This window comes from Aquila chrysaetos, chromosome 20 (genome assembly GCF_900496995.4).
Source record: "Aquila chrysaetos chrysaetos chromosome 20, bAquChr1.4, whole genome shotgun sequence".
Classification (NCBI taxonomy): domain Eukaryota; kingdom Metazoa; phylum Chordata; class Aves; order Accipitriformes; family Accipitridae; genus Aquila; species Aquila chrysaetos.
The window spans coordinates 20,317,574-20,461,752 of record NC_044023.1 but is presented as its reverse complement, the minus strand read 5'-3'; the positions used below and the strand labels follow the sequence as shown (position 1 = coordinate 20,461,752).

The 144,179-nt window shown below is 39.9% G+C and overlaps 3 protein-coding genes across 8 annotated transcripts; 1 reads left to right on the top strand and 2 right to left on the bottom strand.

Moving 5' to 3' along the window:
• Positions 1–8,133: 8,133 nt before the first annotated feature.
• On the bottom strand, positions 8,134–40,616 carry PPP4R2 (protein phosphatase 4 regulatory subunit 2). Its single transcript, XM_030043981.2, has 9 exons — positions 40,421–40,616; positions 39,526–39,607; positions 19,272–19,442; positions 14,173–14,266; positions 12,711–12,748; positions 12,179–12,253; positions 11,612–11,755; positions 10,734–11,002; positions 8,134–9,939 (listed from the first exon to the last, which is right to left on the bottom strand). The coding sequence occupies exons 1-9, from the start codon at positions 40,452–40,454 to the stop codon at positions 9,626–9,628; spliced, it is 1,221 nt and encodes a 406-aa protein (XP_029899841.1). The 5' UTR covers positions 40,455–40,616; the 3' UTR covers positions 8,134–9,625.
• Positions 40,617–54,353: 13,737 nt separating this feature from the next.
• GXYLT2 (glucoside xylosyltransferase 2) lies at positions 54,354–75,861 on the bottom strand. The gene is made up of 7 exons (XM_029995884.2): positions 75,561–75,861; positions 67,635–67,824; positions 67,299–67,430; positions 60,527–60,778; positions 59,373–59,496; positions 55,378–55,550; positions 54,354–54,631 (listed from the first exon to the last, which is right to left on the bottom strand). The coding sequence occupies exons 1-7, from the start codon at positions 75,773–75,775 to the stop codon at positions 54,449–54,451; spliced, it is 1,269 nt and encodes a 422-aa protein (XP_029851744.1). The 5' UTR covers positions 75,776–75,861; the 3' UTR covers positions 54,354–54,448.
• Positions 75,862–81,623: 5,762 nt separating this feature from the next.
• Positions 81,624–137,794, top strand: SHQ1 (SHQ1, H/ACA ribonucleoprotein assembly factor). Of its 6 annotated transcripts, none has more exons than XM_029995876.2 (12): positions 81,624–81,695; positions 84,020–84,202; positions 85,246–85,310; positions 86,198–86,320; positions 87,113–87,264; positions 88,864–88,976; positions 90,983–91,110; positions 102,348–102,502; positions 104,337–104,390; positions 107,010–107,133; positions 114,702–114,822; positions 135,828–137,794. In XM_029995876.2, the coding sequence occupies exons 1-12, from the start codon at positions 81,625–81,627 to the stop codon at positions 136,474–136,476; spliced, it is 1,938 nt and encodes a 645-aa protein (XP_029851736.1). In that variant the 5' UTR covers position 81,624; the 3' UTR covers positions 136,477–137,794. The 6 variants fall into 6 exon arrangements, with proteins under 6 accessions (XP_029851736.1, XP_029851742.1, XP_029851739.1 ...); XM_029995882.2 differs by lacking the exon at positions 135,828–137,794 and adding an exon at positions 125,287–125,562; XM_029995879.2 differs by lacking the exon at positions 81,624–81,695 and adding an exon at positions 81,733–82,144.
• The last annotated feature ends 6,385 nt before the right edge of the window (positions 137,795–144,179 follow it).

The following is a 144,179-nucleotide window of genomic DNA, read 5'->3' as shown; positions in this document are numbered from 1 at the left end:
GAAATGATGCTAGTGTGGTGCACTGTATCCATTCCCTCCATTTCCTGACAAGCTGGGCTAGCAGCACGCTTGCTGTGGAATCCCTGACAGGATCAGTCCCCCTCAAGGAAATATGTATTTTAACCTTCAGCCTGTTATAACCTGCAGATACAGTAACAAAGTCATGGCACTTTCCAACTTTGGGCAGAGAAGGAGCAAAAACTTTTGCAACGCTCATCTCTTAGGCTGATACTCCTATAGCATCTCCAGCGCCAGTTTTACTGACTGTGTAGCATTTGTTTATTCTAAAGCTCCACCTCCTGGAGCCATGAAACTAATACAGAAGCGACTCAACTGCCACTTGAAATAAGGGTGCAAGTTGAAGAGGAAAGTTTGCAAAGGTGTGAATCTTAAAGGGGCAAGATTTAAAATTATAAAACTATCCTTGGTTTGTTAGTTAAAAAAAAAAACAAAACCAAAAACCAAACCTGTTTTAATTTGGAAGCTTATCTCCTGCTCTAGGGGAAATCAATTTAATTTCTCAGCACTGGAGAGCAGGGATCTTTGAGGGGGTTTCTGCACCGGCTCTGTTTAATGTCTCATCACATCCCACTAAACTGAAGATTTAAGGCTATTTCCAACGTAAATACAAAAAAGGAATGATGACTGTCCCCCCATTTAACTCATCCCCCCTCTTCACGTCTTCCACCTTTCCACCACCGGCATGTCACAGCGCACCTCAGGCACAGCCCGGGCTGTCCGCAGCCGTGCCCCGCTTGCTCCCCGCCGGCCGGCCGCCTCGCACCGGAGGGTTCCTCTCCTCCTCAGCGGAGAAGGAGCCGCTCGTCCGCCGGGACACAGGTACGACAGCACGGGCACCGAACCGCTGCCTCAGGCCGGGGGGGGAGCCGCGCTCCGCTCCCCGCCGGCTGCCCTCAGCCAGCGCCTTACGGCCGCCCGCAAAATGGCGCCGGCCGCCTCACAGCGTTCCCGAGGCGGCGGCGTCCTCTGCCGGCCGCCGGCGGGAAGGGAGAGGGCGCGGAGGGGCCGCCACGGCTTTGAGCTCCGGCTTCTCCCCTCCTGCTGCTGCTGCTGGCCCTGCCGGCAGGGCGTGAGGCGGGCGGCTGCGGGGCAGAAGGGGCTGAGGGGAGCTGCCGCCTCAGAAAACGTCCGGGGGGGCCGGCGGGCCCCTGAGCTGGTCTCTCCTCTTTGTCCCCATATCGGTCGGAAGAAAGAGCGCAGAGGCTTGGCCAGGCCTTTCTTGGCGCTGCTCGGAGGAGCTTTATTGTCGCTGTCGGCTGCCACCGACTTCTCCTCCGCTTGGCAGACCCACGTTTAGCTGCTGCTGTGCAACAGGGAGCCTCTGACCGCCGGGGAGGCCCTGCTGCGGTTCTGCCCAGCAGCCGAGTCACGCACGTCGCCAGCGGAACGCCGGTTTCCATTCACCGAGGACCAGCGTCTCCAGCCTCACGTTCTTCCTCGGCTTTGCCCCCGCGTTCCAGAGGGCAGCTCCACGTTGCCCGCTCTCGGGTTTCTCGTTACGGGAACGGGATTGCACGTATGTTTTCTCACCCTGCTCACCTATCCAAGGAATCTACGTCCTTCCGCTTGCGAGTTGAAGCCCAAGTGCTCGGTGACCTCAACGGCAGCGCAAGCCACGCTGTGCTGGGCTCGCCGTCTCCGTACTTGTTATCACAGCCCATCTATCGGTGTCGCCGACCGAGAAGGCTCTGCTTTCTCATCAGCCTTCCTTTACGCTCGTTATTTTGTTTTCCACAAGATTATAAACAACTTCAGGAAGGGCTGTTTGCCAGCCTGCGGCCTGTTTCGAGTCTTTTTAACAGGTGTTTCAAAGACAACTGAATTGTTCAACTGCACAGAAGTAGATGGTTGCGGGGGGGTTGACCCCGGCTGGACGCCAGGTGCCCACCAAAGCCGTTCTATCACTCCCCCCTCCTCAGCTGGACAGGGGAGAGAAAATATAACAAAGGGCTTGTGGGTCGAGATAAGGACAGGAGAGATCACTTACCAATTACTGTCATGGGCAAAACAGACTCAGCTTGGAGAAAATTAACTCAATTTATTACCAATCAACCAGGGTAGGGTAATGAGAAATAAAACCAAATCTCAGAACACCTTCCCTCCACCCCTCCCTTCTTCCTGGGCACAACTTCGCTCCTGGATTCTCTACCTACCTCCCAGCAGTGCAGGGGGACAGGGAATGGGGTTTATGGTCAGTTCATCACACATTATTTCTGCTGCTTCATCCTCCTCAGGGGCAGGACTCATCACACTCTTCCCCTGCTCCAGTGTGGGGTCCCACCCACGGGAGACAGTCCTCCACGAACTTCTCCAACGTGGGTCCTTCCCACAGGCCGCAGTTCTTCATGAACTGCTCCAGCGTGGGTCCCTTCCATGGCGTGCAGTCCTTCAGGAGCACACTGCTCCAGCGTGGGTCCCCCACGGGGTCACAAGTCCTGCCAGAAAACCTGCTCCGTGGGCTCCTCTCTCCACAGGGCTGCAGGTCCTGCCAGGAGCCTGCTCCAGTGCGGCTTCCCACGGGGTCACAGCCCCCTTCAGGCATCCCCCTGCTCTGGCGTGGGGTCCTCCCCGGGCTGCAGGTGGAGATCTGCTCCACCGTGGACCTCCCTGGGCTGCAGGGGGACAGCCTGCCTCACCATGGTCTTCCCCACGGGCTGCAGGGGAATCTCTGCTCCGGCGCCTGGAGCATCTCCTCCCCCTCCTTTTCACTGACCTGGGGGTCTGCAGGGCTGTTTCTCTCACATGTTCTCACTCCTCTCTCCGGCTGCTGTTTCTGTGTCCCACAACTTTTTTTCCTTCTTAAAAATGTTATCACAGAGGCGTTACCACTATCACTGATGGGCTCGGCCTTGGCCAGCGGTGGGTCCGTCTCAGAGCCGGCTGGTATTGGCTCTGTCAGACACAGGGGAAGCTTCCAGCAGCTTCTTACAGAAGCCACCCCTGTAACCTACCCCCCCCCCCCCAAAACCTTGCCACACAAAGCCAATACAATGGTCAAGAAACAAATGCTCAAGGAACCCCCCCTGCCCCATCCTGCTTTTGAGCTCCCCTTCCTCAGCCCTACTTGTGACCACTGTTCAGAGGGGCATGAACATGAACAAATGGACTGGGAAGACTTTTTGGACACCTCTGGGACAACCACGGAGCCCATGGCAAGACAGGTAGCAACTGATAGCCAGGCGGCTTTCCCAGTTCATTTTATCAGTCCCATCACCAGCACATCTCAAGGGCCGGTTTCACAATCCTTCTTAGAGCTGCTGCAAGACAGCCTCAGGGCATCTGTCTAGCAGATTAGTGCAAGAGCCTGTAGTGACAGTGAGAGGTGAATGCTGCTGGAGCTGCCTGAGAAGATGTGTCACGGCGAGGGGTGGGAGCAGACTCCGCAGCAGGAGCTGAACTGCTGCAGTTTGGAGCTGTTGCCAGCTACAGTTTGCATGAAACCCAAAAGGACGAGCTGTTTCTGTTACACCGATACCAATATACACGTCCCTCGCTGAAGGCCCCAATGCGCAACTATCGCACTTTTTGAGTAAGTAAAAACTAACTAAACAAAGATAGAACCGGGTTGTCTCAAAGGTAAAGGTTGGACCTTCTGCTTTCATTGGCCCAGTTCACTGTCCTTGTCCCCAGCACAGTTTAAGGTTGGTTTGAATCCTGCAGGTATCTATCTGCTCTAGGTCCAGTTCTGTTCCATACTCTTATTGACAAGATGGCACTGTAACCTAAAGTGCCCCTGAGAGCACAGTCAAAGCACAGTGAAGGGAGGAGCACTTTTAAAGATGTTATGGAACAAGATGAGAATTCAAAGAAATCTAAGAGAAAAAAAAAAAAAAGAAAAAAATGGAAAGGGTACAAAAGATTGCACGACATAGCTGGAAGGAAACAAGAGCAGAACACTACACTTCAGGCAAAATCAAATATATGCCACAGGATGTCACAGCTCAGAAACAACTTGGGCAGAAAATGACTTGGAGATTATGGTGGACCACAAATTGAATACAGACAAATATCACTTTGAGACAAACCCACAACACAGGGGAGGCATTACTTGCACTGCCTGGGAGGCCCCAGCTGGCATACCATGTCCTGGTTTGGATACAGCCCTTTGAGGGAGACAAATGGGAGAGGAGCAATGGCTCAGAACAACAGGCACTATCAGGGCAGGTTGGGAGGATGGGGTTTGTTTTGTCTTGCAGGCAGAAAACTGGGGTTCCAACGCACCGGAGAGTTGCTGGCTGGAAGTCGGTCACCAGGCGCGTTCTTGATGGCGTGGAAGGGGAGGACAAGACGAGGACTGACAGCTTAATTTGCTCCAGAGATGATTTATCTTAACTCTTCGGTGATGCCCTGACTGACCTGTAGTCTGGCCCAGCGGTTGTCTCCCTGAGGGGCCCGGACCCACAGGGCCGGGGTCTGTCAGCAAGAATTTGTCCCCAGAGCCAGGGAGCCCTCCGCCCGTGCCCCAGCCGCCCCGCGGGGACCCCCGGCCGCCTCCTCCTCCTTCTCTCCCTCGGGAAACTCCTCGTTTCCCACACGCAGGGCTGGCTTACGGCACCCTCACTGAGCCCAGCATACGCAGTGGTTCGTTTGATTAATTACTTTGATAAAGCTGTAAAACGGCCCCATTACTGAGAGAGTGAAGACATCGGTGTGGAACGGGGCTGAAGAGAGTGGCGGTATTTATGCTTGGTTCACAGGAGGGCAGGGCGCGCTGGGAGGAAGCTGCAGCAGCCCACGAGCGGGCAGGAAGGTTTAAGGACCAATTAACCACTTAAGAGTTTCCTGGTGTCCCACCACGGCAGAAGACACCTGCAGCAAATAACACTAGCCTGAGCCACTGTTGGGTTTGCAGTGTTCAGAGGCCCTCAAAACATCTCTTATCTTTACCTGCGGTGACACGGTCCAGCAATCATAAATTGGACCACAGAATAAAATATGCAGGGAAAAGCCCAGTCCCGAGTAGTTTCCGTCACCGCTTACTCGTGGTAAGAATTTCCAAAGGCCAGAAGTAGTTCAAGAACTTTGTCTGTAGTTTATTGCAATAAACACGGATGGAGAAAAGCAGCTTTCCCCAGTGAAGGTGAGGACAGAGGATCAACTTACAAATGAAATAATGCAACAGTTTACAGCGAACCTTGCAGACGAGTTGGTAAATAATCCCCCCCCAAAACCTGGGGGATGACTTCAGGTGCCTTGTTCACATGCGTTAAAAGATCATTCAGAACCAAAACATAATTGCCATTTCTAGCCATAGAAACCGGAACATCCTCTTTAAGCTAGAAAACACAGGAAGTTTTTAGGTTATGAAATAGTAAGTCTGCAGCTCAGTTGTTGGCATGAATACTTATTGACAGGCTGTAGGAATCTTGGAAATAAGGTGCCTTGTGTCCCAGAACCTGTTCACAAATACGGAAATGAAGACAAAATATGCCAGAAACTTGTTATAACTACCTGCCTGTGGGAGAGGCCCAGCAGCAGAATGATTCACTGTACAGAAGTAAAGAGCACAAAACGCATAGGTACACGGTATAGCCTATATATGCAAATCTCAGAGCTAACCCCTTTCATTTAAACCATGCAGACACTAAAAGAACATTATATCCATAACGACTTTGCTGGCATGAACGTCCTTGTAGCAAATGAGGATGAAGAGCTCTGATTAACACGTTTACTAGTTAGGTGACAAAGCGTGGGTCTCTCATTAGTAATGGCAGGGATGTAGCTAGGATGCCTTCAGTAATCTGTACCTCTGCCATACTTGTCTAACTGAAAAACATCGACCTCGGACACATTGAGATGCAAATAACCTTTAAACTCCTCCTAGAAATGCACTATATGAATAAAAAATGCCAGAGGATTGTAGAAGGGTGGTTTGTACAGTTGTAGTCAATAGAAGGCATTCATTCTAGGGGAAAAAAGAAAATCTAATTTATTTTTTTTTAATTAATCACTGGGTTGCCACTTACCTATTGCAACAGAAAACTCATATAACTAAGATTCTATCAGGCTTCAGCTGGTTTTTCCCCCCTCACATACAATTAACAAAGCAGCTAAAAATAAAAGCTCGATTCTTTTGTACCGCACCCAGGCCAATCTTGCTGGAGTCATGATGCAGCTTTTCAGTGAACTGCTCGAGTAAACAACCAACAACATACATACAAAATTTCTCACAGACCGAAGCAGCAGAAGAAATATTTTTCAGCCCGTTTCCTGCATCCCCTAGGCTAGGCATAAACTGAAATGCAATTCCAATTTACTTTTCCAGCTAGGAGTATTTCCTGCTGAAATGTTTAAAAAAAGCGATAAAGACAGAGGTGCCTTTGCCTTGGAAACCCTCAGAACACAATTTTTGTATTAAAAAAATAAAAAGGTGTATTTTGTTCAAACCAGCAGTAGATCCAAAGAGATTTAAAAAAGAAATCCAAATTTGTCCTGGACCTGGTTAGCAATACAAAAAGCAGTAATAATCCTTGCCCCAAAGTTTTGTGCAGTCTCAGACAGCGGTAGGCAAGGACACAAACACAGTGGTCATTGTAGAGAGATGTGGCTTTAGTTTTTCCGAGCTCCGAAGGGTGCAAGGCTTTCCTACAGTAAACCCCCTGCGCTGGGGAGCCTGGCCAACGCTCCTCAGATGGTCGCTGGAGAGTGACCAGTACATAAATTAACACCGAGTTCCAGCAGCTTCTGCTCCATTCACTGAATCAACTCAAGGACTTTTTTTGAACATGTTAACTCCCATGTACTACTCTTTATAACCCCAAATACATGCTATATTAGAAAGCTATCTCTATTGCAAGCATTAAAGTAGTCCCCGAGGTTAAAAATCAAGGCTGACAGAGCATCTCTGATACTTTAAGGAAATCAACTTCTCCGAGTACCAATTTTTTTAAATACGAAGAGCGGAATTAAGGGCTGACCTTTACCTTGTATTCTGAAAAGTAAACTCCATTACATTTTCTATTTATATTCTGGCCCCATGTAATACGTTTTTTTAATAGGAAATACACCCACAAACACTATATAACACCTATTGCCTGGTTTTCTGGGGTTTAACCACACACTTCCTTCATGAACGCAAGCAGAACAACCAATTCTGTCCGAATGGCTGTATACAGAAACATGCTCTGGGGTGTATGTAATTATGAAATTTAAAGCATCCAGAATTAGAAAAATACAAGCTATGAAAATAGATTCAGTGCTACAACTCCACACGCACGGAAAAGCAACTGCCTGTGTATCTGGAGGTGTGTAATGCCTCTGACAAAATACAGCTGCTTAGAAATGCAGTAGGTTTGTTTTGGTTTTTTTAAACCCACATTTAAAAAGAAAGGTGGGATCTTCTCTGATTTAGTAAATGCAATCTTTAAATGTAGGCACACATTTAGTATTAAGATGCTTACTGTGATGTTAAAGCATGATTTCAATTTTTATTAGGCATTGCAAAAAAAAAAAAAAAAAAAATTGCAGATATATAAATGGATCCATACCTCAAAAGCTCTTCTACAAGCCTTTGCAGTAGTGGCATTAGTGCTGCTAAAACAAACATATCAAAAGGTCACAGGTGCTTAAAGAACAAGTTTATTGACAATATCTTCACAAATAAACAGTCTAAAGAAATTTCAGAAATCTCTAAACTTAGAAATTTTAAAATTTTGTTCTCATTGGCAAAATATTTTAAAAAAAACAAAAACAAACAAAGAAGTGTTAAGATGTCACTATATTTTTAAACTTTCCTAATTTCAACATTTTGGTTCAGTCCTTTAATTTTATAATACACATCCAACCCTTAAGCACAATGAAAATGAGTCAAAGTACAATTTTCCTTCTGTAAGGGGATCTCGATCAATAGGATTTTTTTTTTGGCAAGCATCTCCCTGAATCCTGTCTGCTTAGAACCCGATAGGTAACATCAGCAAGAAGTAACTTCATAAATATTCCAACTGAGCCAAATTATTCTGGTATTAATCAAAACCTAGACTTCCCTAAAACGATACAAAGCATACCATGTAGTACAAGAAACTATTAGCATGCATTTTGGAGGTCATTTTTGTACTTCAGGTATGTGAACTTAAAACCAAAGAGGGACAATTCTGATAAAAATGTACTCAGATATTTCTTAACATTAATATTTATTGCTTTATATGAATACTGTATTGAAAGCCCAAGCATTCAGTTTACACACAGAAATTATACAATTATATACCGTTTCACAATGGCAGTGAGCACTCATTACAATCTACAAAAATCTACTTTACAGAAATTTAAAAATTCTAAATATCAAAAAGGTACAGTTGAAGAAACAGGTATAAATTTGGCAGCCAGTAATTGTGACTGGGAGGTTGCAGCTTGCATGTCTTTAAATATGGGAACTGGAAAATATCAAGAGTTTAAAGCAGTAGTTTGTGCTTTGAGCTGGTTTGAAAAAAATGTAACACTGGCTGTCAAAGTAGCATGTTCAAAAATATTTAGTTCACTTCCAAAATGTTATACAAATCATGGTGATTTCTATGCACCCCTAAAGCTTTTAGTCATTTAGCTCAGGTACATAACTATGGTCATATATTAATTCTTCCAATACAGTGGTGTGATCATACCAATGCCATCTGCATACCTTAGAATAATTTTGAGACTTCTCTACAATATTCACAATGCTCCAAGAAGCACTCGAAAAGGCAAGTACCTGTTCATTTCTTCCAAGATATTTTCTTATCGTATTGTCAAACATTTCTTCTACAAAAGTTTAAGCTAATGTTTTGATTACAACGTTCTCAACATAAAGCACATTTTCTCATAAATAAATGAAATCCTTTCACTCAGGCACCTCAGAAGTATACAAAAATGTTGTAATCTGAACAGTTCTCTTGGAATGTGTTTACTCTGGTGTTTTCAACAATGTTAGTATTTCCAGGGTTTCATATGGGCCAGATTTCATTTGTTTTGTTTTCCAGAGGCAAAACAAAGTGCCTTGAGAGGTGAACTCAGTCTTTTCCTATAGAAAAAGTATTTGCTGTATTTATCTTTTATAGAAACAGAAAAATATACCATTTCCCCCTTAGAACAGTGAGGGTACACATATGTGTGCATGCGTGCATATATGTGTGTGTGAAATGTAACACATTTTAAACACACAACATAAGGTTTCATAGTGTGTATTCAAATAAAAATCTGGAAACCAGCATGAAACCCCATATTTCACATGTCAAATGTTGAAACTGTAACCAAAATATGAAGTAACTGCTATAGCTGTCAGAAAAAGACAAGACAAAAAGCTTTCTTGCTTACGTACAACTAGGTGTGGTAATCTCCAAAAAAGTTGTCAAAATTATAATTACCTTCCAGTTTAAAAACTTTTATTCTAAATAAAAAAAACTATACACAAACCACTGATTTGACCAAACGAAAGTTCAGCGGTAAGCAGGACCTGAAGGAGCTGGTATTCACAGTTCTTATCATGTACAACTCTTTCAAGGTTCAATCCATGGAGAAGTTTATTTTACAACCTGCTTCTTTTTGTAAAACTAAAGGTCCACTTTATTACATAAAATTATTTATACAGTGTAAAACCGGAGCCTTATGGAAAATACTGCATCTAAGTGTATTTAAATTAGTCTTGCTCCATAGGTTCATCTGCAACTTCTGTGGCTTCATCACTGTTTTCCATAGGGGTCTCTGATGAAATTTCTGGAGTTTCACTAGCATAGGACCCTAACTCTTCAGTTTCACTGCAGTCAGCTCCACTACTGGCAGATCCACTAATTTCACTGTCATCTGAGTGTAAATCCTTCTCTGCTTGAGACTGATCAGACTCCTCCATTTGATTGCTCTCCTCAGAGGTCTCTTCATTCACAGTTGAGGATTCAGTGTCTTTTTCTTGATCTTTTCTGTCTGGACCAACATTTCTGGGAGACATGAAGGACTCTAGAAATGGTGAAAGTACAGTATTACTAAGGCATTTTTAAACATACCTTAATCCTGCTACTTTCCATTCCCAGCAACACTGAGCAATACTTCTACAACACAGCCAAGGACAGGAAAAACTGACAATCCCCAGTTTTATTAGTAGATGTAAGTATTAGCCAACTTCATCACGATAGCCAAACTATCCTAATATACCATAAAATAAACTCCTTTTTTTTTTTTTTTTAATAAAACAGGTGGCTTCACTTAATTAAGCTTCAGCAGAAGATAGAAATAGATCAGTCTTTTAACTGCAGTTACCTTTTTTTAGTTAGGTACAGGGCCTGCCTTAGAGTGAGGTGATTTTCACTGTTCTAAGAGGATCTGGAGAGACTGTTGCTCAGCCTCCTCAGTGAAAGAACATAACTTCATATCCGTATTTCAGTAATTTATTTATAATAAAGACAGTCAGATATAGATATCACCTATCCCCCTTCTGGAGAAGGGATGAGAACATCTGATGATACCCTAAAGTAGGGATCCTCAAATTCTTGGTGCATCATTACCACTCTCATGTAATTTACTGCCTAAGAAGATTTCAAGTACCATTTTATAAATTTTTAAATAGACATGTAGGACAAAGAAAGAAGGAAATAACAGAATTGCTAAATTATGCGAAGTTGACGTATGAACAAGCAGTTCATCTTTATGCACAACTGGAGACATTCAGCAATCCCAACAGCATTGGCCTCCAGCAAAGAAAATCCCAACTCCTTGGAAAATGCACAGAGCAAAGACAATAAAATCTGAAATACCTTCCTCCTCTTCCTCTGTACAGTGCTGTCTGGCACAAGTAGCATCTTTTTCTTTATCCTGAGATGTAGAGGATGTTTCTGTCTCTTCCCCCACGCCTAAAGAAACTTCACTGGAGGCAGTTTGGTTAGGTGCATCTCTGGCTTCCCCTTCCTTGTCAAATTTAAGTCTTTTTACCTCATGTCCTTCTGCTTCTGCAGGATCATCTTCAGAGTGCTTATTTTTTACCGGGCTGCTCTGAGCACCTTCTGATTCAGATGCTGGTGATTCACTGTAAACAACAAAAGCAGCTGTAGTTTTTACTGAAAAAAAACATTCTGTATCTTGTCACACTTTAAAAAAAAAAAAAAAAAAAAAAAAAGTAGCAGCTACTTCGAGTTAAACACCTCACGAGGTAACAGTAAAACTCACTTCACTTATTATGTAACAAAACCTCAAAGCCATCACTCCTCCTTCACCAGATTGTCGAAGAAAATGCAGAGTGGTCACGATACTCCGGTGGGTCCAAACTACAGACAGCTCCCTACTGCTAGAATCAGTGGCAAACGTTTACAAAATATCCTATCTGGTTATAGTTTAACATCCTGACACAAATACAGTAACTGTGGATTTCTGAACTCCGTTATTCACTCTTCATTTTTACTATACATCCCGTAAACTTACAAGATGTGTTACTACAACTGCAGAAACTTGAGCTAACGGTTATCTAGACAGCCCAAACAGTAATAAGTACACATCAAATCCTGCTGCAGATATTCGTATGTTAAGACTTAATTATGCATACCTTAGATGGCCATTCTCTTTTAAAATATTTTAAATATCTAAGTGGAAAAAAAATCTGAGAATAATAAAAACTCAAAATACATTACTCCTCACAAACCTGTGTTTTTTATCTTCTGTTTGCTGCAAGCTTGATTCTTTATGTTCTGCGCTGTCTGGCAAACCGTTTGTTGTCATAGGAGTTGACAAAGAAACCTTCGGTCGATTTACTGGTCTGGGAGTTCCAGGACCGTTTACATTAGATCTTTAAAAATAATAATAAAAAAATTTACCCATCCTTTTAAGTAATTTGTTCCTAATAGGCAGAAAGCAGCTATAACCTTGTTTTAAAAGAATCACCAAAACAAAACAAAAAAGATCAGGTACTTTGCTATTTTATATTGAGTAAAAAAACTCCTTGCCTACAACATGCAAACTATGATAAAGACTTTAAACAACAAGAAAAAATTTCTAAACAATGAGGTAGCAAAAAGATCAAAAAATAGAGCATGTAGTGTGTATGTTCATGCCTCCTCTACCCTCCTTCTCCCAGTATTCCATGTCACACCCCATTTTTGAGGCTACCTATTTGGGATCAGAACAGGTAATGATAAGGGATCTGAATCAGCTAGTTCCAGAACTACCTTGCTTTTATCCAGAAAAAGTTAACTTCCGAAACTAAACCTACCTGTCAGAGTACCCTGGTGAATTTCCTGGGAACATAACACCATTCATCCGATTTAAACTATTGGAATTATTTTTCCTAACAAAAAACCAAAACAAAACAAGTTATGAATAAAGGAACTTTAAATTACTTCAAGCTTGTTTGCACAGAATTTCCCCCCCAACTTAAACAGCCTCCCACCGTCACTCCTCAAGGGGTTCTCTACCTATACATTACACTAGGCTCAGATATGGGCATACATTTTTTTCCACCACTAGCTATGGTGTGAAGTAACAGCTTAGTGTTCGGGGATTGCACTGAACTGTACTGTATATCTGATTCCAAAGCTGTTTGTTCATTTCCAGAGTATTACATGTAACACTTGCAGACCACTATCACTACTGTTGACTTAACTATTGATAATGAAAACTGAACCCTGCATGGCTGTTTTTTGGATACAACTACTGCCAGCAAGAGAAATATATTAGACACACATGCCCACATTCTCCCCTCTACTAACACAAGCTTAAAGTTTCAAGGAAAAGATTATACTTACTCTGAAGATGGATATACACAGCTGACAACCATGACATTCTGTAATATACAAACAAGATATTAAGAGTTCAGAAACAGAAGCTTCGGCTGTTGACAACACCCCAAAACTTAAGATCTTGTTACAGGATTTTGGTCATAGCTGTTAAAAGTATCTGTACAGAAAACTGGTTTGAAAACTACCAACAGATGACAGATAGGTAAAAAGTATCTCTGCTCCCTCTTTCCAAGGTCAGGCCATCGTTATGCTGAAAGTCAGTATTTTCGTAAGTGGGTTAGTGTCATAACAAGACCAGCACATTAAGCCTCAGGCCCAAGTGCTTGTAATTTCTAACTGAAGTATCTCTAGAAAGCAAAGTATTCAAAAATGCTGAAAAACTTCTGAATTGCTGAAGAAATGCTCTATTCATATGTGAGTCCTGCATTCAAAAGCCCGTAAGCACTATTAGCTATTTTTGGCACAGCCATACTTCAAATGTTAAATTATTTTGGCCCCACATAAACAAAGGGCAGAAATAATGATTAATTCAGTACGTTTTGCTTAGCCACCTCTCCCTCTTGAACGGCACTGCAAACTAAATCAATTTTAACATCTAAAAACCTAGCAAAAAAATTAGTTAAGTTTCTCTTTAAATCAGTACTTGCCCAATTATACAGGGCAGTTGTCACAGGGCCACCTAAATTAACCCAGATGAACTTTAATGGCGGTTCTCCATAAAACCTGAGGCGTGGTTTCACAGCTCTCGTTGTTGGCTAAGAAACTGCTTTATGAAATCCCTGTCTCGTCATTTATTCCTGACCATCTCCTTCCCATCTTAACTTGCAAGAACACACCTGACTGCATCCACTAGAACAGCGAAAACCAATCCATCTGCAAGTTAACCTTTCTTTGACTGAAGAGTTTAAGTAGGAACCTCAAGCCAATTTTGCCATCAAGAAAATCCTATGTGGAACCACGTCCTGAAAGTCTTATCTACTCTTGAAAGATCCCATATTCTGACACAAGCTATAAAACAGTATTAAATGACATCTACACAAGAGGATTTAAATACTGAAACAAAAGACACTGGGGGGGAAGGGGCCTCTCCACCTACTGGATCTCATCTGAACCCAAATGTGGAAGGAAATGCCCGATCAAACAACTCTGAATTTTTTCAGCTGATTATGTGATTATTTCTAGCTAGGACTCAATATACAAAGTGACATTACACCCTCCACAAACTACAGTTTGAGTACTGCACAGTGATTAGGAAACACAACAGTTACAGCCCTGAGATTTATTTTTATGTCTTAATAAAACTGCTTTTTGATGTTAAAAGGTAAGAAACAAACACTTAAGAGTAGCTATTAGCTATACTATGGCTATGAGCCATAATGAAATCAACAGACCTTTGAGAGTAATTCAGAAGTTATTTAAGTGGTAGTTGTGACTGTTTAGCTGTGTTCTCTCTCCGAAAAATACATACCTTTTCCACACCTCTTAGAAATTTGTCTGTTCCTGTGTAATTCCTCCTAGGATCTGTCAGCAACTCACAGAGTCGCTGAATAGTGAACGGGATGCTGCAATGAAATAGATTTATAACAAATTAATCTTATTTTAATGGGTATGACTGTTAGGAAGCAACAACGTTATTGTTTTCTCCCCCTTACTGAGAAGATAGGAAGAAAACAGTACTGAAATTTGTTATCATTAGCAATGTAGAGTAGTAACTCAAGGCCTTATTTTTCCCTATCTCATACACTGAGGTAACAAAGCATTCTTTTTTTGTGCTCACCACCACAAAACTCTTAAGTAGAATCCTAAATACATCATCCCACAACTCAAACAATTCATTAAAACAATGAAAAGGAAATCAGATCATCAACAGTAAAATAGTTTAAGACTGTATTTATTATGCAAGTATATAGAACAGAAATGGTAAGCGATTCAAAACAAATTTGAGTCATACACATTAGAGCTAAAAAATTCTCAACTTGTAGTTTATTTCATGTTTTACAAAATACATTTACAGAAAAAGCATTAAATGTTGGAATTAGTAGAACCATTATACTTTAGCTGTTACAAATACTCTATTTTGCCACAACTGGACAGTATATTTATCTATCAAGGAACAGCTCAGTAAAAATAATTAAATTCAGAGTAAGATATATAAATCCATAAGCATCACATTCACACATTCTGTTTTCTGACAATTCTGCACTCAGTTTCATCCCTACTTAAATGAGAAACTGACCTTTCAGACAAGCAATGCTTTACATACATTTACCAGTTACCTGAGATGTTATACACTTTCATTGCAAATTCAGCATCATATTTTAACAAACTTCTATGACTTCTGACAAAATAGTAAAATACTTTAAAAGTTATTTCAATAAAATAATAAAGAACCATGCATTTTTACAGTTAACTATTTGAAGTTGAAGCCATGAACATTTCAAAAATTTGTCTAAGAAGAATACTTGATACAATACAATACTTAAGAACCATTTCTTGATTGGGAATACAAATGATACACCAAATGCAGAGCAGTATCAATACAGACTTGCATACGTGTGTGTGCATATATCCCTATACTGTGAGTTTTTGTAAAAATTCAGCTTATTTTCTGAGGAACTCAGTACACAGTATCTTAAGCCTATTTCATTAGCTAACACAATATGTATCTCAAGTTTAGCTCATTAGCTAAAAAGCCACATCTTAAAGATGCACAGATCCACCACTAGTTCAGTGCAAACAGGTCAGCATAGCTATGATTAATCATACTACATGACACTTCACTTTAACTAAAAGCAAGCAGTAATCAGAAAGAGAGTGACCAAATATCAACAATTTAATTATGTTTTTCAGAACTGCCTGTATATGACATTATTGAGGAAGTTATAATCCTCAGCTGGAAAACCATAAGGAGGTAGGCTACAATGCAACCACCCTTAGCCCTAGTTCCAACACAGCTACGTGAAAAAACACAGAAGGTGTATCACATTTACTGTACTAGTTATTGCCTTCCCTTGCTATTCACCCTGACTTAAACCATACCAACTTATCTTTACTTGACTTCTAAGAAAGGAAAGATGGTGAAGTTAATCTCCATCAATCAGCTGTGGAGAATTAGCATACAGCTGATAAAGCACTAAATACATTAAACACTTGCAAAAAGTAATACTCTAAGATGATAGTACTTCTAAAACATTTGTTTTGATATGTTATTGCTTAAAAGCAAGTAAAATAGCAGAAACCAAGTATTCTGGCACGCAGGCAAAATACATTTCACCTCCCTATTTTGACCCAGAAGTATCTCTGCCCCCATCCCCAAAATTTGCTAAGTACACACCAGAATAAAACAGGAACAAGTGTGTTCCTTTTAATTCAGTTTATTACATGAAGGCTCTTAAGCTTGACAATGGTTCTGTCATTAATTTCCCTAAAGCTTCCTTAGTATCAATCAAATAGTGCTGCTGTTCAGCAGCTTTTGGTCAACGAGTAATCTTTCTGACACCCACATTCTTCATGTTCAGCTCCTGCGTAGTGCCCTCTTTTAATGAAATTCCCAACTCTGACTCAGTCACAAACAATTTACTTTATCTGTTAACTTTTCCACATAAGTACAGCACTAATTGTGTCTATCGCTTCTCATTGATGGCTGTTTTGGTTTGGGGTTGAAAAGTCCATAATTAAAGAGACTTTGTAATTTTTTTTAATAGCCTAGACTGTCCATTCAAAATCAATTTATTTCACAGAAACAAAAATACACAGAAATTTTAAATTCTTTTTCATCAGCCAAATCAGTAAGACATCCTGGAGAATCACTGCCTGGCTAATTTGTATTTAGCTGTACCTAACTGGACACCTGGTACTTAGGACCTGGAGTACTAAGGCATGAAGTATTTTGTGAACATCAATACAGTTCTGGCTACTTGGGGAATAAGCATACTCAAGACAGTGTGCAGCCTGCAACTAACTCCAGAAGTAAAAGTTGCCCTCCTATTTTACTCTCAGTTATAAAAAGTTTAACCAAAAGCCAAAACCAGTCCATTTCCCTCCAAAATATTCCACAGTAAACTGAACTTCGTTTATTGAGCAGCAGATGGCACCAAGTGTCACACTATCTCCTCCTTTGCATGTAATTTGTTTAACATTCGTAAATGTTTTTAGTTGGCAAAACCTGAAGTTAACTTCACCTCATGAATTCTTTTCGGTAAAACTATTATTTTAAAATAGTTTAACAATGTGATTTTAAAATAGAAGTAATTGAAATTGGTGTAAATCTGTACAGGAACACCAATGTAAAGTTTGTGAGCAGTATGAGAATTGACCTTAAATGCTTAGAAATTTAATTAGTTCAGTACATGAGCTGCATGAATAGTCCTAATCTGCCTACGTAAACTAACCACTTAAAATTCTATACAAACACACTCAAAACTGCACTTCCTAACACTATAGCTCAGAATGAATTACAAACCAAAAATTCATCATATGGACAGGATTCAAAAGGGATCTGGGAAAATTACTTACAACAGCTATATTAAATTGTAGCAAAAAATACACATAAATGAAAATTTGGATTATGATTATGGCTATTTTATTCATGCTGTGAAGACTCCTCTGTCATCAGATATCCCCAATAACTTACCTTGGAACTTTCTGCTTCACTAGCAAAGGATAAAGAAAATGGCAAGCCTTTTAAGAAGTTCCTACTCCAAAGCAATTCTAAAGTATAGCATGAGAATCTGGCTCTGCAAGCATATTACACAATGTCAAGTAAGATACAGTAAGGTTAAAACAGCCTGTTTGTGCTTTCTTTAAAAGACACTCTATCTAGAAAGACCCCAAAACAGGGGTCATTCTTAATTTGTTACTTGACTTAAAAAAAAAAAAAGTTTTAAAAAAATTAGCTAGTTTTAACAACCTCATTCCATCATTCTTTTAAATAAACACCAGTAAAAACATCCTAATAATGAAGTCACATCAAGTAGCTTCCTTCTCCACTATGGTACCCTGAAACGACATCCACAACTCTAAGAAGTCTGAATATACCCAATCGCACAAACCCAAACCTGCTGCTGTTACTTTTTGGATGCTTCTCCACATGATTCAGCTTTCCCAATCATATCCTCACTGCAGGAATTGTAGGATTCACTAAATGAACTATTCTACAATCCCAGATTCTGAAACGTCCTGTTTTATTATTTTCTTTAAGGTAACTAACATGTGCAGTTTGCTTCCTCAAAGACTGCGTGGTTCACTTCAAAGCATGAGGAAGTTGAGTGCTCTTAAGTGTTACAGCAATAGATCAAAATAGCACAGCCACAGAGTAAGCTCCAGACTTGGTCACCCAGCGGCTTGTTTAGTACACTTTGGAACAACAGAAGATAACAGCAGCCCATTCGTGAGCTGTCTCCGTGTGAGAACATTACAAATTTTGTGGGCAGTGAAACATTAACAAAAAGCTGGGGGAGGCGAAACAGAGGCACGCTCAGGCATAAAGGACAGGTTTGTTTTTAAATTCCTTCAGCGAAGTAGCCCAGTATAAATACTGGGTGGCTGAGAACCAGCAGAATTTCACATTCTTAGAAGTATCCTACATGAGAGCAATTTGGAGGGGGAAGATGAGATCTGACTTTTAAAAGACACCTAAACTTCAAATAAATTAAGTAGTATGGAACAATGACAGTAAAAATTATTAACCTAGCATCAAAATATGGACATGTTAGTAGCACCTCCACATCTGAAATTTCAGGCTAACAGGGAGGCAAGCTTTTACTGACAAGCTGAGAAAATTACTGAAAAAGTCTCTCCTTAAGGAAGCATTGAGACCCACAAGCAGGATGACTCAGCTTATGGTAAGTACGTAATCCAGTTTAGAAACAAGAAAAATACTACATCAGCTATTAAAAAAGACACACCAAATAACAGACAAAAAAAAATTTCAGGAGCTTTATTTTAAAACAAAACAAAACTTCCATGATTATGAAACCAGCAAAGGGTATACACTTTAATCTAAGACACTGTCAGCAATAGATCGAATACCCCAAGTCTCTCAATTAGTAAGTATCATTCAATCTATAAATTTGATTCTGGCACCATTTAACAATTCAAAACCAGGTATACCTTGCCTCCTGGTCACACCATGTTTATCACAGCATTACTTCTTCAAAAGCTACTGAACTGCCACAAAGTAATTAAGAACTGAACACCAAAAGACTTCTTTCAATTAGGTATTTCAAAATATATTGAAAGAAAACTGACTTTTAACAGGTAAAATAGACAGTAAATGCACATAGTAATACCATGTTTCATTGAATTGTATTACTTAAAAACTAACTACATATTGAAAAAACTGAAGTGACTGACATGTCACAGGATGTCATAATTTTCATTCAAAGACAGAATAATAAAGTGAAAGTTCTGAAACTACTGTAATGTATTTCCAAGGTATGTATTTGCTTCTGCTCATCTATTTGAGGAAGCAAAACAAACAGTCACAGATAGATTGTACAAACTACTAAGTTAAAAATTGGGAAAATATTTTTGTTATCCTGATTTTAGAAAACAAATGATACATACCCATTAAATCCAGTGACAATTTTCAGGATTCTTTCTTTCATCTCTTCAAAGGGAATATATTCCACATTTGGATTGGGGGGCCCTCTTGGTTCAGGAGCTGAGGTTCTGAAATCATCCATTACTTTCTCCAGTTTGAAAATAAAATAGCCTTTAAACTGAGACCACTGAACCCTGCATAAAACACAAGAATTAGGACATATGCAAGTCAGTCCTAAAACCACAGAAAAACAGCGTAACTTTATGTCTGCAAAACAACATTCACGCTGGTATGCCAGTCCTAAGATAAACGAGGCAAGTAACACGGTATTATTTTTCTTCCTGAATTTAAACCATGGCAACTATTTAAATAATTACAGTAGAACAATATTACACAGGTCAATTGTCATTAACAACACGGTAAGCCATTTCCTTAAATAGCCAATATCCACTTACAAATTCAAACCTAAACGTGAAATATGCATGCATTCTATACAATTTACCAGTGAGCCTAAATGCTGCCTGAAGTTTTCACTGAGCTCATAAGAGGAGGAGGGAAAAAACAAAAAAAACAAACAAAAAAAGGAAATGTTTCAAGTCTGGAAACCATACAGCAATTGTAGACAGCATTATCTGCTTCCGTTACAAAATCTTACTGAAAGGCCTTCTGTACTAACTGCTCAGTATCCATGCACCTTAAAAGCATTTAATGGTACCTCTTTTTCTCTGAATGGCAAATCTATTTTGTATCACAGTTAGCACTTGCTGATGAATATTTGAGCAAAACAACTTTGACTCCTGAAAAACATTCCCACAACAATAAGTAGTCTATTAAGATCTTTCCAAATTACCTTCTGCCTTACAACTTAAAAGTTTTATCATTTATAGAATTCTATATATTGAAATTTTCAAGAAAACAGGTCTCTCACACTGCATACAACAGACAAGGTGGGAAACTGCTGAGAAAGCTCTTCTACACCAATCACCCCACATAACAGTCACAGAAGTTCTGGGCCTCCTCCGGCTAGTGCGTTTCTTAGCAGAGTAGGGAGCAACTGGAGAGCAACTGATTTAGTTCAGTTACTATCAATTTTATTCTATTAACGCTGATGCAGGAGCTTTCACAGCTACGGGATGGAGATGCTAGTGGAGAAAAAGAAGAAACAGGGGGAATAACAAACCAACAATAAAGAGAGAAAACTACCTTTGACATTTATATGTCATACGCAACATATAACATATAACATACGCAATCTGGAATGAACAGGCTCAAATCAAACAAGCATAAAATCTGAACCCCTGGACAGCACTTCAGATCCTGCTGAAAAAAATACTTTTTAGCCAAAGGTTGTATTTCTACAGGCTGTCTTTGGCAGCAGTGCTAGCTGAAACAGCCCTGACTATTTTCAACCCCACCTAACATCTGACCTTCTGTCGGGCTGCTACAACTTTCTGCTGTGAACTACGTGTGGTGACTCCCCAGCAGAGCAACGTTTTCTGTCCTGCATGCTATTCTCAAGCACCGGTACTACCAAATACAAAACCACAGGCCAATGAAGTCATATTAGCCTACTTTCACCAGAAAAACAGTGCCATGTTAACTTTGCCTTAATTTTCTCCTTGGTCTCAAAGAAATAATTATGAGATGAAAAGGGGGAAAACTTAGCTCAGGTTTACCTACAGAGATTCAAACACAAAACCCCCGTCTTTTATTAGGAATGATAAATTCGCAAGAATGGAGGGAAATCCGAAGAGGAAAGCAAACCTCCCTTTTCCTTCACAAGAAACCATTAAGCACCTCACAACAGAGGGGAACGCAGGACCTAGTGAATAATAGTAAAACCAGAAACAAAAATAGAAAGAAAGAAGAAACAGGTCCCAAAAGGGAATGGCATGGATAGATTAAACATCATCATTGAGTCTCACTGGATTATTGCTCCAATTAGCATTATACAGCCAAAGCAGAATACTACGCTTCCAGTGTACAATATTAGGCATTACTACTACAAATGTTAAATTAAAAAGCTATCCGACTCCGCAGTGCTACCACCCGGAGACCAAAGCGTTCTTAAATCTGTGATTTCTTATTACATAAGCACATCACAAAACACAGACAGAAAACTCCTAGTAAACAACCCCATGCCACAGTGGAATTACTCCCTACAGAGCATCCCAAGAGCTTTACTTGCCTCATGAAAGGGGATTCCACTACTATTCTAAACATTCTTTGACAACCCCATTTAGATATTTTTTCACACTATAAAACTTGAGCTGTTCTTTGTTTTCTTATTTATTTCTTGCTAAATAGTAACACTTATCTTTTCATAGACTATTAACCCATCGGTGTTGCTGAAATAAACCACCAACATACAAAGTTTAAAATGGAATCTACTGCCTGAAAGCAGTACCCACCAGCTCCTCTTTAGAATGCTGAAGCTACAGAAAACAAAGAAAGTAACATTTTGCCCCTATACAGAAGTCTAGAAAACTGTCACTTGTTTTAAACCCAAGTATTTTTAATTAGTACTTCTTCTGTTATAAAAAGGCTGAGAACTCGCACCTGCAATACACTGCAATACTGACATAAAAAGCATCTTTCATCCTGTATTTCGAAACACTTAATAAATGACTGCCAACCAGGTGACACAGTCCAGCTTACAAACAGAAGCAGAGTTTAAGGATAAACTCATCCTGCAGTCACAAGCCCGACTATAGCTAACCCAGATATGGCAACACCAGCTTTAAATCAACTAAACAAGCTGTTGCTAGGAGCAGTGTAACCACAGCAGCAGGAGCTCAGGACAGGCTTGCTGTTTAGACATTTACTCTCTTTCTCAAGCTGTTTTTTTCAACACTGCTGAATTCCCTGCTGCTGTGGCTGGACTACTAGCAGCATGAAAGCTAACTGGTTAAAAGCAAGGGGTACATTCACATTGCAATCATAGATGTAACCGCAGATCGTACCATAAGCAACTGCTTCGAAGTCACAGAGGTGTCTCGTGCTTCTAGAGCATAATCTCCTGACCTCAGTGTTGCAAGTTAAACATTAAAACACGCTCCCATTTAGATGATGGTCTTGAAGCACTTTCAACCTATGCAACTGGTTTCTGATGAGAAGTTTTATCCCAGTACCAGTAAGTTACATGGGAACTCCAGCCACTCAACAGGAAATATTATTTGCACCACAAAAGACTGAGTCAGCTCCAGACTCTTCAACCGTGTAGGCAAAATGCAGTCCTGCAGTGGCACCACAGTGGATTCCTGGAAGGCAGGAAGAAGGAGGAGGGTTTCTGGAGGCTACAATGCAGGTCACTTGTTTCTGTTAGGCCTGACTCTTCTATTATTATCCTAGGATGAAGAATTTCCAACTTCTGCCCACCATCCTGCAGTTACCTCCCTGCCTTTCCTACCAACCCAGAAAGCAGCAATACCTCTTCCCCTCTTTCTTAACCTCATCTACTTATCATTCTGCATCTGCCAGACCCCCCCAGGAAGGGGGCAGAACTACAGACTATTCCTACAGGAGGAAGAAAATACTTCGAAAGCAAGAGGGAGCAACTCTGGAAAGCAGGTTTCTGCTTCTGCTTTCACCCAGAACTGCAATTGCTTCCTTTTCCCCCAAAGCCAGGTCCCTTCATCAGCAACAGCAGCATCTACCACCATGTTACCAGATACTGACAGTCTACCTCCTAGACAGCTGTGTCCTATGCCTCCAGTTTAAGCTGACTCTGAACAAGTCCTCAGAAAAGAAACGCAATACACAAGGTGGATTAATAAAGGATTTATATGAAAGAATCTTACTTCAAGCAACCTTAATTATGCATATCTGCTAAGGAAACTTACCTACACTTGTGACAATGTACCACAAAGTTTGAAGACTGTTTTTAAACTGTTTATGAAAGACTACACTCAAATCAATCTACAAAACTGAGAAGTATCTGTGTATGTGAAAAAAAATTTGTGAAAATAATGAACTCACTTCTAACAAAAAAAAAAAAAAAGTAATTTCTGCAGGGACAGCAAGATTTTCTTAATTTCCATTTACTTCAGTGGAAGTGATTAAAACTGAGTGTTGAAAGAGGAAAGTTACCTTTCCTGTTTTACCAGTCTATGAAAATGACATACAGAAGTTGGTATCAGCTAAACTCCTGAAACTCACTTGCATCTCATCCATACAGAAAACCAACTAGTTCAGAAACAGTGGGTAGAACTGTTAGCCAATACAGCAAAAAATTTAAGATTAAAAATGGCATATCCTCCTAAATATCAAAGCAATCTACATCTACACCTCTAGAAATTTTAAGTTATCAGCATACACTGAAAGACCAGTCACTTAGAAAGCCAGACAATAGTAGGGAGAAGAGATAAACAAATGGCAAATATCTGTTTTCAAGAAAAGAAAAGTCTTCTGCATGTATCACAAGCTCCCTGAGAACAACTGTAGCATTAGGATGCAAGACCTCTATTTTAGCTGCTTTGTTACAAAATGGGAGACACTGAAAATGAGCAAAGTTTGGTCAATACCTTCTGTAGTTAAATCAAGAGCCAAACAGAAGTGCAAGAAAACTCCTCTACACAGATTTATGTACAACTTAATTAAGTTTTATACACTGGAAAATGACTGACAAACACTTTAAGCTCTGTAAAGAAATGAAATGGAAGAAATTCCATGGAAAAAATACTATTCATACTTTCTTCTGAGCAGGCTTGTTTATAAATACTTGCTCTTCCCACTCAGTATTGTACATAATCAGCCTTTTCTAAATGCACACTTAACGCCTTCTAAACCATGCTTCTCCTGTCCACTACACTAACTTGTGAATTTGTATTAGCAACTTTTTGAGAGTTTTTTTGTAGCCACTCAAAGAAAAAAATTCCTGTGAACACTGTATGATCTGTACAAGTATCTTCAGAAACAAAACTTAAAAAAAATTAGTTGATCCTAAAATGGTTTGGTTCAGTGTACTTTCATTCTAGAGAATGACAACTTTGAAATTATATACTTTTTTAACGTATATCTAAAACATCTTTCACCACAGTATCTGGGTCATCCTGTGTAAATACACCTGTACAAAGACAGCTCCCCTGGGCTAACGAGCCTGTGGTTTCAAAGATACTCCAAATAATCATAAGCTGGCATTTTTTCTTAAATAGAGAGTCCTCTGTCTCCCTCCCACCAGCTCCTGCACCATCCTTCCCTTATATCAACCTAAAGGTTTTGCTCTGACATACAGAAAATTACAGGAAGAAACTGATTTTATTAAAAAAGCACCTACCAAGGGAAAAGAAGTCACCAAAGGCAGTAATGAATGGCTGAAAAGAAGCAACCACAGCACACTTCAGAACTATAGCTTGTATAGATACATGTATCATAGCAGAACCACACACCTCAAATTGGTCCCAGGACCAATGTAAATGCTGGTAGTTTACCTCAACAATTTAATTTTTTTTTTAAAAGCACCTTTATTTAATAGTCAAGCAACAGATGAAAGCATAGAAGCCTACACAGAGTCCAACAGCTCAGTCTTTGTACATTATTTAAATACATGACACTATGTCCTAAATTTAATATATGCTAATAACTGTGCTTTAAGGTATGAAAAGATGTTTAACACCATGATGTTGTACCAGAATGCAGTCCCTGACCTTGCAATTTAAGTAAAAAATTAGAAACATAACAGAGAAACACAGATGGAAGACACTTCAGTGTTTGAAGATACTCCCTTGTGTTTCACAGAAATCAAACAGAAAAGCAGACAGCACCTGACCGAACAGCCAATAATACAAGAAACATAAGCAAGTTTTGAGAATATTTACGTATAATTAGAGGCAGCATGAGAAAAGGCTAAAAAGGGGTGGGGGAAGACATAAGACATGAAATGAGCAAGCAGAGATTAAATAAAATGACAGGCTATGCAAAAAACCCACCAATAAATAAAAAAAAAAATCCCCCCCCCCCCCCCCCCCCCCCCCCCAAAACCCCAGGACAGGGTCAGAATTACTAAGCAAAGACAAGGAAGTTAAGCCCTATGAAGAAAGACACAAAGGAGTGTAAGGAAACTCTACAGTCACAACAGTACTACAATAACGTACTTATTCACTGAAAGTTGATGAGGCAGCAAAAATATCTCCACTGCACAGGGAAGGAAGAATTTAAAAAAAAAAAAAAATTAATTTAGACAAGGGACATAACCTAGCATTACCAGAGCTGAAACAAGGAAGAACACAATCCTAAAAAACTCTGTTCTCCAATAAAAGCAAATTATTTCACACCTGTACTTAAACTAGATCATTTTCTGTTGGAACTAATCCATTACTACAGATCAGCTGAAGCTTGCCAAGCCACATCAACCAAGTTTAGAAATCCACCAATTCTATTTGATAAACAGCACTCTTCAACAAGGGGCAGAGGTCACCTTAGACAGAAAGCAGTTCAAGTAATCTGATGCTATGCTTTGATTTAAAAGAAGAATTACTAGCACAAAGTTGCTTGCAAGGTACAATTGCTTCTCTACTAACATGATTTGGACAGAATTAATCTTTTTCCAAATGTGCATATGAAAAAAAATAATTGCATTTTACATGGAAATAATCTAATCCTATCACTCCCAGAGTGCAAAAGACTTCCCCCTATTCCCTTATCTCCTGCTTACTCAAACTGTTTGTACTGATGAAACTAAGAAAGCAGCTTTCTCCTTTAACGCACTGGTTATTGTGAAAGAGGTGAACCCTCTGTCAATAGCTTGCACTATTGAGATGTTTGTTGTATGTCTGAGAATTAACTGGTATTTTCTTCTGACCATTGGACAAGTTTTTATATGTGATTCTTTTGCCACTTGGTAAACTCACTTTGGGAGACTTGAAATTTCAACAAAAAGAGCAGAAAACCAGAAATGTTTAACCAAGTTGTCTGGGCAAGATCTGACAAACATTAAAAACCAAGTAACAGAAGTAATAGTGAAAGGCAACTTAAGAACCTGAAACAAAGAGGAAAGTCATCTTGCCGTCTGAAGAATCACAGAAAAACATTACCTTTCAGAGAATTAGAACAAGAAAGAAGACAAAGCTGTAACTGCAATATCCCTACCTCCTTCATACAAACAGTGCTTTCCCTACTGTTTTTAAGAAAAACTATCCATGTTGAACAAGTGACACAGTTCTTTCTCGTGTATTTAGTACTACACTGGAAGCCTTTGCTACAACACTGTGATCCCTAACATTACTACATGACTTGGACATTAAGTGCAGATTGGACTACAAGTGTCCACAAGTGCAGAAGACAACTAGGGTTGTCTCCCCTTTTTAGCAACTATTTTAAAACATCAGACATAACACTAAGGTAGTACATATGGCTTACACACTTTAGACAAACTCTACAGGATTTTAAGTTTCAAACTTCGGTAAGACTTGTGGAAGGTAAGCCAGGACAATACCTAAAATTAACTGAAGAACAGGAAGAATAATTCAGAGTGCCTGAAATAAGGCTACCTCCTGAAATGAAGGTACTGCAATTATTTCATAAATCTTTCTGGAATTGCTTCACAGATTACAGGTTTAATTAAGAAAAACATTATATTGAAGGGATGTTAAGCTTCTAGAGACCTAGCTATGTACTTAAAACATTAAGAGTCCCAGGAGTCCTGGTGGGATGTCTGTCTTCAGATCGCACAGTGTTTAAGTTCATTACAAAATTACTTGGTTTAAATTTTAAGAGGACGCCATCTGTTTTGGAGACGTGCTATATACCACAAAGAACGTAAAATGAAAACAAAGTAGATGTACTATTGATTCTGTTCATTGAACAGGCCATAAAAGAAACATCAGAACTCAGTAAAAGAAGGGAGCACTTCCCTCTCCACCCTTCTCCTACTACTAGCTCTCTGACAAGCAGAAATTAAAAAAAAGTACAAAATAGTATATTTAGGATGCAAACACTTCATGTTCAGCTAAACTGATTTTAAGGCAAAGTCCTCAAAACACAGAAGGAAAGAACCAGAGGACAATCTTGGAAGGATTCACTTAACATGTAACAAGATATACGAGTCATTTACATTAGATCCACCCCCCCCCCCCCCCAATTATTGTTGACTTAGATTACACTCCCACAGAGACTTGCTAGTAGGAAACAGGTGTTTTTAAGTGAAATAACTTGCCAACTTTAATAACTGTTTCTTCTCTTTTGTGCCGTGCTCCAGAGCTCACAGAAGATGAAGATATACTCTAAGACACAGTCATTTCCCCAGGCTGTCAGAAGCAAAATTAAAGTTTCATCCAAAACAAGTTAATTCCTTTTCTAGTCTGGTCTATCAATGATATCTCCAAAACTATCTGAAAAGTCAAAAGGCACAGAAAATGAAGTGCACCCAGAATCACGTATCCAATTCAAATCCCTGTGCAAGGTGGCACGCTTTCCAGTGCCACTTCTCAAAGCCGGTCTCTGCCACCAGAGAGCACAGAACTTATCCCCAGGCATGAGAAGCCCCAGCCAGGGTAGTTCCCTTCCCCCAAGCTGTGGAAAGGGCAGCACCTGGGAGCCAGTGTCAGGAGCCTGCCCAGGACTGACTGTCCCGCTCCCTGGCAGCAGCACAGCAACCGGAGCACGCATCAAAGGGGTCCTCTCCAGCACAGTCAGTAGCTAAAGCTATGCAGAGGAATTGATGGATTGCAGTCCTCTGGGGGAAAGGAGACTGACGCCACTCTCTTCCCCTCACTCATCTCCTTCCTCGGTTATCTCTGTTCTTTGGGATGGAAAGACAGTAGAGAGAGCCTACTCCCTTCTATTATTCTTTTGTTGTTGTTTTGTTTTAATCTTTGCCTTACTTAGCACACCCTAATTTCACATATATTGATTAGGCATAAACAAGGATACCTGGAAGTACACAGTTACACAGAAGGGGGTGCACAAGCTAAAAATCTTGTTAAAAACTGGCTGTAAAACACAATCCCCAGCATTTTCACACACACACAAAAAAACCCCAAAACCCTGTTGCCATTTGACATACCAGATTTTTTACAAGAGTTACTATTTCACTATTTATTATATAAATAACAAAGATTGCTTCTTAACAAGGAGTGCTCAATGGTAGAGAAATGGCTTTCAATTTTTTCAGAAAATACCTCTGAAAAATTCTGGGGTAGAAAGCTGGCAACACTGACCTCCCATTAAGGGGGAGATTAGCTACATTGTGGTTCAGCAGGGATTTCATCACAGTGCAGAGAAGGGTGCTGCCCCACCACATACTTAACCTTATACCTGGTCTACACCAAAATGTGTGCTGCTCCCACACATTCCTGCAATCCCACACACAGGGAGGTGAAGCAGATCACTAATCTAACCACAAAATTAATGCTACAGATAAGGAAGAATAAAATGTGTGATGTAGAGAGCAGAGCCATTCCTTTAAGCAGCTGCACCCATGTACCAGATAAAAGAACATACCTTAGTTAATTCCGCTCTTGCTTCAAATATTCTTTGAATTTTAAACTTATTTTTCTAATTCCTGTGCTTTACTTTAATACTCACTACTTTGATGCAATTAATTTTAGTGTCATCATTTTGCATACTGTTGCTATTTTCACCATCCACACAGTGCAGATTAACATGGGAAATTCCAAACAATGACGACAGATTTACACAGTAAAATCCCCCATGCATCAATGCAGACTAGCTTCTTAAATGCTTCTGGCAAGCAGACAAACCCTTCAACCTAACATTAAATTAAAACCATAAGCAAGTGCTAGATTCTTTATCGGTGTTTCTGAATGAGCAATAAATTTTAAACTTTAGGTGATACAGCACGGTGAATTTACTGGAGCATTGTGCTTTGCTGTAAACAGTATACTCTTGTTAGGAAAACAGGCTGGCAAGCACTCTTCCTATTCACTTTCACCTGATAACTCATGTAAAATTAAAACACACTCACGTTTTATCTGCAGGAGGATTTGACCTCATGTTACCTTTCACTTTAATTAAAAATATATTGAAGAGCTCAAAAGAGGAAAAACTGGTATTTCCCACAAGCACAGAAGGTATTTTTCCATTTTCACTTGCTGATTGTTGTCAGCCTAAATTAAGTCTTAGCTCTCCTTGTGAGCATGACAAGCTCATTCGAGAACCACGGAAACTGTAACACATTAGAACTACATCTACTTCAGTAGTATGAGTATTCACCTCTACTACTTGCAAATTACTACTGCTATTGCCAGGAATAAAAAAAGATTAAGACTTAGTTATGGAAACGGACAGCTGATGAAGACATTAAAGTAGTATATGTAATCATCAAGGGACTAATTCTGATCTCTGCTGATAAATATTCAGCTGACTCCAACAGAATACAGCTGTTCCACAGAACAGAAAAAATCTGAACTAGGAGTCTGAGTTTTTCAGGAAAGTATACTTCTTAATATAGTTATCTAAAACCAAACTCAAGTACTTCTCATTTTCTTTTCTTTTAAAGGCAAAATCACCACAGAACAAAAAAGTACAAGATTACAACAGATTCTTCATTCAAGAATTAAATTCCTTAATAGCAGAGCAGAAAGCAATATGCACAAAGTAACTGAAAGGCTTCAAAACTTCCACAAACCACCAGCAGTGGCTTATCTATAAAGACAAAATTAAAAGTAGATGGTATTTTTATTATATTTCCCTCTTCCACTTGAAAATTTTCTTGAAGTTACTTTTGGCTGGTAAGAATTAACTGGTACATTTACTGAACTATTCCACTTACTGTGCTTCTGCACTGTGTACCAATATGTAAATTCTTACCTTACTCTGATTTCTTATTCTTCATATAATCTCATTTACGCACGTATTCAAATACCACTTCTTAAAAATCTCAAGTTTTATTACAAGTAGAATGATCACCCCAGATATTGACTTTCCTATAAAGTGCACACCAACTACAAAGGTCTCCAAGTCTTACAAACAGACTTTTGTATAAGCATCAAGTACCAGCTAAGTCCTCCCACCTGAGCAGTATCAACTAAACTTATTTACAATTTAGTTACCTTTTTTCTTCTATTATGCAGAAAAAACACTAGTTCAGGGAACCACAGTAAGCTTATGCCACAATATATGCAGACCTAGTATCTTCCTGCTGTCACATATTTTACAGGATACTTTACCATAACAGATTTTATTTCTCTAGTTCCAGGCAATTTTTTTACTAATATTCTGTGTAATTATTACATTTACTGTCGTAAAAAAACTACTTAGCACCCTTTGTACTACATGATCTTAATATCATTTGAGTTTTGGGTACTTTTTAATCTGATTGACAATCTTGTAAATAATATTTCCTGCATAACTTAATGATAAAATACACAGAATTGTTCAGAACTCTCAGTAAGCACTTTGTGTACAGCAACTGTTTTCTCAGCCCACATCTGCCTCATTTCTGTAGAATGTATCTTCAAGACAGGGACTAGATTACTACGCATTTCTGCAACACTTAATGCAAGACTGATCCAGTTATTACTACAACAAGCTATACCAGCAATAATTATTTCAGAGAGGCATGATTTCAGTGACCATATTCTTGAAATTTCATTGTTAACCTTTAAACTTCAATTAAAGGACATTCACATCAACCTTAGAACTGTAAAGAGTATCACGTAAGCAACTAGCACAAAAAGTTTGGGGGGGGGGGGGGAGGTATCTGTCTTCTCTCAAGTTAAATCACACAAGCCCTAAGAACATTTATATTCATCTGCTCTACCAAAGATAAGTGTAGCTGCATTTGAGTAGCACTAGCCAAACAGATCGTCAATAGCAGATAGGCATTATCTGTGTCAAAATACCTCCCCCAAAACCGCTTACATAGTCCAGATCTGCCTTTAACATGACTGAACATTGTTGAAATTCAGACAACCATACTTTTTTCAACTCTAACAATTCTGTGGACTATTCTTAGCTTTTACTTATTTCCATTTCAGATAAAATTTGACTGAACAGATTAGTGTTCACTAAGGCATGTTTCAAGAGTGACGCTGTGCACTGTATAATAGATTCTGCAGGAATTCCATAGCACAATTTGGAGTGCATCCCATTCAATAGATACTCCACAGAAGAATAATCCATCAGGCAAAGGTGCAATATAATTCTATCGTACTCTGGAGCTGATACAGGCAGAATACAGAAACATTAAATAGATGACACTTTCTCAATAAACCTGTATAGCAAAAGCCCAGGAGTCAAAATTTAAGAAAAGTATTATGCAGTAAGTGAAGCATATTTAGAAGTCTTCCTGAACTTACAGCAAGTTAAAATTACTATCTCCGTAGGAGCCACCTATAGAAAAATCACTCCAAGTAACATAAAACTGATGTCTGGATAATTGCATATATAAATATATCACCTCTTCCATACACAAATTAAATTCCACATGTCTACTAATACAGGACACTGAAGCCATTCCAGGTATCACCAGTTTGCACAAAATAACCAAATAAACAAAAGAAATGCTGTAACTCATCTGGTAAGTGTAGCTATCACTGTTAAATGACCAGTGCATAGAGATCCACAGGTTACCTCAGAAGAGCAGGACACCACACTGAGATAATACTATCAATTCTTTACTATATTAAGCAATAAAGCTGGGAAACCAGGTTAAGGAAAATGCACCCTGTGCAACTACTTCTGGATCCAAACTGACTTTGCACTGTATTCCTATGCTTGCCAGTTCATGCCTTGTCCCACAAAAATACAGGCTTCACTCAGGTCTGAAAGCAGTACTACTAGGATCAAGTAAATTGCACTTCTATTACTAATTCCTTCCAAAACCAGAAACAAAAGCCATCCAATTGGCTTCTACACAAGGCAGTTCAGCTGACACACACTAAGCTTGAGCTGACAAGGTGTACCCTACCTCAGTGACCTAATACACAGGCATCAGGTATTCGTGTCATCATACTCCCTTACCACTTCTGAGCAAAGCCTCATCGGGTGTAGCCATCATGGAAATCTTGTAACTGTCTTCAAGTAGTATTATTTCTAAAACCCAGACCTGCCAGACACATACGAGCTTTGTGGAAAAGCAGCATCAGTCTGGTTTATCCACAAACCTGGTAATCCACCACCCTCCAAGATGACCAAACTGCTTTGTATCCTCCCTTCTGCATGCACCATTGCCTTGCTCCCTCCACCTAACACATGCCATCAAGTACAAACCTTCCCAAAATCTGTAGACAGAAAGAGGGTGCAAGGCTCACCAATTATAAGGTCAAAACAGGAAAACATCCTTGCTACTGTAAAGTGTAATACAGAGTGGAGCAATACCCAAAGGTCTGGGAGGGTACTTCAAATGAAATAGTAACAAGCAAGGCCACCATGGAACAGGAGACTGGAGGCTCACTGGAAAAGATAGAGGTAATACCAAGGCAGCCACTACAGCTGTGAAGAAACATTACTAAGAGGTAAAGGTAAGAACTGATGGAAACTCTGAGGATGAGAACAAATCCAATTAAGCAATGCAGAAGAATTGAGCTTGAAGAGCAGAAGGGTGCCAACAGAATACTACTAAAGGTGATCATCAGAAGCACATGCAACTGTATTAACCGCTACAGAATAAATGGTGGGGTGGTTTTCTGTGCAAAGTAACAGTGAACTGTCTGCAAAAAGACTAGCAGGGAGTGTGCTTATAAGAACAGACTGTATATAGCAACAGGGAAGAAAGACGTACTTACAAATGGAAGTCTGCATGCACATACAGTTGCATTTGCAGTTAAAATAGTCCGATTACACTGAAAAGTTAGTATTGCTATAAGGAGCCTGCCTTTCATCTCTCCTTACATGTGTATTCTACAGAGAGACTAAAGTTTATTAGGATCAGTTCATCATGCATATTTTATAATGGTAGTTAAAGTTTGACCTTTATACTGTAAACCCCACTCCCAACAGATAGGAAGTGGCAGTGTTTAAAATAAAACACTACAATAGTGTGCATTTCCTAAAGGAGCAAGTGATTTCACCTGCATCACAACTGATTCCTCTGAAGTACTACAACTGTACATTTGATACATATATAATTTTTTATAATATAGGTAAAAGAGCAAGGAAGCTAAACTATATTTGACAAAGATAAATCAGCAGGCTTTTCAACTGAGATTCCTGTCCCTTAGAGGCATCCGTGGATTATGAGACAGAAAACACAATGTCAGTGGAAAGAGAATTAGTGGAGAATAATTCCAGTCACTTAGTGGAATGGAGTTAGTGAGGAATAATAGTAGGAAACAATGCAAGGAAGTTTACTCACATCTCTTGCTTCACTGAGAACATGGAAATGGAAGAGGCCTAACTAACAAAGGCACACAGACTTCTTTCAGAAAAATATTATCCTGTTTATTATGGCAGGAACTTGAGAATTGTTTTATTTAATTTTTTAAAAAAACATAATGAACTACATTCCCCCAATAGTTCTAAAGATTTCCAGATAATGATTTGCCTCCAAATCAGAACAAAATTTTCAAACTAGTCAAAAAATACTAGCATACACATGTCAAGCAACAAAACTGCTAGTTGAATAAGACCAGAGAACATACTTTATCGGAAAAAGTAGACTTAAGTTTAAGCATATGAAATAAGCTAAAGGACATATGGCTACAAAAACCTACATAGTTGTAAGATAAGAAAGGAATTACTACACAAGAGTTCAGAATACATCATTAGAACACTAAAGCTGAGAATGGGAACTTATCTCATACGTGTTCATTGCCACCAAATCTCCACTCACATCTTTTCTACAGCTGACAAACTATTTCACTGCTGTAACTAAATAATACAACAGCTAAACTGATCCAAAATGTGTTCCAAAAACGTAATTAAAAAAAACACAGCTGACTGCTACACAGTGTACATTAAACAGTATCAAAGGGTAAAAAATACTTTTTGCCATTATCTCTGATAGAGCTACAGTTATGTAACTTACATTTACAGTTATATAATTTACTGACAGCAAATCGTCCCTGATCTACCTGACCGACTGTGTCGATGAGGGAAGATCAGTGGACACCGTTAACCCAACTTGAGCAAGACGTACAGCACAGTCTCCCATAGCATCTTCGCAGCTAAGCCGGATAGCTACAGACTCATTGGACCATCAGGCCTACCCAGTAGCGGCTGAGGTCGATGGGGTCCAAAGTCTAACTGCAACCAGTTACAAATGAAGTTGCTCAGAGTCAATACTGGGGCCAACACCTGCGCTGGCAAACGGGAAGCTCAACACCTGTCAGTGTACCCTTGCTGTGACAAAGGCTGCCTGCACACTGCACTACATTTGCAGTATCAGAGAAAGTGATTATAACCCTCTACCTGGCATTTACCAGTCCATAACCGCAATACTATGTCTGGTTTGGGGTCAGGCAATACAGAAGAGAGAAGAAAGGATGAGATGAGCAGAAGGCCACTAAGATGGTTAACAGAGCTGCAGCATGCAACCTAGGTAGGAAGCTAAGGCAGCATCTCTTCTTCTGGAAAACAGAAGGCTACGGTGGTGGAATATAACTGCTGACTTTCACCACGGAAGGAGTAATTGCATACAGGCAAGACAGAAACAGACTCCCTTCAGAGATGCACAAACGAGGGCTAACAGGCAGTGGTCCCAGGTTGCTCCAAGGGAAACTCCAAGTTGCTGCAAGGGAAACATTTTTGCCAGTGCACGTGGTTAGGCAGTGAAACAGGGTGCCAAACAGAGGCTACGGAATTGCCATCACTGGAGATTTTTCAGAAATGCTGCACAAAACCCTAAGCAACCTAAACTAACTTTGGAATTAGCTTCCCTTGAGTACAGGGTCTGACTGGATGACCTCCAGAAGTCCCTTCCAACTTATACTATTCTATGATGATGCTACAGGTGTTCACATTTGCTCTACGATCACATGTATTAAACGACTCAAGCAACTTTGCAGAAAAGCATTTATGTTGGTCCTCAAAGAAACTAGTGAAGAGACAACTTCTGTCTTCAGACTTAGATGAGGTGCAAATTAATATTTCAGATCTTCCAGGGAAACTCTGAGGAAAGAATTTGACTACACAAAGAAATAAAACCAGAATGTATTTTAATGGCTGTTTATACTGCATTCAGGACAAGAACTGGTATAACTACATTACATCCTGGCCAGGCCAGTGTTCTCTACTTAAGCCTAGAACTACTTTACAGTTAATCACTTCTGCCTATATACTGTATATCCCCAGATCACTACTTATTTCTGGCTTCCTTCACTGTCAGTAACCACCTGTATTATACTTTCCACTATAGTAAGTCTTTAAAACCGCGCTTTATAGGTTGCCGGCCCAGAGCAGGAGTGGGGGAAACGCAGAAAAAACTGACATAAAATTTTTCATTGCTTTTGTTTTCTAAGTTTTATTTTCGACTTTAGAACCAAAGGAAAATTCTAGTTTTCCTTTCCAGTCCAACAAATGGGATTTTCTTGGTGAAGTACCTAAATAAATGGTTTAGAAACATTTTTGCTGTTGAAGGGGCAGAGTGATTTTAAATCCAAGAGAATTTCTTCAGCGGTAAGAGAAAACATATTTTAATACAAGACACAAGATCACAATTGTCAAGTGATCTTCCTATCTATTCTTTAAGAATTCTTCAAAAGAACAAAAAACATTTCACTTTTGCATTTCACTTCCAGTATTGCAGTGCTGTGACTTTTGTACTCTTAAAGTCATTTCTACTTCAGAAAAAAATAGATAAGTGGATTTCTTATGCAAAAAAACAAGGAGAAAAACATACCCTGTTTTTAAGAGGTCTTTCAGATACAGTAAAATATTAAGACTAACGAATTTCCTATCTCTTCACTTTACCCACTTTTGCAAGTCACGCTGATCTTTTACAAACTCAAGAAAAGGAGGTTATAATGATCTTCCCTGACTATACTTGGTCTCACTAAGGAAATTCCATGTTAGTATCTTAGTAAAAAGTCAAGTCAATTAAGGAGTACATCACTCCTCTGAAAACAAAAAAAGTCCTAAGACTCAACACAAGATTAAAAAAGGTTGAACCATAACTTTATACTTCACCTAAGGCTAAGTCTTACCATAGCAACTGTTAAAATATTTCACAGTAGCCAAGCAATCAAACTTTTGCTTCTGTTCACCTATAATAAAGGAAGTTTAGACAGGCTTTTGTAAATGCAGGCCATAATCTCACAAACAATTAAGTGAATGGTTAACTTTGCACAAGAAGATAGCTTAAACTTCAAATAGATGAAGTTAACACACATGAGCACGTGATCAGGCTTTTACTGCAAGGTACTGGTAACACAACCAAGTTTACACTGATAATATAACCAAATTTAGCAACATTTTTACTCCAGACCTTCCCTGTAAATGAAAAAGACTTTTAATTACGATAAAGACACACTCTGAAGAGCCTTATAATAGTTGCAGTGCTAGCTTATACAACTCTCACCCTTTGTTCCTCCCCTGTGCCACCTCTTCAGTTGTGCTGGAGTTTGACGTACCAGTCAACAGGGACAAAACAAGGTGGATCAATGAACTGAACCCTGTTAAAAACAGTACTGCCAAAAAGAAAGTTACTTAAAACTGCAAGCAGTTTCCTGCTCTAGGTTACCATGCAGCTACATAAACAGTTGAACAAGCACAAGTGAAACAGTGACACAAGGGCTGTGTTAGCGAAGACTGCTGCCAAAAGAAATACTAGTAAAATTACAGCCTAACCTAAACCTGCATCTACCTGTTCATAACTCACTCGGATGAATAAGCACATTGAAACAAATGGGGGCGGGGAAGTATTCAACCGCCTTACATGAGCCTGTGCTTTCAATCTGTTAAGCAAGCTATGTATGCCACGATCATGCTTTGACGAGAACCTTGAAAGTCATTTAATTTACTTCATTAGTATCCTTTCAAACTAAGTTTACTAATTGTTTACAAGATCGGCTGCAACTATGCCCAGAAGAGGTTATGGGGGGCGAGAACACTCTACATTTAACCCAGGATGTAGACTGCAGTGTTTCATCTAAGTATCAGTATTCATCATAGAGTAAGTTAAAAAAAGCTGAGAAAACCCCCATGAACACTGTATAACTCTCCTAGAAACAACAATAACTCAAAACAAAAATACTTCACATTTCACTTGTCTGTATTTGTCTTGGTCCTCACTTACATGGGTACTTTTTGTTTGTTACTTTAGGAACAGGCTGTGACTAAGATTCATTGTTTTTCAATAAGTAAGTCCGCAAACCATTTGTGTAATTACCCCCCACTTAACCCCCCCCCCCCCTTTTTTTTAAAAATGAGCTCTGAACTTCGTAAAAATCCTAATAAATGTAACTACAAACTATTACTTCAGATTTCATCTTCTCATTCCAAGGCAATGTATTTATAACTGGTTTAGATTTCTATTAAATAAAAGTTAATTTTGTATAACTGGAAATACAGAATATTTAACTCATTTTGAATTAAATGTATTTGCTAGGTTTGTGTATTCAGGAACACTTTTACAGTAGCCAAGCTGTACTAGCTTAAAAATACATAAAGCTCTTATAGTGCATATTACCAATCTCTACATGAATGTTTACCACGAGATTTTATTTTTTACTTATTTCTTCCTGATACTTTGATAGATAACACATCAGTGAAAACAGAAGCATATTTGATGAAGAAATACAGACTTTGGCAGATAGTGGGAAGCAAATTAAATGTTATGGAACAATATTTCCATGTCTGTCTCCAGATTATATTAGATGCTTCTGATGTTCACATCCGATACTTTTTAAAAAACAATTTAATGCAACTGAAAGGTTCAAGAATGCTGGAAAAAGCTACAGACCTGAAAAAAAAAGCCAAAGAAAACCCTGGAAACATAGAAGGCCAGCATCTACATGAACTTCCAGATGATAGATTCCAGTTCAGGTTTAAGCAATAGTTTGTAATAATCAAATAATAATTAAAAAAAAAAAATAATCTACATTTCCCAGATGGAAATAAAGTCAGGAGTTTATTCATTCTCCAAGTTTCACAGAGGGAAGAATTTTCCCAAAAACTTGCCCCTGTACAATCACTTTTTAAAATTACTTTCAATATATGTAATAGTGGCAGAAACAATAGAAACAGCCTGAAAAAATATTTTGGAACAGGAAAAATATTTTAAACATATTATACAGACAAAACACACCACAGTAAGTCTATATTAAAAGAAGTACTACACCAAAATATTAAGCATTACAGCTGGGTATTTCTGCTGAGCCAAAGCCTTCTACTCAAAGAGCAAAGTACATTTCAGAACTTGTTTTTCTTTCAAAACCATTAATTCAAGCAGTACTAGCAAGCTACAAAAAAACCAAACCAAAACAAAAAAACCCCCTACAAACCCAAAACCTACAAACCTTGTACAAGTTAGAGGGATTCTAGAAACCTGAACAAAGCCCCTGCGATCACTGGTTGCTAACAAAACACTAGTAAAAGCACGTATCTCTTGCTGAAGCCTGTAGCCTGGCACTAGGCCTCAAAAACAAGGAGACAGCCTGGGAGCCAGAAAGTGAGCAACTCTATAGCAACGCACCCAGGGAAGCCTTTCCCCTTCCTGCCAAATAGTGATCCGCCAAGGAAGTCACCCAGCGCAGCACCAGCGCTCATCCTTGACAAGAAGCATGTAGCACAGCTCCTTCCAGCTACATCACACCTTCGGATGGAAAACCGTGAGGGTGATCTGTGAACGAAAGTCCAGGAAAAGTGAAACTCCTGTGCGAGCTGAAAAACGAGCAACTACAGAAATTCAGAGTAGTTCCCATATGTCTCCTCTTCTACAGAAAGCACCTACTTGATTCTCCCCTCTTCACCAAAAGCATTTAGACGCAATCATCACAGAGCATGGTATACAAAGCCTAGAAAGAAATCATCCAAGCCATTCATATCTTTATGTAAATAATACTGTTAGATACTGTATACAACAGATATTACAACAGCATACAACAGACATTATAACAGTGAGCTAAACTTTCCATTTAAAAAAACTGAACATCCCATAAAATGCAGAAAGAGCAACAGGTTTACAGTACTGAGCAGGATCAGTAACACCTGACAGATACCCCTGAGGAAAGCCTATGCAAAAAGCCTCCCTGTTAGATAAAACTAACTACCAGCAAACATAACTAATCCCTCCAAAATTAAATGGGAACCAAGGCAAGCTGATTTAGCTCACGCTAAGCAATCTACAGACAAAAAGAGAATCCAGGTAGCATCTCGCTGACTTAAAATGTAGAAATGGTATTAGCTACAACTGAAGATCACCAAAAAAGTCACACTTACATCGTCTCTCCAGTCTTAGCAACATGACAAAGAAACTGATCCAGTATTGGACACACTTCCTTCTTTCCTCTCTTCTCGAAATCTGTTGGTGTGAGAATGACACAGAAAGAACGGTAAAAGAAGATAGGACAGAAAAAAAATCATAATAATTAGCGATTTATTTGCTTTAACGATCAGTACAGCTCCCACAAAAACAATTCCACGCTTTCACAATGCTTTAGCTGTTCCCAAGAGTTCCACCAGCCTCCCAGCCCTGTAAAACACTTAATATTTTCGTGTGGAGAGACTACACGCATCCGAGTAGCAAAAGTTGATTTGCAACTTCTTTTGAGCAGCTACGACAGAGAAAGAGACTGATTTCCTCAGGCTGCGTATCCAGCAAGGCAAGCTAGCGCCGAAGCGGACTGGGGAGGGAGAAAAAGAAAAGGGACTGGCGAGGGCGGAGGAAGGGAAGGCAGGCAGGCATGCGGGGGGAGCAGAGGGCACTCCAGGCGAGGGGAGCCCCGGGCCTGGAGGAGGACGGGAGCCGCTGGGGTCACCAACCCTCCCTCTGCCTCTCCCCCTCACGCAGCCCAGAGCGAGCCCGGGGGGGGATCGCTGGGGCAGCGGGGACTGGGGGCTCACCCCTCCCCGTCCCCACAGAGAGCCCCCGGGCCTCTCCCCACTCCGTGGGACCCCCTTCCCTCCCACGCGAGCAGCCCCCTACCCACAGCGCGGGGACCCCGACCCTCGTCCCCGGCGGAGGGCAGCTGCCGCCCTCAGCCAAGGGCGCTCCCTCCCCCCTGAAGGGTCTCAGCCGCGAGGAAGACCCCCCCCGTCCCCCCGCCTCAGCGTGGGGACACCGCTTCCCCCCCCCCCCCCCCCCCCCCTTCTCCGCGGCAAGCCCCGGCACCACCTTTCAGAGCCTCCTGCAGCCTCTCGACGTCCATGATCCGCCTGGGCGTCTCCCCCCCTCTCCTCGCTGCTCCCCTCCTCCAGCCCCCCCCCCCTACCCCGCGCAGGAAACCGGGCTCCAGCCGCCGCGCACACACACACACGCACACACACACAGACCCCGGGCTCAGCAACCCTCCAACATGGCGCCCGGGCCGTCCCCGTGCGCGGCCCCGACAGCCCGCCCTCCCTCCCGCCGGAGGGGGGGGGGGGGGGGCGGGCGGTGGCGCGCGGGGAGGCGGGGCCGCGGGGCGGGGCGGGGCGGGGCGGCCCTGAGGGAGGCGGCGGGACGGCCGTGAGGGGAACGGCGGGACGATCGGCTCCGAGGTCGGCTCCGGCCGCAGCTCCTCCTTCTCTCCTCGGGCTACCGCCCTCCTCACGCCGGCCCCGCCACGCAGATCCTCGGGGAAGGGGATGGGGAACGAGGAGCTCCTGCCTGAGTGGCGCCCGCCTCGCCGCACCCAGCCCCTCAGGGAGCTTGTGCGCCTTCCTCCCCCCTCAGGCTGAGGGCGACAGCTCTTCCCCCACCCTCAGGGCTAATGCCTGCTTGGGCGTGGGTACGCCTGTCTCCCTTTTCCTCTCCAGAAGGAGCTACCTTCCCCCTTCTTCACTCTACCTACCTCTCCCGCCCTTTGGTGCCCCTTCAAGCCCAAAAGCCGCTCTCACCCCGGCACACGCTACCTGTGTTCTGGGGATGATCCCGTCTCTCGCCCTGTGCCGTCACTACAGCTCTAAGGAAGAGGAGGTGAAGTCCTGGCAGGCTCTCGTCACTCCTTTCTGGACGAGGCTCCCCAGGTGAGGCGGGAGGGGAGCCTGCCACAGAGCAGGTAAAGCCGGAGCGGAGGCCGGCGGCTCTAGCCCGAGAGCTAGCCGGGCATGTACGGGCTCGTCCCCCCCAAACGCTTCGGCAGGACTGAGGGAGATGCGGTGGCTGTTCCTGGAAGGAAAAGGAAACGCTAATTTAACATGTACACACAAAAAGAAGTTGTAAATAAGGTAGCCAAATATCGATGCCAACTGTTACTCAAGGCATATGTGAGCTGGCACATCTGCGGTGGTTTACTATTAGGTAAAATCCTGATACAGACCTGGATCACGTCCCAGTCTCCCCTGAGGCCTGCACTTGGAGGCAGCCGTGTACGCAGAGGTGTCCGTCCTCCCCTGCGGGCTCATCCCCGGCTGCTCTTGCGGCCGGGGTCGGCCTGGCAGAGCACAGGGCTGATGGCCTGCAAGAGCGGATCGGCTGGCTACAGCAGAAACGCAGACTCTGCTGTACCGTCTCAGAGGAGTCCCTAAAAAGATCGTAATGCCAGTGGCTGTACTAACTTTTCCACTCTCCCAGGTGCCAGCTTGGCAACAGAAAATCTCTGACATGGCTACGCTTCTTAGAAACGCTGCTTAATGTCATGGCAAAGCGACACGGTTTGTGGACCACCCCAAATGGCTAAGAGATGAACTTGACACCTGTAGCAAGCATTCCCGTGCTGCAAACTGCTTTCTCTGACCCCTTGTGTTGATTTTGTCAGGCAGGAAATGATCCACAAGGTGTGCAAGTAATGGTCTCCACTGGCAACTGCGTCATACAGAAACCCCAACCTTTATTTTAAAAATATATGGCTTATAAAATCAAGAACCTTTCAAGCCTTTGACTGTTGGAGGACTACATGATACTAATAGGGATATTTAAGGTTTCATATTTACAGAAGCAACGTACAAAATCCTAGTTTCATATGGTTGTGAAAACACTTGTTAAAATAAGCAGACTTTACAAATAAAGTTCTGGCTTCTTTGTGAAGGCTGTGGTCAGGCAGAGGGGAGCTAACGAATCTCCACAAGCCTCTCTCCCTCTAGCTGGTCAACAGGAGGAGGGAAAAGCAGCAGCACACGTTAAAAAAACAACCTTATGGGATACACCTTGTTGTTCAAGGCACCCAGCAGGGCCAAATGTGGATTTTAATGGCAGGAATCCTGCAACCCACGTGTGGGAGGAGGGGGCTGGGTCACCTCTCCAGCCTGAGAAGAGAGCTGAGCTGTGGTTGTGTCTGTAAGCATGAGGAACGCAGAGCTGCTGCACTCCCAAGCCATGGCACAACAGGCAGCTTAGGAAAAGCATCTCTCTTACAAATTTAAAAAATAGTTCAGAGCGGGTACGGATACCTCAGATTTAGCATTTTGGGACTCTCACTGACCAAGTATGAATAGCTGGAAGCTTTCTTAAGTGCAACTTTAAAGTACTACTACTTCTAAGAGTTTTACAAGGGAATTGTCTGGGGTTTGTGCCACGGATTGATTCTGAGCTTCTTAAAAGGAAAACAGCATTCCCCACTGGACATCAATTACACGAGAAATCTCAACAATACTTAGGACTTGGCACTTTTTTACTTCTTGTATGTGTCTCTTGTGGTACACGTTTCCTTGCAGCCAGCCAGCATCATTGACTCTATTAACCAAACAAATGACCAGAGAGACAAAGAAGGTATGACTTGCCCAAACCTGTAGGAGAAAAAAAACCCAAACCCAGCAAACCCCAGTGCATGAGATAGCATTAAAACCATGGTTAATTTAGCTGCTATTTTTCTTCTGACCACATCACTCATCATGGAGACATGGACACCGTTAACAATTTTCATTATTGGCTGTCTTGCCCTTGCAGCTCTGCAACCATGACTCTCCCTGCCTCAAGCCCTCTGTAGCATGCGTACCTTTCTAGCATTAGACATCTCTATTAACTATGTTAGTTTGCTTTTCTAATTAGACAATAACACGCTCTCTACAGCATTAACAATATCCTCCCCCAAACCATCAGTGGGTACTCCACATGGTGAGCAAGTGAAAAATCTCTTCCACACAGAAAGAGTTGTGTTGTGGAAAGAGTTGGCAGAGGAAAAGGGGAAGGTTTCAAAGCGAGCAGTGGATACTGGGCTGAAAACAGAAGCACTCGGGCCTGTATGCAGATGCACCAACAATAGAAAAGGGCAATAGTATTCAGATTACAGGTTAGCCTATGTCCTTTTCCTCAAGGTCCACTTTATTATTTTAAAAGAGTTATCAAAGTCCAGTTAAAATAACAGAAATACTAGCTTACCTTTGCAACCTTCAGCAAAACAGAAGAGTAGAGACCAGACCTTCTCTTAAATAGCTTCTATATGCCAGCTGACTGCGTTTCACCCCAGATACCCCATTAACTCACATCTCTGGCCCCACTTGCTCTTTGTAAAAATTCTCAAAGCTGATCACATGCTCTCAATTTTCAGCTCTTCCTGAGGAACTCCATTTCCCAGCATGATTGCTCTTAAAGAATCCCACCAGCCAAAACAAGAGAGGCATAAACATGCATATTATAGTCTAGTACAGTTACACAACCTACTTAAAAAAGCCTAGGGGAGCAAATTCAATCATCCTGAACAACATCCCTTTCCGTTTACACCATTACATTATCACCAAAACCAACAAAATAAAGCCTGTAATTGTCAATTTGGAAAGTTGTGTTGCTAGCCTGTTCTTTAAAACAGAAAAAAACCCAAACCAGTTGTTACCAAGATACCTAGAATTACTATTGAAAACTGGAACAACATTGCATTTCTTCACTAAAAAAGCAAGTTGCAGAAAAAAAAGAAATACACTTTTTCAAAATTCTTGTACTACATTCTGTACAGAAATATAAAACTAATTTAACAGTTTGTAATAAAATAAAACCAGCTCAACTCTTTCATTAAATACTTTAGAGCCACTTCTTTGCTTTGTAGTGAGGTTTGACTCTTAACGCTGCATGATGCAGTAGGTGTGCTTGCAGCCCTGTGACTTTCTGCACCTTTACTATTTGCAAGTTACACATTTCCTTGGCACTGCTCTATAACACAGACCCTGCTCTGAGGATGGGTAAAGCCACTGTGGGCCATTGCTCTCAGATCTTGTCTCTCAAAGAGAGATACAAGCTAATAGGACATTTCTACAAGGTTTACCTGATAGGGAAAAATGCCTCTGGTTTCGTTCCCATCCTTTTATTTCTTATTTTGGAAAAAAAGTGGACTTTTATTTTCTGAAGTGTAGCATTTATCACATATCTGTAGTATGTTAAATAACTTATCACTGTGGTACGTTGGGGAGGGCACTGAAAGAAGATCTTTATTTCATATTGTGGTAGAATCCACAAGAAGTGAACCAACTGTATGTTTACATTGACTTTTCATTGTTGAGCAGCCTTTCTAATTCTTTCCATTTGGTCAGACTAGATGGCAAATCTATTCTAAATCTAAAAAATGACAGCATTTTAGAGTTTACCCAGGCATATGAGCAATGCATAAGAAACACTGCGCAACAGTGTTAAGTCTGCCACTGAGCCAGTAACTCCTCTCAGGAAGCTTAATTGAATCATCGCCCCTTGTGGGCTCATGCCTGCTTGACAAAGCCCAAACTTCTGGAAGAGAGACAAAATGTTATGTGCTGGTTACATATATCTTTGCATTGAAAGAGGTTTTAATTAAAATGACAAAACATAGACAATCATAAGAAAAAAAGACAATATGACTGTATGTTTTGAAGATAGTAGTAGACTGTGGAAAGCAATGCTTACGAGCTGGAAAAACTCGAATCTAATTCACAGAGAAGTTTCAGTTCTACAGTTCAGTATGGCTTCAAACCCTGTATGCACTGACACACCAGAAATTGTCTGATTTCCTCCTCTTTCTTGAAGTCCTCTTTTTGATACTGTTCATTGACAGAGAATGTGTACATAAATCTACCAGCCCAACTATAAAAATTCTGTTTGCACTGAAAAAGTATTTCAGAAAGAGAGGAATCTTGCATTTTTAAAAATGTCATTCCCCAACTTACAGAAAATAAATAATAAAGCCACATTCCCTATCTTTTCTCCTCCTACCCTCCTACCACAGGAGGAGCAGTAAGAGAAAATGCTTTCCATTTTTCAGCTCCCTCTCTCTTCCTCCCCCTATTAGAGGAAAAAAGACCAGTTTTTCAAATAATGTACTTCTTTTCAAATAATGTACTACTTTTTGGTTTCTACAGGAAAGACATTCTAAATTGAATTAATTTGGGGGGGGGGGGGGGGAGACAAACATTGAACATCAAGAGGTCCTGGAAATTCAATGGCAGATACGTAGATTTAATGAAAACACTGTTTTGTGGGGGTTTTGTTTTGTTTTGTTTCAGGGAAAATGTTTAAAGATACACAAATAATATCAACCTATTTCTGAGGAAACTACAACCATATCCTCTGGAGCAGGAACAAAATAAAACCCACAATTATTTCTATGGAAATAAAGCAAAGAAAGTGCACAAATGACTTCTATATTTGTGTGGTAACAAAGATTATTTCAAGTGCATTTTAGGATGAAGCTCTGCTTAGGGGAGGTTTGGTATTTTGAAACCCACATCCCCTCAACTAACTGAAGAATATTTCAATTCACAGCAAATCATCTTTTCCTTCTGTTTTCAAAGAAGAAACATTTAAATATATTCCTAGAATACAAAAAAGCTTGTAGGAAGTTTCATCACTGATTTGTTGTGTGATCTCAAGCAAATGAGTTAGGCAATCATATCTCCATTTCTTCATTAATGAAACAGAAATTATAATTACTCTTCTTTGTAATGTATTTGGCACACCTTGTAATAAAAACATACACATAAAGTATGATTTCATTTTGTGTCAGTTCCCAATGCTGCCTGTAGAGTATTTACTGAGAACCAACAATGAAAAAACATCTTGTTAGGAAAAGAGGTGTGGTGGGTTTAAATATTTAACTAAAGAACGATGAGAAATTGTTTTACAATCCAGATTTTGTTTTCCTTCTTGCACTAAGCTTACATAAAGCCTTGTTCAGATTTACGTTTTAGATTTCTTTCAAGCTTCTGCAAAACATATTTTTGAGAGTTTTCAAAGAGAGCAGGACCAGGTCCTGCCTACAATATGAGTCCAGTTCTGCCTGATGCCCTTGGACAAATCTGTTTTCCTACTTGGTCTTACACTTGAGAAACTCAGATCAAGCACCAATTTGATAAGACTTAGGATCATATTCATCACTACTGAAGGAAGATACAGCAGTAACTTCTAAGTTGCATAGCATAATTATGTCCTTTCACATTCTTGTCTTCCTGAAATACCAACAGAAATTAGAACAAACTAGAAACCAAGCGACAGCAACGTAATCATGTCACACTCATTGCAGACAAAAACAAAAAAAAAAGGGCAGAAAATACATTGCTGATTCTGATGGATCTTTGAGAGATTAAGGTACACTATCCAAAAAGGGCATTCCTGCATTTCTTGTTCCTTCCTTCACGTTGATCCAGTTGAAAACTATGAGTTTTGTAAAGTTAGTTCTCAACACCATCAGCGGCTCTCCAGGCACAGCACGGCCAGGGCAGCTAATGCAAGGGAAAAAGCAGCAGCAGATGGGGAAAGCAGAGAAGGGAGGATACTCGTCTGGGCAGCAGTGGGGGCTCAGCTGGGCTCCTTTATCTCGTTGCCCTGAAAGGTCTTTAACTCCACAACAAACAACAAAACCTGATTCTGGAGGTTTAGGACTGTAAGACTTTTGAAAGTTTCCACAGAATTACAGACTGTCCAACCCCTGGGCACAGATCAATAGGCACGATGCTGATTAAAACAATGGAGGGTGTAGGACCAGCAGGTACTTTTGCTTTCAGTAATGAAGCTTAGATTAGGTATCTAGAGATCCCTGACCTAACCTGACTTAAAGTAATTTCATTCATTGATGTGCAACAGCAATTTGGAAGGTACTTCAACTCAGTTTGAACCAAAATTGATTAGTGTGCTTTGAAAGAATCTGTAGCAATTCAATACAATATCAAGCAAGTGAGATGCAGCAGAATGCGAATAGTGAGAACAGTAAGAAAATCAGAACAGTCCTACGTTTCAAGATGCACTTAAGTCTTCAGAAGATATTATGCACTGACACACATTAAAGGATTTACAAAAGGCGGTTAGGGGTTTTGTTTGTTTGGTTTGGTTTTTAATTTATAGCTGCAGAAATTCAAGTATGGTACAATAAAATGACACAAAAAAATTGTCTGAACCATTCAGAATGGAACAGTTTTTTGTTTTTTCTTTAAAGTACCTCATAGCCACTTGGAGACAAATTATGTCACTCCTCTGAGAAAATTACTAAAAATCTTTAATAAGCTTTTAATAGGTGCGGAAGACTTGGGAGTATCAAAAGATCAGAATAGCTCAGATGTGATGCCTTAAATCCAGAAAAGGCTGAAAACAGAAAAAAGGTATTTGTGGAAGTTGTTTTTTATTTTGAAAGAGTACTCATAGTGAGATTAAAAAAAAAAAAAAGGAACTGTTAGATGTGATAAACATTCTAGGCTTTGCCTAGGTTAGCCACTAACCCCAACACTGACACACATCAAGCCCCCCCACATTTTCTTGCATTAATCCGAGCGCTCACGGCAAACCAGTGCCAGTGCAGTTTTCTTTCCAAGCCGCTTTCTCACACCTTCCTCCTGTATATCCCTAGGACAGAAACCTTCTTGTAGACTGCTCTACAAACTACAAGATGATTCAGATTAAAACCAGACTTGCTTTTTCACCTGGAGCCTCAGGTGTGAGGAAGCCAGTATTCAAAACAAGTTGCCCTTTAGAAGCACCGAGCAGGAGGAGATTTTTTTTAAAGGTGTGTACCATGAGAAGGCACCTGCTTTGCACAGTGCTAACCACCACAGCAGGGAATTAACCTGTTCCAGAACGATTTGGGAAAGATGTTTCTGCAGGAACAGGTCAACTGATGCCACTTTTTTATTTAAAAAAGGGCCATGTCTTTTCAGCATCATTATTTCAGTATGACCAAAATATTTTGGTTCTAAGACACAGTTACACATTTTTGGACTACACTGTAGTTTTCACAAAATAACATAAGCAATTATGGTACATTTATAGAAATGTAGAAGTCAAAACAAAATATTTTACCTCAAAAGAAAACATTAACAAAAGTGCTTTGTTAATCTTAAAAGCTGATTCTCATTCTGGTGTTCCGTCTCAATTTCCATTTTCATTTCAAAGGAAGTGTTGACAGTTTGTTTTTTATTCCAGTCCAGAATGAAAGCAAAATTTCCAAACATTGCGATTTCTTTTGAAGCATAAATAGCAATTCTTTATCTCATGCCAACCATGGTTCTTCGGGAGGCTGTTGTCTGCGTGGATCCCAGTGTTGATACGTGCTTACCTCAAGAGCATGGTGAGGGAATGTTTCCAACCTCTGCAGGGGGGAGCCCACGTATCTGTGCCATCCCAACTCTGGACGGGTACGCAGTGTCTATTTATTAGCATCACATTTGACTCTATCTGATGGAGAGGAGCAAAACATTCTCTGAAAGTTGGCTCCTTTATGGTTACAGGTACCTGATTCTTAGGAAAGAAATCTCTCTTAAAGCAGTGGGAAGGAAATTACTTGAAATTAAATGATGAACAGTTTGTGCTAAAGTTGATAAAGTGTCAAGATTTATCCTAGTATTAAAGTCTCACATTTTTTTTCCCACTTACTTGTACTTTATTCCCAGCTCTAAATGTCACAGAACACACAGAGAAGTTATCTCTACTAGGATCGTACTTGTGAGGATGAATGTAAAATGATAGCTGAGCTCCATTTAGACTCAGTGCTCCATGATGTCTCTCAAGAGTCCAAGCCATGGTTATCGATGTGCGTACAGCAGTGAGGGCAGGGGAGAAAGAAATTATTCCAGTACCCAGGACCCTCAGCTGCAGGTAACTGAGCTCCAAGGCCTTGCTTCAGTGAACAGAGAGTTTATTTGTTCCAAATAGGAGAGCTGCAGCTGACGAGACTTGGACTGGTGTAATGAATCCAGCAGTACGGCGATGGGGAGGTGGGAAATCACGGTTCAGGTCCCTTCCTCTGATGCACCAGTGACAGGTAAATGCCCATCCTGTTGGCTGTTGTGCCCGTGTTCCCTCTGCCTAGCCTGTACCTCGGAAAAACTGTGTCTTCTCCCCACAGCAACACTGACTGAAGCTGCGTTTGCGAGTGAAAAACCTTGAATCGGGACATCGCCAACCAGTTTGATTACAGAGCGTGTAACCACAGACCACACAACTACACACCTCCCAGGCCAGAGATGAAGCAGCGCTGTACAGAGTACTATTGTTTTACAGCTGGCCTTACCTTTTCTCGTGAATATCAATGGGAGTTTTATTCTTGACTTCAAAGAGAGTATGACTGAGCCCAAACATACCATACAGTTGAGCAAGTAAGAAAACAATTTCATCACCAGGTGGACAACTGGTTTGGCCGAACAGACAGCTCACAAACTTCTGTCACACAGAAATGCCGCAGCACAACCAAGGACTTCGCAGCAGTGACCATACAAGAGTGTCAAAAAAATAAAATTAGAAGAAGGGAAGGGAAAGGATGCTAAAAGACCAAATCTGCTAAGGAGCAGAAGATACCAGAGAAACAGTAAAAAGTAAAAGGTAAAACTTCAGTTTCCTTTGAAAGCAGGTTCTGATCTATGGTCACCATAAGACAACTGGAGTTGCAGCACGGCACACAAGCACTTTGAGGAAAGTTAAGTGTACGTATTTGTCTCTTTCAGTAACATATCCAATATAATATTCTTTCACCGTGGTAAGAGTAAAATTGTAAACAAGTAACATTTTTCTCTGCTCAATGCAGACATACCCTGTATACATGCACTATAACATCATTAATACTAAACTCCATCCCAACCAGACCCAGTGCACACACACACACACACACACAGAATCTTGTATTTAAAAGAAAATTATCAAAATACAGAGCTTGCTTAAAACTTCATTTATTTGTAATGTAAGCCAAAGGATCTTAACACAGAAATGCACTGCTAGGCCTCCTTGGGAGCTATAAACAAATTGGTGCACTTGTCAAAAATACACAAGCAATTAAATGATAGAGAAAAGGTACAGAATTCTTCACATGTACGCTCTTGTTGTGTACACACACACACACACACACCCACACACAGAGCAGTTTCCAGTTTCCACCTGTAAGCCAAATGATAGCGGAACTATCTAAGCCCACTTTGTAATATGCAGGCAAATAGCCTAGAAAAAACTCTCACATTTATATAAATGATGCAACCAAATGCTTCCCACTCTGGCAGTTCTTTGTTGTACAATGCGCACTGGTAGCCTGACACTTTCTTAAATGGCTTTGGGTTAAAAGGAGGTGCTCAGCAGCTCTTAACATAAAGCCCCTATTTATCTACCTTCAGCAAGTTCAAGTATAATATAGAGAATTTAAAACCTGAATATTTGACACTGATACAGCAAGGACTTGGTTACATGCTTAACTTTATGCATTGCATATAAGCCTACCGACTACACAGGCAAAATTCAGAGTATCAAACATTTGCTGGGTTAGGGCTTATGTTCAAGTAACCCGGGCACAGTTCTCTGGGCTGTACTCTGTTGTTTCTTTCTCAGTGTGAAAGGTGATTCTTTTCCTTTGTTATCAATACATTCCATGTGCCGCGGTTTCTGTTCATTTAAAGAAACCTATTTTCGTTTCCCCCCTATGTTATGATGATGCTGCTCAAGGTGTTACATTAGCAAAGGTGTTTTGGTTACATTATACCATTGGAAATAACTAAAATACATGAGAGGAAGGGGAAATGAGGATATAAATTCTATATAAGTATTTACACATCCCATTATTAAAATAAATGAAGGCTAATTAACAAGGAATTAGCCACAAGTATGAAATATGAAATGAATTAAAACTGGCTTCTAAATAAGATTAATATTAGAATCAACTACTGTTAAAACCAAAATACAACATGGTTTTAGAAGCTGTAATAAAACATAAATTAATAATTCTAAGAACAACAAAAAAAATCAAAGTTACATAATTGTTTTAAAACACTTTGGAGAGCTCAAATTATAGCTTTTTTTTTTTTCCCCTCAGAAAAAGCACAGCAGGGAGGAACCTCCCCCATTCTTCCTGCAAGTTGATATTACATTAACAAAAGTCTTCATGTTAAAGCATATACTTCATATATTTTAATAGCTGCTGAGAACATAACACAGTTCTTTCTAAACATAATGTAGCACCTCCTGTAAACATAAAAAGCACTGTTTTATTCTCTGATCATTTTATATGCAATAATGCCTTTGTTTTGTAATGAATTCCATTCCTTCATTTTAATGTGCCCATAGTTGCAGGGTTCTGCTGAATCATAGCTTACACAATCACAGCCTCCTAAACTTCAGAGGCTTAGCACCAGAGTTGCAACTGTCTGGGTAACAAGACTTTTGCTCTGCAACTTTCTGTGGCTTGTAGAGACCATAGAAATGAGGAATTCAGAGTGCCCAAGAGGCATCTCATCTAGCCTCATTTGACCTACAGCCAGCTTTACACTGATGCTTGAAAATAAAGATCAAGAAGCAAGTCAACAGTTTTTAGAAGTTCTCAGCATTGCTAGCCTAAAAGGATTACCTGTCATATGTTAGGCTTACATTATCTTTAACTTTTTAAAACAGGCTGTTGAATCTTCCTTTCGTTGCCTTCTGGCTCTGAAGTCTTCAATGTTCATTTGGGTTACATTTTCAAACTTTTCTCTGTAGCTAGAAATGCACTGTTCTTTTTAAGTGACAACTAACAAAACTTCAGGTAAAAATAGAAAATACTAAGGCAAGTTGCAAGAGACAGTAATGTCTACACTTAAGTTTAAGTCAAATCAATCAAAATAGATGCAGAGCTGCCTCTGTCCTTTGCACGTTGATTTACGCTTACGTGGCAAAGGCTGCAAGATAACAGATCTGAGTCAGAAACGCGCACAAGTTGTTGATTAGAATTTGCAGCACACAGAGGCACAAATAACAGACGTTTCTGTTTGTCATGCCTGTGAGCACAGACCAGCAGCGAAACTGCTAGGACCAAGACCGTATGCCCCTTATTCCAAGCCTCTGTCTTAACACCTCCTCTACTCAGATGACTCTGTAGTGATGCTGTTTGCCATGTTGTGTCATTCACCCAGCACACTTACGGATGCGTCACAGACATTTTCACACTCCAGTGTTTGGAAAAAGTTTGTTGGCACTTCATCCTGTGTGCAGCCTGTTTATCTGGCAGCCTGAGATGCCAGCAAGGTCTGCATTTTCCCCTCCTCTCATAAGCTGCCCCACAAGGAGAGAGGAACGTGCAAGCTAAAAGAGCTTTCTCTTACAGTCTTTTTTCTTGTGAAACTGCACATCACTCCTGACTGGATACGGTAGAAACCTCTAAAATGGCAATTCTTCAGAAATCCTACTTTTTAACCTAGGAAACATATCCTTGCCCTCATCCTCACAAACCAAATATTTATCTCTAATAAATGTCTGTTACATGTACCGGATATACAATCTCTATCAGTTTTCCTTTCATTAGAGAAAAGCTTCATGTCTCACCCTCCTCACCCCTCTCCTACTTTGCCTATTAGATATCAAAGGGAGTAGTTTCAAGTAATAGCTAATTTTTTTTTGCTGAACAGACTTGAGAAGTAAGATAATTTTCTCTGCTGTTTTCTTTAAGCACTCACCTACACACATCCCTCAGGGCTTACACTTAGAAAATGCCCTCTGGGAGTCTGCTCTTTTATCACTGCTCTTTAAGACCGTCCTCACTTTCAGTTCCCCAGTGACTTGTCCCAAGCACCTTTCAGCTACTGCAAGTTTTAATAAGCTCTTGTCTGTGCATATCGTAAGATGATCATCCTACTTTCGAAATCTAAACTAAATGAAGTCTTTTAAATAAACATCAAAGCCATCTTGTATCCTCTTTCACTTTGAGGCTATTCATTATGAACCTAGCATAAAACTCTCAACTTCCAGGAACGAAAGTGCCAGGCAGAAATACGTTTCTATGCCACAGGTTTCTGGCAAAGCAGAAAAGGGGAGTCAGAGGCAGCATTCGCAGTCTCTCAACGCAGGGATGAAAGAACAGTTGTCAGTGGCATACCATTGTTACTGTGCAGTAAATAGCAATGAAAGAGGATTAAAGAGGAAAACAGATCAATAGTACCTGGTTTCGTACTCTTCACTCACAATATTCTTGGACTGTATCTAATGTAATTAGTATTACCAAGTTAGGGAATACATTCTTAAAACTGTAAGAGACTGGAGGGGAAGACCGTGACTGTACTCCACACAAGAAAGGATTCTCTTGCTGTTCTCCATTAGCTGTGCCGGTGCCACAGCTTCCCCTGCATCCCCCTCCCATATCTTGTACATGGTTTTCCTATTTATGCTGTAATTATTTTCCTTCTAATTCCTTCATGAGAAGCCCTCACAAAACTACTGAAGAGCAAAAGGGAAAAATGACAATCACTAGACAGAAAGTGCTGTAAAATACAAACTAAATAGGCACTTCTATTTCCCTAATCTTTTTAAGTAAGAGAAATCTTAGGTCTTACATCTTACATGTGAAGAATAGTAGGTAATATACCTTCAGACAGAAGTGCAATTTTAAGCAAATACTTTCCCTTTACTGTAGTAAAATTTAACTCATCATATCACAAGAGTGATCTTTTTCTGTAATTCAGCATTCTCATGACAGTCAAGAATATTTGCCCTATCATTTCAAGAATTATATTCCCTATGTTACATAGCTCTAACTGTAATTTCTTTATCAAGCCTAAGATCAGTACAAGCTTTTGCACAACTTCAAAAAAAGTTACAGTGAATACAGCTGTACTTAAACAAATAACCAAACTAAACTCGTCAAACAAAAGTGAGAATCATCACCCCTCCCTGCTGCAACCAAGAGTAAATGTAGGAAGAGAACAAAAGGCCTAAGAAAGGACAGTTTAGGTAGACTTCTAGGATTTCCTCTTTTTGTAATTTCAGGGGTTATTAGGAAATTGGATAAGGAAAATATTTTAGTTCTGAGTTTCAATAAAGGAGTTCATACTCTTCATTTATATGCTTCATGAGAAGGTATGCAAGAATTAAAAACTCTGCGTAAAAATATAGCTACATTTAGTATCTGTGGTTGGCACCCAAGTAGACAATGACACGATTTTCATACACCTTCTTCATAGTTTTCTCAATTTGCTTCAAAAATACTTGTGGAATTCTCCCACATAAAGTGTGCACTGTATCCAGAAACTTAGACTGCAGAGGGTAGTACAAAGACTGGAAGAGATTGTCTTCAAATGGAAACTAAAGAAAAGAAAAAAAGAATTATTAGTTTTCACTAGTTACAAAATGGCATTGTAGAATTTTCTGCAAGATAAAACCTAATATAGGTAGGCAATGACTTGTCCCTCGCCTTCCCAGAGTGCCATCAAAGCCTATCAACTTCCAACACTGGTCCGCTTGAGAGTGCTTGCTTTCAGAAAAGCTTGACTGGGTATATTACCTGAAATAGCCAACTTGCCAGAAACTGTACTTCGACAATCAGTGTTTAGAGGAGGTTTACTAACATAGGGATACTGTAACAAAACAGATATTTTAGAGAGTGGAGCTGTACACATGCGACATTCAAAGTGGAAATATGGACCTGTGTCCATATGAAAGCTTCTGCCTTCCATGTGCCCAGAGGCCCTAGGTGCTCAGGGAGGACAGGCTTTCATTGGGTATTTATGGACCAGAGCTGCAGTACCAGCTGGAAGAACTCCATTCAGACACTTTTTTTCTACCTCCAGCATTACCGAAAAGCAATTAATCAGCTTTTTTGATTAGAAGTTTACTATAATATGGAGGAGGATCGTTTAAACCACCTCAAATACACGCATGCAGTAAAACAGGAGAGGCCAAAGCAACCTTGTAATTTTGTGTCTGATGGGTATACATACAGCACAACTATGCTCAGCCTGATCTGCTGGAATAGCAATCTGAGTGACCCGGTTAAAGCAGTAACCTACATTGAAATAAAAGGTCTGCCTCTGTTGAGATAGAAGACTTACATCACGTATTACTTCATAGAGTGCCTTGAATGTAGGCTGTTTGTCGTCATGGTAGACACCTCTATTTCCATGCAGAATAGAGACACCTTCTTCTTCTGCACCTTTACAGTTGCTTCCGTACATACAGTGATCAGGCCGGTAGTTCCACTGACATGGAAACACATAAAGACACTCTGCCAGTTGTCAGTCAGGGGAGACAGGAGGAAAAAAAAAAAAAAAAAAAAAAGAAAAGAAAAAAGACACATCAAACGAGTTACAACAAATTACACCATGTTTCTGTGAAAACACTGGGACTGATGATCAGAAAAATTTCAGTTACTTCCTTTGCAAATATCCCAAGCAGCAGCTAGACACAGACACTTCCTTTCCTCAGAGGACGACTATACAAATCTCAGCACCGTTAGACCCAAACTAACAGAAAGAGAGAGTAATACAGAGACTGGGTGCAAACATAAACCAAGGGAGCATTTTACAAAGCTAGAAGTGACAGAATCAAACGCAGAGGGTTTGCACCAGGTGGCACTATCCAGGGTCCTCTGCCCTGGTAAGAAGTTTCTGGAGTTACAGAAATGATTAGGAAAGCAGTGAGTGTTACGCAAAATCCTGACTCCTTCTGGAGACAGCATGGGAAAGCTTGTGTAGTATATCCAATGTTTGCTGCTGAAGCTTTCACTGAGACTATGACAATTTGTTATACTGAGATACAGCAGAACGTAAGAGGTAGTGTATTTTACCCACAGTCCTTCTAATAGTTGTCATCCATTAATTTCACAGGTCTAGGTTATTTAAAGATGAGCCTAATTTCTCAAAAGGGCTTATAACCTTTCTCCAACTGATTTTTCCCCCCTTTTTTTTTCCTTTCCAAACTTTCTCCATGCACCCACAGTACTTGCAATATGCTTGTAACAAATCATGCCAGTCCCTGTGACCTTTTTGCTTCAGAAATGGAGTACAATGAATCATTGCATGATGCTGGCAGGTCATGTCAGAAGCACTGAAGACTGAATTCTTCACTTGGCCTTTCCTAGCTTCCCAGGAAGTCTGCAGCTGGTCCTGTGTGTTTTTTGAAGAAGTAGGAGAAAAAGTTCCTGAAACATTTCTTCCCTTAAGGCCTCTCTAGCAGGAGACTTCTCCAGAAAGGGTGGATTGTAAGTGGTTTCCATCCAGCCTGACCTATCACTCATTCAGAATTGCTCCCCAGTGTTGCTGAAAGGGCAGGAAGAGCAGTAACGCCTGATCCAAACCCTGTTACAGTTAACAGAGATCCTTTCGGTAACCCTGAGCAGATGTTTGCAAGTACAGCTCATCAGCAGGTCCCTATGGGGAGAGGATGTCATCAGGTGCTTCTTAGCTTTTGTACATGCCACTTGAGTATTCTTGATCTTCTCCTCACTGTGATGCTTTTGTGCGTATTTTGCGGTCACAGCTGGACTCAAACTCTAGCTGCTCTGTGAGCCTTCAGATCCATTAATCAACAGAACAGCCTTCGGGGATGGGAAAAAGGGTGCATCTCTTCAGGCCCCAGGTAACGCAGTTCTGTGTATTTTTAAGCCAACGCACTGCATCTATAAAAAGCCACCTGCAGCAGTCTCAACTGATTCCTTCCCAGGCCAGTCGCAACAATCCAGCAGTTTAAAACCTTGGGAAACTCTAGTTTTCTGTTTTAATTGTATCCAGTTCTTTTGTTTTCTTTTCTTGTGCAGTATGATGTTACATAATTCATAAAAAATTATTTACCAGTTACAAGGAAAAGATGAACTACGGTGCAGAAAAGAGTCTCAACATGTGGATTTGATAGAGAATACTCTCATCACAAAATTAAAATATTTTTGCAATCTTTGTTTTCTTCCTCCATACTTAAGTTAGCAGCTTGAGTTTGACTTCACAACTAACCTGGCTTCATCATCTTCTTCCTCCAGTAGACCCTATTCCTGTAACATTAATTTCTTTTTGGAAATTAATTTATGATTTCATAATGAAGATTTCTTCCACTGTATTTGTTCCCTAGGATTGAGGGTAATGCATGGTGTACCAGGGACACTGATGTTTAACATCTGTCTGCAGTAAACAGATGTTAGTTTACTGCTTTGCTTTTGCTCTCTCCTTTTATTTGCCTGGATTTGGGTATATCCAATTACCTACCCTACGACTCCTTAGAGAAAAAGAAAAGGGAACAGAATAAATAAAGATAAATCCAAACTTATTCTGTTCTTAAGATCGCTTGAGGGAATACAAGGTCACATAGGAAACAAGGAAAAACAAATAAAAATGGATACTCAGCATCCATTCAGAAGCATGAAATAAGGTTCTTGGCTTCTTTGGGAAGCATGTGCCATGCTCCAATTTTGAAATCCTTGCATTTCTCAGATGTTACTGGTTTTGGAAGTGTCTGAAGTAATTTCTGTGTGATCAGTGCAAAATACTTACAAGGGCCTGAATTTTCAGAAACTGTCTCAGCACTTGTGGAAAAAGTCACACCCTTTTAAAATAAAGATGCCTAAACTTCCCAGTTCCTTGGAAATACACACTCATGAGAATACGACTCCAATTCAAGAGGAAGCAAAAGACAAACCAAAAACGTTACACGTTGTTTATGGAGGCGTTGTGCAAGAGGGACAGGCAGGAATCAGATATGACATTTTGATGGGCTGACAAGTACATACATATTGGTCACGCTCGTCCACACAGGTGGGTTATGCCATCTGTTCTCTGAGAACAAGGTTTTGAGAGACTTGAAGTCCTCCGTAGCTCTTCATAGTGCCAGAGCAAGCAGAATACAGAAGAGTAGAAAATGCACAAATCTAAGCAGCAGAATACAGATGACACCATCCTGGTGCCTGCTAAGGCTGGATCATTCAGCCCAGAGGCTGGAAGCATCTTTCTCAAAAAGTAACTTTTGGTGAAAGAGCGAAAGTAGGGAAGTGTCACAGTTTAACCCCCGCCAGCAACTAAGCACCACGCAGCTGCTCACCCACTTCCCCCCACCCAGTGGGATGGGGGAGAGAATCAGAAGGAAAAAGGTAAAACTTGTGGGTTGAGATAAGAACAGTTTAATAGAACAGAAAGGAAGAAATTAATAATGATAAAATGACAATACTAATAAAAGGAATGGAACATACAAAACAAGTGATGCACAATGCAATTGCCCAGTCAGCTCCCGAGCAGCGATCCCCCCCCAGGCCAACTCTCCCCCCAGTTTATATACTGGGCATGATGTCACATGGTATGGAATACCCCTTTGGCCAGTTGGGGTCAGCTGTCCTGGCTGTGTCCCCTCCCAAGTTCTTGTGCCCCTCCAGCCTTCTTGCTGGGTGGACATGAGAAGCTGAAAACCCCTTGACTTAGTCTAAACACTGCTTAGCAAGAACTGAAAACATCCGTGTGTTATCAACATTCTTCTCATACTGAACCCAAAACATAACACTGTACCAGCTACTAGGAAGAAAATTAACTCTATCCCAGCTGAAACCAGGACAGGAGGGCAACGGTTTTAGACAAGATGGCTGTCCACAGCCACGATGGCTGTGTCCATTTTTTGTTTTTTATTACTCATTTGCATAAGTATCAGAATTCAGCTGAATTTCAGAAAAATAGAGCACAGCTTTGCAGAAAGTTAGGCAAGTTCACATTCAGATAAACATCTGAAACAAAAACATTTTTTTCAGCTAGGCCCTGGTCCATTTGACACTCTTAAGCACACATACAACTTGAACTTCATTCCTGCATTTGATCATTAATGTTATACTTCCTTATTTTCTCAGAATCTCCAGAAAACAGATTTACATATTCAATGGAACCAAGTCCGAGCCCCACTACCTGCACCACTTTCAGAAGTATTTTCCTAGGTTGTAAATCCTAGATGCACTTACACATTAACTTCACGCAGAGTACATTATGCATAATTATAAATAACAAATAGAACTTTAAAAAAAGTTTTTCAAGTTCAAGAAATCTTCTTAACACAGATAATCATGACTCCAAGAATCAATACTTACCTGGGTTAAAGTAAAAAATTATATTTAGCAAATCCTGGTCTCCCCATGTAATGTAATTTTTGTACTTTTGGTATAATGGATATAACATTTCCTCCCAAGTCAAACCACTTGGTATCATGCTGTTCTGCAGGGCAGAAAAACAGAAGCAATGGGTTAATACCATGAACAGTTATGTGATATATGACTCAGAGTGTGGCACCCACATATTTGTAAGTCTGCTAAGCCATGTCAGATACCTAGATGAAAAATGAAGAACTGCCAGGAAACATTAGACCTGGACAGGGTTGGAACAGCAGAGCTGACTGTGCTCTTGTTTATCTAAACAGGAAAGCAAGGTCTCCTGGGTCTAGCTCTGATGTCAGCTCCTGCTATTCACAATCTTCCTATTCTGAGCAACAGGAGGGAGAAAAAGTGGAAAAACGCAAAAATGCGGGGACAAGGTGAAAACTGAGGTATAAAAGAGAAGAAAACTGCAGGCTAAAAATTATCTTCCCTTCTGTGGGAACTAGGATATTAAGATCAAGGCCTTTTTTTTACTCAAGCTGTTCCTGTAACGATATAGGAAACCCCTGACTTCCACTGAGAAACAAGACCACTTAGGGCAAATCAAGTTTTTAAAAAGATTAGAGAATACTTGCTCAACAAAACAAACAGACATTTTACAAGTCAGGTCTTTCAGAAAAAAAGGGAGATGTCAGAAAAAATGTTCCCTTCTCATTTATATCAATTCACGGAATCACTTGATCTGCAGCAGGATACAAAATTTTATTTACAGCAGATGCAAAAAATTACCAATTTCTCTGGATATTTACATGAAGCTTCCCAATTTTAAAAATAATACAGTGACTGCTCTGAAGTTCCTTGAGTTTATTCTTTCACGTACCCTTCAAGGGAAAAATGACACGTTGAAGCAGCCATTTTTACTACTTTTAACAGACTGCTTCATCTGCAAGTTCTCAGTGCTCCAGCCTCTTGGGGAAGTTTCACTTGTTTTAATAATAATTTTCACTGTAACTGCTATTAGTATCCAAAGATGTATTCTATATTTTTTTGATTCTTTATATTACAAACTTTATATAATTTTATATTAAGTTTTACAAGATGTGAAAAATACATAAATCATTAGTTTCTGCAACAGCTGTATTTCTTCTCACCTTGAACTGAGTGTTGCGTATCCGTGTTAAATTCATTAGCATCACTCCAGAATTGACTCCAGTTGTCCCATAATAAGGGTGACGCGCAAATCGACTATACCAGCCAATCTTTGGTATTTCGTGTTCTGGGGCCATAGCAGCTAGCTGTGTTGAGTTGAACTCTTTCAGAATGTGCCAGATGTCATCAATGGGCCTCAGGAAGAGAACATCGGTGTCCACATAAAGGAGGGAATCCACATCCTTTAAAATGACCTTTTAGGTTCGCATAGGGAGGAGAGGAAAATGAAAAAGAAACCAAACAGACAACAAAAAGGAAGATTATTGGCAAAAGGTACTTTCATTTCAAACTGATAATTTGAAAGAGGTTATTGATTTATCAGCTAAATGTAATTACACACAGGAACAACAGTTATCAGGTTATTGGCTTGCTGGTTTTGTTGTTTTGTTGTTTGTTTGTTTGTTTGTTTGTTTTTAAACTGCACAGCAAAACAGGTACCAGACCACAGAAGTTGGATTCTAACCTTCATATGAAACACTAATCCACTATGCTCTCAAAAAAAACCCTGGAAGGCCTATTTAGTATCAGTTCAAAAATAAAATGCAAAGAATATAGATTAATATAGCTTTGTTAGTTCTTTTAAAGATCTGCAAGTGGTATTGTTGTACAAAAAACAATTAACCATTTGTAGAAAACGTAATTATTGCACACTGTATAGCAAGGACTGTGAAAGGATTACTACTGAAAATTATATATTATAAGTAACTTATGAATCTGCTGCTCTGTGTGTCTATGAAAGCTTTCACAATCAGTCACAAAAGCTAATTTGGATCCTGCTCCTGCAGTTAGATTGGCTAGCACATAGCTTGATGAAACATATAACTTCCTCTGCAGACAGATGACTTTCTAATGACTGTTTTTCCTATTACAACCTTGTGCTCCTAGGAGACTTACAGTCAGTATTAATATATACCAATGTTTCACATTAATTATGAAAACCGTATCGATCACAAAAATGTATATGCACCCTCCTGAAGAACAAAATTTGCTTGGTAAATAGAAATGTCACATTAAAACTTACCAGGTCAGATTCTGATATCTGTTATCAGACTCTGTATCAGGAATAACCACAGTAAAGTTAGTCAAGTCAGAAGGGTGTAAACCGTAAATTAGATCCAGGATATTTAATGTATTCTTGTTGACAATGTTCCCCCTTGTGGCTATCCAAATCCTTACACACTCATTCATTAATTTTAGCAGGGCAAATTATACAGTGTTTCAACAGTCCAAGAAAAACTCCCTTGACGTTTGCACCAGCTATTTGTAAGGTTGTTTGTTAGGTAATAAATATCATTAGCTAAAGTTGACCATCACTTCCAACTGTATTTTTGTTGCTGCTCTTCATTATTTGCTAAAATTGTCCAAAAATTCCTGAAGGACTGAAATGTTCTTATGTTGGTCTCAGCCAAAAGCACTTCTTCTCTCTCTTTCTTTGGAAAGCAAATCCAAAAGGCTATTGATTCTCACCATGTTGTGGAACAGAACAATCACTCTCTCACCCAATTGCAACAATACTAATGACAAACTCTCCTATTTATGCAGGTAACTTAATAAATTCTACTAAAGAAATTGAATTTTACATAAATTGAAAAGTATTGTGACTGAAGATTACCTGTGAAAGACAGTGAACAACATTAAGATTTTGAACAAGGGGGGGGTGGGGCAGAAATTACCTTTAAGCATGCTCAACAGGCATCCACTAAGATGCCAAATCCCTGAGTAAGGACTTAAATGAGATGTTTCACCTGACTGAACACTTGGGATTCAGACTGACACTTAGCCAAGTTTAACAAATCCCTGACCTGTATTTCTGACGTGATAACTACATGTTCTTCCTACATAGAAGGACAAGCAGGAGAAGGCAAGCGTCTCTACATTTTAAACAAAAGATACACTTATAAGAAACTCCATGTAAGCACGTCCAACACAATCCAGATCACTCTGCTGGATGGAAGGTTATAGCAATACACTGTTCTTCCACAAAAAACACAAAACAGCATGTGAAGGTATCAATAAATGAGTGACACAAATAGTTCAATAACACAGTAAGAGCTCAGAGGCAAATATTGGCAGACGTCAAGTATCCTGGAGTCCAATACTAAAAAAAAACCAAACCACCAAGTAAAAGAAGACAGCTACTTTTAAAGTAAATCAATAGAAGACAGACAGTTGGAAAGAAGAAAGGGTTTTTCAGCTTAAGGATATCCTGGATATTGTATATTATTCTGTAGCACCTAGAAGCCCTAATTCATAGGGACCTACTATATGAAGTCATATAAAATCAAATCATATTAAAAAAAAAAATCACCTCAAAATTTAGTCTGAGACAGGAGATAACACATGAATACAAAGAGAGCAGAAGCTATTAGACTTTGCCTGAGGGATCCACAGCACACTATACCACGTAAGATTTTTTCTAAGGGTACGCCGGTAGACAGACAAGTTAAGGCATTTTCCAGCAGAGGGTTACGGGGGAAGTTTAATGGGTGCATATAGACACTCCTCCCAAGCATAAGTGACAGCCTGGGCACTGCTTCTTCCAGCAAAAACCTGTTCTTTCAGCAGCTATAAACATACACATAAATTTAAGTCTGTGGAAGTCAATGGACTGTAATAATTTTCCTATATATAAATGGATTCAAGCAGGTATTTCAGTTCTTTGTGAAGTGGGTGCCTACCAGCATTTGACCCCATGCTTTCTGCCTTTTATTCCCCCATTCAGGATTCACATGCTCTCCTTTCTGGTTTGTCAAAGATTCTTCCCTCTCTTGTGTCCAAGGTGTTGCCCTGCAGTGACACCCAACAGGCTAAAGGAAAAACTGTGCTACTTCCTTTAAGCCCTTCACACATTTCTCTTTCATGTGTGAAGTGTTAAGACTTATTTAAAACCTACCCATGTCAGTTTGAATTGATCACATCCCCTTCTGGCTGTGCATTTAACTTTGCCTTGGGTAGGGGAATTCAATTTCAGAAATTGCGGCTGTAAGAGTTTCTTGCATAGCTCCCAGGATTTCAATGGAGTTTCACTGGGGATAACTCTGGCATTCCCAAAGTCCCATAGCTTTCAGGTAGCTCTGTTCCCAAACTAAATAGAATTAAAAAAAAAAAAAATTTTAGGCTTTACACAGCCCTTAAAAGGATATTTAGCTTTTACTTATTCAAAAGCATACAAGAGGAGATTATGTATTTTTGCCTGTGCTGATTTTCAACGTCAAAAGCAGTTGAGTACCACGAACCAAGCCTGTGGTACAAGAGACCTTGCTCCAGCTTGCTCTGCCTGAACCAGATGCTGCACAGCTCGGGCTGGCAGCACGCTAAGCCTGCCAGGAGGGCTAACCAGAGGGACACGACTGCAGGTTAAAAATGACGTGCATCTGACCTGGAGCATAAGCAACGCAAGACTGTGTCTGGTAGTCTGAGTTCATGCTTGCTAGCAGAAACCGTGTAGACATACCTGACAGGCTGTGATTTTTGAAACGAATGGTCAGGAATATGGCTTGATTGTGCTTGTCTTCCTCCTCACTCTACAGGCGCTTACAGCTTAAAAGAAGTGTGATTTTTTTTTTTTTTGCAGCTCTATAGAGTATTCTTAGTAAATCTGTCAGAAAGTTCTGCACAGAACTGGCTATATTTAGCCTGACACTTCACTTAAATACTCAATTATCCGTAATTTGATTTCACAACTTCTGTCTCTGTAGATTCTCCCTGTGTTAGCAAGGTTGGCAAGTAATAACACACTACTGTGTAAACACATATTGGTCTATTGTGAAGCTGTGTTACCTAATGATTTGCAACAGCTAGCATGGCCGTTTATCAGAGCTTCATCCAAAATTAGGGACAAATCACAAATTTTGATGCTAATGTAGCAGTACCATGAAGTTGAGTTACTAAATTTAATTGTCCTGGCATCTATTCCCAGTGCTGTCACCAATCCACTAGGTTGGATACTTCAGCGTACTCAAGAGGACAGCTATAATACAGGGATATTGCTAATCTACCTTAAAAGCTCTTAAGTAGATTAAATGTTTCGAGAAGGTCTCTAAATGTTAGTTACTATTAGAACTAAAATCATCCAAAAATCCCTTAAGCATTAGCTGATTGTTTTGGTAGCTCCAAAACAGCAATACAAAGACAGCTGCAAGCCAGCTCTGCGGCGTGCAACATTCGTGAGACGAGAAGACAGTTTTTCACCTGGTGTCTTAACATCCGTGTCAGTATTACAAAACAGTTTCAAGTGATTGCCAAGAGCATTACCCTCCTTGTTTATTCTTAAAGTTTCATTTTGTGCTCGTGTTAAGATCCACATCTTCCTTACTCCGTCTTTGCAAATCCCATTGATTGTTTTATTGTAGTAGACTGCAGCAAGAGATCGAGACTTGTGAGATTACATGGAGGCTCAATCTACCCTCCCTGCCTATAAGTGGCAAACGTGATCAGATGTCACAGAATGCCTCTACAAAATGCAGGATGCTGTATGATCTTCCTTAATGTTTTAGCAACCCAAGTAGATTCAACAAGTTGGGAATGCATACGCCAACCTGTTACCCAGGACAAAACAGTTCATTACTACAAGCTGCAGGATCACATCCCTGAGCTCTAGTTTTATCAGTGAGTAAAACCATTGAAAGATTCTTAAGTGATTTTCCCTTAACACACTCCTCATACCCTCCTGTCCACTTTCACATGCCTGCTGGTGCTGCAGAAGAGAGATTTCTTTGGCAGGAGAGGCACTTGTGAATCAAAGACTGACATTCCACTCAGGCTTAGCATTATCAGGAGCAAGACAATTTGCACAACTGAAAGCTAAACAGCTGATAAACTCAACTACTGCTCTCCTGGGGTCCTCCCTAAATCCCGACACATTTTATGCTATTGCAGGGGAAAATGCTTAGTACAGGGAAGGATAACAAAACAAACAAACAAACAAACAAAAAAAAGATACTGATATCCTGCTGGTATTTATTTAAAATAAAAGTCAAAATAGTTCTCTAAACAGTAACACTAGAAACCCTCCGCTCCCGCTGTGTGCAGACCAGATTTCCACAGCATTGTCTTGTTCAAATGGGATATCAGAACATGGTTATCAAGCACCGAAAAAAATAATGGTGGCTGAAATTACCCAGGAACAGCCCAAGGTTCTGTCATCCTGCGAACTTGAGTGCCAAAGTCCAACTGGACACTCGCCACCTCAGCTATTACTGCAACTTGTTTTCTTTACGATATCCACACCAACTTAGTGTCAGCTGCAACTACTCTTGGACAACCCCTCCTATTCAAAGCCATAAACCTCAGCCTGACCACACACAACATTTTGCAACTACCCCAAGAGAAACAAACATTTACAGTTCAAGCTGCCTCCTAGTTTTGCCAAGACAACATGCAACAGTTTAATATTCCTTACAAGAAATTACTGGAGAACTTCGGCAACACGTGAGTGACAAAACGAAACCAAAAAAGCACTGCCCAGCCTAAAGCAATCAGCGTGAATACGAAACCTTTTTCTGTCATCAGAAGGGTGATGACAAATAAAAGTGAAACTGTTTCTGTGATGAGAGTCTACGAAAATGACAAAAAATACCACAGAAATAAGAAGAACAGAGAATTGTGTTTACCCAGTGAAAACAACCCCATTTGAGTACATCCTTACAAACACTGTGTATTGAAAAAGCTAATGCTTAGGGATTATTTTCCAGGTGATATAAATATTTACTCAGGGAAGAGAGTATCCCTGCTGAAGTTGGAGTTACTTTCAGCCCATCTGGCCTTTGTGCATTTGATAGTCTACCCCTAAATGGCAGATAAACAGAACTGCTGACAGCACATATTTTCTCACATATGTATTCACAGTGTACGTATCTGGACGTGCAGCTGTCTCCTGATTGTTTCCATCTGAGAAAGTAAAGATTTCTTTGTCCCCTCCAATTCTCTTAAGACAGCAATGAAGAAATCTGGATCATGCGAATAGCATGCCACTTTATTGGAGTCACCCCAATCAACAGCAAAGAACAACATATTTTTGATAGATGTTCTCAATTCCACAGAAATTGCTTTATGCAGAAGTTCTTTCAATTTCTGATATTTCTGCATGTGCAAAATCGTTATCAACACCTTCCTTCTCTCCAGCAACCTTAAATATTTTCCAAGTCTATGGCACAAAATATTATACAGTAAAGAACACAAATTTGCAGTGAACCTGAAGATCCCAGGATACACAGGGGTCTTGCATGAAATCTGACTTTGAGCACATTGGAATTATTACCTTAAGGGCAAATATGACAGTCTTGGAAAAAGAAATAAAACTCAAGGAAAAGGGATTGCTGAAAGCATCAGTCTAAGGGCTAACATATGGAAAGGGAGATAGTGGGTAAAGAGGATATGATGACTGCACGCTGAAAAGAATGTTATTTATGGAAGGCATGCAGCATCTACCCTGAAAGCATCTGCCCTGAAAGAGCTCTCGCACTGAGTCTTAAGAGTCTGAGAGGCTAATGGAACTAGAGACAAATAAGAAACACACATCCTTTGTTAGCAGGAGAAAAAGCAAGGCTGGATTTCTGTTTTGTTTTTTTTTTTAAGTGGCTAAAGCACAGATTAAAATATCTTTAAGCAGATGTTTCAGCCCGAAAATGGTTTTAACATTACACCAGCAAAGCTTCCTTTCTGTGGAATTAACCTTTTCCTAAAGCGACCTACTCAGAAATCCAGGTGCCTTACCGGAAGAAAAAGGCGCTGGGCAGCACATGGTTTGAATAACTTTTTCCATTCCTGAGCATTTCCTACTGAGAAGGTTATTGGGTAAATGTTGTATTCAAACTTCTTTGTGTATGAGGAGGGCCATTCCTTTAACTGAAAGACATCAGGGGAGGAATTAGACACTACAGGTTATATAGCTTTTCTTTAAAAAAATATGCATGCATAAGGAATTTATAAACCACGTACAGTAAACAAAGTGTTTAGTTGCTACTTGTTGATCTCAATGTAATTTTTCTCAGAGATTTGTGACTTATAACTAACTCATGTACATATTTACCAAACGACAAAGAAACTCACCTTCTTCTCAAATTCAGGCTTAAGGGAATCCTCAGCAAAAATGTGAAAACAGAGCCTCCTGTTGCTAAAGAGAACTGCTGATTTCAGCATGATTAGCGTCTCTTCCAGCCGGTCCCCACATGCCACAACTGCCAGATGCATGCATTGCAAAGATGAAGGCTCTTTTGAATGTTTCTGTTCTCCAGGCTTCCTGAAAATTCACAAATAGGAATATCAAAAATACTGAGGTAAACATGGAGAGAATCCCACATTAACAGATATCAGGGTTTTTTTCTTCCCCTTCATTTTGTAAGGGATCGGGAGTTTTTTTCCAATTAGATACCCACAGAAGATGCAAGCGACATGCCAATTTTTGTCAATGGTACAAATCAAGAGTATTAAAACTACAACATAAAGAAACACGCTATTTTCAGAAATTTTCTGGTTATTCCTACATTTCTGGATTTGCATAAGTCACTGCACTATATACACAGATGAAACAAATTCAATAGCACCTCAAACCAGACAACAACTTGCTCTGGGCAAATGATAGCTTTTTTTTCCCCCCAGCTTAGAGGTTATGAAGCCAGAACGGAGTTACTACTACCTAGCCAACTTTCTAACACAATGCGGATCACAGAACTACATCCAGTAACTTCATTACCAGGCCCATAATGGCTAGACTGGAAGAAGACATCCATGCTTTAAAAAAAAAAAAAAAAAAAAAAAAAAAAATCCACTTCATCCATATGTAAATTATTCTAACAGTTAATTAATTTTGCTATTAAAAATGCATGCCTTAATCCTGGCCTGAAGGTACTGGCAGAGTTTCAAAGGACTGCTCTCCATTTCACCCGATGGAATCCCTGAGATTTTGCTAAAATAGAGATTTTTAAAAACAAACATATTCACATGTCCCAGATGAATCAGACTATATTCCACAAGCAGTCGAGGGCCAAACTATCCTTTTTCACTTAGCACCCATCTGTGTGGGCTTTAAATAAATTTCAGCTAGACTATAGGGGGAATCTGCATGTAAAAGGCACATTGAAGCTACTTGCTAGCCAGAAAAATCAGGGTTCTTTTGGGGAGTTGAAGACATTTTGAAAATATGGCCTTTTGATTTTGTGTGTCCCGTCCCCCCATCAGTATGGAGGTAAACTCACATCCTCCAGGAATGCCTCTACTGTATTGTATTCACATTCCAACACGGATCGCATTTATACTCTCTTACATGGATGAATGCTGACAAAGCAACTAAATCACAAGCATCATAATCATTATAGGAGAGTTCAAAAGGCTAATCATAGATCACTACCAGTTCTTGACATATCACTAAACAGAGGACATAAATCCCTGCCTCTTCTCAGCACACACATTACATACATACGATTAATCAGTAAAGTTAATACTAGAAACAAAAGTTCTAAATAAAGAGAAAAATGACAGTTAATAAAGCTGTCGTTATCTTTTTCCAGACATTAAAATGCTGCTCTGTGTTACAGCAGCATTCTATACTAGAGTAACCCACCTCAGTGTTAAGGAATACCAGCCAATGGTACTTCACTGACTATACAAAGCAACATGTTTCAATGAGGGTTTAAAGTCTTAGGCTTTAGTCTTAATTAAAACCCAATTTCATCAGTGTATAAATAATGGAATACTACATCTACATGAAGTGGTATTTACTTTCCAACCTATTAGTGTAAAAACCACTGAATTATTGAAGTGAATAATTAGCTGCTCACACAGATCCCCTTTTCCCCCCTTCTCCCTATCTGTTTAATGTTTCCTCTTAATTGAGTCTCTAAATCAAGCCATATGCAGGATGAGAACTGCTTTGATATAGCTTGTGGCAATGGAATTCACTGGGAGAGGGACTAAACTCTAAGCTTTTATTGCAACATTTCAAAACCTGACACCAAAGCACTAAGCTTTTCTTTGCGGATTTTAGCCACAGTGAACTCTCCATTATGCAGCTATTTTGTAGTGAAAAATCCAGTATATGTAGACAAGCACTTCCAACAGACAGACTCAGCAGAAGCAACCCTCGATGAAAGCAGAATGCCCTGTAAGCCCATGGGAGCTACGGATGAACAAGAGACATCCTGCCTGCCAACACAGGCACGCTCCCAGCCCCAGAGAGCGGAGGAGAAAGCTGCGCCGTGGAGACAGGAATTATGAGTCGCAAAGGCCTGGGCTGAAGGGGTTCAGGAGCCTGCAATGGCCTAAGTAGGAATAAAAATCCCTGAGAAAAGGAGCACGAGGTAGTATCTGAACTACCCCAGTAGCAGTCCGGGACACTGAGTTAGTGTGGAAAAGCAGCAATGAGGTACAGAAGAATGTTGGGACACAATATTTTGCATCTTATTTTATAAGTACGTAAGGAAACCAAGAGGACTGTGAAAATAAAGGTGAGCTGGAAAGGGAGATAAAAGAGTGCCATAGCAGGATGCATTTTACAGCAATTTTAGCTCAGCCTTTACAGAATTACTATTATTATCCAGAAGTCGGAAAAGAGCTAGGTGTAAAGGCAAAGTCAAACTGCCGGGAAGGCAAACGAGCAGATTACAGCACAGAACATCACAACTCCCCTTCCCTCCTCTGTTTCTACATGCATGTACATACAGTGCAGGGAGGAACAGAAGGGATGGGGAGAAATAACATCTGGATGAAAGGATATTCCTTAAAGATCTGCAGGACACGGCCAATGTCTTCAAAACAAAACAGTTCCAGTTTGACCAACAGCATCTAGGATGCTTCTGCCTCACACAGAATAAATCGCTATGCTGGCTTACCTGGATCCCCACTCGAAGATAAGAGGGCCTCCACCATGTGTTGTCAAGAGAGAAACTGGAGTTCAGAACTCAGCTCATACCAGTGGAGAGCTACTTCTTTTCTACCAGGGATAGGTTGGGCTGGGCAATAGGAGCCTTCTTCAAACAGACTTAGTGCTTAACAAAAGGCTGCCTTTAAGCTGAGGTTTCATATAAGGTATACACTGAATCCTGATTCGATACACTGTATCTCCTCTAATTGCAAATGTTTATTTGTCTTGTAGTTACCAGTGGTTGACACAAACGTACTGGGAAGCTAAGAGTTTTCTGAAACACTACCTGCTCAGATGTTACTAGACAATACAACAAATGGAATGGATGAAAGATGCATACTTTATTTTAAAGGATGGAGTATGTTAATACTGTGGTGAATAGTACAAAGGATAAAATTTGCTACATAGAATAAAAAACAGCTGGCAAGCAAGGAAGAATATACTGCTAGGTTATCAACCTAAGACATTAATAGGCTTTTGACACAGAGAAGCCCTCAGTTAGCGGTTGAAGGGTAAGTGAGCTCTGGTTTTGGCTCTGTTTCAGTAAGTCAGCCCCTGCAAAGCTTTGGGCAAATCATTAATTCTTTATGCTTTAGTTGTCCTACCTGTAAAATGGGAACAGCTGTTACAGTAGTAATAGTTACCTACCTCAAGAGACTTCCAAGCACATTAAAAAGCACATAGATCCACAGAGTACTACAATTATTATTATCAGCCAATTCTTCCTAACATTTATGCACATATTCATTCATTTATAGCCCAACTTACTGGTTATGGATATATGGAGTCTATAATTGGATTCTATGACCTAAATTAAATGTTTAAAAGCATCTAAAACAATACAGTGACCTGGGCCCTAAAGTTTAATGTGTTTGACAAGAACAAATAAAGAAATTATATACACAAGGTCTTTGTTGCCTTGATATCCTTCTTCTAATTTCAGTACATAAATGTAGCTTGTCGATATATTATAAGTCTAACTTATATAACATGTCAAACTCTTTGCCCTGTTCCCTGTTTTACCCATCTGTTCAGAGAAAATTGCTTCCTGCTTTCCCTTACCTGCTGTTCTCCTACTATATTATTGTATGGCTTTAAAATTAAGCACTGTTGCCTAAGATTAAGCACTACAGAAAGCATCACAAAACACTTGCAGAATACATCCCTATGAAACAGCTGAAGACTGACTTGATAAGACACAGCATGACAAAATGTTTATAGCAAAGGCCTTCCAACAATACAGACCAACTTCCACCCAGTTGCCCAATGGTATTTTATTTACTGCATACATTTTTTTCTGACAGGCATGGGTATTGACATAGCAGAAGAAGCCCAAGTGCTCAAGCACAACAGTGTACATTTCTAGGTCTTAAAGTTTAGATTACATGCAATTTTCTTATTAGTCACAGCCAAAGTGTCTCAAACATAATTAACCCCAAACCTGTCTAAATCAATCCAGATCCATTCAAAATAATGCATTCCCATCTCATTACAGAACCTGCTAATCTATTCAAGCCTTCAAATTTATTCTTGAGAGGAAGATAACGCATGCAGATTCTTACAAAATGAAATATAGTTGTTAGTTTTTTGAAACCTTCTTCATATTATGATCTCATTTATTTTTGCAGCATAAACAAGGTTAGCTTTAGGCAATGCATCAACACTGGTGATTCACTAAATAGGCTCCTTTCCTGACAGTCAACACTGAGTCAATGTCCCAACAGTGGCTCCATTATATAAAACACATTCTCTCTCACACACTTTAAAATATAAACTAGAAAGGCTCTAAATGTTTTTTAAATAAAGTTTTCTCACTTTAATGCAGTTGCACATAACTGACCGTAGCTGCTGACAATCAAAAAATTGTTGAAGTTTCAACCTCCTTCTACCGCTCAGAGAGAGGGGAGAAATACACTCAAAACCAGAATGGATGTTTGTATCTTCTTCTTTTATCAAGTGGGTTCTTTGTTAGACAAGTATGAGGTATGTGGGCCTTCAGCATGTTGTTATAGGCTATCAAACTCAAGCCAAACTTGCATGTGTGTGCACACAGGCTGCAAAGAAAGAAAAAAGTATCTTGACAGGTTGCCACGTAAGAGATGTTTTGCTCTGGAAAAGTTACTTCCAGGGAACTAAATGTGCTGGCAAAGGTTCACTTGCCGAGCCTTGCCACACTGGTTTAATAGAAAGTGTGGTCACATCTGCCCTTCAAATGTAAAACAACCCTTTTGCTTTTTGATACTTTGCACACATTGGTTTGGTACATACTTATAATTCTTCATATGAAAAAAATCTTACTGAAGGGATAGGACTTGCTACTTCCAAGAGGAAGGATCAGTAAAACCACCATCAAAAATCAGTTTTCAAAGCTAACTGGAAGCTTCAATGCAATGCTCATCGAGATTTGCCAAAGTTATCTAATGACCCAAGCAGGACACAGGAACGTATTTACGAACATTTGCTAGGTACCAGCCAGCTAATGGTATGCAACTAAGTTAAGCTTTTATCATGTATGCCTACTTAACATTAGAAGAAACCTGCACTTCTTAAAACTTAAAAACTACTGTCTTCTATTAGTAACATGCGAATACAGAAAGTGGTATTACAAAATCCCAGTTAAAATACAATTCACCTTGCCTGCAACATGACCGATTCTTATAAAGCAAACGCACATCCTAGATAACATCTTTTGATTATTTCTGAGTTCAACCCCAAACCTGCACCCTTCTGACGAAACTACACAGATCAACTTGGCAAAACTGAATTAAAACAACTTTTTACATCCACGTAGACAAAACTTCACTAATGTTTTTTGAATCAATCATGCAGCCTACATATAAACACATACACCATGATCAGATCACAAGATCTTACACAGTCATAATCAGATTTTTTTATTATCCTGAAGGCATCAGTTAAACCACATATGATCTCTCGCATCAAATAAATTAAAAAAAAAAATCTTCCTTTGCTCATAAGGGGTAACTAAAATAATAATCATTTATATTATAGAAATGAATAGGCAGTAACAACCCCAATTCAGCATGTTACAGTGGATATACTTTACTGTAAGCACATGCATAAATGAGCAAAGCCTATTAAATTAATGGGAATACTCACTCCTGAAGTTAATAACTAGTTAGTTAAATCATTGTCTGTTTCTTCCAGTCCAAATTCAAGCCCCCTGGAAACAGCTTCACACTGCTTTCAGTGTGTCTTGGATCAGGCTTTTTAAGCCAAGCAGATCCCACCACCTGATGCCTTCACCACCTGAGTGTGGATGCGATTCGTTCCAGAATGGCACCCATTGGCAGGTATTTCTGCGTTTCCAAGAAGGCTGGCATCTCCTCAACTTGGACCATGGTATGTCACCACCCTACTCCCCCCCCCCCCCCAATTCTTTTTTTTATGGATATCCTCACTAAAATACATTTTATTTTAGTAGTAACTAACACAATACGGAATCTTTCAGCAAGGGACAGAACTGGACCCACAGAATTGTGCTTCTCAGTTATACAAACTCCTGCAGGTGCCAATGGTGCAGGACAATGCCCCACCAGCAGGCGGGGCAGGCGGGGAGAAAACAACAACCAAACCCCACAAAAAAAAAAAAAAAAAAAATTTTTTTTAAGAAAAGGCATGGTTTAAATACAGCATGGTTTAAATACAGCACTCCTCTCTTTGTTGTTGTTGTGTTGCAGACCTTGTAAAAAGTACTTGCAAAGTCAATAAATAATAGAAAAGTTAGATAATGTCAAATTTTGGAACATGAAGATGCTCACTGAAAAGCTCATTGAAATGGAACAGTTGTTTACACTCTCTAGCAGTTTCATACTTTATGGGCTCCTTCCTTCAGTGTTGTTCTTGATTTCCATGATAATCACAGAGATATGCCTTAAAGAAAAATGACTTCATGAGGTACAGTTGCTAGTGGAAATAATCCTGCTTTAATACATGCATTTGAATTCTGCCCATGATCCATTCTCAGCCACAGTAAACATCTCTTGCATTCAGTAGGGTAACAATGCTTGTAAGAAACCAACTGCTTTAATAAGTTAAGGAATAAGAGCTCAAAAAACAGGAGTAGTCTTTCATTCAGAACATCCCTGTGAAATCACGAATCAAAGACACAAAGACATACCAAGTTAATTAGATATATGAGGTCACACTGACCATAATATAGTTGGAATGCAAAGGGAAAAACAGTCCTCCACCCAACAAAAGCATGCTGCCCATATCTTTTTCTGAAGTAATTACAGTTTTTTAAAAAATACTCTGCCTGCAAGGTGCTGAAAGAGGGAACACTACACACCACGATTTCAACCTCTAGTTCTTCAAAGTTCTGCTACATGGATTTACATATAAAAAGCATTCAAAACAAAAAAAAACCACTCAAGGGCTTAAAAGCCACCGGTGCCTGCCTCGCAGTTTGGAACCCGGCGGTACCACGCAGAAATAGCCAGCCACCATCCCTCTGCCCTGCAGCATCGATGAAAACTTCGCAGCAGCGCAGCTCCCAAGACTGACAGCAGCTCCTCACGGGCGCCAGCCAGCGAGTACCACATTCCCCACGTCAGCCTTCAAAACAAGGCCAAAACTCATGGAAAAGCAGCTATTTCGGAGGCCGCCCTCGCCCAGGCACGCAGAGGAGGGGCCGCCCCGCTCGGACGCGGGGACCACAGGCGGAGGTAAGACCTCCACGCGTTTTCGTGGCATCTCTGGCAACCACGCTCCGAGCGCAAACACGCAGGAAAAAGTTCACGCTTTCCAACGCCAGAGCGGTTTGCACAACGGTTTCTAATCCCCGGCCGCCGGGCAGAGGCGAGGGGAAAAAGATCTGGGCAAGGGGAAGCGCCCGAAGGACCGGGCGGCAACGGGACACGGGCGAGGGGGTGCGGGGTACCCGCGGGGCGGGAAGGGCCCGGACACGCGTGGGGCTGGGCACGGCTGGCCGCGGGCGGGCTCCAGCGGGCGGGCCGGAGGGGCCCGGCGGGCTCCCCGCCGAGGGCAGGGCCCGTGGGCGGTGGCCCGCGGGGGGCGCCGGCCGGCCGGCCGGTCGGGTCACGCGTGGGCCGGGCGAGCTCCCGCCTCCCGGCTCCGAAGCGCGCCACCGTTACCTGGCGTTGGCGAATTTACCGCCGGCGGGGTTCCTCCGCGGCGGGCTCCGGCTGAGCCGCGGCTGCCGGCGGGCGAGCGGCGCGGCGGGTCGGGCGGGCGCGGAGGGCGCGGGCGGCGGGCGCGGGGGGGCGGCGGCGCTGCCCGCCAGCAGATAGAGCAGCAGTAGGCTGCCGAGGCACAGCAGCGCTGCCGCTACCTTGCAGGAGAGCCGCATGGCCGGGGCGGGGGAAGGGGAAGGAGGTCAGGGCGCCGGGCACGCCGCCCGCCCGCCCCTCAGCCCGCCGCCGCCGCCACCGACATCGCCCGCCGCCCGGCGCGGCGCGGGGACGTGGCCGCCGAGCCCCGGCCCGGCTCCCGGCAGCGGAGGCGGGGCGCGCCCTACCGTACTCTCTGGACTAGCCGCCCCGTCCCCTCGTCGGCCCCCGCAAGGGGCGGGAGGGGAGGGGGGGGAAGACCCAAGGCTGCAGCGGCCACAGGGGCCCGGGAACGCCGGAGCGGGCAGTGCGGCGGGGGGGGGGGGGGCACGGGTCTCTGCAGCGCTCGGCCCGTCGCCGCAAAACCTGCGGGAGAGGGTTCGCAGGCGGGGGGAACGGGACCGCAGAGGCTTTGTAAAGATCTTACTATTTGACAACGCAGGCGTCAAGTAGCGTCGCCTCGGCATAGGAAGAAAGGCCGGGCAGGGCGCTGGGATCCCAGCTGCTGGCGGCTGCTGTTACTCAAAGGTACCTTTGATTCCCGCGCCCCGCCAAAGAGAGCTCTGCTTGTGCGGGAAGAGCGTCAGTGTGCGCGGGCGGCTGAGCGGGAGAAGGTGAGCGAGGAAACGGGTCCCTGAAGCACGTTTCATCCGTCTGTGCCAACAGGGCGACGGGTGCCGAGCTTCCCTCCACCTTGCCGCCCCAGTTTATGGCCTACCTACACGCTATTCTCGTCCCACCCGCTACGAAGGCAGGTCGTATTGCGATAAACTGCAATACTTGCAGAACGGTGAAGGAATATAAGCATTGACTTACTTTTGGGTGCCTTCTCACTTGTCCTTGTATCACTGATCAAGTTACTTAGCCGGTCTTCTGTGCAACATCAGCAGAGATCGCAATGCTGCGAATTTCACAGAAATAAATCCTACTTAGGTTCATAACCTGATTTATCACCTTCGAATGTACAGTATGACAGAAACACAAGTATTCGTGCTGCCCCAGGGAGCTGGAGTAGAAGCTGCACAAAGAATGGAGACACCAACCTTGGAATGGGGAGAGCAGGGAAAGTGGAGCCTCACCCGTCCCTCGCGGTATTAGTACTGGTAGCGAAACGGGCACCACGCGGCTGGTTTCGGCTCCGGGGACCGCTGTGCAGTGCAGCGAGCACACAGTGCTGAACTACGCTGGAGAAGGGCTATGGGGCTGATGCCCAGCATAGCTCTCATCATGTCCCTCACCTCTGCGGAGGTGTGCTCTCCGCCGGGCTATCCAGTCTGTTAGTTTTAAAATAAAGGGTCAGTGCTACAGCTGTTCTGTGAAGACCAGCACTGAAGTCACAGTGCTACCTGCGATGAAACATTACACTTCAGACAGGTAACTATGCAGGCTGCAAGGACAACGGCTCTTCAACTTGCAGATCAGGACCTTGCCGAGGTAAGGGATCGGCATACTGTAAATGATGCATCTCGTGCAAAAGGGTGAACCTCCTGCTGCGCAGCCCTACTCTGTAAAGTCGGGTTTACTTTTAGGGTAAATCTTCCAAGAGTTGGTCCTTCGCTACTTAAATGGCATTCACTTGGCAGTGAAACCGTGCAGCCTGGCCATTTTGTACTGGTCTCACAACGAGCCTTCACTGATGGTATCCCAAAATGTACTTTACCTTAGTACCAATGCAAATGCTATGAACGATTACTGTCTCAGAATTTCATCCAACTCAGATTCTGAGCAGATGTAAAAATATGAATTACTTCATGCTAAGAGAAAATAGCAATACTAAATGAGAAACTACAGAAAAACCACGATGCATAAACATACGCTCTTTTCTGAGAATATACGTACTACAATAAAACCCTACCAAACTTTATACTGAAGAAAAAAATGAGTACCAGTAGCAACGCCCTGAAATCCTCAGCCTGTACAAATGTGTCATTTTATACTATGAATAAAATCTCTGTCACACATAGGAGATGTGTCAGCAATGTCTGCATAAAAATACCAAGGTAAACATTATGAAATCTGAAAAACATCCTAAAGGATTTTTAGAGACTTTCCCCCTTGTTTCTGTGACATGCTGTAGTGTACCACCTACCTGCCTACTTGCACCATTTTCTTTCAAATTAAGTTGTGCAAATATCAACTCTTCCATGCCACCAGCGTGCATGCTCAAACAAAATCAGTTCCACTGCTGAACTGAAACAGAATTACATTGCACAGCTTCAAATCAGTGCTGCTGAATCCACTGCACTCTCTGAAGCGTTCAACTTTGGCGGCAAAGCAATGGACTGGCCACGATGCGCGGTCTTGATATGTGACAGTGGCTACTGAGATATTCAGTCAAACCAATGGCTTAGATCTAAAACAATAGTGAGAGCCAGCTGAAGTAAAACTTCACATATTTGAGACTTGAACCAATTTATTAATACCAAGTGTGTTCAGCATATTTTGTATTGCAGAAACAGTATCATGGCATCGTTATATATGTTAAAAGGCAAATAATTCAAAGGCCTGTACTATAATGTAATTTTTTTTTTATGTAGCTCTGTAAGGAACTAATTTAAAGCATAGTTATGTTTTGAGAAAATCTTAGAATTGAAGCTTTCTTAGTCAATTTTATCTTTTTGGATTACAATTTCTAAGGTTGTGTAAGAGGTGCTGTTTTCTGCAGCAGCCGAAGATTCAACTAACTTAATGTGAGAGTAAATGACTGGGTTAGAAGAGCCAGGTTTCTGGGAACAGGGCTGTAACAGAAATACACGCTCTACAGACCAGGCATAGAAAGAAACTTATACCACATACTATCTAGTGAGTAATAAATTTCAAAAATTCACTGTCCTACAACCGAACTAAAACTCCAGAAGTAGCAAAAAAAGGTGATTATATGCTACTTCTGGAGCCTAAGTTGAACAACTCCGAGGGCTCTTAACACACAAGAGACCACAGCAGATCCCTAGGAAGCTGTTTAAAAACCTGAAAGTTGCTTCAGCACAAAAAACCACATTTGCCACAAACATGTGCCATACCTGATGTGCGTGCCTCTGCGCTACTCCATGGGCCACTGATCTAAGAACTCTCTTGCTTAGCTGTGGCAGGTCAGGCTCTCACAGAGGTTCATTGGGGCCTGTGGGTTACAGTTACTAATATTACAGTTTATGTCCTTCAGTCATTAAGAAGCTAAACTATAACTTGATCTCTCACATGCAAACTTTACATACACCTATGTCAAAGCAAGTCGGACGTCTGTCTAGCAGGTAACACCACAAAATGTGGTTTCTTGGTGTGGCCAAGAAACACATTACATATTTACATTCCTGACTGTTACGATTTTATAATTGTGAAGACTATTCCAAGTTTGATCCTGAATTTATAAAGACCACCACCCTGCCTCTAGAAAGCCATGTTGTTACCCTTATCTGAAAAAGCACAGAAGGTCTTTGTGATCCAGGATCCTTCCCTCCTCTGGAGAAATAAAATGAGGAGGAAGCTTCATGATCTTTGCATAATGGAAATGGCAAGAGGAAAGAGCAAAAATAAAGCTATTAAGATATCATGGTATTATGAACACAGTACTTCTGTAGGTGAAAGTGTTCATGATTATAAACTCCTGGAAAATCACATCTATGGGGAAAGGAAACTCACATTAAAATGTGTCAGATTCGGAGGACTGCTTTGGGCCACTTAGACAAAAGAAGTCAAAATATTTTGGTTTTCACTTCTGTGTTTCAAAGGGACAGCAAATTTTACTCATTACTTGCCCAAAACATTGTAGATAATGCATTTTTATTCTTCAGTGCTCCGTTAAACACAGAGCAGACAAATTCACTTCTTCATCAGAAACATGCACCAAAAGATGTAAAGTAGTCTTTCTACATTTCTAAATAAAACTTTTTCATTACAGTTCTAAAAAACTCAGTATGCTTTTTACAGGAGAAAACAATACAAATTTCTTAGAGAGGCTCCTTCATACTTGGATGTAAAAGCAGAATGGCTGACGCACCAGTTTCTTCACTGAAATCAGCATATAAATATTTCTTTTACAAGGAAAGTATTACCAGACAAAAAAGGCTGGGAGTTCTTAGACTCTAAAAAAAACAATTCTGAGGCAGTCTTGGAAAAGTGTCACTTAGACAAGAATAAACTCTCTGATGAAACTTCTTCCTTATCTTTCACAGACTTGTCTTATGTAAATTTGAACTTACACAGAGAAGATGGTGCCTGCTGGTTCATAATTCAGCTTCCTGTCCAACATTCTTACTATAGATTACATTGGTAAGGTCCAAAAGTTAATGAGGGCAGAAGTTCTCTGGAAATGCATCAAAAGTTTCCGAGGACTTGATCAAGGTCTTGGTCCAAGTCAAATCAGCATCTGAAATTAGATGTCATTAGCTTCTTAATATAAAAAGATGCATTTTATATGCCATGCATCTTCAAGTTCTGCATGTAAAACCTGGGACACAAGGAAGTTTAGGCCAAATATTAAAGCCATCCATCAATCTTAGATCAATGGGGAGAATGATCTATTTTGAAGCAAGTATTTATTTTTTGTGCAGTGTTTAAACTGCTGGTTCAGCTCTATACAAGAGCGAAGATGCTTTCTCATGAAGAGATGTCATATTCAATGGATTTCCAGCAGGAAAAATCAATCTTTATCAGCCTGGAAGATTGTGGTGTTTGGTTTTTTTAAAACTTCATTAGCAGAAGTTACATAACTATGTTTTTTTCCCTCCAGGAAATGTTTGAATGCATTTCAGAGGGGGCAGGGAGAGGAAGAGAATCAGTAGCATTTAAAAATGTAGACAATTACCTGGAACCAGAATAACTTTCCTGGTCTAGTGACAGAAAAATCAGATTAACTGTACATTACATGCTGTACTTAAAGATAAGCAAATTATGGCTTTTAAACCAACTTTTCTGCTTTTAGCAATTTTTTAAGCTGCTTGTTGCATTTTCTCCTTAATGCTGTATTTCTTTTGATTCATCAGGATCTGCCTCTTATCTACGTTGTCAGTCTTGTTTGCATTTATCCACTGTCTTAGAAGAGACTTACATAATTGGGAATTCCTATTCTGACAGCGCTTATGGGGTCACTCTTCGGTTTACTCTATTTCTGCAGCCCTCCACTTCAATACATTTCGGTTCTTGAAATTATTTTATCCTTACCGCCTCAATTTAAATTACATTAGGTCCAAACCTTCTATTCCTGTTTATTCAGTTCTTAACTTCATTCTCTCCTCTCTAGAGCTATTTGTTCTCACCGTATGCTTTACTTCTACACGGAAGCATTTCTTATATTCCAAGCTGCAAGACACAGGATTTACTTTCAGTAGCCTGTCACGTTTAAGAAGCGGGGTCTGACCATGTCAGATGCCTACAGTTTTAGGTGTGGCTGCAGCTATCGCGAAGGAGGGAAGAGCTGGAGTTACACAGGCAATCTTCACGCTGCAGCACCCCGTCCTCTGACTAGCGTTTCGGTAGATCTATCCGGGTGACGGTTAGGATCTTATCAAATACCGCTTTCATCTCTTGAGATCGTCGGACTTCGCTTGAACCAGGACGTCAGGCCCACCAGATCACCACCTTTGTTAAAAAACAAGGCCAGCCGGAGGGAAGGGACCCCCTCGCCGGCGGGGCCCGGCGCGCCCCGACCACCACCAGACGGTGCCGGGAACGTGAGGGAAGGCCAGACCCGAGGGGTGGCGCAGACTCCCTCTGCCTACCCCCCGGGCCGGGAAACCGCTCACTTGCCGGTACTACCCCCTCACGTCTCTTCCCCTTCTGTTCTCTGCCGAAGGCGGGCAGCGGCGACCGGGGCTCACCCTGAGGGAGGCGGCGGAGCTGCCGCCGGTTCCCGCCCTGCCGGCGCTGCCTGCGCATGCGCGTCCGCCGCCTCAGCGCCACACACGCTACGCGCGGTGCAGGGCGGGCGAGCGGGCCGGCGGCGCGGTGAGTGGTGGCGCCGGGCGGCTGCCGCGGCGGGCTACGGCCTGAGGGGAGCGGAACGGAACGGAGCGGAGCGGAGCTCTCCCCGCTGGTGGCCGCGTCCCCGGAGGGCTCTCTCCCCTCAGAAGAGGCCCCGGGGTTGGGGGGGTGGTTCGCGGCCCTCGGCCGTGGTGCGGGTCTGCTGGTGGGAGCCCGGCTCGTCCCGTCCCTCACCGCCTCCCCCGCGGGCTTGGCGGCTTCTCCGCTTGTGCCGCGGTCGTCGGGGGTACGGCTGACGGGCCTCCTGCTTGTGGGGGCCCGCGGTGGGGCTGGAAAGTCGGGTTTCGAGCCAGTTTAAGGAGCAGCGGAGGGAAATGATGGCTTACTGTAGTGCCTTTGGGGTCAAGCAGAGCAAAGCGTTTGTCGCTTTTGCTGCCAGCCTCTTGCTGCGACGGAAACAGTTCTGCGAGCTGGTTTGTTTTTTTTTTCCTCTAGTGCACAGGGGTCTTTTTTACAGAAAAGACTGGGAAACGTAATTATTTTGTGATACCTGATTTTTAGTGCTGCTGGGGATTGAATATTGAGGTGTTGTGGGAGGGATAGCAAGGGTTCCTAGGCTGTGGGCTATGAAATACCTGGGGTTTGTGTGGGAACCTCCACGTTAGTGTGTGGGGTCATTAATTTGCGTCAGGGATGCCAAAAATGCAGCAGCACTGAGGAGCTCAGAGCGGGAACAGCTGGGCCTGGCTTTGGGGCTGCTGTTAAATGTTATAAACCTCACATTTCGGAGGATAAAAATGTAGGCTGGGGTATCATCCTTGAAGGGTCTAAATGAGCTAGTGGATTTTTGTTTTCTTATTGCATGTTGTTAGACAGTGTCTGGTGTTTAAATAGATAAGAAGAAAGTCTACAGAACCGTACATCAGTTTGCAGGTGTTTGTCAAGCCAGGTATTTCCTACCTAGTTACAACTCGATAAACACATGGCAGCTTCTCAGCCTGGAAAGGGTGAGAATGTTGCCCTGGAATCAAGTGATACGGTGAAATGGGGAGTTTCACTTCTTTAATACCTGTCAGTTGAAGTAGATTACTCCTATGAATTACCTATATGAAAAAATGGGTAATCTGTTAATTCAGCCCTATTAATGATAAATGCTCCATGTTTGCTCACAAAGTTGTAAGAATGGGGATATGTTTAATAAAGTTAACTGTGGAAGTCAGTGAAAAGTAGGTCTTTCACAGGTAATAGTTCTGTTTTGCATTTTTTGGTAAAAATATTTTTGTCTTAAAAAGTTAATTTTGAAAAGCATGTCATCCTTTGTACAACCCCCCCCCCCCCCCCCCCCCCAAACTGGATTCTAAGTTAAGCCTGAGGAATTATCTTGCATTTAGAAGCTACTGAAGGGTCAGACAAGTTGTATATCAGGTGAATGGTACTATGTAAATTTCTTCTCTCATACTAAATATATACACATGCCCATGTACATACATACATGTGGTTCTGATGGACGTTCCTCTAAACTGTCCTTAAAAGCACTTGGTGAAGGAGATCCCAGGTATCCTCTAGGTAATTTAATTAACTTACAACTACCGTATTATTTATGTTTTCTTTGACTGACTCTTTGGAAGGAATGTGAGGTTTTTAGGATGCTTCTTCAAGATTTGTGAAAACCCTGCAAATGATCAAAATAGTAAGCATGTTCACATTGGACATCCTGAGTGTGTCAACTGCTCGTGTTTAAACTGTTCAGACAGCTCATGTGTCATGAACCCACTGCAGAGGAGCATCTTTTACTGTGCATTAAATTTGACGTGAAGAGCAGTATGCTTAGTGTGTATGCCCAGGTAATCTGTTTGGGTTGTACTGAATCTATTGCTTGTATTTTGGCTAATATGTATATGAATTATAAAACACAGCTCTAATTTTTTGGAAGTATTACTGTTTTTCAATATTTTCTTATAGAGATCTGTGATTGGTTCACTAATGAACTGTAAAGATGTAACATCTGCTATGTGTGAAATTATAAACAACAGCTATGAAAAGCTGCCACGTTCTAGGACTGAATTTAGTGTGTTTTTTATGCAGAATATAATAGATGCTTCCCTGTGCTCCAAATGTTTGCATTCATTTACATTCAGTTGTTTCATTAAGGTGCAGAGAGGTGGTACCTTCAAATTCTTGATAACACTTTTTTTTGTTTTGTTGTCATGAGTGTTTTCTTCTTGAGCATGTGGAAGATAATTTTGTGAGAATCTGAAATGTTGTTCTTAGAGAATTTTGAAGAGATGCTCTTTGCTCTCATAAATTCGAAACTACAGTAATCTTCTCTTGTTTTCTTGTTTTGATAGGGCCACAGAACCAGTGGTTGCTTTTCCTGCTGGATTCATCATGATAACTCCAGCTTTTGAACTGACCCAGGATCCAGATTTTCTTACAATAATAATCAAAGTACCTTATGCCAGAGCTTCAGAGTTTGACGTGTATTTTGAAGGGGAAGATTTTAAATTTTATGCTAAGCCGTACTTTCTCAGGCAAGTAGTGGAAGGATTTAAAAAAATTTGAACTTTATAAAATAAATAAAAGCCAGAGAATGAACTTCATTTTGGTCCTTTCAGAGCATTCCTCATCTGCAGCTTTTACACTGTCAACTGTAGACAGCCCATTTCATGCAAAGAATTGTTTTTATGGATCTGGCCTCTTTGTTTCTAGGCATTAAATCACATTAAAGGGAGTTTAAAGAAATACTTTTCTAAATTTACTTTACAATAGATTTTTAATTGTAAAATGGCATGAAAATTCTCTGGATGTATGCAAGTTGCGTAGAATAAGTGTGTCTTTTCCCCGTTGAGAGCCAGCTACGGCATATTTGGTGAAGAATGGATTTTCATGCATTTGTAATAACATAGTGGGGGGGAAAAGTCATGTGAGTGGAGGCAGTAGGAAGTGAGGTTCCAGGCTGTGTCTTTTCTCTAGATAGCAAGTTCCCCACTATGCTATAGAAAAGGAACAAGAAGCAATCTCAGTATGTGTGTTAAGTGTAAGAGAACCTTTGCCATGTAAGAGCTGATGAGCTATTAAGCTATCTCATTTTCTGCTTCCTGAATTCTTGGACATGCTTCCCCTATATACATTAGTAGACCACCAGGGATTTTAGTGGACTGGTAGAATGCAGTGACTTAGTTATTCTGAATAAGCAATACAAGAACTCTGGATAAGTTCTCATTTCCTGTCACTGTGGGTTAGCTTAAAGTTTTTAAACTGCAGCATCTTCCAAGTGTTGCACATAGTGCGAAGAGCGTCATCTCTGTGGTGGCTGTGACCTCATCCAAGCTGGGAAACCAGGAGTCACAAATTTTCTCAACCTCAGATGCTGATCTCTTGTGCCAATAGTTAGGGAAAAAGATTTTGAAGTACATGGGGATTTAACTGCATGACTTCCATTACTGTCAAAAGGAGTCATGTAGTCAAGTCCTTTGTGCTGCTTTTGGAATGTGCCTTACATTTTTACAGGGTGAGATGTTAAGTTGCAGACTTAGTCAGGCATTCAATGAGGCATCTCATTTTTTGCCTGCAGATTGACACTTCCTGGAAGAATTGTAGAAGATGGCAGAGAAAAAGCATCTTATAATACAGACAAAGGTATTAGTTAATATTATTAGTATTAATGTGCTGTTAAAAGTGCTACTAACTCTCTGATTATTTATACTTTGCTCCACTGGAATTGTGTAGAACTTCAGTGAAATATACAGTACTGTGAATAAATGTTAAGTTTCTCTTGTGTTATGAAGTATTAAAAAAATCTCGCTCAGGATATATCGTATGTACTTAGGCCATCCTTAAGCACAGAGGACGTGTTCAAAACTGTTCTAATAATGAAGAAATTATGTACAAGTCCTCTTCAAGCCCTGTGGGGGCTAGACATGTTACTGTAGCAAGATCATTAGTCTAGTAAATCCGCAAAGAAGTCAGGTAGTGCTGAGTAGAAATGAGATAATCCTGAGGCAGTCTCTTGGCTACATCTAAAGAGAGAAGACATTAGCCTTTCTCCACACTTTAAGGTGGAAGATATTTCTGGAATAAAATATGTACCTCCTGTAATTAATATATTCATTTAAAAAACCAGCAATAAAACCTATAATTTGCTGCTTGCAAAGCCTTTATTACGTGCTTGACTTAAGACAATAATCAGATTGCTGAATGTAGTTTCCTGTGATCTTCTGTTTGTTGCTTGACTGGTAGAAGGATTAAAAATAAAATAAAGCTTGTATTGTGTTGGTTTGTGTTTATACACTGTGAGTCAGGAGGCTACAACTGGTTAAATATCCTCTTTCATGCTTTATCATTAAAATCTTTGATTTTTGTGAAACTTGTGAAGTAAGGTTAAAAACATGCGCAGATTGATGCATAATAAAATGCTACCTGCATATGTCCCAGTTTCTGTGAGCCTTATTTGTTAGAGGAAAAATGCACATTTTTGTTTGTCTGGATATTTTAATGCGCTAACTATATTCTGACTTTCCTTTAAGGAACTTTTACAATTCGGTTACCTAAGGAGATTCCTGGCCAATATTTTGAGGGACTGGACATGCTGACATCTCTCTTAGCACCAAAGAAATCAAGATCAGCAAAACCTTTAGTTGAAGAAATAGGTATGACAAAAAATCTTGCTTATCCTAGTGATACATGTACATAATGAAATAGTTATAGGTCTACATAGTGATATATGTAGAAAAACACAGTATTTCTATTATTGTCTAGTCTAAGGTACGAGAAGGGTGTGAATTAATCTGAAAGTACGGGTAAGTATAGAAATAAGTGTGTTGTAGATGATATACATATCATCTTTATAGGCTTAGTTATGTTTACATTTTTCCAAAATGTGCTTAACATATGCTAATCCTCTGCAGATCTTTGTACCCCTCTAGTGGCTGTATAATACACACACATTTGAGTCTTCTGCTTACTACAAGCTAGCACAGCTGGACTTTTAGCTCAAATGGTAGAAGCTAATTAAAACCACAGGTTCCAGTGGGTGACTTAACATCACTATTTAACAGACAAGAATGTTTGACTATCTGTGTTTAATTTTTTAATACCTTTCTTAAATTATTGATAACATCACTTTGCTCCTGTCAGGGTTCTCTTAGCATCAAATTCTGATCTTATTGAAATCAGTGGAACAATAATTTCAGTCTTTGAGGGAGTATACTTAAAAACTTTAGTGTTCCTGGTCTTTGTTTTTGAGAGTTGGAGAATGTGGAGCAGGACCTTTGGATTACTGATGTAAGCATCTGCCTGTATGGCCCAGTGTTGTATAAGTTTTCTTAAAAGATGTAGTAAAATGAGAAAGGGTTATTGTGTTATCAGTGTTTGCCTCTCTATTAAATCGTATGTATTTTCTATGTAATAATTTTCTTTCTCTGACCATGCAATATATACAGCTGCCTCTGCTGAGTTGTCTGAGGAGGAGGAAGAAGAATTTGACTGGGAAATAGAGCAGACACCTTACAAAGAAAGTGCAGAAGGCACTCTACCACTACAGTACCGTTACGGATTTGGGAGTTTGCGGTCAGGGGTGTTCCAGCGGCTGCAGGTAGGTGCATTTTTGTCTTTTCCTGTCATAAAAGTTCTGGGTAACTTTCTTGTTAGCGAGGCCTCCTGGCTCCTGCCGTAGTCAGGAGGGGATCATTCGGTAACCATTCTCTATTATCCCATTCTGTGACTAAGAATGTACTGCTTTTGCATGTAGTAGTACAGGCAAATCCTTGTTCCTGTAGAAGTGGGGGGTGGTCAAGACTGAGTTAATTGTGTTGCAGAGTCACCAGGCCAGCCTGTTTCTGCAGTAGTTTCAGTGTTAGAGGAAAGGGCTGAGTGGGGTCCTTGGCCTCTGGAAGTGGGCTGCTATCGCTAGCACGTGAAGGCACGGAGAAAAAGGCCTGTATGAAGTAGGCCACGTGCCAGGTGAACAGTTCTAGCAAGCTGCAAACAGTCTACAGGCTGTTAAGTCTGCTGTTAGTGCTTTTGCTTTATAGTTGGTGTTGTCTTCTGTTCTGACTTCAAACATATTTAACATCAATATATAGTGTATTTCAGATGCCATGAATTTTATTTATTTTTAAATTAAAAAGAAATTAGTCAATTAAAATAAAGCTGGCTAATCTATAGGTCCTGTTATGGTTGTTACATTAAAATTTTTTTCATTGTGAAATTCATGGTAATTTTCTCTTTGTACCTTTTATTTTAGACTTGATTTTCTCACAAGACAATAACTTTTGAAGTGTGCACTCTTCAAGGTGTCTGCCCACCTGATATTTGTGGGACTTGCTAGGGTTATGCTGATGCACTGAAATTTGCTTTTGTGGATTAATTGGTAGGATAGGAGCTTTAAAATGCAGTTACTTTCCTCTTGTGTGTTCAGCAGTTTCTTTAATTCATGAATAGATTGAATCTAATCTAGAACCTGTAGCATGCTATGTGGTACAATCATATTTGTAGCATACAGAGCTTTTATTAAAATAGTAGATGATAACTTAATTTTTTGTGGTGTTATTACTCTAAGCAATTTAAGTTGTAGCTCTTTAAAGCAACTCAGTTATATAACTCAACTCATTATTGCATGAACTGTGGTATTTTCAGGGTTTGGAGCAGAAGGATTGCTATTTATGGAGAAAGTATTTACATTCTGTTAGAGTATATACACTAGTGTATTACCATGAAACTCGTGAAGAAGTACATTTCCCATCAGCATTAATGTACCACTACTTGATGCTTAAAAGGGCACTGCAATTGCCCATTAATTAAGGTATGGCCACTTCAGAGTGCGAGGGTAATCTCAAAAGTTGCAGGAACAGTATCTATGGGTTTTATCTTGTCCTTGTTGTGGTTGTGTGCTTTTGTTAAACATTGCAAATTCTATCGTAATGCAAAATAACCTGCCTGCCTTATGATAAAACGGCCTGAATAGACTTCATAGTATCATGAATTCTAAGGAGCTTCAAGTAATTGAATTTCCTTGGAATTTTGATGTTGTATTTGCACAATAGAGCCTGAATTTGGAAGATTGGAAAGGGAGGTTGAAGAGCAACTAGGGATTTCAGAGCAATGCTGATAAGCATCCTTCCTAAAGTCTTACTAAATAAATCTTGCATATCATACCTGTGACTTGGTCATATAATTTTTGTTCCATTTGCAGGATGAACTCAGTGATGTTATTGACATTAAGGATCCAGACCAAACTCCTGTAGATGAACGTAGGAGGAAACGCCTGGCAGCTGAGGCTGCCAAGTTTGAGCCTGATCATTACCTGTGAGTATTGATTTACTTCACCTGGTCAAGTAAAACTACCTCAGTTGAAATATAGTCACTTTTTCTTTTCTTAAATTACTGGGTTTGAGATCGCTTCTGGAAATAATAACTTTACTTTTTATTTGTCTGTTTCTTTGACTCATCACAGCAGGCCTTAGATGGTATTCTTAAGTGTGACACTGACACAAGACCTTGCTTATCTGTTTTGGGGTTACTCTACTGTTTAATTACTGCTTAAGTCTGTATTCAAGCAGGGGCTGCTGTGAACTGTTGCAGAACGTTTCATGGTTCACCTCTTAAGCAGCTGAGTAGCCAGTCCCTGCCAGCAGTTTGGGTTGTGGGTGTCAGAACTTTGTTTTCCCCATGTGAAACAAGGTGCGAAACTGAACCATCCTGGTCTATGAGGAAGTAAATTTGAGTTTTGAAGTTATGAAGATTTTTGTCTAGGCCACTTAGTTTTTTGCCTTTGTCACATGAAACCTTTTTTACAGCAGAATGAGGAAAAGTTCCAAACCAAGACTTTGTATTTCTTTGTGCTTCATCCTATGTAATGAAGGTGGAAATGATTCTTTGTGCCTTTCACGTTGGAGCATTTCAGGTCAAGTTAGGTTCAGAAACTTCCAGATAAGTAAACTAAATTGAAGCCATGAGATCTATTGATACAGTGATTCCTGCAAGCTTGATTTGGTGGGAGAAGAGTGTAGTCCCCAGTAGGGAGAATTAGTACTTGCGGTGTATTTTGCTGGGGAGAGGTAGGCTTAACCCATTTTGAGTTGTTTCAGAAGGTATCTTTACAAACTTTGAATTTTTCCCCCGTCAGGTGTTTCAGAGGCAGCCGCATGTCTTTCCGTAGCACATAGAAATTAGAAAAGCTTTCTTGAAACATCACTTGGAAGTATGTTTCGCTAGAACTGAAGTAATGCGTAGCCTATAATGTGATGCAAAGTACAGTAATTGTAAGTTTCCATCTTAGACCCTGTATTCTAGCCTGGTAGATGAGCTACAACCATTTAGTTTAATGGCTGTGTTTTGGATGCTTCAGAACAGATTATACCAACTTTCTTCAACAAAAATTGTTTTTCTGTGTACCCTGATGAGAAGGACAGCTCTGGGAGCAAACAGAAGTGTTCTGTTGCCTATGAGGAAAATGTACACTGGCTGATAGCTTTAAGTTACTTTATAAAGACACTGAAGGCAGGCATCAAAAAATCTGTTGGTGTGAGAGCTTATATTCTGTGCACAGTAGACTGGACAGGTTTTGTATGATGATTAAGAAGGTATTAAGAAATTTCCTGCATTATTTTCAGTTCTCGGTATTTATACTATTGTTCGGCTTGAAGAAAAAGCTAAAATGGTAAGAGGAGGCTTAGAACTTGAATCCTTCAGTATAAATCCTCCCAGAATTACTATATTGAGATTTTTACCATAGTGGCTTTGTGCTGAGATGGAGGTAATCTCTCTTCCAGAATTCATGTACAACTCTTCTTTTTCTACCTTGCTACAGCATGCCTTTGTTTACCTAAAAGTCAGTCCCTAGCCTAACTTTATCTTTGCCCTTCAGCTGCATACCTTTCCTCTCCAAAGTATATGCAATTTTAAAGTGGGAGAGCTTCCCAGTAAAATCACATTTGCTGCCAGTGACATTCTCTGAGAAGTCTTTTCTTTGGCATGTTTTCCTTTAGATTCATCCAGAACAAATCAGGTTTGTTTACCTTCATGTCATGCTGCAAGCTCATCAATTTCCTATGTTTCTGGGTGACTCAAGAAAGGTGGGGGTGGTAAGGAAGGGGTACTGTAAGATAAGAGAATATTGTTTATGCTTTTAATAATGATTATTTTCTGGTTTTCAGTCAAAGTACAGCTACTGGTCAGGTTTGTTGTATTTCTAAGGTATGGAAAATAGCCTGGAGCCAAGTCAGGTGTATTCTATGCATACATTAAAATATACCCACATACAATATAAGCTGAAATAAATAGCATATGACTCTGTTTTTTTTTTTTTCTAGAGCTGATTTTTTTGAAGATGAAGCTATTCAGCATGTCTTAAAGTACAAACCATGGTGGGTTGATGCTCATAAAAAAATGATAGCCTTACAAGGAGAAAGTCATCAGGAACACGACACCCATACATTTGGTGAGAACATACTTATATACACACACCTGTTGTTTGAATGATAATTGCTGTGATGCTATGTTATGTTCTAGGTTATTGTTCTTGAAGGAAGAAATATGGTTTTACCCTACAATTTTCAGTCTTAACTGTGCTTCTTAGAGGAGCAGTCTGTTACTTCTGCTGTCCTCGAAGAAAATTTTTTTTTTTTCTGATGGACAGTTACATCCTGAAATCTTTGAGACAGTTGTGTGTGGAGCACACATATTATAAAGTGGTCATTTAATCTTAAGCGTTTACGTGTTAGTTATTTAGTGTAGTGTGTGATCTCTTTTTCATCTGCATAACAAATTTTGGAGCTAACTGTTCATGAAGGCCATTCTAGAATTTCAGGTATCTATGAAGAAAAAGTTCCCTTTTAAGGGTATGCTGTAATCTTCCAAGATTTCAGAGGAGCTGCCGGTGTCAGTAAGTCATGGCATCCGAGATCAAATCAAACCTATCCTTGTGTAGTGATAGTAATAGTTAGAAAATGGGTCCTTTGTTGCTGGTCCTTATCTCCTCTGTTTTTCAGATTTTTCAAGTAACTGTACTCCCTTTCTTAGTTGTATTTTCAATGGAAAAATTACTCAAAACTGGGTTTTGTATCCACTTCCAACTAAGGTGCAGATACTTCACAGCAAGTTTTCCAAGAATCAACTGTGGAAGATTGTACTAGTATCAGCCCTTATCTCTGTTTGATGAACACGTCTTCTGTAGGATGTTTTATTTTATTTACACAGTATGACAGAAGTTCATGGCGTTTATTACTCTACTGCTATTTTTATGGGTCTCAGAGACTTTTTTTCAAAGGAAAAATCTTTGTGTGCTTTTAGAAACTAAAAGGAATGGTTTCAGGTTTAGTAGATGACCTTCTAGCAGTACTGTTAACAGATAACTGAGATTACCTTTCTGTACACAGTGATTGCAGAGAGCATTACAAGTTACTATTATGCATATTCTTTTATTGTCCTTTGTTCATTTCCTATGTAGTATGAAAATCCGATATTACTCCAGTAGATAATGATAATCCCTTCACCAGAGGTTCTTAACAAATATTAGTGCACTAATAATACCTGCACTTTCACATTTTCTATGGGAGAACAATGGAATTTGGGTAAATGTTATGTATTTTACTGTAAATGTAATCTGATCTTCATTACTAGTCTCTTTTCAGCCTCTGAAGCCAGAAATTGTTAATTATATCCATTGTAAGCGTTTGATTTAAAAAGCATTGGACAAAGGTACAAGAGGCTTGAAAATAGAATAATGAGGGGTTCTTTTGTTTGTTTGTATCCGTTCACTCTGTAGTAAATGAAACATTGCTAATGTTTGCCTGTGTTAAGGAGTATAACAAAAATGAAGAGCTGCTGGATGATTTTATTGATAATGTTTTTATTGCAAATTGAGATTCTGAAGAAAAACACATGCGTACGCTGCTGCATTTTGGGGGCAACAACAAAAGCTTGAAAGCCTGGCAATCCTGCTAATGAAAGTTACACAGAAAATGGGACTGCATAAAGGATCATCTTTTCTCTAAATCATTTGTTATAACAGGCATATATTTAATAAGGATGATTAAAAAAAAAAAAAAAAGTCCAGCCTTCGTATGGCTGAATGAAGAGCATGTAGTTTTGTGGATCTTGGGGAAATTTAAGTAACATAAGAGGCTATCTGGTTTTTGGGTTATGTTAATGACAACCACCCACCTTTTCCCTTAGCAAGACCTCAGTTTTGACGATATGGTTACAGCTGTTTGAATGGCAACAGTGGCTGGGGATGGCAAGTGGCTAATGTGGATCTGAAACCATTGGAGGTTCCTAAACCTGAGTGAACTGTGGTGAAAGAAACCACCATGAGAGGGAGTACAGGTTCCACTTGAAGGTCTCTTATGAATGGAAATACAAAAGGGCAGAAGGTGGGTCCAGGCTGTTGGACCCAGAATCTGATCGTCAATAGGATGAGTTCCCTGTGGTTTTATATTGCTTTTATGCTTTATCCAATCAAAGGGATGGTCTGGCTAATCCGAGTTACAGATTCAGGAATTCTCACAAGCTGAATGCAATTTGACTGCATGTCTGCATTAATACGTATTACAGTATGCATGCTTAGTGAAGTGGAAGTGACATAGAAAAGGCACATAAAAGAAACAAGGACTGTGCCAAGTGAAGGACCTTCTTTACTACTTGAGAAATTTTATGTTATTTCCACTAGAACTGGGGAGAAGTCTGGCTGCATTAAGCGAAGGTGTGCTATACAGCTAGAAGGATAAGGAGGCTGTCATTGGTATTAGGGTATGCTTGTTATAAGAAGCCTTTGAAGACTAGTGCTTAGCTACAAAAAGCCAAAGGGTACTTGAGCACAGAAGCTCTAGGGGCACGAACGTTATACGTATTGCAGTATGTTTCAGGGTGTTTTATGAAGTGATGTGTGGTGATTCTTTGAGCTTGTGTATGCATGTATCCCCCTGCAGGTAGGTGTGAGGTCAAACCTTTTTTATTATAAAAATCAGATACAAATGTCCCCTGTTTACTTTTGAACCTGTTTAAGGGCATAAAGGAGGAGGGATTGAAACCTTCATGCAGTTTCTTTTTATTGCTTACGGAAAAGAGGCATAAAATGAAGAGTACACAGATTTCTTACTCTTCCTGAGTTCCAAATTCATGTCTTGTGTTAAGGAAAGCATCTACAATAAGGTAGTTTCCATCATCTTCTATGATGAGGACTTCCAAGCATACATCTTGTAAAGAGACTTCAAATATTGAGATGTTTAAAACGTGTACAACTCATGGTAGGTGTACTGCCATGGCCAGCTTGCAAAAACATTTGTCTGTCCTGTGTGAATGAAGGTTGTGTTCTTGATAAAACGTGCTGTCCAAAGCTGTTACACAAGAAGATGGAAACTGAGAGATACGATGGAAATCGTGTGCTGTCAGATGTGCAGCATCTCGTACTGGGGAAGTCCGCTACCCTCAAATATGAAATGGTGTATCTGTTTAGAGGGTTGTTTATTGAGGATAAACTGACTGGTAAGACAAGGTAGGAATGCTAACGTTAAAACTGATGGTGGATTACAGTACAGGCCACCACAGTATTGGGGTACTGGCACTAGAATTTGACACCTGGTACCTTTAGAGTCCCTGTATTTTGTGCTCTGTTACTGCTACCATTAGGACAGTTCCCGCCTACACAGTGTCTGTGGAATCAGGAATGTCATTGGGAACTGACTCGTCAAGTTACTACATGGAAAAGTGAGTTTAGTGTGGGAAAGGGACATAAAAAATTAGCAGGTTTTTTAAAAGTATATTTTCTTATTCAGAAACACTGAACCAAGAGAACTATTTTTTTGTTTCTTCCTTTTGCTGATTTGTATTGATGTCCTTTTGGTTTTTATCTTCTTTGGTTTCTTGGAACCAAAAACTTGTCTTTATACTTTTTACTTTATACTTTATACTTTACTTTTGTCTTTATAATGTCTTTGGCTACAAAGAGTAATTAGAAATACAGATTGCTGTTTTGGTTTGGGGGTTGTGGGGTTTGTTTTTTTTTTTTTGTATGGCATTACAATTAACTGAAGATTTTGTTTTGTTGATTAGTGCTCTTACTTTCATCCCCGGTTATTCTCTCTTTTGTTTTTACACCATCAGGGTTTTTTTAATGTCTCATTACCAGATTTTTTTTCTTTTTGGATCAGCTCTTCTCATTAGGATGCAAAGTCTTCAGCTCTCCTCAGTCCTTACCTTGAATCTATTTTTATTTAACCTTTTTACTTTTCCTCCAGCTTGTGTGTATGGTGTGCGTGTTCTGTCTTTTTTTCATTTCTTCTTTTATTGTCCTAAGTGTCTCTTCTTTCTTTTGTCCTTTTTTACATTTTACTGTGCATTGTCTCTTCTTGCCCTTGTGGGTTTTTTTGTTTGTTTATTTTCCCCCTAGGCTTGTTAGCCACCAGGCAGCTAAGATTACTGCCTTTGAAGTATGGCTGAGGAACCGGAAGATACACTAGAGAGCAGGTTTCACCATCATGTTTCTAGCAAAATACCATTTTTGGAGTGGACATTTTCTAAAGCTGAAGGCCCAGATTTTGTTCACGCTTACAATGTCTAATGCAAGTCAAGTAGTACTCCATAAAGCCTAACTAATTGCACAGCCTTTCCTATGAGGGAATAAAACTTTTGGAAAGCTTGCTTTCTGCTGCTGCTGAAGTTTTCATTAGAGTCTTGCTTCTACAGATTCCAGATGAAAGGTTTTTTGTATTTTCTAACAGTCACATTCAACTTAGTTAAAAGTTCATTTTTATTCTACTTCAAATTGCACAACCGTAAAAACTCCTTTTTAGGCAACACAATAATCTTCAAAGGCTCAGGCTGACATATGTATTTAATATAACATTTATATGCTCCAGGGATAATTTATTTTGTTTACGGTAACCTATCATGCTTACCAGGGACCATTCTCTCTTTCTGATCTCTTTATAGAATGAAAAGCAGTTTCTTTTTAAAGATCCACCTTTCAGTAGGGCTCTGCTTAATTATATACCGTTACTGGTAGATTCATAAGTTTAAGATTAGTTGCTTACTTTTCTTCTTTATCAGATTTCTGCAATTTTTCTGCCTACCTGTCTGCCTACTCAGTCTTCTGGGCCTTTGCAGCATGTGTACCTTTCTGGCACTCTTCTGCTGCAGAGCAAATATTTTTCACATGAGGAAATGTTGCTGTTTATTCATGCAAAATCCTTAACATATAAATGATAGGTCTCTATTGTAAACTATCTCAGATTTTAAAAGGCAAGAACAGTAAGACATGGAAGAAAGAATGATGTATGGTTTTGGTATGGTTTATAGGAACTGCAGATTTGTTAAAGAATAATGAAAAAAATTAGTATGAAGGAAATTGTGATATCCAGGAAAGACTGTCCAAGTCCAATGACTTTATGGAGAATGTCTGGAGGAAGAAGGTCAGAGTGATATGGAGGAAATGTGCTGTAAATGTTGATTTGAGAATTAGAGAAGGGTGGAAGCTTGACATGGAAGAAAAGGTATTTGTGAAGGAGCTAAAATTTGAGTGGAAGAATTGTAAAGAAAAGGGAGGGATGAACAAACCAGACTTGACTGATCATAGTTTAGAGTTAAGATAGGTGTGCAGAGGAAGGCAGGTTTGTGTTTTTAGGACTTGTAGGTCACTGCGTGAAGAACTGAGGCTCGTCTGATCACAGTGTCCTTGACAGAGCTTTAGGGGGGTCTCAAAGATGGCCACTTCCTACAAGTTCTGCAGAAATGGACCCTGTACAGGGGAAAGAGTGCTTTTATTGACTGATCAGTGCCATCTTTTTAGATGTTGTAGAGTCCATACAGGAAAGAGATGTTAACAGCATGTCAGCACTGTGGAAGCTTCAGTAACCTTTCATACCTTATCAGGTAGCAACAACTTCAAGCACAAGAGACAAATCAATAGAAAATCAGCTTTATTAGTTCCGTTATTTGTTTAAGTTTACAGAATTATTACCAAGTATTTTTAAGGCAGTATCCAGCACTGGGGGAGGTGCTGATTCTGAGCAAAGCCTTTGGGCATCTTTCTAGTCAGAGTAGTGCTACCTTTCCTCTTTTAATGTCTTAGGAAGAGCTTGAAAAGAAGAGACTTGTTTGCTACTGATTAAAATCAATAGCTAACTTTATTCCTGACTAATCTGCTCTCTGCTGACTAATCTGCTCCTTTATCTGGTGTTGCTCATTCCTTAATTTACAGGGATAGAGGTACGCATTTAAAAACCTTAATATTGTAGCATAATATTTTAGTTAACATTAAAAAACGGGGGGTGGGTGGGAGAATCAGTTCTGCTCAGTTATTTTCCTTCAAGATAGCTGTGGAATTCAAGACTTGGCTTGACAGGACCATAAGTCAAGGTTCTGCTTTCACCAGAAGCATAGACCAGCTGTATCAGAGGTATTTCCTGACCTATACTTTTCTGTAATTTTCTGAGTCTGACCACTGAGTCAGCTATCTGTCTAGATAGCACATTTTATCTAAGTACCTCTAACACATTTGGAACTGTGTCATAGTAGTCTTGAGATAAACATCTTAACACTGGCTTGAGTTAAGTGGTGTGATTGGCAGTGTAAAATATCGGTAAGACCGTAACAAAACACCCTCTAGCTGTCAGACCTCATCGTCCCCTTTAGAGATTAAACTGTACTTCATTGACAGTCAGGACTGAAAGACAATTTGAAACATGTTTATTTTAACACGAGGAATGGCTAGATTAAAGTAAGTAAAGGAGATGATTAAAAAGTAAGGGTAATCTCTGTGGTATCGTCTAACAGTAACTTTGTCTTGATTCCTTTAGACATGCATATATTAATACACACGGTTATACTGTGGCTAGAAGAAGCATGATTTTGGCACTGACAAATGTACAAAACATTTTAAAATCAAACTTAAGGAAAACTTGCAAATTTAGTACTTGATAAGTAGCAGCAGATGCTGCTTTGCATTAGATTAATATTAATTGTTGTATACATTGTTAGATAAAACATTGGTAATGCAAGCGTACAAAAGCGTACAGGCTTAATAGAGCAGAAAATGTAATTACAATTTTACTTCTTCTGTTTAATCTTATACTTTGTACTTGTATTTTTGATTTGGGAGAAAAAAGTAGGTGGTGGTTTTGATGTGTTAATAATGAGTTTCAGGCCTGGATAATTTATTATTCAAAAACTTTAAGAAATGGAGAGATATTTATTTGTAAAATTGAAGTATTTTCTCCAGAGAGATAAATTTTATTTGGAACACCTGGCACTTTGCAGTGAGTTAATGAACATCTTGTTACATTTACCTTTGGGAATTGTCTAGTCTGTGTCTTGTTTGCTGTCGTCTAGTAGACTTGCAATTTCTGTGTTTATGGGCCAGTTGTATATGTTATGATGCTTTAGAGAGTTTGCATTTTAGAGGAAGAAAACTTGATCTCATTTGTTTCATGAACTTCACTAGGAGTTTCTTTGCCTTCTACTTAGAAGGGAAGTATGGTTCACATTTACATATTCCTCTAGCACGTGGATTGTAGGGAATCTAACATACTTGTTAGTAAAACTTTAAAAAGTAATGCTCTCAGTGTTGGACTGTTTCTTATCTCTGATGATAAGAGAGGTTAATTTTGATCAGCTGTGAGACAAAAACAAACTTCAGGTTGTAGTTGCAGATTAAGAAGAGTGGATTCTCGGTAGTGGCTCCAGTACTGACTATAATGATGTCGTGGTTTAACCCCAGCCAGCAACTAAGCACCACGCAGCCGCTCACTCACTCCCCCCCCACCCAGTGGGATGGGGGAGAAAATCGGGAAAAAGAAGCAAAACCCACGGGTTGAGATAAGAACAGTTTAATAGAACAGAAAAGAAGAAACGGATAATGATAATGATAACACTAATAAAATGACAACAGCAATAATGAAAGGATTGGAATGTACAAATGATGCGCAGTGCAATTGCTCACCACCCGCCGACCGGCACCCAGCTAGTCCCCCGAGCGGCGATTCCCCGCCCCCACTTCCCAGTTCCTATACTAGATGGGACGTCATATGGTATGGAATACCCTGTTGGCCAGTTTGGGTCAGCTGCCCTGGCTGTGTCCTGTGCCAACTTCTTGTGCCCCTCCAGCTTTCTCGCTGGCTGGGCATGAGAAGCTGAAAAATCCTTGACATTAGTCTAAACACTACTAGCAGCAACTGAAAACATCAGTGTTATCAACATTCTTCTCATACTGAACTCAAAACATAGCACCGTACCAGCTACTAGGAAGACAGTTAACTCTATCCCAGCTGAAACTAGGACAAATGAGTTTCTGAAGGGGAGCAGTTGCATTCCTGATATGTGTGCATCTTGACTGCTAACTGTAGCAAGCACATTGAGGTGGGCCTAGAAATATGAGTGTGCTGGCATAACTGTTTAACAGGTGTTTTCTCTGTGATTGATTCTTGTGTGCTCTGAAAGAATTATTTAGCTTCTTTGTAACAAATTTCTTTATTACTGTAGTCATGAGAAGTGATTTTAAGCTTTATGAATCTGATCTGCTGTAGTAGTCTTTGCTAACAGGCTTTTGGCTGTTTGCTTTTCACAATTTCTTTTCCATCTTTAGCTTCAGTTTCACCTCTCCTCTTTTGTGCTTCTGTTCAGGGTGAGAGTGCCACTTGCATGTTATTTTATAATAAATTGTGTTGTACTCAACGAGAGGGTTTTCTAGTGAAAGCTAGCTGAAATTGGAAATGCTTTTTTTTTTTTCCAGTTGGCCCTTCTTCTAACTGTAAACACCCTGTTGTGATACCTCATTAAACCCACCCTACTGTAGCAACTTACAAAGTGGTTTTATGTTATGTTTTTCAGAAACTAATTTTTTTTCAAATATGCTACAACATTGCACATATGGTTTTATGGATAATTTTAATACAAGTGATAGAGGTGACTCACTGAAGAATCAATGCGATTTAAGAACTTATGAAGAAATTTGCTGATAGAATATGGATACATCATCTATATTTGTGATTTAAGGGGTAATACTGAACTGCATTGCGTTAACAGAAAAACAGAGTTAGAACTGCCATAGTCTTTCTAAATTGTCACTTTTTACTAGATCATAGCAAGTGGAAGAGATTGGCTTTCTCAAGATGATATAAAAGCTGGAATTTCTTTTTGTGGGAGCTTGTAAATAAATGGAGACTGGCTTGACTCCAGAGAAATGTTTAGCTCATCAAGAAGTTTCCACAGGAATTTAAATCAAGTATTTCATGGTTATGAAGCTGATAGAAACATTTAAAAAGTTCATAAAGAAGAAACATTCAAAAATGTTTTTCCTAATTCGTAGTTTTATGTCTTGAGATGAGGTGTGTGCATATGTATGTGCCTTTGGCATCACAAATATTTGTTTCAAAACATGTCATAAAATTAGAAAGCTTGTAGAAAGCTCCTAGGATAAAGAAGACCACATGTCTTATAGGCTGATTGTATCCCTGAGAATGTGGATTATGTAAAATGATGATGAGCAATGTTTGAGGAGAAACATCTATAAGCACACTTGCAATCATCATCCTTAGGATAGAGGAATGGGCAAGGCGTGTAAAAAGGAACTTGGTTTACTAGAAGTTGTAACCTTTTCTTTCTGTAACCCGTGCTGTAACGCACACACACCCCCACCCACACCATCCCCCCGGGGATTTAGCTGCCTGTGGCCCAAGGGTCCAGGGGTCTGGATCATGGGTTATGCCCAGCTGCATGACCTTGGCTCACGCTGCTGAGAAACAGCTGTGAGAACTTCTGCAGAAAAATAATAAAATTACAGGTAGGATTGTTGAGACAGGATCATTAGTAGCTCAAGGATTCCAGAGGAAGATACCAACGTGGAAGATATAAAATCCTGAACTGGAAAAACAGGGAACCAAGCTGGGGCAGGAATTGTTGGGCTACCAGGTCAAGTTGTTCAAGTTGTTAGTACTGATGAAGCTGGTGGCTCAGTAATATTCAAGGATCTGTCTCAGGGAGCCACAAAGGCTCCCCTCCCAGCTCTCTGCCTGGCTAGCAAGGACTTTTCAGGTGCTTTATCAGGAGTGATGAACATATTAATGCTTAGCCAGTATCACATCCTCATCTTAAGTGTGTTAACCATTAATTGTTTTACATTTTTAAGTTTCTACATCTTGCCTACAGCTTTGTTCTGCCCCTAGCTAAGTATGCCAGAACATAGTGACTCAAAAAAGGGGTGGTAGAAGAATAATTGAACAGAAATTTCGATATTAATTTTAAGGGTTTGGTTTTGTCCCCCTCAAGAATAAATAATTAAAATTCAATAAGTTAAGGGATGCATCATGTATCTACCCCTAGCACTTAAGGTTTATTTTGAAGGTGTAACAAGAGTGCTGCATTAGGCTTGTCCTCAGAGAAATCTCCTTCAACAACGAGTGGTATTTTAAACTCAGGCTGATTCCAGTGTTACTGGTGCTTGAACAAATGATGGAGTGGGACTTCGTCAATGCAGCAAAGCATCAGCCGTCAAGCTAGTAACACTTCTTTCTCTTGTCAGGTCACCTTGTGCCTGTAACTGTCTTCTGTGGTGTGACCAAAATATGCTCACTACATCTATCCTTTTTAGTAAATCAGAGCCTGTTGATATGGAATGCCTGCACTCCATGCAGCCTGGATGAAAATCTCTTAGCTCTGGCTTCTGGCCGTTTTAATGGTACTGAATGGCTTCTTGATTTACTTTGAGTTTGTACAAGGATGGCTTCTAGTCAGTTATCTACTTAATCTCTACTGTTATTCCAAGGCAATTCTGCTATCCTTTCTGAAGTGTTTTAAGTATTCTTCAGAAGGGTTACCATTCAATATTCAGTCTTAGCTATCCATGTCTATACCACTGTTTCCTAGAGAAATACTTTGATGCATTGTCACAGCATGCCTGCTATGTTGTTGTTGTCATCTTCCTTATGCATCCCAAAGACAAAGTACTGGGTGAGAAGATTCTTTGGGTTGGCTCAGTATAGCCATTCTTAACTAATGAGGTACACTAAAGATAAGCAAAATATGATGGTCACTGATGGTGGACGCTGTAGCTCTTTGGAAGGAGATGCAGCTTTCGTACCAACTTTGGTGGGAATAGGATTTTGATCTTTCTTTGATCTTCCCCAGACACTGGAAGGATGTTATCAGGCAGCATAAATGAAGCTCCTAAATCATGCCTAGGTCATGAGTTGAAATTGATGAGGCTTGGAAATGCAGAATTGCACCTTTCTCCCCCCCCCCCCCCCATTTCTTTAGTTCTTACCCTTTTCTACAGTAAGAAAATACGAAAATACTTGGTTTTGTTATCCTGTTTTCTTATTTTTATCCCATATAATGTGGACTTAAGAAACTTCAGTTTCCTCAGATCCTGATTGTGTGCTAATCTCTGTATAAGATACCCAGGCATCCACAGAAATCCTTGGCACTTTCAGAGGGGTTCAAAATTGCCCGTGTGTACGTGCAGTACATTGCAGGGCTAGAACTTGACTTTGAAAGGAATGTATCGGAGTTTAATAAAAGTTAAAAATGAAAGTAAGAATGATTTAGGCTTTTTCTTGAGTGATGAGTGACTTGTGATTAGTTATACACTTCTTTTTAAAGAGACTGTTGAAGTAGTATTACCACCTATTAAAATGAATGTGCCAGCTTTAAATTCATAATCAATTATCCTTTTACTTTTTATAGTTGTCTTCTCTGAGGAAGAGAAAGAGCAGCTGAGAAAGTTCACAAATAAATCTTATCTTCTGGATAAAAGAAGCCGTCATCATGTATATCTTGGTTTAATTGATATCCTTCTGGCATATTGCTATGAAATCTGTGTCAATGAAGGAGACAAGAATGTAAGTTAAATAAAACCCCAACACTTTAGTATGTTTTAGGAACCTAGTGCTGGACCCTGTACTGTCATTTAGGAAACTTACCTTTTGAAGTGAACTTGCCTCCAAGCATTAAAAATATATAATTGAGTAAGTTAAAATGAAAGACTTCATATCTCTAGATTGAGCTGTTGGGATGCATGTGGGTATTAATATGATTTCTAAATACTTCTGTTCTTCTGGAGCAGCATTTTAGCTGTAGGAGAGAAGTGGAGTTGCAGGAGACTCCAGACAATTCTGTTTGTTTCTGATTTGTTTTGCATTGTGATGTGTCTTGATTTATGTAAATGCAGATTTCACAAAATAATTGTTCTTTTATATTGATGGTTCTTCCTTCTGTTTTTTGGACAGTTCCATAGTAGGTGTGTTTGTAATAACATCACTACTGATTTGGTTTCTGAAAAAGCATGGGAAATCATTAAATACGTAGGACTGAAAATATGTGTTTAGTATTTTGTATAGGCTACCATTATGTGCCTTTAACTAAACTGATTTCTTTTAGGGTTTTTTGTGGTTTTGGTTTTGGTTTTTTGTTTTTTTTTTTTTTTAAAGCTTCTGCACTGAGTGTAGAAGGTGTTTCCTGAGGTGTTCTGCAAACTAGAGTGAGGCATTTAAAATTTTTAAAATTGACACACATTTTAAAAAATCCTAATGCAGAGTTTTCTTTTTCTAGTATTCAAACACTGGAGGGAAGTAGGAAGGCATGTTTCCATTTTCAGGATTCTGGTGTTTGCCCATCTCTTACAGAAGCAGCAGCCAGCTTTATTTTGTGTTCTGTATCCTAGGCTTTTTACAGGATATAAAGAATTGAGAAAATAGCAGAAGTTTAGAATGGATTTCATGCTGTTCTGTGGATAGCTTCCCTTTTTGAAATGGACTTGCTTCCCAGATACAACTTTTTGCCTAGCATCTCCTCTGCTGATACTAACCAATGAGATGTTTTCTCAATGCTTTTAATCGAAATATTGGAACATGTAATCAAAACCATTCTGTCTTAATCAGACTGAATTGCAGGGCATGGATTTTAGAATGGCAGGCAGAAATGTCCAGACCTGCTTATTCAACAGAATAATCTAGGTTGGTTGTTGTATTGCGTGTTAGTGTTGCATAAAATTGCAAACATGAGAGGAACACAATTGTACAATTCTTTATTGATCTTTGCAATAACTGTGTGGTATATGTGGAGAAAACACTGGGGTGTGTTTTTTCTTCTCTTTTTTTTTTTTTTTTTTTTTAATAGGAAAACCAAGACATTCAGGCCACACACATCTTTACTAGAGCCAGAATTATAGATCAAGGCTTCCTGGCTTTTTGCCCTCATCATCCCACTAGACCACATTACCACACAAATACTATGAATCTGTCACATTTTTAAAATCATGACATTTTACATGTACTGCTGGCTTTAGGACCCTCTCTAAAAGCCAAAAGTCTTGAGCTGTTTTCACAAAACAAGGCATTTTAGCTTGAGCTTTGTTGATTCACGTTTCTGTTGCTTGGTGAAAATGGCCAGAATTCCACCAAAATACCATTTTTCTGTGATTGCCGTTGTATTTTAAAGGCTTTGTGCCTGGGCTAGATATTCCCAATACAGAAACCAATTCAGTTATTTAACATCTGCATTGCAATATAATTTTTAACGCTGTCCTGTGGCCATTTCAATGCCCATAATATAATTACTGCTTCATATTCACAAAGGTTCTTAAATTGCTGCCAGAATGTTATCTTAAATAGTTTGCCAGCAGTCTTGAATGTTGAATTAGATAATACTTGTTTTACGGTCTCCTCTTAAAATCAGGTTGAATCGTCTTGGAACATCAGGAAATTGAGTGCAACATTGTGCTGGCTGGAGGTAAGTTAAAAACTTAAGTTTTGCATTATGTGTTTGCTTTATTATTTGTTTTTGGTGTTGGATGTTGCTTTTGTGGAAAGCTTACTCTTGCAGTATTAAAGATGAATTTAAGTGTATGTTGTCTTTTTAAGATATGTCACAAAAAATTGATTGTGACTTCTGGGCTCCTGGCTACTAGTAACCTCCAGAGGCTGGAGTATGACCTCTTGTCTGTCTGGGTGCTGGGCCACCTTCTGGCCCGTTCTGGAAGAGCTAAGGATAGGCACTATGAAAAAGCTGCTCGTCTACATGCTGTCTGTAGCTCCTGGGCTTGATTCACAAGTCCTGACCTTTATTTAGGAAGTAACTGTAATTATTCCTCACATATGTCCACAGTATGTGTGTGAAACTCCATGCTTAGGGCAAGAAAACATAGCCTTCCAGCTCCTTGATCAGAAGTTATAGATATCTTCCCCTTTTAACTGGCTAACGCAAGTTAAAATAGAAAGGGCATAAAAAGCAGGGAATGTAATTTCTTAGTGTTCTTGTGTCTGTCCTTTAAGCCCTACCTCAGATACATGCTTTAGTAGCTTTTGAAGATGACAGGCCTTAATAAAGCAGCTTATTGTTCACTTCTGGGGGTTTTGACTGCTGAGCCTTTCTTCAGCCTTCCTAGTTCATCACTCTGCACTTCTAGCTTGCTCTTTTTCTTGGCTGCAAATGAGGTGGCTTCTGGCTTCTCCCCCATTCTGCTGTGTGGCTTCAGAGTACATCGGAGAGTGGAACTGGGAAGCCCAGAAGTAAATGCAAACCCAATGATAGGAAAAGCTCTTAGAATTCAATCAAAAGGTGGTAGTTTGGGGTTTTTTTTCCACCTATCATGGAGAAGCTGAATTCCATATTCTTGTAGCAAAAAGACCTCAGTTCTATAGTTGTAGAAGTGTTGTCTCATTAAGGCTTTAATGATTGTGTGATCTTTCAGACATGCGCTGAATACTTTTGTTTCGGGTTTCTTGCAGAGTTAGTCAGTGGACATATGTGGCTTTACCCGTCCCTTCTTTTCAGTGTTATTGCCACGTCCCTATTTGTTTAGTTGCTGCTAGCCCTTTGAAACCAACATAGACTACAGGAAACAAACTGAATTCTATTCTCTGCACTTTCAGATTATTTACTGGAGGCATGCAAGCCTGTGTAATTAAGTTGTTACAGAGCTGGAAGTGGAAGGGACTTAACCTGGCCTGTAATCCATAATTTCTTATGATGGCAGCAAGCTAGAAAGAACTGTCCTGTCCTCATTCCTGAAATTATTGAGCCAAGTCGCAGTTTGCAGGATCAAAAATGAAATTTGACAGGATTTTGGGGTTCAGTCCCTCAAACGTTTCTAGTAGTGGCAAATGTTATATATAAACTTGTTCACTGACAACTGGTTTTCTAGATCTGTTATTTTTAATTTGTTTCTAATTGAATGTTCTGCAGTAGCAAGTCACAAAGGAGTGCAGTTAAAATGCAGTGATTGCCTTAACTCTCCAATTTTTTTCAGATCCATATCCTAACATAGGGAAGGAGTTTTCTGCATGTGCTTATCCTATAATATAGCAGTTCTTGGCGCAGCCTGTGCCAACAGTATATTTCACACCCAGAAAATTCAGTCTCCTGGCACCAAGCTGTTAATAACTATATCTGTTATACAAACCATGTAGAGGCGGGTGTTTTCATCAATCTGTAAACAAAATTGCCTCAGCTATGGTTTGTTTGAACTGACTGCCATTTTGCTGTGCATGACATGTGCACACCTTAGACTCTAAATATTAAATAACAAAACATAAATGATGTAAATGCTTACCAGCGATCCATTAAAATGAAAAATGAGTTGAGGTAGTCATATAATGCAAAAAAGTGCTGGCTGTCAGCAAAGCGTTTTTATTAATTTTAATAAATTGAGAGTTCAAGATGAAATAGGTATTTTTATTTGAATTCATAAATGGAATATTTTGTCTTGAAAAGTGAAAGCTGGAAAGGAAATCACTGTCTTAGGAAAGTCTTTAATAACTCATTAATGCCTCTGGCCTGAGTAAATTAGAGGTCTTCCTTGCTCGTAAAGGAGGACAATGAACTGCCTTCCCTAGGCAGATATATTTATCCCTGTCTTGAATATCTATAATTTTCATGAAAGGCAGAGTCATGTATCATTTTTAAAGATCTTACATGTACACATGTATTTTGTTAATATCATGTGGGTTTAATTTTTCTTTATTCTTAAAAGGCTTTTTATAGCTTCCCCTTAATAGATATAATAATGTGGGACAGATGTAATTTATTGCTTTAATCTAAAGAAGGCAAAGTCTTGAGTTAGATGTTTTATTCTAATGTTCTCTACATTCTTTTTTTTTAATTCAAAACCACCAAAAGGTATAGGACTTCTGTTATCCTGCCATGCAAACTAATTGTGCAGCGCCTTGTTTCTATTTAATGTGTTGATTTCCACGTCTATTAAAATACAGATTTTTAGATGCATGATATATAAAACTGTGCTTTTTTCTATTCTGCTGTGACTTTTCCTTAAAGGAAAACAAATGAAAACCTAATTCTTTGTATCGAAAAGCACACAGACTAATTCAGATTTTTCACTGATATACACAGAATTTCGCTAGCATTCATGACGTCCTGGTATCTTTTGGAAGAAGAGTGCTATGCTATCCCTTACACAGGCATTTTGGATTAGTGACACGTGCATTCAATGATACAGTCATGATACTGCAACTAGGTAAGTTTTTCAGGGGTTGGCAAGTGATGCTGATATAGCCACATTGTTTGTATGTCTGCTTTTTTTAGTAACTTTTTAATCCTTTGGCCAGTTTCACCCAAACTTGATAGATATTGACATTTCTGGACACCTTGCGGCTTTGTGAAAATGGGGCTGGGGAGAGAAGAGAACAAAATTAGTGTCCTTACCAGGAAAAAGCCCCTGAAGCAGCTCATTTATTAGCCAGCGGGTAATACATGCAGTTGTGGGAAAAGGTCTTCAAAGTATTTTTCTTTATACTGTATTTGTCTGTAAAGAGATTTTTTTCTGTTGGAAAAGGACATTTTAATGAAGATTTTGTTCCAGTGGGTTAGATGCTGTAATTTTTTTAGACCCTATTCTAAAGGTGTCTAAGTTTTTATTTCAAAGCAGGGTCACTTAATTGTTATAAGTATAGCAGCAGTCTTGTTGTTCTTTGTGTTCTTTAATTACCTGACTGAAGCCCTGTTAAAAAAGATTGGAAGGATTTCTGATAACTTCCATGATTTATCTGTCTAAAGGAAGTTTTTAAAGCATCATCATCTTCAGTTGTTCCAACTGTTCTGTTTGATTAAGTTCTGCTCATCATGGTTTTGCAGTTGCAAATCTGGGCAGCTTCCCTGTGTGATTTACTGTTTGGAAGAACTATTGTTTTAATTAACCCTTGTCAGTGATGTTAGGATTTTGACAGAAAGGAATCTTACCCTAATGTTGAATTCCTGCTTTCCTTGCCAGTTTGTTTTTCTAGAATTAGATATTCTGGGTTTTGTTTTGTTTGTTTGTTTGTTAAACTGAGCCAGTCCATTAACTATTTTCTTTTTTCCTGTTCGAAATAGGAATTAAGATAGCTAGATGTCAAATATAGTTAAGCTGTTCCATTGTGTGTGCCAGTTTAGTATTGCCATACAGAATCACATATTTGAGGGCAAGGGGTAGTTCTGTCGTTCATATTCAGTGTTACAGTTCTTTGTGGGATTGAGGCAAAATGGTTGAGATGACTCTGTGCTAAGTTCAGCGGTAGTCTGGGAAGAACAGAAATCCTGAATTTGTATCAGCATCAAAATTTGTTTTGAATTATTGTTCATTTAGTACGTCCTGTGTAACTTTTCTCTCTTAAGAGCAGAGGCCAAAGTCTCTGACTTGTGTATGTTATCTTAGTTCTCTGCTTGTTATTAGGAAAATAAGACAGTTCTAAATAACAGCCAAGTAGAGCTGTTCATAAAAAACAAGCAGTGAATACCATGAAAGCTATTCTGTTGAAAAATAAATAAATAAAATTAAAAAAAAACCCCAACATTTAAAACTGAAGAATAAAAAACTGACTACACATCTGTAGCTTTGTTTTGTTCACATTCAGGAGTGGAGCTGTCATCATCTTAATGACTGCAAATTATTCTTTCAGCAGCAACATTCTTTTTATATATTCCCTGTTTATCCCAGACAGCTTTCATGTAATAGTACAAACTTTCAAACCTATGGTTATTCCAGCTTCAGTTGTGCAGTTGTACACAACCATGTTTGTATCTTCGGTTGTTAAAGTTACTTGCAACTTTTCTGTTTGTTGTGAGTTACTATTTTCAAAAAAGGCATTCGGTGTTAGATGATTTTTTTTTTTTTTTTCCTGGACAGAAGAATCACTGAGAAGCAGCACTTTGGTGGTTTATTTTCAGTGCTTGTGAGTTGTAGGATTAAAAAAAAAAAAACAAACCACAAATGGCAATATTAATCTCTGTTACTGCCAAAAACTATTGATGATTCAAAATACCATTTACATTATAACAGTCGGGTAGTGAAGTTTTAGGGGGAAGATACATGCTGTCCCTCTTTACTTATCTCCACTGGCTTATGCTGCTGTTCATAAGTGTGAAAATAAAATTCCGTTAACAAAACTGAAATCATAGAGCGCTGCCAGCCTTTTAGACTTTTTTCTTAAGAGGATAGTACGTGAGAGGTAAGCTATTTGCTTTTCTCTTGATGTTATGATGGAAAATGGTATTGGAGCGAACATTTGATGATCCAATGAAACATTTTCAGTAGTTTGGTAAGGGAGGTGGCATCTACAATAACTGTGTGTCAGGTTTCCTACTCCATCCTCCTATGTTGGACATGCAGCTGCTGTTGTCTCTTTACCCTCTGCTTTTAAAACACAGTGGCCCCAGTAGTGCTCATCATCATTGTCTCCTTGTGTTGGCCGTGATGGTCTTGCTCCAACAGCCAAGTCCCTCTCTTCTCTGGGGGAGTACGCTAACTCATTCTCTACTGGGACAAGAGATAGGCTAGCCTTGCTTTTTCTGACCTCAGTGATTTGCATAAAAATTACTGCCATAAGCTTTAAAAGAAATTCAGCTTTCTTTAGTTGATGGTTAGAACGGTTTAGAAGCAGTAGAAGAAGTTAAGAAGTGCAGCAGGTCTGGCTTCGTTCTGTGCGTGTCTGTGCTGTGCTGGTTGCCTGGGAAACGGTGCAGGATGGTCCGACCGGCTGCCTCCGCAGAGCTGGCCGTGGATCTTCAAGATGCTGAAAAGGCACGTGCAAGCCTCAAGAAAAAAGAATGTGTGTCCACTTCAACTGGAGTTGTTAATAGTGGAGAAGAGTTCACTACCTTGAGTGTGAGCCGTGATAATCTCCAGGGGCTGCCTGGGAAGCAGACACAAATACCTTACTTACTTCATGTGGGCATAAATCTGTTGGGAGGGGCATTAGCAAGTTAACAGTGTAATGGTAAAGGTAATGGTGATTAATGTTAACTTCTGAAAGTTCTGGGGTTTGTGCATCAAATTAGTACTTACTATTACGGTGTGTGTATAGTGTGAAAAGCGCTAAGTTCTTTTAAGTAGCCAACTACCAAAGAATTGGGGAAGATACAAAATGGATGTATTACCTGTCTATAATCACAAGTTGGGGGGGGGGAGTGTGTCTATGTATTCTTAAAAGAAATAGATTTGTAGGTAATGCTTGTACTGGCAAGGCACATTTGTTCAGTCAAACGTTCAGTTTCCTCTTTCAAACTTCAGTGGAAGTTGAGTTATGCATTTGAGGAATTTCTGTTTTTACAAAATACTTAGCAAACTATGCAATGTGCAGAGCATAGTAGTTATAGCATTAAATACTCTGTTACCCTCGTTGACTGGAAATGATGCCTCACCAGTTTGGCACTGTATTGCAATACATGCGTGATGAACATAGGTAAAAATGACTGTCAAGTAACAGATAATGAATTCAATTAAGTAGTACCACAAAACTGTTCCTTTTCATGCAGATGCAAGAGGACTGGTGTTTAACTTAAGAATCAGTTTGAGTTGGCCTCATCCCGACTTGGGGTTTCTTTCAGGATGCTGGTAACAGAAGCTGGGACATAGTAAAATACAATGTTTCGATAATAGTAATAATAAGCACAGTAAACTAATTTATTTAAAAATAGTAAAGAATTCTGGTGGGACTGAGTTGTTACGCCTCAAGTTATGTGACTTGACTTTAAAAATATTAGTGCTATGATGGTGGATCACTTCCGAGGTACAGGATACTGCATTTTTAAGCTAGTAAGGATCCTTGCATGTGGTTGAAACACTTCTTATTTTGAATTAAGACTTCCTACCAAAGTGTTAATTGTAAGGCAAATGCATTAAGCTGATTAATGTTGAGGTCCTCAGCAGATTTTTTTCATATGCTGTTTTAGTGATCTGTAATACTTAAAATACCTCAGCAAAACTGTTCAAAATTCAGCATAGTTATCTAGGATATCTACTGTATTTATCTGTTCTTTGGATAGGATTAAAAAAGTGTATGAAATGCAGTGGTACATCCAGCTACAGTGCTATTTCCAACAAAATGTATATACTACGTTTGACAGTTGACTAACAAAAGTTTATCAGGTGTGGGTTTTATGTAAATATATGGAGCCCTTTTTCTTTTCAGTAGATCTGTAATAAGTGGTGTGGGCTGGTTCTCTCAGTATTTACTGATACTGTGTTACCATTGCGTAGTACTGATTTGGAAGTTACTGTCTATGAGCTAATAATGAAGAGGAAACTCATTTGTGCTCTTTTCTGCAACATAAAATATGCTTTGCTTCTTTCCATACAGAAGTTAACACTAATAGATTAAGGATTCTATAATTACCCATTAAAAAGAGATAGTACTGTTGCCTAGCTGGGTAAGTTATTACCAGGACATTTTCATTTAAAAGGCCGTAAGAGTTCTTTTCTTGTTTTTAAGAGTGCTGTTCTTCACTCTTTTTAATGAGACAGCAAAGTTCAGTTTATCTTTAGATAAATGCTCCTCCTTCTTGAAAATGTGGAAAAACATACAGAAATCTGCAGGAAAAATGACTTAATGCAAAATAGAATGATGGGACTATTAATTTCCTCTGCTTCCAAATACTCAGTATGAAAGCTGGTAGAATTTCCTGATGCTGTGAAATCAGTAGGTTATTGTATTAAATGGCAGATATAGAACTAGGATCAAATTGTATTCTTTTTTGAACTAATCTGTGGAAAGAGGACTGGATTTCTGAAACTGTGGAATTCAAGTTGTGGGCTGTCATCTGCCAGCTGTCATAGCAATGAACTCCAGAAGAATCCAGTGATCTGCAGACATATGCTCTGACTTCTATGATTTTTGCCTTGTCTGCTCAGCCTCTTTGCTGCTTTTTCTCTGAAGTTAAAGCTCATCCTCTCCCCAACAGCAGTGTAATGATTTCTAATGGCAGGAAAAGAAAACCACCTTTGTCTCAGAAAAACAATGGTTTAATACTTAGATTTGGTATCCCATCTTGCAATATATCCCAATTTCAAGTTGGTTGTTGTCCTCCTTTAACACAGCTCTTCACATCAAAAAATAGAGGGTAGCAGAGTCTGTCTTAAGTCATACACTTTTAAGTTCTACATTTTAAATTTTAATAGCTTAGAAGATCAAATATTTTTTATTCTGTTACAGAAGTTGGAATCTTTTTATTTGTACTTTTAAATATAACGGGTTTTGGTTTTGAATAATCAGGAAATAGTATCTGTACACAAAAAGCAGCGTGTTTATTGATCAGTATAATGCAGAGCTCTAACTTTACACAGAAGATATGCAAAAACTGACTTAAAAATAAACCATTCATGTTTTCCTGAGATGATTATCAAAGTTTCTTGTGCCTGCTCTTAAACATTTATTGCTGTTTTTCTAAATAGACAAGTTTTCTTCTTCACCCTTGAACATAAATGTGCTTGCCTCTTTAAGCTATGTGAAGAAAATGAAATCGGTTATCCTTGGCATGTCTTCATCTTCTGTTCCATGGTTTTCTTAACTCCAGTATACAGTGACTTTAAAAAAACCGACAATCCTAGGGCTACAAAAGACGACTTTTAAAACTAGCACATTTTAGGTTTGCTTTGACAGACAACCTTTCAGTGAGTTGGACTGACATAGCTGCCAAAAAAGCCCCTAGTCTGTTCATCTTTTGGCTTCATCAGTTCTCTGATCCAGTTCACTGTACGGTTTCACAAATACTTGCACTGGCACATCACAAATTGCTTTGGAAAAGGAGGTGGCAAAGGAGTGCAACAAAGAGTACTTAAGCCAGTGTAAGTAGTAATACTACTGAATACATAACCACAGCCTGAAAGTTAAGACCAGATGTCTACTGAAGACTGAAGCAGATATCCAAACGCAGAACCTACGGTGTGGAATTTCACAGAGATAGGCCAAGAATCATCTCTATGTTACGGAATATCCTACATTAAGGCTTAAATAGTGTTTGCTCTTCAGCTCTTATTTTTTATTGCTGTGGTAAGGAGTTAAATGCAGTTTTGTGTAAGGACTTCTTGTTTATAGGGTGCATGTATAAGATGCATATTCTGAAAGCAGAAGTTTGGTAGTTTGCCGTGCTCCATGTGTTTGCTTGTATGTAGGGTTCCTGATTTTATTAAGTCTGACTAGATTTTCAACCCCTCTGATTAGAGGACCATTAAGCTACTATAATCTTTAATTTATGAAGAAAGACTACTTTTTGTTGAGAATTAGTGTTATAGTCCCTAATTTACATTGTTACTTGGCAGATGAGTAACAGTAGTGGATATTGTAAATGGTGTGAGCTGGCAGCTTGACAGCTAGAACCTTAAAAAATTAGCAAAATTTTAATTCCACATATAATTTCTTTTTAAAAGAGCACACTTCTTTTTAGTTAAAATAGTTAAGTTTGACAAGCTTGGCTTAACAAGCATTGACGGTGATACAATCTAAAAGTTCATCATTTATATTTGGGATTTTATATTTTCTTTCCTGACTTTTCTTCAGCTCGTCTCTTCCAAACCAGTGGGGTTTTTCAGTTCTGTTTGCCATGGCTTTTTACTTTCCACATTCTTTCTCCTTATTGCTATCTTCCACATCCTTTAATTTTCATTCTCTGTCTATATTTTTTCAGCATGGAATTACTTAAAAACAAACAAATAAATTTTGTGCTTGAACAGCAGGGGGAGTTCTGATCCTTTTTTTTTTTTTTTTTTTTTTAATCTGTAGAATGTAATTTCATCCATGTTCAGGTTTCATAGCCTAGGAGGAGCCAGCCCCTTGGGAGAGGGTTATTAGATTCCATTTGCAGTAGTGGCTGTTTTCATTTGAATGGGTTTTTTTTTCCCCCCATTAAACAGTGAAAATAATTATTTTTATTTTTTTTTAGTGCTCCAGCACTTAACCCTTTAGCAGCTTTCACCAGAAAACCAAGGGAGGAGACTCCAGCTAATCAGAGGTTACATTAATCAGTTCTTTTCTTCATAAACAGTGGTTGCATATGAAGAAAATTAAACCGACTACAAAAAGATTTCTGGTTGTGGAATGAGAAAGCATTCAAGTTTTTAATCTTTAACTGCATTTATCAACTGTATGTCAAATGGCACCTTCTTGAGCCTGAAGTGAGGTTTTCTTTCTGGGGTCTCAATTTGCCAAATTATTCTGTAACTAGCAGAAGTAGGAAAATTTCTTCTTAATTTAAGGCAATGGTTAGATATTGGGTGATGGCATCGCTTACATTGGCTTACACAATTGCTATGGTTCCTGGGTGCTTAATCCTGCTGTGGGCTGTGTGTTCCCAACCTTACTATCTTCCAACACAGGTATTTGTGCAGGTATACAGGAAAATAGGTTTTCCCTTTCTTCAGATAAATGATGGGGCATAACTTTTTGTTATTTGCGAGTTACTTTTCAGCTTGCCCTTTTTTTTTTCTTTTTTTTCAGTATGGTGCACTGTATGACTGTGCTAAAGTCTGGGCTGGCACAGCTCAGACAAGTGGAAAACCTGGGGGAGGGGGCTGCTTCAGCTGTAGAGAATTACACGCATGACTATGCCTTGAGGCTTTAGTCTTGCAGAGATTCCTACTGAATTCAGAGGTTCCACATAGATGTGGATACTAAAGGGCATAGTCATATTACTGCTGTTCTGAGACTGTGAATCAACTTCACGTTACAAGATAGTTGTAGATAGCGTGGTTATTAAAGCCTCAAAGGTGAGAAGATGGTAAAGATTATCTGTTATGATTTCTAGTGAATTACAGAAGTAAAAATCTGTTTCCAGGAAAAGCTGCAGTTTTGAAGTGTCTGCTGGACATTCACAAGATTTTTATGGAGAGTGACCCTGCCTACATCCTTAATGATCTCTTCATTACAGACTATTGCATCTGGATTCAAAAAATCAAGTAAGTTCTTTAGTTATTGATGTGGGAAATGTTTTTAGCATACTTCATCTATGAACAAGTGTCAGTAAAATCAACAGAAATGCTATCTCCTATAAGTGGAAATGTGATCAGTCTTTTTCACTTAGTAACCTTGGCTATTCAGCTATTCTTACTACATAAGCAAAGACATTCAGTGCATTTTTTTATGTAGTGACGTCATTAGAGAAGGGATGGAGGAATTGCATTTTAAATAAAAATGTGAATTTTCATTAATATATTAGTGGTTTTGGAGGAAAAAAACAGCTTCTGGGGAATTTTCATTCTATTGCAATCTTTCTCAGGAAGAAAAATGTTTATATAGTATTTACGTAACATTAGGGAAAAGGTTGGAAACAACTCCTAGTTCAGAATTGAATTTATAACTTCCAATAGAATTGACAATTTCCAATTCTGGTCAGATGCATATGCAGACTATTTACATCTGTATGAAACAGATGACTTATGGACTGTAGCAGTTGTACCAATTGATTATTAACACCAGAATAAGTGTCACAAATCTCTGTGCGCTGTGTACTCTTGCCCCTGTAGTCGCTTGCCAGCTCACTCTCCCTGGCAATATGCTTTGGCTTCCACTTCACTTGAGAGGAAACAGTGACTCTGCCACTTCCAGACAAAGTTCCTACGCTTCAGCACTTCTGTGTCTCACCTGTGTTCTTTCAATGGAGTCAGCGTGGCTTTACTTATTTCCAGAGCCTTGGGAACTTTGTAACCAGACTGGTTAGAAGTATCAGCATGCTTTAATGGTTTGAAAACAAAAGTATTGGTGGGGGAAACAGTGAGAAATGGATTAAATGAACAAAGCAAGCTGCATGTTCTAATCTTACTAAGCTTTATATTGTTGTTGTCAGGTTTATTCTATTTTTCACACAGCTTTTGTTTTTTCTGCCTCCCTTTTTATGTCTTCACAGCCTTCTTTGAAGGCCCACAAAAGCACATGTATAGTTGCAAGTCGTATTTCTCTGAAACGGAAGGCATTACTAATAGAAACACAAAAATTGCCATTGTCATATTTTTTAATATAGCAACATATAGACTCATAAAACAGTGAAACTCATAAAAAGTCTTTGCATTCCAGTTTACCATTTAACAAGAGACTGTGGGAGGAAAAAAAAACTTAAGTGCACAAGACACAAGAAGCAGTGAGGGGATGTAGAGGGAACCTGGTAATAATCGTGCTCAAAGGGGAATCGGAAAGAGAATTGAGCCAGCTTGCATAGGCTGTATATTTAGGTGTGACCTTACCAGTACTTCTTAGATACTTCTTAGAGAATTAAAGGCCTTCAGTTCATAGCTGCTTGTTACATGTTGTAGATATTGTTGAACCTTATTCTTTGTATGCTTTCAGTGACTATGTTCTTATAGGTACAATGCACAAAATATTCTAAAACAACTACAGGTGTTTCCGAACATTTTGATTCATCAATCCTGATTAGTACAGGAACAGCTGGTTCATTTTACATTGTCATTTTTGAGGAGGCCTGTTTGAGCCACACCTTAAATACAAGTATGGGGAAATTCATGTTCAGGTTCAAGTTGAGTTGAAAAAGTGCAGTAAATGAAGGAGGAGAAAGTTATTTCATGCATCTTTCACGAAGAAATGAGTCATAAGACAGTAATACCACTGCTGCCCATATCAATGAATATAATGTCTAGCAAGTCAGTCATAAAACCCAAGGCCTTCTTTAAATACAGCAGGGAAAAATGTATGGTACGTATAAGTGACTGATATATTAACACATTTACTCCCAGACGCATACATTATGTACCAGTTAAGCAGAACTGACAGCTTCTGGAAAGAGGGCAATTAAGCTATCTTATTGTCATAATGACATGGCACAATAGTTGTCTGTCATTAGGAGAACAGGAGAAAGAGGAACTACAGAAACTGTTCCTATTTTTAGAGTCTGAATCAGGAAAGCATTTAAGCATATGCTTAAGTCATTCCTGTTCAGTTTAGCAGCGAAGCATGTGCTTGAAGTTAAGCATGTGGGAAGTGAACAGAACACTTTGTTTTTTCCCTTTTGTTGAAGGGAACAACAAAGTTCACTTGTCATTCAGAAAGTACATTAACAGGTATAGAAATGTGTGGTGACTTGTCTGTTAAGGACAAGGGTTCCCAGCTCCCCAAGGTAAGGCATCTGGAGAGGAGGGTGGTACATCTTCCATTCCAGAGGAGGAAGGTTAAGATGTCCCTCTGGTAATTGCCTTTGTGGTGAAAGAGTTTTGGGAGGGGAAGGTATTTATAGGTATTTTTGTGGTGGTCTTTCAGTGAAGTTATTTGCATGTCTGATCAGTCTGGATATTTTCTCTGTTTTGTTTCTTAGCTATTTGCTACATGCAAGTTCATTAACTTTCTTTGTCTCTGTTTTCTCTTGTCTTTTCATAGCTGTAGTCCCAGGGTGCGCTCAAAATCTGTGGAGGGTTATTCTTTTCTTCCCCTCTTTCCCTGGTATGTAACCAGGTCTTAGTGGAGTCTGAGGCCTCTTTGTTTAAACAGTTAAAACAGACTGTAGGTTCTTTTTAGTGAAGGATCTGGGCACTTTAAAAACAGCTGGAAGCAAGTCTTTTAGTTTACCTGTACTGGCAGAGAAAAGTCTGGGAGCTGTAGGTTTAGAAAAAAAAGTTTGGCATAGGCAAAAATGTAATAGATATATCAAATGGTAGTAAGCATACAGCCCCATTCCAGATTAAGCCTCCAGGAGAGGTACGCCATTGGTAGGTACTAGCTTTTAAATATTCAATGTGGAAACAAAAACCTTATGGCCAACAGTGTGTCAATAGATGATTACAGATTTGTTTTGAGATCATAGTTTGGCTGTGGCTAAATTAGATGAATAAGCGAATGTGCTGCTGGGCTGGCAAAACATGATTTATTTTAAGCACAATGTATCTGGAATTGGAAATGATTAAGCTGCTGAATAAAACACGTGCAGGTGGCTAATAGTCAATTGGGTATGGTGAGTACAAGCTAGTTCTTTAATTCTAATGATTTTTATTTTTTTCCCAGTAGATTCCTAGAAGTCTCAGACAATGCAAGATACTAGCAAGTGTAGCTAAAATTTCATCTTCCTGTTTGCAACTTATAGCTAGTTCTACCTGCTTTCTATGTTTCTAGTGTTTCTCTTTGAGCTGCTGGTGAAGTTATTATTAATAATTTAATCTATTGTATAAAGTGGCATGTAAAATCCTTTTAACTGTTCATTAGGTTTTGAAGGAGGGGAGCGTGTTGCTCAGCAAAACTTAGCAGAAAAGAGGGAAAAGTAAATGTTAACCTGGGTAACAAAAGCTAGACAAAGACCTATGGAGGCAGCTTGTAGTAAATCTCGGCAGGTGGTGTCAACATTTATGTTGAAAAGCCAGATGCAGCCAGATGGAAAATTGCATCTTTAACCCCTGAGGTCATAATGACATGTCATCACTTCATTTGATCCCCCTGCTAAGTGAGCTTATCATCCACCCTGCTGTCACTTCTGTTATTACTTTCATTTCCATAATAAAATTAAATTTAATTTGTCTGGTTTGCATGCTTTTTTCTCTTTAGGTCAGAGCTTTTACAAACCACTATGATACATATGGCAGCCTCTCCAACGTGAAGTTATAACTGAATTTGTATTATAAGTATGAGCTTTTCTCCATCTTTCACGCTTTACTTTGAGCAGAAGGAGATGAGGGAGGGGAGAAGGAGCTTTGGGGAAACCACTGGTTGTCTGATAGCTGCAATATGGGCTGCCATGACCAGGGGAATCTAGGTGTGGGTTTGTTGCAGGAGAGCTTTTTCCCTTCTGCCAGAGGGGAGTTAAGTGTCTGTGACTCCATAGGAGTTGTGTCCTTTATGGAAGTCAGACTAGTTTACCCACTGACTCTTGCTGTGCTGAGGTTCCTTCGTGTAGCCTGATGTCTTTCTCTAGTGTTTTGTAGTCCCCTTTGTGCCAGTCTCTATTCACATCACTTTTTGTTGTCCACTGTTGTACATATGTGCCTTCTGGTAGCTTGGCCGCATGATGCCTGCTGGCGATAACATGGGTGGCTAGGTGGAGGGCTGAACAACTTCCTGTGAGTCCTTGTCCAGGCAGGCAGTTAAGTGCATACTGTTCTGCATCCCTGCATGAAAGAACGATTGTCTACCTAACATTTAAATACATGTTTAGTTTTAAACATGTACCACTTCAGTATCAGTAAATGTATATTTTCTGTGTTCCTGAGTTGGAGGTGAAGGTGTTAGTGTTCGTGGCAGTTTTCCACGGGTTATTATACTCTACTTATGCACAGTTGCATAGTTGTATACTTCTCAAAGTTTTATGGGTGTGAGGAATGCAGGAGAATAAGGTGTTTGATCCCATGTAATTTGTATTATATTTTTCATTATCACTATTTTTCTGCTTTTTACCTTACCATCTCACCTTTCATTCATGATCTGTTCTATTGCAAAAAATTATAAAATCATTATTTTTGTTGTGTATTATAGTAGCTTCAACTCTTGCAGTAAAGGACATCTGTATGTTAAGAGAGATGAGCTGTTAAATTGCCTCAGTGTATCCTGTGGAACTGTATATGCAACTTGATTTGTTATACCGGTATGTAGGCCACTTTAATGTATGCATGCTCTGTAGTCGCACCTTTGTGTATATGTGCTCTGCAACCTAAGACAAATGTGATCTTGCTAATTTTGGTGACTGTAGGTGTAACACGCCAGTTCAAGCATGGGCTATTTGCTTTAAAGTAAAAAACAGGATTCCTGGTGACATTTATACAGTCTCTGTAGAAGCTGCTATCTTTATTGGAACTAACTAAATTAAAGCTAAGTCAGATATTCCTAAGCATGTTACATTTGCTTCTCCTGATTTGCAGGTGAGACATACCCTAAAAGATAGGCTAGCTTCATAGGTCTGTTTTCATCTCTTTGTTATAATCGAAACCTAGTCCTTGTTACAACATAATTACCTAGTCTGAAGCCAGCAGGGAGCTGCTGCTTTATGTGCAGGGTGTGAAGTTCTCTAAATAAATGTAGGATTAATTACATTCACAGCATGTCATTGAGGTGATGAGACTGACTGTGATTGTTCAGCCCCCCTTTACTTTTCCCTAGGTTTTCTGAATTACTGTTTTAATCAATATAGTGTGATGTGGGCCTGAAGTGTTAAGGCCTGATGTTGCAAAGGCATTAAGGAGCCCAGGTCTTCTAGAAAAAAAATAAGATCTGTGAGACTTGGGCTTTTTACTGCCTGTGTCACATTGGATTGTAGAGTGCACAAGGGAGTAAGGAACTCAACCTTCAGCATTATAGTTTCAGTCTGTTGCATTGGTTAAAGTTTGGTAGAGGGAAGATTTCTTTATGTTCTTTCTGACCTTTTTCATGGCTTTAACTGACTTTAAAAATTTATTTTACAAGTTATCATCTCTATATTTGCAAAACAGACCAGGTTTGAATGTGTAAGACTGCTTTTCAAAGCATACATTTGATAATCAGGGTAGTGCTGATAGTTTGATTCCTGTTGTGCCCATTTGAACACACTGTACTACCCTGAATCTCCAAAAGCTTCTCTTCGGTTCATATGAGTATTTGCGTAGCTGTATAGATCTGTTATTAATTTACATTAAGTTCTCTCTTCTATAGAGCATCTTATTTATGTTCCTTGTATCGTTACACATACCAGCTCACCCATATCCTATGCTGTGCTTGCATGTAGGGCAAAAAGCATTTGAAAACAGGTCATGTATTACAGCCTTCGTGAAAGAATTACCTTAAGCTTTTGCTAGATTTGGGAAAATGTTTTGTAACATATAACATATTTAAGCTTCTGTAGTCAAATATTATGATCTTTAGATGAATGTAAATAGAATTTTAACATTTATTCCAATTGTATGTTAAAATCATTTGTGAAACTGGTCATCTATCTGCAAACTTAGGAAATTTGACCCGGTTATTATTTGTTAAGATCTGGAAAACTTTGAGAAGTGTTTTGAAGTATGTAGAAACTATTTTGATTGTGCCATTTTTGCAGCTGTTTCTTCTTGGCATTTTTGTTTTCTTTAGTGGTTTAGGGTTTTGTAAAGCTCAAAATACTTGAATAGAGGAAAAACAGGCTTTTAAAAATCTTTTGGTCTTTGCTTTTTTGCTGCTTGTAGGGTTGATATTCATGAAGTCCTATTCACTCTTTGTGGCATTGCCATGTTCCTAGGAATGACTCAACTGTAACATCTGAAACTCGGGACTGTACTGCTAAATGAGGGGTGAATAGAATAACTCTTGTTGACTGCACACCTCTAGTATGAAAAAATTATGTTCAGACAGGAGGATTCAGGAACAAAACTATCCTAAAAGGTTTTCAAATGGTGTACTACTAACATGTTAGTTTATTCAATTTTCAATCTGAAATAAGGGGAGGAGGGAATGTATTATCAGATAAGAAAAATTAATCAGTGCTTTAAAGCATTCTCAAATGTTAGAGGAATATGCTAATTTTCAGCTGTTAACCTCTTGGATTCAGCAGCCATGATTCAGAAGAACAAAGGCATAAGCAGTGATATATTCTGGATGAAAATCCTGCTTCTTGGCTCTGTGGGATTAAACTGATTCGTACAGCATGTTTAAAGCGCTTCAAACAGTTAAAAACTTAGGAAGAATACACCTCATAGTATTGTATTTTATGTGCATTACAGTTTCATGGTCAACTGTACTCTGCTTTGGCTGTACTTTAGGTTTTACTTTACCTTCATTGCTGCCCATGTTAACCTTAGCTTAGTGAAGGCTGCGGTAATTTCAGGTTTGATAAAAACTCCAGTATTCAAAGTAGGTGGTGCAGAGAAAATCCAAATTGCTTTCACGTTGCTTGCTGCTTTGAAAGCAGCCTTGCCATTAGCATATGCTTTTAGTGTATGTTCTGATGTAGCCAGTTATGTTATTTATCAGATAGTGTAACAACCCCATTGCCACCGTTGCAAAATCCCTTATTTTGATCTATTTTGTAGTTAGAGGATTATATTTTTCACTGTACTTCTTTAATGGTATTGTCATTTTGGATACACTGAAGCCATTTAATTCCCTGCCCTCCGCCCCCTGCAAAACAAAACAACTCGTTGGATTTTGGAGTTTGAAGGCTATTCTTTCCTTTGCTATTTCAGCTTAATAAGAGCTGTACAGGTACAAGAGATAAACCAAAAAATCTTGGTGCTGCTTGTGATCACACCTTTTCCATGAACACAGTAAGAAAGCTGTGTTTTATCTGGTCACATAGGCTTCACCCTTATTGTCCTGTGATGACTTGCTATAGTAGCTCATGACTACAATCCCCAATTATTGTAATTCCTTCTTAGGAGGCTTTACAAGCTGGCATTACCACTGCTGGCAGCTAGTTCAGCATGCAGCACTACATTTGCTTACTGCTTTGAGTAATCATGCTGCATTAGGTTTGCTTTTCACTTACTTCTTTGGTGGCCTGTAGTGGTGTGTTAACTTTCAGATGTCCCAGCTGGGTTTTGAGCTTTTACCAATAATGGGAGCGGCCACTTCCAATGGTCTCTTTGCAGGCTCTTTGAGGTTCATTTTACGCATATTTCAGTTTACATACCACCAACAGTAGGTGTTACTAATGTGTCAGTGTTCTAGGAAATACTGGAAAATGGGAAAAAAAAACCCAAAACAACTGGGAAAACACAGGTAGGTTTTTGTTGCTTTATAAAGTTAAGACCATCCATCGTTTTCAGAGTTTTTGTCCGAGTACTGTCCAGTATCTTTAAAAAAATCTGTAAGAAAATACAGTATATGTCTTTTTAGATAAAAATTTTTGGTGACATTAAATGTTATTTATTTAAAGGTAGAAAATGAATTGCACACACCGACCCAGATTGGCAGTATGTGCTTATTTGAACAACGTGCATTTTAATACCATCAAGTATAAGGTGGCACATTCACAATAAAAGATTGTAGATTGTAGTTATGGATTGGAGAATATAAGCCATTTGAGAGTAGCAGCTCCAGAAAAATAGGTTGGGTCATGCTTGAGAACAGTTTAAACCTGAGCACCTATTTATCTCTGAGGAGGTAAGAGCGTGAGTACAATCTTCAACTGAAGCAGCAGAGTAGTATCATTTAGGAGAAGGAAGTGGCATGACCTTAGAATGCATCATTTGTGAGACTGTGCTAAAACACAGACTAATTCTAGTGTCTATTCAAAAAGATGTTGAAAAATGGAGAGAATTAGGGGAAGAAAGATTCCATGAATGTACATGTCTGAACGACATATGTTACGGCGGGAGACTGAATAAACTCATTAGTTTGTTGGTAATAAAGCTAAAGGTTGATTTGGACTTTTCTGCAAGTATGATGGGACAGAGATTTTAGTTTTTAGCCATTGTGTAGTATAACAAAAAAGGATTAAAAATAAAATCCATCTAGTGGAACAGGAAACAGGAAAAATTCAGACAGCAATAAGTTTTCACATTTTTCTCGTGAAGAGTAATTATGAGTTGGCTCATTCTCCCTAGGTTGTTGGGTAATTCTGTACTGTCTTGTTTCCATCAAGATAGCATAACTCAAAAAATACCTTGTGGTTCAAGCATTAGCTATGGGTCCAAGTGCAGAAAGTATTTGAGATTCTGTGCAATTTATTATGCTACTAAAACAGCCTTTTCTAGTCTTACAAGAGGAAATGCTATTATTTTCCTTAAAACTTGGATAAGGGTTTACCAATTTATCAAAGAGTATAATGACTGTTGGTGCCTGAATTTGGTAGAGAACCCAGATTTATTTATTTTCATCCCAAGTCATCTGCTTTTAATCCTTAGATCACAGTTCTTTGATTTAAAAATAGTAACTAATAATTTGCAAGCACATTATATATGTCTCCTCTTTCACTGTTTTGATGCATGTTTTTAATACAGTTTCTTTTTGTTTACTGTCATCTTGAGCTGCCATGCCTCTCATTAAATGTTGCAGCTTATTTAAGGCCTGAGCTGTCACTTCAAGTGTCTGTAAAGCAGTAGGTGCACCTAGAGCACTTTGTAAATAACAATACCCAAGTAATGTAATATACTGACTTATGAGGCTTAAAGCAAAACACTGTTTGCCCTGAAGGCTGAAAAAGGTGACAGACAGGTGGATGTAATAGCAGAAATTCCCCTTTATATATGTTTTAGCAAGCCCTGTAAAACATGGATTTTTAAACAAGGGATTTAATATCTCCTCCCAGCTGCTAGCTGCAGTTTCCTTTGATGTTTTTCCTCTCCTTTCCTCTGTTGTTTTTTTCTATTTATTCCATCACTTTTCTATAGCTCATATTCCTTCAGGCTGTGTCTGAATGCACCTTGCTGTGGGTAGAGGAGGCAAAGAAGAAAGCCATTTTTTTTCTCCCTCAGGCTACTGCTTTGATTTTCCAAAGTTGTTGGGAGGCAGTTCCTATCTGCCTACAGAAGGGTCAGGGATCTGTGTCATGTCTTTTCACTCAGCACATTTCGGCTGACTCTTCTTCTGTTTTGACTAGGGGAAGGATGAGCTTGTGTAGTTGTTGCCTTTCTAAGCCGGTGGAGTGTGCAGCTGTGATCAAAGTGGGAAGCTGATCTGCAGGCTGATAATGTCTTCCTGTTTTGTTTCCAACCTCATCAGTAACTAGCTTGGTCTCTTCCACCTACCCGTGCCCCTTGCAGTGATTGCACCATAAATCTCAAGACGGAACAGGTAGAATGAGAAAGGAAAAAATGTTAAATGAGATGATAATTTAGTCTGTGGCCTAATGCCCACTCCCCACTATTCCCTGGGGATTCCTTATTGCAAGAACTGGGCAGTGTGGGCCAGCTACGTGATGCTGCGTGCATGGCCTGCAAGTTTCCCTGTCATGGTCACGAAGCCAGATCTGCAGCCAGTTCAGTGGGGTGTGCTGGTATTATTATCATTATTAATTACTATTTTTCATAAGAGGCATGATCACACTCTAGAGCATCTGATACTAAGTGCCTTGCAAACACAACAGGGTGGGGGGGAGAGGATGGGAGCAGGCTATTCAGTTTAGGCCCTTGCAAAAATCTGCTTTCCTGATAGGAATTTGCAAGATGCTCAGATTTGGTGTCTTTTTATGTATAGATTGTGTGAGTTGAAAATGGACTGTGAGTGGGTAGGCTACAGGTGGTGTTTTCCTTTCACGTGTTAAGGGTGTCAGTCGGAAGCAATGGAGCAGTGTCAAAGTTAAAACTCTGATTGAGCTAATTAGGACTTTTGGGTTTTGGTGGATAAATTCCATTGTAAAGTGCTAGGGTCATGTTGAAGTCATGTACTTGTAATTGTGCCTTTAAGCCTGTCCATTGTCATTGTTATTATTTTTGTAATACATAACTTTAGTAGCATTATCCTGACACTAAAATTCACATATTCTGCACTGCTTTGTGTGAGTACCTTTCATTCCCATATTGTAATACAAATTGCATAATTTACAGTGTAGGAGTGCTATCTCCTAGATCACCAGCGGTGACGGTGAAGACCAAGTTCCAGGTAATGGCAGTTAAGAAATTTGAGGGAGATGGGGCTAATGTAGAACAATTGTCAGCGTTCTGTTTCTCTAATACAGGCAATACTTACTATCACATTATAAAATCTGTTCCTTTCTCTGCATCTGTTTTGTGGTGAGTTATCTGTTCATCTTTCATTATTTGTATTTATCATATATAGCTTTGGAAGCTGTGCCATTGTTAGATGTTTGGACTGGCTGCAACTTACTGAAGCTGTTTTGGCAACGCTCAGCTGCTTCTAAGCTCAGTTAAAGTATTGTTAAAACATACAAATACTGTTTAGTTTCTTTTTATAGTCCAGTGTTAATTCTGTTTTCTCTTATGAATATTTTCATAGTATCATCTACGTAAGTAGGCTGTACTTGATTTCTTTTATAATCCATGAAATGTTTGGTTTCAACTTACCAAAAAGACCAAGTAGTGAAAGTAAGATGTTATATTGGAAAGCTTCATCTATTTAAAATATTTATAAATGTGAAGTTCAGCTCATGCAGTATTTAGATTCATTATGAAAGAAGCACTATGGAATTTCAGAATAAATATGGAGGGAAAGTCACTTGAAATAGTCAGACTTATTAACATAAAAGAAGTCACTTAAATTGAAATGATGGTGCTATGTTTTATATTTGATTTATAGTTAACAAACTGTAATACTTTAAGCTATGTAGATAGCAGTTCATGTTTACAAGACTGCAAGCTGGATTGCAGTGTAAGTATATCACTCTCGTAGTTTCAGAATTCATGTAATGCCCTTAGAAAGCCAGAATTTAAAGATGAAACCATTTTATGTTCCCCTTAAACCCACTGGATTCTTCCACATCAGCGATTGTTTACGGTGCAGCACTGCTTTCTGTCACCTGAAGATAAGTGGTGGGTTTCTCTTGTCAAAAGTAGTCTCTTTATGCTGGATTTCTGCTCTTCTAATCCTGTCAATTTAAAGTGGTGGCATCTTGCTTACAGGGAGATGTATTTTCCAGATCCCTTTTTTATAGTGTGGTTTTCCTATATTTAAGATAAAGATTTGGTGTGCAGTGAATGCTTTTCCAGTCTCCAATTTGTCTGATGTCTACAAGGGAGGGAGGAAAAAAAAAAATTCTATAAACTCCCTACAAACCCAAGCCTTGTGCCCTAATCTCTTTGCCACATCCTTTGACACCTCCACCAGGCAAGAGGCAGCATATGCAGTAGCTGGTCTTAGCACCGATCAGCTGGTTGGTATGTGCATGCCATGGCCTCCTACCAAACCAATACTCGATGGCTGTGTTCTGCCAGCCTTTTCTCATGAGGGTCATTATTTATACCTCTGCTTATTTTCATGAAATAAGTAGGAATTTAAAGATCTTCTTTAAACTCTAGTTGCTCGTAAATTTGATTGAAGTTGCCTGGTGTTTCCAAGAGTTGTTAGAAAGGAAATAATTAACAATAAGTACAGACATGGACAGTATAACTGTGTAAACCTAAGTTATTTAGGCTAAAAATCAGAATCCATCCTCTTGAGAAATGGAAAGAATGAGTTCTTTTCTGCAATTGCATAAAATATCTTGAATAGACTGAGCACATTTTATTTTAGCAGCTGCCTTTTCATAAGGAAGTGTAGAAATTAAGCACTCTTTAGTGCTGTGTTGTGGAGATGGTTTGGTTTTTTCCTATGAAGACAGTGGTTAATCTAGTACTAAATCATGTGACGAATGTTGCGTTATTTCTGTTGTGTTTACACTTACCTGTCTTTCTCTTGCTGCAGATAATATAGAAGATTAGTTAAAGTTTAGGTCAATTTTTACCTGAGTCCTGAAGAAAATGGTCCTGTTTCTCCTTCACTAACATGCCAAATTCAGCTTTGTTTTTATATTATCTTCTGTACTCATTGATCAGAGCTAATGAGATTTTAATGGAATTATTTATTGGCTCTGCCTCTTACTATAAAAATGTGTAATAAACTAAGCATGTGAAACTGTTGAATCGTGCCATTTGTGTTTATCTCGCTGACTGTTAATTGTACTACCTATTCTGTGATTCTTCCAGATATCGTAAGCCAGGTAGGGTTATGATGAGCTAACCAGCTAATAAATGCTGGAAAGTTATTTAGTAAGTGTTGAATATTCATCTTCCTGCTTAACTGATACAATAAGGAATTTTGTGGATAGAGGTGCCATTTTTGAAATGAGATGTGAAATAGGTTTTAGACTTTTCTGTTCATTAGGAACCTATGGTATTTTCTGTGCGTGGTGCAAGTATAAAATAATGTTATCTGTGGTCTTCTGAATGGGGGCCTTTTGTTTCCATTAAAGGGTTGCCCTGTGGTTCAGGTGCTGTGTGTATTTTCCACTTCATGCCTTAAACTTCATGGTAGTATTGTTATACTCTGTAAGTTTTAGCCATGTTTCACTGTAGAGAATAGTTGTGTTCCCAGAGCTGGATGAAATAAAATCTGTGCATAGTTTCCCCAAGCTTGTGGGGAATTGGGGTAAGAGCGTGTATAAGGTACTTTGCAATAAAAACAGTGTAGTTAGGTTCGTTGTCATTGTTTGTAATACAACAGTGTGTACAGATAGGCAAAGTGGTTGTCACTATGTGTTAACATTTACCAAGACTATGGGCTTTCTGCTATGAATTTCTTTCAGAACTTTGTTCACTGATTCTGAGCTTGCTTTTTAAAAGTATTTCACTATGGTTGGAGGTCATTGGCTAGTGTATAACTTGAAGCACTCGTTAGGAATAACCTTGAAAGTGAAATAAAAAATGGTGAAATACGACATCTCGTATAAAACGCATGCTAAAAAGTGTAATTGAGTTTAGTCTCTTATCTCAAGGCTGATTCTGAGGCTGATGTTCTTTTGTAACCCATGACTTCTAAAACGAGTAGTATCGGCAAATGGATGGTGTGTTTAGTGTGATGAGTTTCTTATTATTGCAGCTAAATGTCCATTTGTAAGGATCCTTTTCCTAAACTGGAGGATTTTTTTGTTACCTAATCTCATTGTTTGACCATTTGTGCTTTTTTTGTGCATGTTGACTTTAGATGTTTCTACATTAATGAAGTCTGCTTTTGCATTCAGCACCATCATCGTTGTCACTTCTGTGTTTTACCAGTCGGGGTTGATCAAACCTGACTCTTTCATGTCTTGAATATTTTATTAAAATCAAATTGTCTTTCAGTTCTGTATCATAAGAATTAAATCACTATATTATTTTTTTTTTCTTTCTAGCTGTTTGAAATTAAGTGTAGAGGGATGTTTGGCTTTTGTTAGTTGCCTTTCTGAGGGAGGCATGCTACTGTTGGTCTAAAGCCCTGAAATTGAAGTTACGTTACAGCAATTCAAGAGTATGTGTCTCTCCCTGACTTTAACATCCACCCCTGAGTCTCAGAATATGCTGTTTCAGTGACTTACGGTGTTGCCTAGCAGGGTGAGCTCAATTATCAGCTTCAAGAGACTTTCCCCAAAGATCAGCAGTTTGGTTGCTCAAGCAGCTGTGCAGGACTAGATAGAAGCTGCCATCTGAATTTTAGATTGAAGAACAATTTATTTTCTTCTCGAGTATATGTAAGAAGAGTTGGATGCTTTGTCAGCTGTGTCATTCATGTATGAGCTTACTTTCTTATCTTTTGATATCATGTTTGGCTGTAACTTGTTGAGCCTTCTGCTTCAAGGGAGCTTAAGCAGTAGACTTACTGCCATAGGGATATTAATTTTCATCAAGATCGTGACAGAGTTTCTGTGGGAAGTTAATGTTCACATTATCAAGGGACTGAATGTTGAACAGTGTCTTTTCATACCCCTTGTGTCTGGACAGATAGGGCTTGGGCTGGAAGACAGTGATGGATGGAATCCAGCAAGAACCATTCTGGACAGGGGAAAAATAAGATGATCTGAAGGGTCTGGGGAGTCTGGCCCTTTTGCAGGTGCCCTTTTGTTCACCAGTGACAGTCCATGCAGAAACATCAGTTACACCCTATTGAGCCTGTCCTCAACCAGTCTTGTTGGGAAGGCAGAAAATTTCATTATCCCTTATAGTTTAACTGACATTTCAAAGTCTTGAAGATACTAAATTCACACGTCCTCTGCATCTGAACTGCTGAGGCTTTACTTTCAATAATATCTGGTGATGTCTGAGTTAATATTAACTCTAGAATTGTCTTAATACTTACGATGCCTCTGGCTAAAAGAATAATTGTGGGAAATTGTAAGCAATGCTGCCAGGTATATAATTTGGAACACATTTAAAGTTACTCATGGCTGGTTGTATTGCTTGTTATCTTACCTGTTTTATCTAAGAAAGAGGGTGTCTATGAAACTTTCTCTCATAAGTCTGAGTTTTGCCAGGCCTTGCTGAGAAACGTAGTTTACATATAGACTGACACTTTCTCCTTAAACTTGGTAGCTTCTCATACAGTAAATGTATAAAATTAAGGCAGTTGGGAATACCTTGTGATCCAGCAGACAGAAAGCCTTTTGCTTAACGCAACAGCTTTACTGTTGGATCCTATGTGTTCTGACCTCCTGCTGAGTGGAGGTAAGTTAAATAACTGCCCTTTTTATATTTGTCAGCCCTGCTGACTGGCACAGCATGCTGCTAGTTTGTATTTGAATGCATCTCAAGGAATTGTAGGCCTACCAGGGGATGGCTGCTCGGCAATGAGACAGGCCCATTTTCGTATTTGGTGGAACCTACGACACTGCAAAGGCACGTCTGCACTTGAAATATGTACTGTTTCTTTGAGACTTGTTTATCTTGCCTGTAAGGCTTAAAGATAATTAATGTAAAGTGGTTTATGTTTAAAACAGGGCTTGTCAGCCCTGTAGAGCCAAGTTAGAGCACTGCTAGCATGGAGGACCGATTCCCTTTGTAACACAGTGAATAGGCCCTAACCACACTTCAACAACGTAATGTAACGAGATTTTAGTTGGTTCCAAGATTAGTTAGGTTCCAGCTTGGTTCCAAGACCAGTTAGGTCACATTCAAATACTAGGCTGCTAACCAAAGCTGTTGTCAATGTTTTTGATACACAGGTTCCCATGCTTTGTTGCTGTTGTGTTCTGCTTGGGCACGAATAGCTCAATCTGTCATGACAGCACTTGTGCACTGTATGCTGACTTGGTTGTGATTGAGCTGGGGTAGATAATAAGAAAGTTCTGTTGTGTTTTGCCATGTCTTACACCTAGTTTACACTGTGTACTTCAGAAAAGTGGATGTTTGTGAAATGCAAAGCCAAACTTATGAGGCGGTAGAAACAATCCTTCTATTGTTTACAAAAACAAAAGCAAGCTAGAGCTTGTGCCTGTGTAAGAAAAGTCACTTTTCATTCCATGGTGAAATGTTACTGACTCCTGCTTTGAAAGGCTGTGCTGCCAGTTTGACTATTTACTCCCATGTTTGCAAATACTCTGTACAGTGTTTTAGATATGTAACTCCCATGCCGTGATCGAGTATGCAGTGCCACCCGCCATACAGAATGAGGAGCAGAATGCTGATTTTCATATTTTTAAGTTCTCTTTGAGTTGTTTGGATTTTTTTTTTAACATAACTAAACTGCTAAAGCAAGAGGATTGGATGTAAGGCAAGTACCAGGCAGATGGAAAGGCCTGGCCCGTTAACACTTTTTCTTTAAACATTTTCCTTTTGTTAGTGCTATTTCTGAGTGATGGACATTTTATACAGAAGCATAGTAGAGGATTTTGTGGCTGGATGTATCCCACAAGTCCTGCATTTATTTTTTACTTTCTGTGGCTAGGTTGAATTTTGTCTTTCCTTCCAGCTTATGTTAAATCTTCCTTGGAAACAATCAAATCCCTAATGTATGTCTTCTTTGAGACGTTTTTCTCATAGCTCTGTGTTCTGGAGATAACAGCTGTCTTGATTCATCAGATCCTAGTGCCCTCTTTACTCCTTGGAACAGAAGGTAGAACTGGAGAAATTGTGTCATGTTTCCCTCCCACCCCGGCTGCTGCTTGTGTCTCAGCGCTGCAGTCGGTCCCCATCACCATCACTTCTCTTCATGCTGCCACAGGTGGGCTTTGCGGTAAACCTGTAATGATTTCCTTTTCCTGTTGCCATAATCCTCCCCCCCCCCCCCCCCCCCTTGTTTTACCCATCTCCCTTTATTTGCTAAATCTCCTTTGATTCTTTGTTCTTTTCACCCCAGTTTTACTCTTTTATAATTTGAGATCTGTGGAACAAGATTTTTTTCTTCTAGCACATGGAGAAACTCTCCTGCTGCCTAGACAAGGATTACAGTAGTTCTGTCTTGAAATTTTAATTCTGGACTACATGGACAAGACCTGAGATGCCTCTGTTGTTATCTGTTCCTCAAAGCTATACATTAAACAAAACATGCATCTGATCAATTTAACCTGTAATTAAACATTTTCCTTAAGCAACTGACATCTTGATAACTAATAATTATCATGTGTAGCACCTTTAAAGCCTATTATGCATGTTTATGTAAGAATGTTATTACCATAATAATAAGATATCATTACCGCAAATGTGCATACTGAATGAGCATGTCGTAAAGTAATCATGCGATTCCATTAATCATACTTGAAAAATTAAAGTATTTGCTGTCTAATCTCTAAAACACTACTCAAAAGATTTTGGAAACAGCAGGACCTGTTTACTGCAAGTCTCTAATACATGATATCTCATTTCTGGTGTCTCATTTTTGTTTCCTGAATTGTTGCTTATCTTTCAGCTAGGAAAATCATTAACTCAGACACCCACGGTCTCCCACTGAAAGCATTTCTATGCTCTGATTTTTATGCTGTTTGCCTTATTTTTTGTCCAGGCAGTGCTGCCACCTTTTCTTAAGGCTGATGTGAAATGCACTGCTGAAACTTAGTTCTCCTTGAAATTAGATAATTGCCTTAAACAAGATGGACTGATAGCTAACTGTAATTCTGTTAGTCCCTTGCACAGGGGGAGGGGGGGGAAGCTATTCTTCAAGTGCTGGGTTTTTTGTTGTTTTTTTTTTTTTCTTTTAATGGAAGTTTGGAAAGTTGGGAGAGTGGAGTTTTCTGCTTTTATGTATAAATTTGTCAAGAGTGTGACAGTTTTGAGTTCATTTCTCATATTGAAATGTCGAGCTCTGTAGGCTGTCCATTGTTTTTTTTCTGGAAGAGACTTGATGACCAGAGTGAAAGTTGGGAAGAAACATTTAGCCTACTAAGAAATCTGAGTAACTGAAAAGAGACTTTTTGCATGCTGTTTATATCAAATACCTGATGTGGCTAAGAGCTCAAAAAAAAATAGTAAAATAATCTTCTAGGGTTTTTAATGATTTATTAGAAGATTCCTATTGTGGTTGGCCTAACATGATCTTTGGGGCATAGATGGCGCAGAGAGAAAGAAGGTTGTGCAGGTCTGTATGGAGTCTGCACCCCTTCCCCTTTCCTGAAACGTGCTGGTTGGTAGTTCATGGGCTGTGTCCTTGTGCGTGGTGTTGGCAATCACACTGCTCCATGGGACCACTGTGTGAGAGCTGAAGTAAGGCAGTTGAAGAGGTTACGAGGATAGATGGAATTGCTGGCCTTTTGCAGGCATTTACTTATCCAAGCAGAGTATCCATTTGTGCTGTTACTGTTAGAAGGGAAGAGCGAGCTGTTTAATCAATGACTTTTTTTCTTGTAATTCTTTGTAAAGATAAAAAGCATGTCCTTTCTCAGTAGTTCTATCAAAACTTTTGGGAAAAAGGACTAAATGTGAAACTTGAAGCCACAGTTGTTTTATGAAATCAGTTATTGTCATTATTTTGTAGTGTATTTTGATCACGCAGAAGGAATTAACCCAAGGTTTTCAGACTAAGAATGCCTTTTGCAGTTTTACAGTTGTCCAGTAGGATGGATGTTTGTAGCTGTCAGGCACTGCCTTTTTCATTCATTCTTTTGGAACTCATTGATAAAAATGCATTTGTGTATAGAGTGACCAAACACTTGCTGCTTTAAAGAGGCCATTTTGTATCTGTCAGTAGTCTATATCTAATTTAGTAACACAATGCGTGTTGAGTCAAATGAGTGTACCACTGTGTATTTTCTTCCTTAACACTTGGCATTAAGTAATCTGGAGCACAGTGAAGTATTTATTAATGCCAAAGAGTACATGATACCATACGTCTCCTTAATACTCGATTCAGTTATGTGACATGGTTCTGTATCTAATGTGTTAACTGCATTATAAGAGAATAGTGAAAGAGGAGGAGAGGATTTTAAGGGAGTGATTTCAAGGACTGAGAGTATCCAGCAGGAAAAATACGCATGAAAAATTAGAACAGTGGAAATAGGGAAAAGCCAAAAAATACATATAGGATTAGGAAACAAAGTGGCAGATGTGATAGAAGAGATGTGAGGACAAAGAGGACTTTCAAAATTGATTTTCTATCTATAAAGGCAGTAGTAAAACAGGTAGGTGAGACTGAGGTAGCTGGAGCTGAAGATGTATCACCAGAGGAAATTGTTGTGCCTACAGTTAGTTGCTTGTGGCTGTCAATGAAATTGAAAGGAACTACATATAAAATGGGTACAAGACAGTGTTCTCTGTCACAAGGCACATTTAGCTTTTGGAGCTCGTTGTATTCTTGCGGACAGTAGGCAGTAGGACAGGAAAAAGGATTGTACCTTCATATTATTAACAACTCTCACACGGGAAGGGGGCACATGCACACACATACATATGTATAGTTAGAAGGAAGGAAAGAGGCTGTTTCAAAAGCAAAGCAGAATGCTTTCTGAAAGGGATATAAACTCTTGTGACTCAGGATATAAACCAGCTTCTCACCAGTGTGTCCAGGAAGCAGATTTCCGTGCAAGCCAGTTATTCTGTTGCCACCTACCTGCAAGGCTTCATGAACCTTTCTGTGTATCACTTGGCTTCTTTTTCTTTCTTTTTACCTATGAAGCAGGGTAACTGCTGGAACTGGTCTTTGTTCCCAGTTAGGTTGGCAGTTTCTCAAATCCTCCATAACTTTTCAAGAAAAATCCAAGTTCGTGACAAAAATAAAATGGACATATATCTCCAAAAAGAAAAAATTAGAATAGTGTTAAGTAAGCAGCTTTTTAAAATTTGGTATCCGTTTTCATAGTGGAGGCTGCTAGGATAATGTGATTTAATTCTTAGCTTTAGATTTAAAAATCATAGGAATATAAATTGTTCTTTATTGCTTCAGTTACTTCTGGAAAACACTTATTTCTTAGTTTTCTAGTCTATGGGTTGAACTAAGGATGTTTAGTACGTTTTATTCCAAGTTCAGCTTTTAAATGGTGCGCTGTCTCTGTGTAAAACATGTAAGAAGCTACATTGAATTTCCCTTCCCCCACTTTTAAATACAATTCCTTTAGGAGAAAAAAAAAAATGGAAGCATCTATGTTATACTGAGTAATTATGCCCCCTGGGAAATAGAATATAAAGATCTTTAAAATCATTCAACTGAGAGAACAAGCACTTTAACTTTTGCCTCGCAGGAGTCATGTATTACATTATCAGCTACTTGCTCCAGTGTCAGTGTGTCATGCCTTGCAGGTTAGCAGGTTTGGCAGAGGAAATGAAACCCAGTCAGTTACTGCAGGATTTATAGTAGACCTGCTGTTGCAGGAAGTGGTGAAAAGTTGATTGATAGTCTGAGGCAAAACTCTACAACAAGAAACAGGATGTATGTTTGTTATTTTATACCCGTTTTGCCCTCTGCCACCCCCCTACCCCCCCATTTCAAGGCGCACTCTTATGTTTTTGGTCTCTATTTATAAATAGATCCATGATGCACTTTTCTGGTAGAGCATGTGCTGAGTTCAAAACACTTGAGGAAATGAATATGGCTGTACCAAAGATTTGAAGCTGACATAGCATGCCTGCTTTATTAGAGGTGTTTATCTAAATGGTCCTGATACTTCTGTTGAATTATATTTCAGCTGAGTTACAAGTGAAAGGTAAAGCACATCTACACACAGAGTATTGAACGTCTCCTGCTATCATGGGTGCACCAAGCTAGCTGTGAAAGGAGGAGAATATATCACTGAGATGGACCTGATCAGCTGTGTTCTGTCGGTTCATCTGCATTTAACAGGCATATCTGGGAGGGTGGTAAAACAGAATGATTTTGCTGCATATAAACTTAATCCAGCAAGCCATATACTGCAGAGTTCACTGCTGAAGACAGCAATCCTGGAAAGGTTTGTTCTGAAATCTGTTTTCCCTTACTGTGCACTGCTGAAACATCAAAGCAGTATCTTTTCTGAAAGTGTCACCGAAGACTCTCAGTAGGATATTTTCTAGCCTTGTGGGAAAAGTTACCCAAAACAATAGTAATTATGAATACTTTTGAATTTTTTTTTCCCCATAGCATCTACTTTTACACTTATAATTGAAGAAGAAAGTTGTTTGCAAACCAAGTGAATAGTAGAAATGTTTAAGGTTTGTGTTCTCATTATCAAATGGGAGTTCTGTTTGTAAAGTTAAATAATATATCTTGTTCTTTGTTATAGGTCAAAAAAGTTGGCTGTGCTCTCTGAATCCTTGCAGAAAACCACACTAGCTAAGTCCCACATAGGATTTGAACTAGAAGAGCTGGAAGCAGCAGCAGTGCTGGTACAAGAGGAAGAGAGCATGTTAAAAGCTGCTGGCACAGTTTCCAGGCAACAGCTGCCTTCCTCTGAGTCGGAGACAAGTGACTCTGAAGAATCAAGCGGTACTTCATCATCTGAGACAGAAGGCTCTGATTCAGATGAGCGAGAGTCCTCAACCAGTGAAGATGGGAAAATAAATTCTTTACAAGGCATGCTTCAAGAGGAGAGGACAGCTCCACTTATTGACTGTAATGGATTAAGGCATGGCACAAACACTTCGACGTTTGAGGTTAGTGATGAAAAATCAAAGGTTTCTTTTCAATCTCCGACTCTTCCTGGAAAATTGATAGAAGAATTAGAAAAGCAAATGCACACTGCAATTAGACTTTCAGAACAGCCTGAAGGATTGGCTACTGCAAGCTGCATTTTACAACAACAAGAAGAAAACTGTGTATCTGAGCCTGACAGATTTTCAAAAGATACTACTGGGAAGGGAAATTTCTTGGAGGTGTCTTCAGAGACAAACCCATTGCTTTTTCTTCGCAGCATAAATGAAGATGAAGACTAAAGGACCGTGTTAGAACATGGTGTGACCCACTAGCAACACAGCTCATTGCTATAATGAGGTGTTCCCAAGGCTATCCTGAGCTGCAGAAAGAAGTTGATATTTTTATTCTTTGTTGTGTTGACAGTTTGGAGGACAAGAGTGCTTTGAAAAGAATTGATACGACTGTATGATAGATACCCTTATAGTTAGATTTTTATTTTTCTTCTCTTATTCAACAGAGTCTCAGATTCAATCTCTGCATGTGTGAATGTGTAATGTCAGTAAACTTCTAGAAACAGTTTTCATTAAGCTTATTCGGTAGTAGAATGATGTCTTAATCAAATACAACTGAAATGAGTTGTAGCATCATTTTAGTTATTTTTAGCTGTTGGGATTTACTTGAAAAATATCCTCCGTATGTTTGTATAAACTTGTTTATGACATTTTGCTGCATTTTTTTAAAGTTTTAAAATGCTTTGTAGCTAACCACTTCAAAAATAATGGTTATAACTTTAAAAGTCTAAATAATGCTGACAAATTATTTTAAAATATATAAATATTTTCTATTTTTTGTACAAAATAAAGGCATTTGCTTTGTCATCAGTACAGGATAGAAGGGTTATAGCTTGTATTTCTGCAGTTCTTACGTAAGTTATTTCAGCAGTTTTGTCACATATTTATTCTTTTGTGCTGTTTTTGAAATGTTTCCACATGTGGAGACTACTGTTGCTTTTTAAAGAACAGAAATGCTAATTATTTCTTACTTTTTTCTGCATATGCTCTTAATATCGCCACAATAACGTTAACCAAAATGAAGAAACAACGTGGTACAGCGATCTTGAGTATACAACTGAAAGCAAACCTTTGCTGTCTAGACCTGGCTTTGTCTGTCACATAGCTTTGGCCAACTCATTTGCTCCTTTTTGTCTTTATAACGTTAAAATAATACAATCAGTCAATATATTTTGTGCTAATTTCTGTTAACTGTAGATAGGTTCTTGAAATCAGGTGGCTACTGCAAATTATATGCTGCTATTCAATCTCTACAAAAGGGTTTGGGAGGGAGGCGGGATGGGACATGGACCACCAGGTTTGGTTCAGCAGTCTGACAAAACCTCATTCATGCCTCTGGAGGAGCAAGCCATGATTACTTTTTAACCTTTTTACTATTAAAAAGTGTATAAAAATACTAAGCTTAAAGACTTACTCTTCACCAATGCTACACCCTGCTGGAAATCAGCAGGCTAGCTCTGTTCATGTGCTGACTCCTGTTCAGTAAGAAGCGTAACACTGATCTGCCAATATTTCTTATGTTCTTAAATACCTACCGGTTGCTTAATCAGTCTCTGTGTTCTGTTCCCCAGGGGAGGAACCTTTCCCATCTTGCATGTCAGTGAGTACTTACTCTTCTAAATGCTAGCAATAAAATCTACACTGTAGCTGCAATTATGCAGCATATGTCTGAGAGAGAAGAAATACGCTTAAGAAAAAAAAAAAAGTAACCCTACTCCCTCTCTCCCCAAATTACAGGCACGAACTCTGAAACTTCCTTCAATTGAACATGGGCTGGAGGAGGCTGAATTAGGAAATACTCATTGTGAAAATTGATAGGTATTTGTCGTACCCCATGTCTTCAGCTCTTCCCCACCCCACTTTTTTTTCTTCATCTCCATTCTCCCATTTTGTGGCAGAGGAGAATGTTTCTCTTTTTCCAACAGACCTACTTACTCTACTTACTTGCAGGGCCTTGCTGCCTCTTCTGGAGTGAGGACCTGTTTAGTTAATCTTTTTGTTCTTTCCTCTGAGTGCCTAAAAGCATGGTTTCTTAATGCTATTCGTGAGCCTTTTCCATCTGTCTGCGTGAATCCAGTTTGGGTGTAAATATCTGCAGTGTCTGTACAGTGTGATGCCACAATAAATGCCAGATGAGAACATGGCACGTACACAGGTGTTAACTCCCAGATAACTTTGATGTCACTGATGTCCTCACCTTTGAGACCCTGCGTGGTTGAGCTCTGTTTCTGCCTCTGAAAACATACTGGTGCCTGCTCACTTCCCGCAGGTCTGCGGTGTGCTGTCGTTCCTTCTGCTTCTGTCCTGCTATTCCTCCACACGTCTGCACTTGGGGAAATGTGCTGTGGTGTGCTGTACCCTGAGGCCCGTTACCACGTTTCTTCCCCTTTTTGTCCAATGTTGATGTTCATCATTGCCTTTTTGCAAAACTCTTATGTTTACTGGTTGTGAAGCTGATAACAAATTGTGACTGTTATATATTGATTGATAGCAAATTTATGTGACCTTTGTAGTGGTGGGGTGAGAAGTTTTTTCCACATTGGGTGATAAAATTTCACGTGTGGCTGCATTATCCAGCACACCCAGAGTGATCAGGATGAGCAATGTCTGTATGAAAGAGAAGCCTTGCTTCTCCAGAAAGAACACGGAGATGCTTCTTTTAGAAAAGTGGAGCTCTGTAACATTGTTTAGCCAAAACTGAGGATTGCCGAATCCATGAACCACAAACACTTGGGAAAAACAAAAAAAACCCTAAACCCCACCACCACCCCGACCCCTCAATCCTATAAGCTGCTGTGAGTTCTGAAAGAAGTGCATGAACTCCAATAAGAAGTCAAATTTATGTAGAGGAGCTATTTGGATGAATCCATAGGAATTGTTCTTATGCAGGTTTTCCAGGCTGGAAATTGGTTGACATATGAGGAACTCAATACATTTGTAGTCCATTTTGTTGGTTTCAAAATTCTCCTTGTTTCTAGTGCCCTCCCCTCCCATCCACCCAAGCTTATTTGTACTACAGCCAATACTTTGTTTTAAGGCATTTGTTGCTCATCATCGTAATCAGTCAGAAGAGAAAAGAACTGCAGTGTCTGGACAAAATCCCTACTGAAAATAAGTTTGAATATGAGCTAAGCCTGAGAGGGGAAGAGCTGTGGCATTTTGCTGGAGGAGGGGAAAGCGGTTGTCTGAGGTGTGCAGAGCGTTCTGGGGAAGAGATTAAATGGAGTTAGAAATATAATTTGTTCAATGTCTTGCTGTTAATCGGTTAACTTTGTATCGGAGATTTAGGCTAAGTAGAGCATTTTGTCCTGACCTTATTTTGTGGGAGTGGTGCAGAGCTTCCCTGAAGTCGACTAAGGTGGCCGTGGGAAAATGGCTCCGGTTAACGTCCTGATGCTTCGCTGCCGCAGTAGACTGTTGTTGGGACAGCACCGACCTCCGTTCTTACCCAGACCCAAGCGAAGGTAAGGTCTCATTCCCAGCCCCACATCTTTGCAGAGATGTTTGTGAGCTGTCCTTGCAGAAAGCTGATCTTCCCGAGGAAGAGAATGGCAGCAGCCTGGATTCTTGCCTGAGGCCCCGGGAGAGTCTGTTCTCCATCCTGGCTGCTGCCTGCAGTGCTGATCTTGCCAGGGATAGCAGGAGAGGGATCTGCAGGCCCTCCTTCTGCGTATGTGGTAGCCCTGCTGTCTTGAGCTGCCTGAGTGTAACAGAGCCTTGGTAAATGAGAACAAAGGCAAATCTGGTGCTCTCAAGCCTTGGCTCTGCTGCTTGGCAGGACTACGGGGGCAACACGGTGTGTGTGTGTGTGGAGGGGGGGAGTCCTTTGCATTCAGGATTTGGCTCTGAAAGGAGATGAAGTCACGTTAGACAGGGAGACACAGGTTCACGTAGTGCTTTAAGAATAAGGTGTTAAAAGCAACAGGTGAAATACTGGAAACAATCAGTAGAGAAACAAAACTTTTTTTTGTCCTTGTCCATGGGGACAGTGTCACCCACAGGACATTGCCACCTTTTCATTTCTTTCCCCAAAGAAAAAATCAGTGCTGAATTGATTAAATAATTGATTTCTTTCCCCACCCCCATCTTTTTTTAATTCCAGCCAGCTTTCTGAAAAGTTTTGTAAAGGCCTTGCTCTATATCAAAAGAAGAAAGCATCGATTAGACTTGATTTACTACAGTAAATGACAAACATGGCAAAGAAATTGATTCATAGCACTGGAGTGAAGGGGCCAGGCAACCCTCTGCCGTTGACACAGCTGAATATTGTCAAAGCCTAAGCTGACTGTCTCAAGGCTGGAGAAAACAAACAGGGAAACACATGTCAAACAGATAAATAGCTCTGCTGTTTAGAGCTCTCCATGGAGGCCATTTGTCTCCAAGATAAGGAAGAATGCACTCCAGAGCTGTGAGAAGATAAGCTGGGAGAACAAAATGAATATGGAATTGCTATGGTCGTACTTGAGCGTTTACACGCAGAGCAAATACAGTACCCCCACCCCGGGGGTCTCTAGGGTGAGCAGGGTGCAGCACCCAGGGAAATGTCTGAAGTGAACTTGCAGACTTTTCTTAAATGTTTCAGCAGTGGATGATATTTACACCTTTATAGCATACAAACAAATGGTATTGGTGTCAGTTGTCTTCGCAAGTCACTAATTTTAAAGTATCTTCTGAGCCTGTCGTGGATCTGTTTCTCTCCTTTTTAGTGGTAAGTGGGCTGCAGCCTGTGGTTATGTGGGCATGTGTGAGGCATGATTTTGCATTGACACAATAAATTTGGGTATGTAGTATTGTGGTACCCATAAATCATACTATTTTTATATTAGGTTTTGGAGAAGCAAGAGTACCATTTTCACAAGTACTGCATTTGGAGACCCGACTTAGATTGTATCTGAAATGCATTTGGTAATGTTGGTTTGCATTTCGTTAAACCTTTTCTCATACTCAGAAGCCACAATGCAATTGAGCGCAGTTGGCGGCGTTTTGGAGGATGCTTGAGGACAAGAACTAAAGCTGTGTCCCTTAGGTGAGGACTAAGATGTTGGCAGAGCTCCACAAAGGACAGCTCTGACCCGACAGCCGGTCATTTCTGTGGGAGAAGCTTCCTTTAGTCGGGTACTGCTGTTTAGTGATTAGCATGGAAAAGAACAGAAAGTTTCAGGTTTATAAACTAGCAAGGTCAGCCAGGTGGTAACCTCACTAACCAGTAACCCCAGGAGCTCAGTGGCCAGTCCCTCTCTTCGCTGTTGATGTCCTGAGTGACTTTGCAAATCATTTTCCCTGGTTTCACAGAGGTACTGGGCCTGACTCGGGAAGATCCAGACTTTGGAAAAAGAATGCAGAAATATAGTAAAAAGGAATAAAGCTCAAATCTGATAGCGGAGACTTCTTCCTCTGCTACTGACTTGGGCTGAGCAAGGCCTAGAGGCTAGAATCTACAATTTCTGATGTATTCTTAAATATCTTTCTGTGTATCGGTATCCGAGTGTCTGACTCAAGGCTATCGGTGCTGTGGGAGCTGCGGTTCTCACCCACACCAGGTGGAATCACTGCTCCTCTAAATCCCTGAAAACTAGGCAAACCTGGCCAAAATTAGATGCCAGAAACCTCGTAAAAACAAACAAACAAACAAAAAACCACAAAAGGTTGTGTCTGAAGGCTTGGCTCTCTGTTCCACTGTGTATCTATACCTCTGTAGAACAGACCTCTTAGCCCTCTGCTCAGGGGGATCTCTGAGGTCTCATCACCACTTGAACAATACTTTGGTGGTTGTCTTCTGCAAAGGTCCTGTTCTCAGGCGATCCCTGAGCGTAACCTTGCTTCGAGTCAGTAAACCAGGATAAAACCCACTGTGCGTGTGCGAGACTGTTTCTAGCATGGGAAACAGATCCCTGGTGGTTCCTCTTGGCAGGCAGATCACCTTTGAAGAGCCCAGAAATGTAATAGCCTCTCTCACTCTCATCAGTGATTTGGCTTGCACCATTCTTCTCCGTGCACGACCCCGCTTCCAGCGCAGAACCCCCCTTCTCGTCTGCTAACTTGCTCTTGGAGGTCCCATCTCCGTACATCCCTCCCCTCATCGCCTCGCCCGTTCGCAGGGCACTTGCTGGCAGCACGCCTGCTCTTTAGGTCGATATATTTTATTTCCCATGCCTCTGTTCTGCCACTCGGATACGGTGAGACCGCACCATCTCCTGCCTTTTGCAGGGTGGGAGCTGCAGGGGCTGAAGAAGGAGAGGAGAGAAGCTGCTGGGCAGGGAGGACGGAGCCAGCATTGACCTTAAACAAAACCGTGCCTGGGGAGCGACGGGAGGAGAAAGTTCAGCAGCCGGTTTTGTCAGGAGACAGCAGCTGTGTGTGCTTGGCCTCTGCCATGCAAGCTTTGCCTTTCCATGAAGGGCAGGGAGGGCTGCTGCTGGCAACAAGGATTTTGCAACCTTCAGTTGTGCTTTTCGGTCTGGAGTCGGTGGGAGGGTGAATGGCAGTAAGCATCATTCTCTGATTATGGATGTGTGAGAGATTTGGGAGTATAACTCATAAATGGTAATGAGATGTTTAAGGCATAAATCAACTGCATATCAAGATGAGAACAAACTCCCCTCAGCTGTACTCCAAACAGTCCAGGTAGTGACCTGATTGCAGCACCCTACTTGCCAGGGCTGTAATTACTTTTCGTCTCGTGTCCGCAATTTTTGGCAATTATGCAGAAATATCCCATTTCCTGCGGTAAATAAATTGGGATTCATGTTTTGCCTTGATGTAACTCCTCCTTCTCTAATATGCTGCATTGTCCATTGATTTGCCTAATTATGTGTATTACAACTGCATAAGGCGCTGGGTAGCAGCAGGGGTCCGTTCTGTGGAGAGGAGGAGGGTGATTGCTCCATCTGTTCCTCCGAGCTGCCGGGAGAAGCATCGGGGAGTGAAGTGGGAAATGGAGGGAAGGAATTACCATTTAGTGCAGGTGCCTCTGGAAGGGGAATCCCACTGCCAGGTGCTGGCAGGCAGCTCTCCCGAGCTCGTTGCGCGCTTAATTACCCTATAGCGAGACTTCCCATCTCAAATTAGAGCAGGCAATTGCAACTGAAGTCTCGAAACAAAATGGGGAGTGTAGCAGTGCTTAATCTATTTCACTATAGGGACCCGTGTTTCTCATTCAGCAAGATTCATGCCCCATTCGGCCAAATTTAAAAGCAGTTATCTGGAATTAGATGATTAATTTTAAAATCTGAATGTACAAGTGTAAAAGCAGACAAGGTCAAAGCATCTGAGCCTGCAAATCTGGGTGTCAGTGATGATATTCTAAAAAGCAAGTGCAATACTTTGTACTGTGGATTTAGGAAGAAGTTGCTCAGGACCATCGGAGCCGGAGTGGGGAGTGCCAGGCAGAGCACGGGGATGAGCTGTCATTGCTTTTCAGTGTTTGCTGTCCTGGACAAGTAGCTTAATGCCTCCACAGCTGCTTCTCCCTTTCACACTTTCAGGATCGCTGGTGGATCAATAGCGGCAATAGAGTAACATGTTGCTCGCTCTCCTGCTGATTTCTGCTAGGCTGCTAACAACTGGAAGCGGGTAACTCATCAGATCAGTTTGTCTGTTCGTCCGACTGGAAAATATCTGAGGAATAAAAAATGGCCAGAATGTGTTGCGTGCCATCGTAACGAGTGATGCGCAGGGACTATAATGTCCTGGGAATAATGCACTTGGAAGGAAGGGGGAAGACTTATCAAAGTTTAAGTCGTGGTGTGTATCCTTTTGTGTTTTAAATTGCCTTAGCACTTTTTTGTGTGCCTCTGCGCTTTGGAACAGTGCTGCAAGGAGTTACGCACAGTGTGCATCTGTGCAGGTTTGGTTGTATCCATGTGATATATCCTAACTTTGCTGTACCTGGCAGGTTACTCAGGAGTTGCTAGTCCTGTCACTAATTTAGG

Excerpts from the sequence above, each read along its gene's own strand:
- PPP4R2 (XM_030043981.2), bottom strand. The coding sequence starts at position 40,454 with ATGGACGTCGAGAGGCTGCAGGAGGCTCTGAAAG. Across the intron at positions 39,608-40,420 it reads GCTGCAGGAGGCTCTGAAAG|ATTTCGAGAAGAGAGGAAAG; the intron begins GTGGTGCCGGGG and ends TCACACCAACAG. Across the intron at positions 11,756-12,178 it reads TCACCAGGGTACTCTGACAG|ATCTAATGTAAACGGTCCTG; the intron begins GTAGGTTTAGTT and ends TTATTTTTAAAG.
- GXYLT2 (XM_029995884.2), bottom strand. The coding sequence starts at position 75,775 with ATGCGGCTCTCCTGCAAGGTAGCGGCAGCGCTGCTGTGCCTCGGCAGC. Across the intron at positions 67,431-67,634 it reads AGCCTGAATTTGAGAAGAAG|TTAAAGGAATGGCCCTCCTC; the intron begins GTGAGTTTCTTT and ends GATGTCTTTCAG. Across the intron at positions 59,497-60,526 it reads TACGCAACACTCAGTTCAAG|AACAGCATGATACCAAGTGG; the intron begins GTGAGAAGAAAT and ends TCTGCCCTGCAG.
- SHQ1 (XM_029995876.2), top strand. The coding sequence starts at position 81,625 with ATGCGCGTCCGCCGCCTCAGCGCCACACACGCTACGCGCGGTGCAGGG. Across the intron at positions 81,696-84,019 it reads GCGAGCGGGCCGGCGGCGCG|GGCCACAGAACCAGTGGTTG; the intron begins GTGAGTGGTGGC and ends TTGTTTTGATAG. Across the intron at positions 88,977-90,982 it reads TTTGAGCCTGATCATTACCT|AGCTGATTTTTTTGAAGATG; the intron begins GTGAGTATTGAT and ends TTTTTTTTCTAG.